The sequence below is a fragment of the Felis catus genome, chromosome B3 (genome assembly GCF_018350175.1).
Source record: "Felis catus isolate Fca126 chromosome B3, F.catus_Fca126_mat1.0, whole genome shotgun sequence".
In the NCBI taxonomy this organism is placed as follows: Eukaryota; Metazoa; Chordata; class Mammalia; order Carnivora; family Felidae; genus Felis; species Felis catus.
The window spans coordinates 139,149,952-139,294,130 of record NC_058373.1 but is presented as its reverse complement, the minus strand read 5'-3'; the positions used below and the strand labels follow the sequence as shown (position 1 = coordinate 139,294,130).

Sequence of the window (144,179 nt, the reverse complement as noted above, 5' to 3'; positions counted from 1 at the left end):
TTACCTCCTGTCCCCGGGCAGGTGGGGCAAACGCTTATCATCTGCCTAATTGTTCAACAGGATAATATGCTGGATTTCAAAATAATTAGGCTGATGGTAATGAGGGTTTGATGGTTTCTGTGCAATTAGACGGATGGACACAAACACTTTGTTTTTAACCTATGCTGAGGCTAATGACCTCAGGTGGGAATATGGCAGCACTGGATTTTGAAAGAAGGAAAAAAAAAATATCCTGGGAACCTCAGAGAAAATAAATCACAGGGCGGGCCCTTTCCCGCAGATCTGTCGCTCTGGATACCTGACCAGATGTTCCCCAGACATCAGTAATGAGGGATTTCAGGCCAAAGGGAAGGCAGCGTCACAGGAGGCAGCTCAGTCCGGGTTTGAATCCGTTCTGCCATATTTATTGGCTCTGACCTGGAGCCAGTCACTTAACCCAGCTGCGCTTAGATCTTCATCTATAAAATGCAGACTATATGTGTGCTTCACTGGGCTGTTGTGAGATCCTGGCACACGAGAAATGTGCAGTGAAGGTTTTGGTGGGGGCCCCAAGAGAGGGAAAGTTCAGTGTGAAAGTATCAAGAAGCTAGACCGTGGCAGAGGCCAAAATGGGCAGTGAGTCCTTTCCAGCCAGCAATGTAGAACTGGAATCTTCTAAAGTCCAGACAACAGGGGTGGCATAGAATTCCCCATCAAAATAAGAAAGTAAAGAAAAGAAACCACTAGTTTAATTGAGAAGACGTGAGTCACGGTTGTACCACAGCAGAGCCATGGATCCTTGGGAAAACTCCCAGCCCCTCCACGCACCTTGGGTTTCCAGGGCGGTCAGGCAACGAAGAACTTCACAAGATGAGTCTGCAAGACAGATAATCGGGCAGGGTGGTCACATGGTGTGGTGGCTGCTGGTAGGTCTACGCGGGCATTTATCTTCAATGCAGGTGGCAGAGTAGATGCAGGGAAGATGACCCCAGGGCCCGGGCAGGTGGATGGTACTGGAGAGGGGGGTTGATCCGCCCAGCACACAACTTTGGAGCCTTTGGTCGATTCAGGGCCCAGTCCTCATGCTTGGGACACAGAGATAGATCACATCCATCCCCCTGCCAGGCACACTGTCACAATAGAAAGTGATAGGTAATCTAGCTAAAAATTTCAGGAAGCATAGGACAGAATGTTCAGCTCTTCCTAGATGCAGGGAGAGCTTCCTGGGGAGATTCAGGCTGGGCCTTGAAGGACGAATCAGCATGGCTAGAGGATGAGGGCCTGGCATCAGGCTGAGGGTCAGGGTGAACACTCTAATCTACTATGTATAGCATGTGGGTGATCCAGGGCAACATAGTACCCCTTAATTCAGAGAGGGGGCGGGGAGAGAGAGAGAGAAAGAGAGAGAACTGTCTTGGCAAGGGCAATTATATGAGAGGCAGGAGGCTTTCTCTTCCTCACAATTCTTTATGGCTAGGCTACTCCAACAACCTCTGCCCCGTTGTCTCCCTGTCTTCACACCCTGCTTCACAGCCTTTCCACTAGACTAGAAATTCCTGGAAAGTTGGGTCAGGAGTCACCGGCAACAAGACAGAAGTAACGGAACCTAAAGCTGGTGATTGGTCAGTACCATGGACAGAGACACGGATGTTTTCCCCCTCCAACTCTTCCCTTGGCCATTTGGGCTTCTGTGAACTGTCTTCCTTATTCATGCGTACAGGATATTAACAGCCTCTTTCTCCTCTTATGAATTTCACATCACAATTAGCAAACCAGGGTCTGAATTTTGCTGGAACCCATTCAAAGTTATAGGACTCCATTTGGAGACTTTTTCCTGGTGCCATTTTGATCAAAATTGACAGAAGCTCCACAGACCATCCTCTGTGAGTGTGGCAGTGGAAGGTAGAACCCATTAGGACTCTGATCCTGGGGCCAGGTGGGGGAGAAAAAGGGTAGATGTTTAATTGAAGGCAAGGATCTCGGGGCTCCCCTGGGCCTCGGGTCCCAGGCTGATGCTACATGTAATCTCCCCATTATAGGACAGAAGCCCGAGGGGACTTGCTCTGTCGGCTCTGACTCCTTTCTGTCCCTGGGGGCCCGCTCTCCCACAGGAAGACTGGGGTGGCTGCAGACAAAGTCCTCAAGCAGGGCCCATTCCTAAGGTAATTCTATGGAAGAATTCAAGTCCACTACCGGAAACTCAAGGTCAGCCTGAGGAAGTGAGGGGGTGAGGTGACATCCTGAAACCCCAAACCAATCTTGCCTGAGCCAGACACCTGCTCACAGATTACTCTTAGGATAGCCAACCGGAAATGGTGGAGCTCTGCACTGAAGCCAAGACCTCACTGGCAACCCTGAATTCTTGCTTGTGAGCGGGGCTCCCTTCAAGAATCACCAAGCCAAAAGAGACAGCCAGGAAAACCAATCTGATGCTGCAGGAATCCCCAAACATCTACTGCTGCCAGGGGTGGAGCTTAAAGGACTGGAGTCCAGAGTTGCTCACCTGAGCCCTCCCAGATACAGAGGCTAAGGCTTCATGAAGTAGCCACTGGCCGAAGAGTCAGAGGCCCTGACGGTCATTCTAGTGGTGCCATTTTCCTGGTAACCCACGTCACTCCATAAGACACTCTGAGGGCTTAATGCACTGGGCTTGTGACACCTGCCTGTCTCGCAGAGTAGTTAAACAGACTATGAAATCTTACTGACCCTGAACCCACAGTTCCCTATCCCCTTGTGCCTCATGAGACAGAGCAGCCCATTATCCTCTCAAGACATTCCTTACCCACCCACTTGTCTTTAATTTGGACACACTGCATAGCTTCCAGTAAATAGTGGTTTAATTGTAGCACCTGCTATGTGCCAGGCACTGTCCTAAACTTTGAGACCACAATGGTGGATATGAGACTCCGGGACGGTCATCCATCAAATGCCTGTATTTTATTCTTAGTGTCTGATGACCCACCTGCTTCACCCAGTGGACAGTGGTTTTTCCGTGTTCTAACTCCACGGCGTAGCATGGCTGATTCTCCAGCTTGGCTAAGTGAAGGCCATGAAAACTATTTGAAAACACTCTAAAGTACTCTAAGAAGGTAAGTTGTTATTAACAGAAATGACGATCAATGTCCCGGCCATTCAGCCAGAGATGAAACCAGAAGAAGCAACAGAAAGGAAAGGAAAGAAGGAGCCCTCTCGACGTTTCGGTTAACGGAACGAGGGACACCCTGACAACAGTGAAGTCTCATACAAGACGCTGAAGGGCTGCGGGAGTCGGGCAAAGGAAGAGATTCTTTTTAGCTGGGTTAGTCAGAGAGCCGCCTCGCGGTGGAGGGTGCATCCCAGCTTGGAGATGGGGAGACAGGCTGAGGGGTGGTGGCACAGGGAGGGCCAAAGGAACAATGAGGGATGAAAACTGGTTGGGTTTGAGCAGATCACAACCAGTGGGGATCCCCAGTGGGGATCACACTGGTTCTTCTTAAGGTGCAGCCTCCCAGGCCCCTCCAGAATCAGGACCTGCAAAGGGGCAGGCTCATGATTCTAACCAATTCCTGCACAAGAGTCAGATGCAGAAGCAGATCTCTGGAGGGACCCACAAGTTCACGAACGGATGGGAGGGGAGGTGGGTAAAGATAGACCATGGTAGCCCTTGAATACTGTAGTCCAAAGGCATGAAGGAGCCATGGAAGGTTTTGGAGTAAAGGCATGGTGCCATCGCTGCTATGAATGCAGGGGAAGGATGGATTGGGGGAGGAGAGAAACTGGAAGCAAGAAGTCCCCGTGGGGGGCTGTTGCAATAGCCCAAGCGTAAAGTAATGACATCTTAAACCAGGACAAAGGCAGCAGTGATGGAAAGAAAGGAATTAATATGGAGTAGAGGCATCTGGTGGTTCAGTCGGTTAAGTGTCCGACTCTTGATTTCAGCTCAGGTCATGATTTCACGGTTCATGAGTTCGAGCCCCGCATCGGGCTCCAGGCTGACAGCATGGAGCCTGCTTGGAATTCTCTCTCTCTGCCCCTTCCTCGCTTTCTCTCTCTCTCTTTCAAAATAAATAAATGGATGTTTAAAAAATAAAAAGAAATATGGTGTAGAATTGACAAGACTTGGCAACTGACCAGAGGTGGGGGGAAATGAGACGGGGTCGAAGGTGGATTACTCCAGATGTCTTCGGTGTTTTTACTATAAAATAGAACTATAAACACACGAGACCTTATACTATTTCATAGTTATCTGATTTGAAGAAACAGCCCCCTATCTCTTGGCTCCCGAGGATTTACAATGGCTGGAGACAGTATTAATAATGATGTATTTTATAGTATATGAACTTTGCCATCTGGGGTACAGCCATCAAAAAGTCAATATGAGTAAATTGACAAGCTTGTCAATGAATGAAATTAATTTTCTTTTTCTGCTGCATCACTAAACATAATTTCGGAATGTCATGGTAATATTCAGTGTCCATTAGCATGGCCACGTGACAGAGTCACGGACAAGTTAAAACATGAGGAGAAGCGGTGCTCTCGTGGCATGAATGCACGGGGGCACACATGCCTGCTGAAACAGGCATTTGTTCGGTGGGCACACAGCCCCCCAGTCTTCTCACAGAATTTGCCACATGTGTAGCCAAGAGACCTCTGCCCTCTGAGCGTGAGAATACGGATTTTAACACCTTGCCCAGTTTAACCTCAACCCGAGTGTTCTGTTGCGGAACAGATGGTCCAGCCGAGGAGGAGGTTATAGGGGATCAGAAAGTCGAGGCTACTTGTTCAAAAAACAGGAGGAACGAGGTTTACAGAGGATGCCACTCAGCCAAGCCACGACTACAGCCCAAGGCTTCCAACTGGGCAGTCCAGCCATAATCGTGGGCCCGGCTGGCATGGAGATGGGAGGAGGTCCTCAGGGCAGCAGCAGACACGGGCATTGACGGTATGTGGCCACTGTTTCGTGGAAAGGAAACAGAGATGGTTGGGTGGTCGAGAGCTTGTGGGAAGGTGGCTGGTGCATTCATCCGGTCACTGGACAACTCATCATGGACTACGCCCATGGCGTATGCTGTTGTAAGCCTTGGGGACACTGCAGAGAAGCAAAGACACACAGCCCTGCCCTCGCAGATGCCACGGCCCCAGTGGAGAAGCCCGAGTACGTCGTGAACAATGAAGAAGGCAAGTGCGGGCTGCAATCAACGCTCTGAAGGACATAAACAGGGAGGACGGCTGAAGAGGGTGGCCTGGTGTGGATGAGGGGCCTTAACCGAAGGAAGGGGTCCCAGTTTTGGGTCCACTGACCCACTCTTTCCAAACCAACAGAGAAGGAAGAGCAGCCACCATTTCTGGGCTGCTTCTTAAGTCCCCTTTGCTGAACAGGAGCTTGTTTAGACCCTCACACACCCCAACGGGGCAGGTCCTGCTACCCCCACTGTGCTCAGGGAGGACCCGTGACAGTCCAGGTGGGTCCAGGGCCCACACCTGGCCGGCCGGGCCCCAAAGCCTCTGCCCTAGCTTCAGAACCTGGCAAAAGGCACCATAAGGCCTCACGATGTGAGGCTCAAGACTTCAGTAAACCCGTGGCCTTTACTGGTCCTCACTCCTTCCACCTCTGAAATGGGAATAACAACTCACCCTGTGCACAGCATGGGCCATTGGGACGATGGAATGGATGAGAAAGTGTACTAATAACGTCAGCTTTCCATTACTTTTGCCACAGCATGCTCTTGGGGAGTGTGTGTGTGTGTGTGTGTGTGTGTGTGTGTGTGTGTGTGTGTGTGTGTTGTGCCTATAAGACACCAGCCATGATAAGCATCAATGTCCCTATTCTAAAGATAGGTATATGGAGACCCAGAATGGCTAATTGACTTGTCTGCACTAAAATCATGTCTTGCAAAGGTCAAAGCCCATGTTCTACCTCCCTAGGGAGAAATGTCCTCCTCCCCGGCCAAGGCAAGTAAGTGCCCTCTGTGCCGTCTCTGGTGCAGATGGTGAGGGGAGCCAGCCTTCCCGAGGTACCAGTGGGGGCTTTTCTTGGGGCATCTGGGCAGAAAAGAAACAGGAGCCCACAAATCAAGTGCTTAGATGATACAGCTTATCCCATAGCTGGGATCCCACGGCTTCACACACCGCACACAAAAAGACACCCGTTGCTGGGGCACACCCACCTGGCTTTTTCTTCCCCTGTTGATGGAAAAAATTGCCTCGTGAAAGCCAGTGGCCTTTCCCATTTTCTCTAAATGGTTGGAAGGGTTTTTTGCCTTCCGGTTGACAACGTAGATGACAAAGATGGATTTTCAGAGCGAATATTCGTGTCGTTTGTGACCGTGTTTGTGCAGCAGGAAGCAGGCAGCTGGATAATGGAGCCCCTTTGGGAGAGGGGCTGAGGACCGTGTTTTTTGCACCTTGGTCCTTTTGGGCCATGCCACTAATTGGAACTTACCGTCCCATTAATGAGTTCTCTCTCCAGAGATTCATATGACCATTTTGACTCTAAAGTCCCTGCCTAATGGACTATTGAACGACAGAAAACCCGCACAGCTTTGTCTCAGAAGCTCTCCATTAAATATACAGCAGTCCCCAATTAACCCCAGGCTTAAAAAAACAGAGTGGCAAAGCAACTCTCAGGCCAGCTCTTGGAAAGAGGGCTAAATTGGTATGATGTAATTGCCCTCCCTCCCTGGAAAAGGCCAGCGTGGCCAGCATCTGAGCAGTGGACACCAGGCCCCTCGGTGGCCCAGAATCAATTTCCATCCTCAAGATGCCACCTGTCCCTTCCAAGTCACTCGGGTCCTAACGGTGACCCTGGAGGGCGAGGCTCATAGGACCCGCGTCTTCAGACCATTCCCTGGCTGGCTGGAAAGCGGTTCCATGGCAACAGTGGGACCCAGCCAAAGAGGGAGCCCCAGGGACAGCCGTGGGGAGCTGCAAAGAAATGAGCCCATCCCAGCAGGGCTGGGATGAGGGTCTCTTCTCCAGAACCTCCTTCTTTCTTCAGGAGAGCACTGCCAAGGTTCCTAAGACCTCTAGCTAAATGCAACTCGTATGGCAGCCTGCCCTGTTCACAATCCTTCAATGGCTCCCTACTGCCCTCACTATAAAACGCAGGCTCCTCCCAGTGTAATAGAGGCCTCAGTGTGCACGTCTAGTCTCAGTAGCCCCACGTGCCTCCTCAAACTTGATCTCGGCAAATGCCGAGCTGTTGTGGTCCTCACGTCCCTTCCCCTTCCACACCCTTGGCCTTGGCTCAGCCACACCCTCTCTCACCCAGCCCCCAAGTCTCACTGCATTCATGCCCCTAAGGAAAGCTCCCCCCACCCCGCGCCCTCTGCGCCCCCAGCGCAGCCCCAGGCCAGGGTCTAAGTTCCCTTCACTCTGTTCCCACGAGAGCCCGTATTGACAGCATGTCCACTGTAGAGACCTGACCTCATTTGTTTGGTGTCTTTCTTGCTGGAACCGGGTCCCTCCACCTCGGCTGTACTGACATTTTGGGCTGCCCGTGTATCCGTTGCGCGGGGGGCTTCCTGGGCATTATGACAACCAAAATGTCCCCCATCCACTGCCACGTGTCCCCAGGGGCAGAGTGGCTCCTGGGTGAGCATCACTGGGCTAGACTGTCAGCTCCTTGAGGGCACGTCGAGCAAAGGCAGAGGTGCACGGAACCAGAGACCTGCCGGTGAGATCCTCGCTGCCCTCCTTGCCAGTTGAGTGTGCCCCCAAGCAAGCTGCTTTCCCTCCCGAGCCTCAGCTTCCTCACCTGTGAAATGGGGATAATGGCACACAGCACGCACAGCGGCTTACCATAATGGTTGGTGTTGGCAATCAATACATATTGCCCTACCATTTGGCTGGATGGCATGCTTTAAATCCACAGAAGATTTAGTGTTAGATTCAGACTCACCTGCCTATCACGGACCCCTGCCAATCCCATTCGGCTCCCATCATTGTTATCGCTATCATTCTACAGACAAGGAAACTGAGGCCCCTTGACTCGCTCAGGATCTAAGCAGCTACCCATTGGAGCTCAGACTGAAAGCCTGTCTTCTGGCTCCAAGATTGTCGGGGTCCCTTTCCTCTCCAGAACCTGGTAGGTTCTCTCCCTTCCACCTGCCAAGCCCCCATCCCACCCTGTCTGGTGATCCCTGTGTATCCTGAGGCTTCAATTCCATGTCAATTCCTCTAGGATTGAGTGCCCACTGTATGTCTTATCATGACACTATCACACATCCCCCACTAAGCCATAAGCTCCAGGGAGGCTGAGTTAGTGACCGAGTATCAACTACTTTGTCCAGTGCCCGGCACAGTACTGGCACTTGCTATGTGTTGAATGAATGAATAAGTGACTAATAAAAAATAGGTAAGAAAGGTGAGCTCGTAGGACTGAACAACGAGGAACATGGCAGCCAGCAGACCGGGGAGAGCCCCTCAGCTCTTGAATGGTTCTTCTCCGTGCCGGTGTCTCCAACTTTTCCCAGAGACACTGCCTCTTTATAACGAACCCAACACACCACATAAAACAGGGACAATCATACACAGGTGATATCAGGGCCTGCAATTTTTAGAACTGTGGCTCAGGCCCACTGACATGTGGTCAAGCAGAGGCTTGCCAGGGGTCAGCTCCACTGGCAAAGCCAAGCCGTCCCACAGCCTGTGAGGTCAGTGGATGTGGGGGAGCTTTGCCAGAATGCCTGGTCCCTCTAACCTCATCCACTTCCTCCACGACCCCTGTGGACGCTGAGCACCAAGCCTTGCCTCTTCCTGTTCCAGGTTTCCCCAAACACCGCCAGGTGTTTTCCCACACCTGTGGTCTCCTACCTGTGCATTAAGTCGCCACCTACATGTGGCTTCCTGGAAATGCCGTCCTTCCCTCCCACTCTGACTGGGCTCCCGTAATGCCTTGCACTCCCCTGACATCCAGCTGCCTCCTCTGTTCCACTCTGGATGGCCAGCCTTGCCTGGTTCTCAGGCCTTCCCTGCAGCATCCCTAGCACTCCACACTGCACAGGTGCTCACCAGATACTTGAAGCACGACTAAATGCATTTTGCACAGGCGCACACATTTGGACATGGGATTTCTGTAAGTCCCTTGCTTGGTTCCACGATCACCAAGCAACCCTCTGATGATGACTCAGCCTCTCCCGTGAAGTCTGCCAGTGGGAGACAACGCCTTGGTCAGAACCCAAAAATTCTGACCCACGTGGCTGTTTGTGATTCTTACTGTGAACTAGCAAATTGGATTCTGGCTTCCTAAAAACAGAAGCAAGCACAGAGCAACTCCCTTGCGGGGCAGGGCATTGTCTCCGTGCGTGCCTGCTCTCACCCGCTCTCCCAGGACAAATATGGAAATTGTTCTCCCTTTGTCTCCTCCCTGTCCCCAAGAAAGGCAGGCGCGGTGGGAAGGAGAGAAAAGCCGCACTAACCTTGCGGCTTCTTCCGCTTTGCAAAAGGAAAGCAGCGTTTACTTAAAAATACCGTACAGAAGAATCCCTTCCCCCGGGAAACAAGATCGAATCATTTCTTTAGGGGGGGAAAAAAATACAGTTCCTAAAACACCCAGCCATACCCTGCGTATGTTCTCTTTAATTGCGTTTTATTAAGCTTTATACCATTTAATGATGGCTTAAAGAATCACTACATAAACAATACTATTTCCGTGTAAGAGGGTTGGAATATTTCTAATTCGAGCCAGTAAAACCTCACTCCTCGGTGGTTTATAAAACTTGAGTGCATTGATGCAGCAGCACTCAATTAATGTCAGGCCGTATGGATTTCAATCTGGCTTGAAATATATTTAAACAAATGAAGTAGATACAAATGTTGGCTCTTTGGCCAGCCAGAGCTAAAAAATCCATTTTCTATCTCATTTATAATAAGAACTAATTTGAATGTAATTTATCTAAAGCACAATGTTTCCTAATTTTTACATGCAACCATTACTTATACTTTAAGTAATAGTTATATCCATGGATCTCCGTGCACTTAATTGAAAATGCATGTTATTAAAACGTGAGACTTAATCCTTCAAAAATAAAAGCATTATCCTAAAGAATAATTGAATACTCAGACTCAGAGCAGGAGAGACGGCGGGGGGGGGGGGGAGCTTAAAAAAAAAAACCCTCCCCTTTAAACACAGTACTTCTCTCTTTTTACGTGGTATTAGAATTATGTCAGAGTGAAATTAGCCACTCTCGACCCGTTATTTCAATTCAGATTACTACTGCCTCTCATCCGAGTGTCAGACTTGGCATCGGAGTCAAATCCGTCTGCCGAGGAGTGACATGTCAAGGGTGACAGTGACAAATTGTCACTAAGTGAGGAATAACACATGACAGGGCATGTGTCCGTAATGAGGCATATGCATGCCAGGAAGCCTCAGGACGCGCGAGGCTAAGGGCGGAATGCTAGGAGCACTCCCGTCGCTGTGAGCTCTCATTAGGGCTCCTTCGATGGGGGTTTCCAGCATTAAAATAAATAAATAATAAATGAGCTTAAAATAAAATAAGGCCTTTCTTTGGGACCTCTTCTCCCACACTCACGATCTGTCTCTTTCTTTCTGTCTTTAACATCACCGAGATCAAGGTAACCCCCACTCCAGAATGAAATGATTCTACCTCTGTGTGTTTGTATGAATAAGTCTATGAGGACTTGAGACACGGTCCAATTTAGCAGGCAGGGGCCATCACACAGACATTTCACAAGAGCACCAAAGAGCAGATTTTGTATTGGTCTCCAGTGCAAATGACTGTATTTTTTACCCCAAGCAAAATGCAAACTGTTGGAGGGAGAGAGAGAGAGAGGGCAAGAGGTATCATTATGAAAAATTAACTCAAGAGGCCACAAAAAATAGGAAGGATTAAGAAAGGGAGAGAGAATCCCTTATTGTTTTCTTGTCTTTAATTTCACATATGGGATCTCCAGAATTTTTTGTCCAGAGGAACAGTGATGTTTTTATACCCAAGTCACAGGGATACATAAACACATGCTGGGGTTGGGGGGGGGGTGCACCTGAGTGGCTCAGTCAAACATCCGACTTAGGCTCAGGTCACGATCTCATGGTTTGTGGGTTTGAGCCCCACATTGGGCTCTGTGCCAACAGCTCAGAGCCCAGAACCTGCTTCAGATTTTGTCTCCCTCTCTCTCTCTCTGCCCCTCCTCTGCTCACTCTGTCTCTCTCCCTCTCTTTCTCAAAAAAATAAATAATAAAAATAAATTTTAAAAAAATAATTAAAAAAGAGACATGCTATTGGATTTTATTGGATAGTTGGATAGATGGGAGGAGGTTGGAGGGTGGATGGGGGATGGGTGGGGGATGGATGGATGGATGGATGGATGGGGGGATAGGGATGGGTGGATGGATGGATGGATGGATGGATGGATGGGGGATGGGTGGGGGGGGATGGGTGGGGGGGTGGATGGATGGGTGGGGATGGGTGGAGGATGGATAGATGGATGGTGGTTGGGGGGAAGGATGGGGGATGGATGGATGGATGGGGGATGGGTGAATGGGGGATGGGTGGGGGCTGGATGGGGGATGGGGGATGGGGGAGGGTGGGTGGAGGATGGATGGGGGATGGAGGGATGGGGGATGGGTGGGGGATGGAGGGATGGGGGATGGGTGGGGGGTGGATGGATGGATGGGGATGGGTGGAGGATGGATGGATGGATGGTGGTTGGGGGGAAGGATGGGTGGGCACAGAGGTAAGACAAGAATTGTTGAGTCTACAGGTATGGCTGGGACAGCCCCCTGGTGTAATCAAATGTCACATGAGAGCGTGGACTGTCCAAGGTGGTCAGCAGCTATTGGAAGATTTTAAGCTGAGAGTGAGTGGCCAGGTCCTCATGGTGGAAAGATCACTGTGGCTTCAGAGTGGCAACCAACGGGGGCAGATGGGAGTGGAGAAAGGTCACCAGGGAGGAGGCTGCTGCAATCTACCAGGTATGACATAGTAAGGCCCAAGATAAGGTGCTGAAAGCGATCGAGAGCAGGGAGAGAGAGAAGGGATGTTAGAGAGAAATAACCGAAGAAATTGGTTAACTGGTTGGATTCGTAACACGGAGAGAGAGACCCTGGATGACTCCCAGGTCGCTGGTGCGATGGTGGAACCAGGAGCCGCAACAGGAGCACAGAGAAATAGCAGGCGTGAGAAGGCAGTGACGGAGTGACCGGCCACCGGTAGATGAGGAAATCCTAACAAGGAGCCCGGTGGGGAGCCCTCAGCACACTGGCGGGGGTTGAATCTGCGGCAGGAGGAGGAGGGAGCTGTAATCAAAGACTGTATTTCAGCAACACTGAAGAGTACCCAAGGGGCAGCGTTGGCCCATTCCTATAGTACGACGCTCTACACGCAGATCTATATTTTTAAGTGGGATTACACGTTAGACACTGGCTTGTGATTTGCTCTGTTTTTCTCTTAATAAAAATATCATGGACGTGTACCTTTTTTTTTTTTAACCTCATTTTTAATGGCTGTTTCAACTCACGTCATAAATTACTGACTATATTCCCTATTGTGGGCGTTTAGATTGTTTCTGGGTTTTCACGGTTATCTATGCCTTCCTGTGATGTTTGCCTCTAATGCAACTGATCTTCTTTGCAAGAGCTCCCCAGAGCCCCACGGTGATCAAAGGGAGAGAGAAGAAGAAGACAGGGGTACAGAATGCCTAGATGCTCTCATTTGAGGCTGGGGACCAGGGATCTGGTGGCGAGGGATTACTTAGGGACCATATCCCACCTGGGGGGACAGGAGAGATGCAGATACCCAGGGTGCCTCTAAGAATTCCCATCTGTGCCCACGGGTCCACTGGTTCCATGGTCTCTCCAGGGAACTTAATATACCATTCACTTAAAAGTCATTTTTTTTTAAGATCATTTATATATTTTGAGAGAGTGCACGCGCACAGGGAAGGGGCAGAGAGAGAGAATCCCAAGCAGGCTCTGAACTGTCAGCACGGAGCCCGACGCAGGACTCGAAGTCACAAACCTGAGCTGAAATCAAGACTCAGACACTCAACCGACTGAGCCACCCAGGTGCCCCAAAAGTCACTTATTAAATTCAGTGTCACAAACATTTGTGTATTGATTCTCACTGTGAAGGAGATGGGCCAGACAGAGTAAACCACCTAAACGCCTCCTGGCTGAGTGCAACCAAGTTTACTTTTTGCTCAAGCAAAATATCAGTGCTGGGGGGAGGGGTTGTCTGGAGGAGGCTCTGCTCAATGGGTCCCTCAGGGGCCCAGGCCAACAGAGACTCCATCCTTGTGTAGTCTTGCCTTCTGGAACATTCCGCCCCTTCACATGGCAGAGGGAGAGAGATTAGGGAACCCCACGTGGGCTTTCCAAGGCTCCTGCTGGAAGTCTGGCACAGGGGCACCGCCCCGGGGACAGAATGGTCACATGACCACATCTAACTGCAAGGGGCCTGGGGCAGGTGGGGGAGACCAACAGATCATTTGCTGGCTCTGCCCCAGCCTACCCCGTGGCAACAAAATAAGGCCAGTCTTCCATCGAATGCCCACCGTGTCACGGCAGAAGGTTAGAAACAGCCTAACTGCCCTGCGACAGGGAACCGATGAAGTTCATTGCTGGACTCGTCCCTAGAATATATTTTAATCAGGAAAAAAAAGAGAGAGAGAAAGCACTTTCATATCAAGATGAAATCATCTCAAAGTATATTCCAAAGAGGGGGCGCCTGGGTGGCTCAGTCCAGCTCTTAATTTCAGCTCAGGTCATGATCTCGTGGTTTCATGGGTTCGAGCCCCACGTCGGGCTCTGCGCTCACGGTGCGAAGGCTGCTCTGGATTCTCTGTCTCCCCCTCTCTCTGCCCTTCCCTTGCTCTCTCTCTTTCTCTCTCTCAAAAATAAATCAATCAACTAAATAAACTAAAATAAATGCGCAGAGCAGAATGTACAGAACGCTGCCACCAGGTAGGAGGGGACATATTCAGTTGACTGTATATTCGTCAAAGGTTTGTGACACAGGAAGCCGGTGACCTTGCTTGTGTTTAAGAAAAGGGATGCGTGTTCCCAAACCGGGGAGGGGAAGGCAAGTTTCACTGCCACCCTTTTCCACCTTCTGAATGTCGAAGCATTGTCGACATGTGACCTGTTCAAAAAAGTCTCTAAACCGCTTTGCAAAAACCCTCATGAAAATGGAATTTAAGCCCCCACATCCAGATGCAGGAGACTGCACACACACACACACACACACACACACACACACACACCCCATGAGCACGCCCCAGCGTTTCTGACAAGCTGCTGGCTGCCTCTTTGGGGCACAAGAAAAGCCACCACGTCACAGCTGTGGCTGCCAACAGCACTAAGGAGGTCACTTTCCTCCAGGCAGACTTTGTCCTCTGGTGGTCACTGCTCGCGGTGCCCTCTGGCCTGGGGGAGGGGCTCCTGTCTCCATTACACCAGACGCGGCTGATTCCAGGTGTTAGATCTTTCGAGGTGTCAGGAAGCCCCAGGCAGATCAGAGACAACTGAACTGTTTGCTACTAGGGAGGGAGACCTTGGCGGCCAGAACTGGGCTCCCAGCTGCAAGCCCAGGGGCCACTCCGCCCACGCCAGGGGAGCGCACGCCCCACTTCCAAATCCAGCCCAACTTCTCCGAAAGCACTAGGAGCAAATACCACAGGGAGCAGCCCGCCTCCGCCTCCTCGGCGTCATCCCCTCCCCAGGCCTCTGGGCAGGATGTCTGACCTTGGAAATGGCCACTCGCTCGCACTGCCCTCTGGCCCCAGAAGGACATGCGCCCCCAGAATCGTCCCACAGCTGTGTATCTGGCAGGTGTGTGAGCACAGGACGGCTGACGCCGGGGGGCTCTCGCCCGCTCAGCTCAGCAGAAGGGCTCCAGGAGCCTGCAGACTCACAAGACGACCAGGGCAGCCTGAGAAATCCCTGGACCTTCCAGGAGGCCTGCCAAATGCAATGCTGGCAGGGGTGAGGTTCCAGCTGAGAGAGAGAGACAGAGAGAGAGAGAGAGAGAGAGAGAGAGAGAGAGAGAGGAATGGAGGGGGAGAGAGGGAGAAAGAGGGGAGAGAGACAAGGAGACAGAGAGAGAAGGAGAGAGAGAGGAGAGAGAGAGAGAGGGGGAGGGAGGGGGAGGGAGAGAGAGGGAGGAAGGGAGGGGGAGAGAGGGAGAAAGGGGGAGAGGGGGAGAGAGAAGGAGACAGAGAGAAGGAGAGAGAGAGGAGAGAGAGGAGAGAGAAGGAGAGAGAGAGAGGGAGAGGGAGAGAGAAGGAGAGGAGGGAGAGGGAAGGAGAGGGAGGAAGGAGAGGGAGAGAGAGAGGGAGGGAAAGAGAGGGAGACGGAGGGAGAGGGGGAGAGAGGGAGGGAGGGAGGGAGGGGGAGAGAGGGAGAGGGAGAGGGAGAGAGAGAGAGAGAGAGAGAGAGAGAGAGAGAGAGAGAGAGAGACTCGTAAAGGCTCCGGTCCACCACCTAATTAATTTCAAGTGTTTGGGGAAATCAGAGAAAATTTGAAGACAAATCCCAGACCTGCAATTGGACAAGTCTCCCTCTCCTCGTCTCCCCCCCCCCCCATGCCTAGTTCTCATTCAAATGTACCCCCAGCCAGCCAGGCTCCTCCTGGGGGGGGCGGGGGATGGGTCTCAATCTCCCCTCCCTATCATCAGCCCTCCCCTGGAGGTGGCCACCCCTGCCCAGCCTCAAACAGGAAAAGCAGGGGGCCCCAGGCTGCCCAGTCCTCCCATGGGCAACAAGTGAGTTTATGGATCTCAGCTGTGTGCCAGGGTGCGGGATGGGACTCGATGGCTTGGGGCGGGGGGGGGGGGGGGGGGGGGTAAAGCCCCGCGGGACAACAGGGGCGCAGGGCTGTCCCTGAGCAGCTGGCCGCAATGGTGGGAGAGAGGGCTGTCCCGGGCGCACAGGGCGACTGGCTGCGTGCTGGGCACTCTTCTGGGCACTGGGTTGGTCCCTTGTCCTGGAGCTGGCGGAGGAGACAAGCCTCGGAAAAGAAAGAAGTAAACGCGCAGATCTGATTGTGAGGATATGGCAGCAGACTGTAACACAAAAGCCTGGAGTCGGAGTGGGTTAGGAGGGTGTGGGCAGAGACGAGCCCCCAGGAGGGGCAGAGCCAGGGGAGAGTGAGGGGAGGAAGAAGGCAGGGGTGGAAGGGGGCGCACATTGTGCAGGGCTCATAGGTGAAAATTAGCTGGGGGCATCCGGACACCGAAAACCCCCTGAGTGCCTGGGGCAGAGGGAGCCAAAAGCAGGGAGGAACCCGAGAGGTGGGGAGGTGGGGAAGAGTCGGCGGTGGGGGCGGAGGGGGATGTGCCATCCAAGGGGACGTGGCACAAGGGCGAGGGGGGAAAGCAGGAAGCCAGACTGCATGCGGATTTGAAATCTCCAGGCATCAAAACGCGAGACCACGAATCAGACCCTGAGAGGGTGTTTGCCCCGCGCACCAACCGCCAGGGGAGAGAATCAGAACATATATAAAGAACATCTACAGATCGGTAAGGAAAAGACAGAAACAGTCCGAGAGGAAAGGCTCTGAACCGGCTTTCCACGCAAGAAGAAACACCAAGAGGCCACAAGCGGACGAAAAGATGCTGGGCTCGGCAAATAATTAGGAGATGCACACGGGCTGCCCCGCGGATCTGCGCGCGTGCAGGGCGCAAGGGGGCACACGGCCCGCTAGGAGGCGCTTGTGATTATTTAAGGATAAAATACGAACGTACTTTTCCAATTTCCACGTGTTACTTCCTTCAAATGTTTACGAAGCTGTTAGGACACGAGTAGGTATCAGGTCGGCTGGACCTAATACTTAATAAACAGAACTGTGTGGGTATTTCTTTGGGCTGAAGGGTGCGTGAAACATTCCTGAGACCAAAAAAAAAAGGGGGGGGGGTGCCAGGGACTGAGGCAGCGTGGGGACCTCGGGGTGAGAGAACATAGGGCGGCCTCTGAATCTTGCAGGGGTGCGGAAGGCGGGGCCACGTCCGTCAGTCAGGGGGAGGGATCTGGAGGGGATGCACCAGAAGCACAGTCTTCCTCCCCGGGGCCGTATGAGCTCTTCCAAAGGATCCGTGTCAAGCTCCATTTTGTCCGTTTCAGGAGGGTGCGGGCAGCGCGATTCGACGTCTGATGGACACGGAGGCAATGGTCCAAGCCCCGTGTGGTAGCTTGAATCACGTCCCCCAAAGTGACGTCTCAGTCCTAACCCCCAGAACCCATGAGTGGGCCTTTCCTCAGAATGAGGGGTCTTCACGGATACAATTCAGCTGAAAATCTCAAAACGCGATCGTGCCGGATCTCGGGTGGGCCCTAAACCCAAGAGTGCTGCGTCCTTGTGAAAGGCCGGCCGAGGGAGAGATCTGAGAACCAGCCAGGCACAGCAGAGAGGGCCGTGACGCGCAGACAGAAACAGAGAGTGGAGAGATACCGCCTCAAGCCACGGAGCGCCAGGAGCCACCAGAGTCCGGAAGACACGGGACGGCCCTTCCCCCGAGCCTTTGTAGGGGGCTTGGCCCTGACACCCTGGTTTAGGACCTCTATCCCTGTGGTTGTACCAGTTTGTGGTCATTTGCGGCGGAAGCCACGGGACACGAACACGCCCCATCTGGCCTCCGCAGGCGGCCAGCCCACACAGGACCCACCTGCCACCCAGAAGTAGGGGGTGGGCTTTGTTCGTCATTCAGAGCGGGGCTGTGCCATCGTAACTGTCGGGACACGCAAACTGATCCAGCCGTCTCTCTGCACCGTTAGTGACCCTGGTCTTGGCATGGTGGCCTCCCAGTACGGCTGTCCTGTCACAGGAGGAAGCCATGGACAGACGCATGGCCCGTTAGACACAAGAGACAAACAGCACCAACCAGGGAGAAGGGGCTGGTTCCCACTCAGGCTCTACCATTCTGTGCTGTGCAGTCATGGGACTGTCACCTCCCTCTCTGGGCGCCTGTTGGCCCACGTGCCGGAGGTCTTGTTGAGAGATGTTGGCGCTGGACCCTTAGAAACCACCCACCAGGGGCCCTAGTATGTGTGTGTTAGGCAAGACTGCCCTGAGTCAAGTCACCATGGTGACGACATCTCCATCCTTGGTGGGCGGGGCAGGTCCCCCGGATGTTTCGGTCCGTTAGCACTGTTTTAGCAAAGTAGCACAGGCCGGCGGCTTAAACAACGGAAGTGTACTGTCTCCTCATCCCAGAGGCCAGAGGTTAGAGATGCAGGTGTCGGTGGGTTGGGTCCTTCTGAGGGCGGGAGCGAGAACATGTTCCAGGTCTCGCTCCCAGCTTCTGGAAGCCTCAGCATCCCTTGGCTTATGGATAGCTGTCTTCTCCCTGTGTCTCCTCGGTGTTTTCCCTCCGGGCAGGTCTCTCTGCTCAAACTTCTCCTTTTTATTAGGACACCAGTCATAGTGGATTAGGGGCCACCCTAAGGACCTCATTGTAGCCCAGCGACCTCTGGAAAGACCCCTTCTCCAAATAAGATCACATTCTGAGGTCCTGGGTGTTTGGATTTGGGGGGAGGACGCAATTCGACTCACACAGTGGAACAATAACAAGAGGGCATGGATCCTTCCAGAAGTCAGTCAACCATTTGGTTGGGGAGGTAGGTGAGGGATACAGCGGCACCTGGGGTGGCATTTGCTAAACTGACGTGGTGACAGGTCAAGTGCATGGACACCCTGGCTGGGTTTGAAGCCCCAGCTTCGTCCTTTACTAACTCTGTGAACTCAGGCAAGTTTCTTAAACCCTCTAAGGCCTCGTTGCTTCCTCTATCACGTGAGAATAAAATCTCAATACTTTGCCCCCGGGGTGTCTGTGAAATGCACAGACAAGGAGCCCGTGAAATGCACGCCTGTGACCTCGGCAAGCAGCACACGTTGTGACCGTCCTATGTCCCCAGGCTCTGGCACCCTGTGGGCATTTGATTCACGCGTGGGGAGTAAGGGAGAGAATCAGAACATATACAAATGGACCAATAAGCAGGCACCATTTTGGGCAGGCTTAGGAAAGGCCACTAAGCTTCCTTGGGGAAAAACCAAAGTGGTGGTGAGTTGAAAAGATGGCCTGTGTCCCCGCGCGTCTCCGCCGGGGCATCTTCCGTGGGAGAAGGCAGCTTCGCGGTCTCTCCCACTGTCAAGACTGGTAAATGCTTTATACTTATTTACGAGGCAGAGCAATTATGTCTAACTATTCCATAATGCAAACACATTATGAATACTTATAGCACCATTTCCCCCCCTCCTCCTAAGGAATCTGGCGGAACTGTGTGTGAAAGATATTTTGTGTAATTGAAATTTGGAACAGGTGTAGTGAGAAAAAGAGCCTTCCTGACTCAGAGGTGAGGGAGAGTGCCAGACGCTCTCCGGGTTGAACAAGGAAGCCATTCCAGGAAGGACTGGGGAAGGGCCCTGCTGTGGGAGGCCCTGCAGGTTAGAGCATCACCTTCCGGCAAACTCCCAAGAAGAGGTCCCACGCCAGCCCTCTCTAACACGGCATCTCTAACCCCTCTTATTCGTCAGAGCACTTCCCTCCTCATCGTGTCCTCACCTGCCCACGTGTCCACGGCCTGCGTCCCCCACGAGAAGGGGAGAGTTTTTGGTCTTGCGCCCCAGGGTGTCCCTGTAGTCAAGCACACAGTTGGCACTCAGTAAATTCCTGTTGAGTAAGCAAGTGAATACTGGATAAGTCAGCCCCGGGGGGGAAGGAGTTGGGGAAAAGGAATTAGTATTCAATGAGCACTTACTATATGGGACAGTCACATGACAGCGTTTAGTCGAGCTCGAGGTTTGGCGTTTTACCCCCAGTGCACAGATGAGGAGACTGAGGCTCAGAGACAGCAAGTGGTTTGCCAGAGATCACACAGGGACAAAGCTCGGGGCTCACTCCCACCTCTCCACTACAGAGGCCGCCTTCTGTGTCCCATATCAGCCCCCTGAGACAAGACGCACCTTGGGTAGGCATTCAGGACACCGTAAATCGCCCGATTGAACAGTACCGCCGTGATCAAAACGGAGCCATCAGACACAAAAGCTGTTTTTAAAGCTGAAAAGGGGATCCAAGTGGCCAGGGGGCGGCCGTTCATTAGACGAGCTCATTTTCCCGACAGCTGAATGGAAACGTGGACTACAGGCTCTCAACCTGAACTTCGACTTGGCCTAATTCCGTATCAGATGATGAGTCTGCCACCCGTCCTGGGTCTGGCCCGCAGAAGAGCTCAAAGGGCACCTCTCCCCTCACTTGGCCTTGACATACAAATCCTATCTGTTCTTGTTAAAGAAACAATAACAGCGTTTATACCCCGTCCCCGCACAGATGGCTGGACAGTCGCCTGTTCCCACGGCTGCCCTCCCTCTGGGAGAGTCGGGGGTGGGGACGGTCACTTTGACATGAGAGTAAGGCTGATAACACCACTGGCAGGCAGAGAGCCCCTTAATTGGGGCAACAGATGAAATCCACCCACCTTGAGGACAGAACACGAACCCAGGAGTCAGACAGACTGTGGTTAGGACCTGATCTCTCACGTACATGCTGTGTGACCTAGACGGGTCACTTCACTTCTCCACTCAGCTGTCTTAGCCCTAAAAGAACCCCTTCTGTTTAGAGTTATTGAGGGTTTAATTTAATGGGAAAATGTACGTAGATCACTGCAGATCTGACTCGAAACGAGCTCCTCAAACACGAGCTATTATTCTTAGATTACCGAGACTCTCAGCAAATGTCTCCTAAACCCACCAACTCTCCGGGAACACAGCTGCAAATCTGGTTCTTTGTGGAAGAACCCTTTCCAGAACTCATTCGGCAAGTCAGGTCGTTACGGGTTTGTGAGAGACCTTAGAAGTCATTTGACGTGCCCATTTTACAGACGGGGACACCAAGTCCCCGAGAGGATCAAAGAATTGGCCAAGGCCACTCAGGGAGCCAAAAAGCAGAACCCCAGATTCCCGAGTGTTTCCCCTTCACTTCTCTTGCTCTATACATTCTGTATCAGTCCACTCCCGCTGCGTAACAAATGCCCCCCCAAACACAGTGGTGACCTAAAACAACAACAATCACGTTCTTCCCTGTATCAGTTTGCTCAGGCCGCTCGGGCAGAACACCACAGACCGAGCAGCTTCAACAATGGAAATTCATCTCACACGGTTTGGGAGGGCTAGAAAGTCCAAGATCAAGGTGTTGGCGAGGCTGGTTTCTCCCAAGCCCTCTCCTTGGCTTGCCAACGGCTACCTTCTCTCTGTGACAGCCTTTCTTCTATGCACCTACAACCCTGCTGTCTCTCCCCTTCTTACGAGGACGCCAGTCAGATGGGATTAGGGCCCCACCCTCAGTTAACCGTAACCACCTCCTTGAAGGCCCTAACTCCAGAGACAGTCACATTGGCAGGTACTGGGCGTTAGGGCTGCCACATATAAACTTGAAGAAGGGGACAAAATGTCGCCCACGACCTTGTCTGTCACCGTTTCTACGGGCCACGGATTTGGGAGCACTCAGATGGCCAGTTGGGCCAAAGGCCCTCCTGTTGTTGCAGTCAGATGGTGGCTGGAGATGGACGGTGGAGGCTGGAGCCCCTGGGGCCTGTCTGGGCACTTCTCTCTCTTCATAGACTCAGGGCGTCTCCAGGAGGTCTGTCTCTGTGGACCGGCCCCGGGCTTGCTGGGCAGCGGGGCGGCTCCCATGGCAGGACAGGGCTCCCTCCCGAGTGACCCAGCCAACAGGCTGGCAGACAGGCAAGCAGGCCATGGCATTGCTTTCACGTCACGAAGCGTACTATCTTGAAGAGTGTCCCCGCAATAAGCCTTGTGTACCCAGAACCTCAGAATGTCACCCTATTTAGAAATAGGGTCGGGGCGCCTGGGTGGTGCAGTCGGTTGAGCGTCCGACTTCAGCCAGGTCACGATCTCACGGTCCGTGAGTTCGAGCGCCGCGTCAGGCTCTGGGCTGATGGCTCAGAGACTGGAGCCTGTTTCCGATTCTGTGTCTCCCTCTCTCTCTGCCCCTCCCCCGTTCATGCTCTGTCTCTCTCTGTCCCAAAAATAAATAAACATTGAAAAAAAAATTTAGAAATAGGGTCTTTAGGGGCACCTGGGTGGCTCAGTCGGTTGAGTGTACGACTTTGGCTCAGGTCATGATCTCACGGCTCGTGAATTCGAGCCCCGCATCGGACTCTGTGCTGACAGCTCAGAGCCTGGAGCCTGCTTTGGATTCTGTGTCTCCCTCTCTCTCTGCCCCTCGCCTGCTTGCACTTTCTCTCTCGCAAAAATAAAGATTTGAAAAAATTTTTTTAGAAACAGGGTCTTTGCAGAAGTAGGTAAATGAGGTCATACTGGAGTAGGTTAGGGTCTCAGGCCAATACGACTGGCGTCCATAAAGGAGAGGGAGAATCTGACAAGGGGCAGAGGAGACCCAGTGGCACAAGGCCACGTGAACACAGAGACAGAGACTGGAGCAGGGTGGCCACAAGGACCACTAACTGCCGGCAGCCACCAGCAGGTGGCTGATCCAGGAGGTCCAAGGCTCCTCCCTGGACCCTTCAGAGGGAGCACAGTCCTGCCCAACACCTTGAGCAGTGAGAAGAGAGATTTCTGTTGTTTTAAGTCACCCGGTCCATGGCGATCTTTATGGTGGCTCTAGCTAACTATGACACAAGCCCACCCAGATTCAAGGGGAAGAGAATTAGGCGTCACCTCTGGAAGGAAGGTGGCAAAGCTCCTTCCAGAGCACAGGGACAGCAGATAAGGCAGTGACCACCTATGAAAAGTGCGATCTGCCGCAAACTCTGGGTTAACTGGAAGAGGGACCCTCCCGAGCCAGGTCAAGTCTTCTGGGGTTGACCACCCTAGCCTGGACAGCCCTGAAGGGGTTAAGATGAGCCACAGCGGGAGCAGGAATGGAGGTGAGTCAGGTGGCCAGAGAAGCTGGGGAGGAATGGGTCCTGTTCCAGCAGGAAGGAAACCTACATGCCGTCACCCTGAAAGTCTGAATAAGGACGTTTGCCAGGCAATGCCAGGAGGAACCACCCAAGCTTTAGGGAAGTCCTGTGTCTCCAGGGCTGACTGGGGCTTGAGAGGATGGATGGTCCTTCCGGATTCGAGAGGCACTCTGGCAGCCGCTCCCTGGCCACTCCCAGCCCAAGCCCGGCCTCCCGCCTCTCTGGCTGCCACGCCCTCCACTGAGACCACAGGGACTTGCGATTTGCTTTCCAGATGCCCCTCAGAGTGTTAGGGTCCGGGTGGAAGGAAGGTGGCAGGAGACCTCTGTTTCCCAGGAAAGCTTGCTGGGACCACTCCCTACAGGTCTGAACAGGAGATCCTAGCAATCCAATCACTTGGGATGCTAAGGGTTGCAATAAACCAAAGCTCCACCTTGAACTGCTTTGATCTCAAAGGAAAGAGTTTACTTCCTTAAAGAATAAGGCTTGAAGTAGGGGCAGCTCCAGGCAGGCCTTTTGAGTTAAAGAAACCCCAGCCGCAAGCACGGGCACGTTCAGAAGTGACCAGTCTAGGAGAGGTTTATTGCTCGTTCCTGTAAAGCCCAAAGCAGGGTTCTGATGGACAGAGGAGTCTCCTTTCCAAAGTGTGACCCAGGGACCCAGGTTCCTTCCACCCTGGGGCTACTCTGTCTTCAATGTGAGGCGTCCAATGTTTCCATGTTCAACTGCATCGGATTCACAGGAAGGGAAAAGTCTCGGACGATGGATGGGGGGTAGGGGGCGGGTCACGGCCCGTCTCCCCTACAAGGATGCACGCGAGCTCCGTGAAGGCAGAAAGATGAGTCTGTTCTAGCCTGTAATGTATCCCCAGTGCCATGAACCCTGCAGACCCGCAACACATCTTGGCTGGATGAACAAACTAAAGGGCTGCCACGGGAATCAGGATTACATGTCATCTGACTTGGGCCCAGTAGGATAAGGAGAGGGGATTTAAAAAAAAAAAAAAAAAAATTCCTTCCACCATAAATGTAGGTCCTTCTCTTCTGGCTCTTGGATCCGACCAGTCCAACTTAGGAGGCACGTCTACCCCCAAGAGTGGGTTTCACCATGCTCAGCGAATTAGCTCTTGCTTTGAGATCTATCCCTCATGGTGGCAGGGTGGCTGCCATAGCCCCAAGCATTACATCTTCACACTGCAGCATCCAGAGCAAGAAGCAAAAAAGGAGACTAGCGAAAGGAACGCCTCCTATACACCTCTCTCTTCTTGTCGGAGAGGAAAATCTTTCCCAGAAGCTTTCCTGTTCATCTCATAATCCAACACTGGAAGTTCGTAAGACTACTCCCTTGCAGATGGCGCCAGGGAGCCCGGCCAAGGGAGTAACGGGGTTTTTGAGCCTCTAGCATGGAAGGTGAGCAAGGGTGAGGGAAGGATAGAACAGGCTTTGCCACACAGCCTTCCTCAAGATCAGCACCAAAGTGGGGCACCACTGAGGCTGCCTGGTACGGATGTCCAGGCCGATCTGGGAGGGGGGCCAGGCAAGGCCAGAAGGGGCACGTGCTGCACGAGGCGCCCCTAGGTAACTAGTGATGGGCCCTGTGCCCCAGCCTGGCACAGCCCGGGTCAGCACTGCCGACTCAGCTTGGCGAGCCCCACCCCAAGAGAAGGGAGCCAGACGGTTCCCAAACAGCCCATGACATAGGGTTAGAGGTGCTCCCCCGGCCACCAAAAGAAGTTTGAGAGTGGCAATGAAGCAGGTGGCTGTGAATGGCCACTGCCCCTCGGGGTCCAGCCTTGCGTTTAAAAAAACGTTTTTTTTAATATTTATTTTTGAGACAGACAGAGCGTGAGCAGGGGAGGGGCAGAGAGAGAGGGAATCGGAAGCAGGCTCCAGGCTCTGAGCTGTCAGCACAGAGTCCGACGCGGGGCTCGAACTCACGAGCTGTGAGATCATGACCTGAGCCAAAGTCGGACGCTTAACCAGCTGAGCCACCCAGGTGTCCCAAGCCCCGAGTTTCTGCAGTGGCTCCTGTCTGAAGTCAGCAGCACGCGGACTCAGGCAGAAGTCACCGTCTACCCGGCCACCGCATCCCTGGTCCTCCCGAAGCCGTTTTCCTCCTGTTTAATTCCCCCCTCTTTGGGCCACTTGATAAAAGTATAACACAATAGGTTTCCCTCGGAAAGGATGGTATTTTATCAGTATTACAAAGCACCTTCAATTTGAACTCAACTTGTAACCTCAGCTGAAGACTATTTTGCTTGTAGTCACTATTATGTGGAATGTTATTCATTACTTTTTATTCCCAGCAATGTGTTTTCTATCAATGTGTATCTTTTGGAAGTCGTCGTCTTCTTTTTTTTTTTTTTTAACATGAATGAATGTTTCTCTACTACGATATCACATGAGGAGACAGCATGCACGCTAACCTCCAGAGTGTCTGACTTCTTGGAAAGGAAAACCAAAACGGAACTGGGTTAACTCTTTCTCCTGGGCCCATCCTCAGGACGCGCTGGGTCCCGAGTTCTTGCCGCTCACCTGCCGAACGAGGACGGGGCCCCACGGGGCTGCAGCGCAGGCTCAGTCTCTGTGGTCATCCCAAGCTTTGGGGCTCGTGGCCCGTGCATGCTTACGCGCAGGGTACACAGGGGTTTGGTGCTCTGGACCTGTGGCACCAGGTGTCGCCCCCATTGAAGAGAAGGCTTGCTCTGGCCCAGGACGCAGTCGCAAGTGGTTACAGCAGGGGTGGTGGCCTCGGCACGCGGGAGAGTCTGGGGTTGGGTGCAGAGGGTCATTTTCTGAGTGACCCTAGGAAAATCACTGATCCCCAGAGAGCCCCGGTGAGCCTCAGTGCCGTCTCTGCAGAGTCAGTGTCCTCTCCCGGGGCTGTGTGTGGCTTTCCATCTCTCCTGTCCTTGTGCTTGGCCACCTCTGAAGGAGAGCACTCTTTTTTTTATTTTTTTTTATTTTTTAGTGTTTATTTATTTTTGAGAGAGAGAGTGTGTGTGTAAGGGCTAGGGAGGCAGAGAGAGAGGGAGACACAGAATCAGAAGCGGGCTCCAGGCTCTGAGCTGTTAGCACAGAGCCCAGTGCAGGGTGCAAACTCACGAACCGCAAGATTATGACCTGAGCCGAAGTCGGACGCTTAACCGACTGAGCCACCCAGGCACCCCGACAGTGCACTCTTTCTACATGAGAGTCACAGCTGTTCAGAAGAAGCAGAATCGTCCAACGTGGTCACTGTTTCCGGGACTTTACAGTTTGGGTAGGAAGAAAGTCAAGAAATACCTCCTATCCTCAAAGCACCATCCCAATTCTGCCTACTCCAGGAAGCTTTCCTGGTCCTTCCACCCCACTCTGTGCCCTGGGAGCAGGTGGTGAGCAGAGTCTCTCACATCATTATCTGTGGATCTGCGTGCCTCTGTCATGCCCAAGCTCCCCTCTTTGTGCCTGGAAGTCCAGAGCCTAATTTCTACTCAAAGATGCTCAGAAAATACTACTGACTTAATGGAGACACCCAGGGGTACAGACAGAGGTAACTGCAAAGTAGCATCAGTCTCTGCACCTGCAAGGGGGTCTCGTGAGCATGGTATGAGCACCCCCTCAAAACACAGGTCCTGGGAGAACTGATTTAGAGGAAGGTGAGGTGCCCTGAAGGGCCAGGTCATGGCCAAATGGTCCTTTGGAAAGCTGAATGTCATCATTTCCACCTGACAGTGAGAACCCATAATTAACCAGGCGTGCTGCCATTTCCAAAGAGCTCTTGGGACAGAAAGGAAAACTATACTTGAAATGTCTAAGCCTGCAAGGGGTTAATAGCTAGACGGTGCAAGAAACTCCTAGAGATCAAAAAGAAAGAGAGCCGACCTAATCATAGAAAATCGGGCAAAAGGAAAGAACAGGCAACCGACAGAGGAAGAAACCAAAAGGACCGACGCCTTTGTGAAGAGATTCTGGAATGCACTGGTCATCAGAGAAATGTTATTCAAAACAGAGACAGACAGAGCGTTACACGTATTAGACGGGTGAAAATCAGAAAGCCGAGTCATGCCACGTGTCGATAAGGATCCGGGCTGCGAAACCACTCGGTCAGATTACATGCTCCACGACTCAACAATCCTCCTTCTGGGTCTGGAGCCCCCAAGGAATTCTCCCGCTGGCCCAGGAACACCCATGAGGGCATAGCCAGACCGCATCTCCCCGAAGCCAAGCCTCACTCCACTGTGAGAAGCACCTGTTTTCTGCATCCTTCTAAGAAAGGGAAAATCACTGCCAATTCATCAATGGCAAAATGCTCCCTTCTCACTTAGGATTTTTGTTTGCTCATTGAAAGGGCTCTTTCAGACTTGCTTAGCCACAGCTCTTTTTTCAAAATCATCTTCCACTCTTAGGCTCATGGAACAGGGGAAACATAAGTGAAACAAACAAATTGCCCGGGCCGGGCAATTACGCACCAGCTTTGGACTTGCTGTTGATGGTGCCCACTTTCCCCAAACCACGTCGCTCCACGGCATTCACCGTGAGCGGTTCTTAAAACAACGCACGGCCATCAGCCCCCATCAGCCACAGTCGCCCTGCACGGGTTCCAGTGCCCCTGCTGTGACGTCTGGGGGGGGGGGCAGGGGGAGGGGCAGGCAGTGGCAACGTGTCACAAACGACAACAGCAGGCACAAGGAGCCAGCCAACTTCAAGATGTGAAAGTAACCAGGGGCGCCCGGGTGGCTCAGTCAGTGAAACGTCCGACTCTTGATTTCCACTCAGGCCGTGATCTCAGTTTGTGGGATCGAGCCCCGCGTCGAGGTATATGCTGAGCGTGGAGCCTGCTTGGGATGCTCTCTCCCTCTCTCTCTCTCTCTCTGCCCCTCCTCCATTCAATGACTGTCTCTCGAAAATAAACATTTTAAAAAACCTTTCAAAAAGAATTTAAAAAACAAGATGTTAAAGTAACCAAAGACATGCAATGTTGGGATCCCTGAGGCGTCCCCATCTGGGAACGACGGGAAAAACGAGGTGCAGACACCACGGACAGCTACATGCCTAGAAGCCTCGGACACGGTGTGCATACGTGAGCGCTTCTGTAACTCAAAGTAACGATGCTTGTTAAACTTACAGGAATGGATGCGGAGGGAAGGACAAAGCGAGAGAGGAGTGGGGAGGAAGTGGAGCAGCACTCGCTACATATGTAACACGAATTAAGAGTGAAAAGGCAGAGAGGGGTCTTGAAAACAGAGAGGCCACCTGTTTAGCTCATGTAATTACATGTTCAGCTCTGAGCACCCCCAGGAGGCTCTGAGAAAGCGGGATGGAGCGCGGGGTCCAGGAGAGGGAGAATTCCCATTTACTGGGTACCCGTCATGCATCCGGTACCCACTCGACCTCATAACCACCCGCCAAGGCAGGCGTGACTGCCCTTGCTTTACAGATGCAGACGCTGAGGCTCAGAGAGGGAGCGCTCTCGCCTGGGGACACACAGCTCGGAAGGACCAGGCTGAGACTCCGGAACTCAGTCTTTCCCCAATTTGCCTATTTCCCTGGGCGCCCACAAAAGGCTCAGGCCAGGAGAGGGAGGCAGAAGAAATTCCAAGGACTTGGAGCCCAAGGCTGCACATTGACAAGGAGAGGGTAAGGGGTGCACTTGGCAGAGAAGGAGGCAAATCCCTCCTCACACCTTGCCACCCCAGGGCTGTCAGATGGCATCGATCGCCAGGGGTAGAGGGAATGGCCGAGGAGGGCTGCGGCCACACGGGCAGGCTCGGTGGACAGACCGACACAAGTGCCTCTGCCACATTCTTCTCTGCCTGGACCTCCAGGCGAGGCTCTGAGCATCCGTGCCTGAGCCCCTGGCCGTTCTTCCTTCCAGCCACCTAGGCACACTTGTGTGCCCGGGCCGGGGGCTGGGGGGGGGAGTGATGGATACCCCAAGGGATGGTTGTGACACACTGGGGTTAGTGTTAAATTACACACAGGTTGGAAGTCAGAGAGGCTTCTCGGAAGTGACCTTCGCGCGGGTCAGGGGAAGGGCTGCGGCTCCCCAAGGCGGAGAGGAGCACTTCCGTAGTGGAGAGCACAGGGCAAAGGCAAAAGTGCTGTGCCCTCCAGCGCCTGCCTCGCGCATCTCATTCCACCCCGCAGCCGGCTCTGCCTGAGCTCTCCTGATGCCAGATCCCAGTCCCAGAGACCCAGAGACTCCAACTCACTGGGTGGGCCTAAGTCTAAAACCCCCCGCCCTCGCCGCTTTGTCACAACGCCCTACAGAAAGTCAAGGCCGAATTCCCGCCTGGGTAAAACGGGCTGTCCAGAAGCGAAACAGGCCGGGAGAACCTCAATCCTCCCTCTGACGAGAGCTCGGAGGGCAGAGGTGAGGCCGGGGTGGGCAGGGGTTGGGTTCGAGGCTCTGACGAGGCCCCCTGCCCACCCCACAGGAAGTGCGGCCCACCTCCTCTCCTGGCGCTCCCCCACTAGACTCTCACAGCCAGTGAGGGGGCGAGGTCCCAACTCCCGCCACGAAACTACAGGGCGGTCAGGCAGCTTGACTCGCCCTTGGCATTTCTCTCCCTCCAACATACTTCTTGTTCTGCCCCCGGCAGACTGTAACCTCCACGAGGGTGGGGTGTCGGCCTGCTTTATTCTCTGCTGCACCCCCAGCACCCAGAAGGACGTTTGCAGAGCACAGGCCCCAGTTAAAGCTTTGCTGAATGAGCGAAATCAAGACCCACGCCAAGGATTGCAATGGCTTCCCTCCCGAGGCGCTGGAGCGGCCCCTGGAGACTCTGAGCACGGCTGCCATGTGCTCCGACCGCAGGGGAGCACCGGGGGGCACGACGGTTAGGAGCCAAGACTCGAGCCAGGCCACCAGGGTATGGCTCCCGTCTCCGCAACAGGCTGGCTGTGTAACCCCGTGCAAGAGCCACTTAACCTCAGCCCCCTTCTGTGCAAAATGGGGTGACAATAGGATCTCCTTTATAGGGTTGTGTCAGGAGGGAAGGAGTTCAGGCATGGGGTGTCTCACAACAGTGCCCGGCACGTGCCCTTCGCAACGTCAGTGTTAGGCGTGTATCGGCTAGTTTGCGCTGTGTAACAAACCGACAAAAATCAGTGACTTAGAACGACGATCATTTAGGGGCGCCCGACTGGCTCAGCCAGTTAGTTAAGCATCCGACTCTGGCTAAGGTCATGATCTCACGGGTTCGGGAGTTCCCAGCCCCGCATCGGGCTCTCTGCTGTCAGCGCAGAGCCTGCTTTGGATCTTCTGTCTCCTCTCTGCCCCTCCCCCACTCACACAGGCTCTCTCGCTCTCTCTCGCTCTCTCGAAAATAAACATTTGTTTTTTTTAAAAAATGGCAATCACTTATCCGATTCGTGATTCTATCCTCTGGCAGTTTGAGCTGACCTCCGCCACAAGGTTCTTCTGGTCGCGGCCGGGCTCACTCTTGCACGTGCTGGCAGGCAATGACCTCACTCACACGGCAGGTAGTTAGCAGGATGTATCTGGGGTCACAGGCGTAGCTGGGCCACGTGTCCCCCCCCTCTTCCAGCAGGCCAGCGCAGACCTGTTTGCATTTGGTGGTTGTCGCAGTGACCCCCAAAAGCAGAAAGAGAAAGGAAGCCCCGGCGTGCGAGCGCTTGCCACGTTTCTGCCCCCATCAGTTTGCTGATACCCTACTGGCCACAACCTCCCACTCTGCCAACCCAGCTTCAAGGAGCACAGAAATCGACCCCACCTCTTGACGCGAGAAGAATTTGTACCTATTTTTGTCACCTACTGCTGCTCTTGTGTTTTCAGAGGCGCTAAAGACATCTGAAGAGAATGTAGAAAGCCTCTGCCAACGGCCAGATCTGATGGGAGACCGGAAGCCCTCCTGGGTACGAGAAATGGGAAACCAGCCTGTCCCATCCCTTCATCCTACTTCCGCCCCCCTGTGATGAAAGCCAGCTATTCTCAGTGGTAAGTGAGCTAATGCCAGAAATGCCATCTCAAATGGCCCTTGAACTTTTGACGATGTGGGTGAGGGCCAGGTGTAGGGCAGGCACCGTTTAGGGGGTGGTCAGAGCTCTCTCCCCGAGGTACCCTTCTGAGGGTGGTGGTCCCCACCCCTTCGCCGCCAGAATCCTGGCGGGAAAAGCCTGATCGCACTTGCTGCCTTCTCAAGCAATAATTTGAAATCAACGAATTCTGCTCAGACGTACTCCTCCCCCATGATTACTGAGCTCTAGACACAGGGAAACAGACATTTCTCAACTGAGCCCTCGATCAGTGATTACCATTATTGCATAATTGGGGACATCAGAAGCAACAGAGTGCCGCGGGCCGCCAGGCCCAAGCTTCTGCTCAAATGATACTCCAAGTTCAGCTGCTGGAAGACGGGGAAATGTGGCTAATTGAGACTAAAGACTGTTCTGCATAGCTTTCTAATTTTCCACGGTTAGTTCTTTTTTATTCTGCAGTGGTATCCTTTTGGTAATTGACTTTCAAATACTCCTTGTTACATATCGCACTTAAACGGGAGTATTTCTGGCAGGGCCGAGTTGCACGTCAGATCTAGAGGTGGATTTCATTAGAGGAACCAGCTCTACAGATCTAGGGCACCCCCCACAGTGCCTGCCACACATCAGTGCTCGAGAAACACAAGCCCGTGAGATACGCTGACACGATTATCAGTGTCGAGAAATTACGGTGTCATGAATGTGTGCATATGGCCATCAGACACAGGATTACAGAATCCCCACATCTTTTCTCTTCATTTGGCAAGATCCTTTGGGTTTCGGAGGGCACGTGGTGAGTGAGGAAACAGGCTCGTCAAAGTTGTGGCGAGGTCGTCCACAAAGGTTTTAGTGCACATCCACTATATGCCAAGCATTGGAAATACAGACGCAAATATGGCAACTCTTGTCTTTAAGATGTTCACGGTGGGGGGGGGGGGGGTGGGGGTGCAGGGAGGCAAAAAGCAAACAAACTGTAATCGTGCAGCGGGAAAGTCTACATAATAGACCTTTCCATAAATGTGAAATGAGGCATTGACGGGAGTAACTGTGTGGGGATTGAGGAGGAGACGGTCAAGGTGAATCTTGAAGAATGTCTAGGAGCCGGCCTGGTGGACGGGGGGCTAAGGCACCCCAGTTTGAGCAGCAAACAGCGCCTGTCGCAGGGAAGGAGGACAGTCTCCAGGACCCCGTGCCGAGGGCAGGGCAGAGCGCAGCCTGACTGCAAGCCCCTGGCCTTGACTCAACATCCATCATTTTTGTAGTTGTGGGCTACCTAACCGCTTGGCAATACATCCCCCTCTGTGCCTGCATGGGACCTTTTATGATGTCCCCTGGGGAAGCCACACACTCATTTGATTGGGACTGTCACTGCTCCAACCTCATTTGGATTCTTATTTTGGAATTGCCACCGGAGCCCGTTTGTAAGTCATAAAATGCCTTTGTTTTTATAGCCATACATTGTTTTTGATTTCCCAGCGCTGTGACCCCTCAGCGCGACTGCCCGTCCCATTGCCAGGTCTGCCTCCAGAGCACCGGAACCATCTCCAAACACCCAATCTGGCCTCAAGGGTTGGTGATGGTCGCTGCACTGAGCATGTTCCAAGAAACCCACTCCTATAGATAAGGGCACCCCGTGTGCCGCTCTCTTCACCCCTGCCGGGGGAAGGAACCTCCGTCTGACCAGCCAGCTGCCAGGACAGGGGCCTGGCTACTCTGGGCGGGGGAGCTGGGGCCCGGAGGCCAAGGACTTGAGTATCCACAGGCAGCACCTGTCTTCTGTCTTCTATTTGGGCCCGTCCCCAATCCCACCACGAACCCCGAGATCTGGGATACAGAAGCCTCCACTTGTTTTGATAGACAACATACTCATTAAGACACAAACAATGTGGAATGTTTCTTTCAAAACTTCTGATGACTAATCAAAAGCCACACCTCGTAGGCAGTCAATGCTAGGGAGGGTAGCAAAGCGTTTTCCGTTAAAAATGTTGGCAAAAGCCCTTCCGAGGGAGCAGGACTCTGAATCTGACCGATGACGGGAACCAAGCGCGCATTTCCAGACCAGCCTGCTAGTCGCAAGGTTCTCCTCCTTCAGAGCTTCATGTGCCTGTCTCCATGCACAGGGGCGCCTCCCCCCAGGCTGCTGTGTGAACCCCCGGCCCAGACCCATCACCTCAAGGAGGACCGGCGGTCCTACGACACCCACGTAGGCTCTCGGAATTACATGCTGTGAACTATTGAAAACAAAACCCCGGGAACGCACAGGGCATCCAACAGAAGGACTGGCATTTCTGGGCTGGGGATTACAGATCGAGGCGACTTGGTGGGGTCTGTGGTTCCTGCTCCTGAGGGCGACCGGGGCAGTTGGCTGCCCGCTTTCCACGGGAGCTGGTGAGCAATGTGACACCGTCACTCACCGAGAAAAGTTCACTTCCCAAAATACCACACGCTGCAGGTAAACGGAAGAAAGGTCAGAATGATGTAGGTGTGCGTGTTATAAACCACCTCGTACATAAAAATTGCCTAATTACAGGGAAGATATGGAAGAGCATACATTACTCTGAGCAGCTAACCCCCAGGGCTGTGCACGAGGGGGAGCAAACCTCAGAGCTGGGGAGACCCATCAGACCTTGGTTTCCTCCAGCTGCACGGAAAATAGCAAAATTCTTTAAGCTCCCGCCCCCGCCACATTACTACATATAAAGCAATCTCTGTACAAATAGCATGAAAACGTCACTTATATTAGAATCTTTTGTATTCCTTTCATACTTAAGTAATGTGACCAATCATTGTTTTTTTTTACTCTTTGTCCTTGAATTTCATCATGAAAATTCAAAAGGTATAAATTTCACCCATTAGGTTTGGAAGCATACATACATAGTATGTTATTTGAATGAATTAAATTTTGTTGACTTCTGTCTATTTCAATCAGGTTTTGAAATAAGATGGGTGAACGTCACATCTGCCATCGTGTCCTCCCGCACTGCTTGGTATCCAATCTCTCTGTGCCCCAAACTCTGCAAATACGGGCTCTGTATTATTTAAGGTTCAAATGCCTTTGGAAGCAATATGATTACGATTCCCCTAAAATAACTTCATAATTCATTTATCCCACTAGAAATTAACCTGTTGGGTGTCCCTGATGTTCTAGGCATTAAGGATTAAGTCAGCAGACAATTATTGTTCCAGTATTTCTGTGCGCTTTTAAGAAAAAAGACAATCTATAGGTATTTAATTCTAAAAATAGCCGTTTAGGGGCACCTGGGTGGCTCAGTCGGTTAAGCGTCTGATTTCGGCTCAGGTCGTGATCTCGCAGCCCATGAGTTCAAGCCCCGTGTCGGGCTCTGCACTGACAGCTCGGGGCCTGGAGCCTGCTTTGGATTCTGTGTCTCCCTCTCTCTCTGCCCCTCCCCCGCTTGCGCTCGCTCTCTCTCTCTCTCTCTCTCTCTCTCTCTCTCAAAAATGAATCAACATTAAAGAAAAAAAATAAAAAAAAAAGAAAAACAAAGGATACATATATTAATTCAGGGAATCTTTATTAGAATATGGCTTTTGGAGGGATGCCTGGGTGGCTCAGTCGGTTGAGCGTCCAACTTCGGCTCAGGTCATGATCTCGAAGTTCATGAGTTCAAGCCCTGTGTTGGGCTCTGTGCCGACAGCTTGGAGCCTGGAGCCTGCTTCGGATTCTGTGTCTCCCTCTCTCTCTGCCCCTCCCCGACTCGTGTGCACGCGCGTGCGTGTGCACGCTCTCTCTCTCTCTCTCTCTCAAAAATAAACATTAAAAAAAATTTTTTTTAATAAAAATAGCTGTTTAATAGAGCTCAAACAGGAGGGATCTTTAAGCCAGGTTGGTGGGATCAGGGAAGGCTTCCTGGAGGAAACAAAACCAGACTCTTAAAGGATTAACAGGAATCAGTTAAGGGGAAAAGAGGACAAAAGGCTTTTGGAGCAGAGGCAGTTCTGGGTGCAAAGACACGGGGCTCGACAGAGCAGCTCATCCCAAGACCTGCATGCTGTTCCTTTAAGAGTCACTGCATCCGCAGGAACCAGGAGTGGCAAGCCCTTTACTTCTAATTAGTTTTTCTGCACAATAACTAGAGCACCTTCCTGACTGAATCTTCCCTCTTTTCTCCCTCAGGGGATGACCGTGAATCGGTGCCGTAAGTCTATACTTCTTTAGAAGCCAGCCAGTAGTAGAGAGGATACATAAGCCAGGGTAACCGAGATTTCTAGAGAGATGGATGGGAATAGACACCTGAGGGCAGTGAGGCTCTCGGAGGAAGTCCTGAAGAAATGCAGAGTCACGGGCCACAGGAAGCGACTCTGACCATCACAGAGGAAACGGCAGACACGAAGCCCACGTCTGCAAAAGTGGTAGCTTCTGCACTCCTACCTCCCCGTATGCATGCACAGGCACGTGCACACACACACACACACACACACACACACACACACACACACACAAAACCAGAGGTCATCTGGGATGGCACTTGGTCATTTATTCAGGTAGAAGGTTGACCAGACCAGCAACAGTGATTGCATGGCCTGGGGAAAAACAAACCCAGCAATAAGGGCAACTCGGTCCGAAAGGAATAATTGCACAGCAGAGACCAAGTCGTATGCAGCCCAGGAACCCCCAGTCACAGAATCAAGGGTACCCCACACGTCCTCTCAGGAAAGAGAGTGTCTATGGCTACGGGGGAGGAGATGACCTTGACCTCCTGAGGTCCTCCACAAACGCTGCTTCTCTGTGATGCCCACCTATGTAACATACGACGCAAATACCTTCCAGAGCTTTCCATTCACTCGAATTCCGTAACCTTGCAGTAACTTTTAACTGTTTTCTTAATTTCTTGACTTCCCCATCTTTTTCCAAAGGGAAATGTACAACCAGAACTCTTTCCTGAAGTCAATTCACCCAAGGGAAACTCCTTATCAAATGCATTGATCACGCCAAAGCACTATTTCTGCCACTCAATCAATCTCTTCTAATGGTGAGCGAGAGTGAGGCCGGCTGCTCTGTGGATCACAGAAGAAGCTGAGGGCTCAAGGTCCAGTGCGAGGGGCTCACAGTCCCCGGCGGGGAAACATTTCACATAGGAGACGACAGCACAGAACAGAACACAGCCAAGAGCCTGCAACCCGGGCTGATGGGGAGATTTAGCTGCCAGACCCTTACTGAACGTTCACTCGATCACAGGTTCCTCCATCTATCTATCGCCCAGTGTTTGCCAAGCACCTTCCAGGTGCCTAAAAACGTGGGTGAAACAGGCGTGAACCAGAAGCCAGGTGTCTCCTGACAACAAAGGGCAAGAAGAGAGTCAGACGTGACTGCCGCCCGGGCTTGCAGCTTGCGAGGGCCGCACGTACGGTGCCATGGGCTTGTGGAGGAAGAAGCACACCCGGCCTCGCCCTCAGAGGCCCCTGCACAGCCCGAACCTAGCAGCAGGCTAATGTGGGAGCAGGCTCAGCCCTTCACCTGAGTGTGGGACAGCCCTGCGGGGCAGGGCCTCCCTCTGTGATGCCTCCACTGCAGCTGACCGGCTCCCCCCAACCCCGCCAGTCACCCTCACTGCCCCCCAGGCCTGGAACCTGCGGCCACCAGCTTGCAGCAGCCTCTCCCCAACTCGGCTGTCGGGGCGGGTCAGCCCTGGTGGGAGAATTTACACCATGGACGTTGGCAAACCACAAGTCAGGACTCTTCCCCACCAGGAAACTGTTATGAAACGTTGAGCAGCGTGCTGCTGGCCCAGGCATGCTTCGGCAAACATCCTAACTCAAGATTCCTCTCCATCTCAGGGTCTGTGTCTTGGGGACCCGATTTAAGGCACTAGCTGAACTTAGGTGGGGCCCCTCCTCAGGCCGGCCCTGCCTCCACCCCTGGGACGTGAGGTATTTCATCTAATCTCACCAAGCCTTAGTTTCTGTACCTCAAGTGAGAGGCTTGGCCTACATCTGTGAGTCTGGGACTGTGTTACAGTAGGCACTCAGGGTGTGTGTGAGGTCACAGAAAAGGTATCCCGTCCCAGCAAGGCCCGAGACCTCAGCCCTAGGGTCCTCATCTATAAAATGGGGACAAGTCCCAGGTTGTCAGAAGGAATACATGAGGCCAGTGGACAAAAGCCGGTGCCCAGCCTGGGACAGTCTCTTTGCAAATGAGTGCAGGGCTCCCGGACCGTGTCCCCACGGGAGCAGGGTTCGTTACTCACCCGGAACCTGGTGGCTCAAAACTGCATCGGGTGATTGGATGAAGCATCCGGGGCCTGCTGTTAGCACAGAGGCACACAGCACGGGAACCATCCACACGTAAGGCGTCCGCTCACGTTATTCTCCTCTGATGCTGCCCGAAACGGAACACAATGGAGAATTCTATGAGCTAAATTAAACCGCATCTTTAGACCCACTAGGGTGCTGGTTAGCACACCTGGAAGGGTCTGCCTTGGGTTTTGATGTCACGCTCTGGCTGCATAAGAGATTCGTTCTGGGGCGCCCGGGTGGCTCAGTCAGTTAAGTGTCCGACTTTGGCTCAGGTCACGATCTCATGGTTTGTGGGTTCGAGCCCCGTGTCGGGATCTGTGCTGACAGCTCGGAGCCTGGAGCCTGCTTCGGATGCTGTGTCCCCTTATCTCTCTCTCTGCCCCTCCCCTGCTCATGCTCTTTCTCTGTCTGTCAAAAATAAATAAACATTGAAAACAATGTATATCCTTTAAAAGAAAACAACAAAGATTTGCTCTGGCCCATCTACCTTTATCCGGCTTCGGGCGTTTGCTACCCCAGCTCTCTCCTCATGAAGGGGCGTCAGGATTTCCAGTAACCCAAGCCACGGAACCATGCCTTCTTGGAAGCAGATGAAAGCCATTTGTCTTTTGCATTCTGTCATGCGCCTTCCCAATTCCCTAATCACCGTTCGTGAGGGCACTGGAGACGCTGCTTCCTCGGAGCGTGTTGGCGATGTGCTTTTCGGAGCCGTCCCTTATTATTTAAAAATCAGCAGCACTTGCGTTTTGGGGCAAGGGGGTTAGCGATCAGGAACAGGACACCCGGTGACATTTGGATTTCAGATAAATAATAATTTTTTTTTTTTAGGATAAGCATGTCCTAGGCAATATTTGGGCATATTTATACTACAGAATTATTTGTTGTTTATTCGAAATTCACGTTTGAACTGTGATTTACCTAGCAACCCGAATCTTAGCAAACTTTCAGAAATTGCAAAGAGTAAGAGAAATCTGAGACTCCACTCAAAGCGGATCAGCCAGTGTTATTTTGTGTCACAGATGTGCATCATGGTCAGCTGTCTTCCCTGACCAATCCGATCTCCACACAATCTGAATCCCTGTAGCCGCCGGGTGAGGCCCATGCGTGAGAGGAGACGGGAGGGAGTACGGCAACACTCTAAGGACTTGAAATTGAACTTCCCAGCTTTGAAACATCCTCAATTTTGGAGGACTCACTGAGCAGTGGGGAAAAGACAGAGGAAAAAGTCCCCCCACCCTCATAGACCACATGCATTGAATGCAGCTTGGGCCACCTGGAACGTCCCCTCACTGACCTCAGTTACTGCCCCATGAGTACTTCCTGCCAGTGCCCACCTTCTCCGCACTCTTCTGAGAAGGGCGGGGATGGGGTGGGGGGGCGCGGAACCTGAGTCAAGATTCGAACCTCTGCCCTTTCACAAGTTGGTTTATTGCCGGAATGAGGTGCCTTAGTGTCCAAACAAGAGCACAGGACAATGCCATACCTGAGAAGGTGAGGTGGGGAAGGAAGGGGGAGGGAGAGCGACAGAAATCACAAACTGAGCAGGACAAGACTTGCTGTTGGCTGTAGATGAAGAATGCCTGGTTTCCTCCTGTGTTTCTGGACCGAATGGCAGAAGAAAGGGGGGGGTGGGGTGGGTACAGATACAAGTTTCTACATTTCCGCTCTCATGGCCTACGCTTCTGCCCTCAAGGCTTGCACCCAGGGAGCTGCTGAGTGAAAAAGTCCTCACAGCCCATTTGTAACGATAAAACTAGAAGATCGCCCTCCATAAGCTACAAGGGAAGTCTCGTTACTGAACATTGATGCCCTTTAGGTCATGGCAATAATTCATTGCCATTTTTAACTTGCTGTTGTCCTATGTGAAAGCCTCTGTTGGTCACCAAGTATTTCCACTTTTTTCCAGGGCAGCCTGGGTCCTAAAACCTGGGGAAGGACAAATCGCTGTGATTTTTTAAGCCCCTGGGATTCTAGGATGGCCTCTCCCACACTGACAGAAGCAGGACTGCAAACACTCAGGGGTGCAGGGCCAGGTTGCAATGGCTGAGTATCAGGTTACTCACAGAGATTGCGGCCACAGCAGATAGCAGCAAACAGCGTGGCTCTCTGGACCCGGACAAAGTTTAGCTCATATCCCATTGTACGTCTCGTAACTGCGACTTTGGGCATCCCTTGACCTCTCTAAGCATCCGATTCCCGCAAGGAAAATCATAGCACCCTGGTGACAGGGTCATTACGAAGATTAAATGGGATAATGCATATACATAGAGCACGACGCCTAGGATGTAGTAAACACTCAATAAAAGTGAGTTAATATTAGTATGTTCTTATATTTGCAATTTCAGGGTGGAGGGTCTAATAAGAAGAATCCCCACAACAGTAGATTTAGCAGTCTTAAATGGAAGCCTCCTAGGGTTGTTGGCTCTACGTGGATCTACGTAGCTCTCAGTCACCTCTGCCTTGGGCCAGCTCCCTTTAACTTCCGCCTCTTTAGGGCTGGTTCTGCTTCTCTGGTGACTCAGCAAAGTCTTACTCTTCTTCCATAGGGCAGATTTTCAAGTATTTGCAGACACAGACCTTCTCCACCACACTCCAATGACCACTTCTGTCTTCTTCTCCAGACTAAATGGTCCCGGTTTTTCCAGTGTTTCTTCATGTGACGTGGCTCCTTAACCACTGTCCATCCCTCCCACCCTCACCTGGAAGCCCCTCGATCTGTCCAGGTCCAGGCAGAGGGGGGGCACCAGGATGTGCTCTACCGCGTGCAGAGTAGTGAGTCATACGGCAGCCTCCACGCGGCCATCCCCCTTCTGCTGACCTAGCCCAGCCCTGCAACCCAAGCCCCTCGCCCTTCCCCAGGGTCTGCTCCTAGGCCTTGTCTCCTTCATCCTGTTCTTGGGTGATATTTTTTCCCTTCATATAAATGCTTGGCAAATTAATTTCACTTCCCAATTCTCTGGTCTTCTAACCATTCGTTCGACAAATGCCTAGCCCACATCAACCAGGTGCCAGACGCCGTGCTTAGTATTGAGGCTACAAAGACCAACACAAGATGCTGAGGCAGCTGAGGGAGGCTAATCAGCCATCAAAACGACTGGGCAGACTCTTCTGACTCTTGGTATCATCCAAAGTGGAAATTGCTAGTCTTAGTACATTATGTCGTCTGTAAACATGATAAGCAGATTTTCGTCTTTACATAAAACAAGTAACACGTGGAGGGAAGGACTGAGAACACAGCAGGGCAGCGGGGGCTCCTCTAGGTGAGCTCCGTCAGCCAGCTACAACTCTGACAAAACAGCGTCTATAGTTCCGTGCTTTTTCTAGCACCCTCCCTCTTCCTTGCTAAAATAAAGTTTTGTATTTTTTATTCCTCCTAAATGCTGGCAAAGTAAATATAGAAGGAAGAGAGGGAAGGAGGGACAAAAGGCAAAGAAAACTCTAAAACAAGAAAAGACAAAGACTATGTTAGCATCATCAATTTGAATGGCTAAATCCAGAATACGGTAGGACATTGACATTTGAAGATCTGCCCATCCCAGGTCTCCGACGTTTTTCACTTTCTCCATTACTCAAAAGATCACCAACAGTTTCTGCCACCGAACATCAGTACATTCTAACTGCTCTGGGGGGGGGGGGGGGGTTGGGGGGGCAACAGGTCAGTGGGCACCTGGATTCATCTGAAGGGTATTCCTTCCAGCTCCATACTTCTCTTCAGCTCAGAGCATCCCTTAAGAAAAATTTTCCTCCACTGGGAAAACTGAAACAAATTAACACATAAATAGTTCCGCTCACCCTTTCATTGGAAAAGATATGCGGGTACCTAATAAGCAATTGTTAAGTAAGTGAACTTGAAGAGAGGATGGAGGGTGGTAACTGACCTAGGGGAGCAGAGGGCTTGACCCCGGATTCCTGGGGGGGGGGGCGGTAGAAAGAGGGGCAGGGCTAGAAGCAAGGGTGCTCATGGGGACCCTACTTTTCCTTCCCCACTCAGCACAGCCTAGCAGCTCTAAAAAATTTAAAAACATCTCTCAGCATGCTGAAGGCTAAAACAAAGGAAACTTCTCAAAAAAAAAAAACAAAAACAAAAACAAAAACAGAACAAAAACTAGAAAAATAAAACAGTCCTAAGAAAATAACTGCTAAGAGGTTCAGAAACAGAGTAATCAGAAAGGAGGAAACAAAGATACAAGGCAAGAACATTTCCCCAGAATGAGAAATAAAGTCCTCTGGTCTGAAAGGGCCACTGAGCCACATCAAAGTCCAAGCCTCTTCAGTGGCCACCTGCTTCCATGCTTGTTCCTCTCTGGCCCGTCCTCCCAGAGCAGCTGGGGTGGTCTTAAACAGGGAAAAGTGGAGCCTGTTACTTCTCTGCTTGTAACTTTCCTAGGGCTTCTCACTGCAAACAGGATGGAACCCTAACTCCCTTCCCCAGCCCTGAATGCGAAATACGGCTTCTGCGGAATTCTAGGACTTCACTGCCCCCCGCCCCCGCCACCCCCGCTTCCTCTGTCCACCTTTCTCCAGCCACACTCCACTCCCTGCTCCTCAAACCTGCTGAGCGCAGGACCTCTACGCTTGTTTACGCCTCCACCTGGAAATCTCTTCCCCTCGTGGGTTCCTCCTTGCCCTCCAGGCCTCAGCTCCAACACTGCCTCTTCACAGAGATTCTTCCCTGGGCCAGACATCCTCCAAAGTCATTTTTCTGTTGTGTATTCTTCATTGTATTTGTCATTATCTGAAATTATTGGGTTATTTTCCTATTTCTTATCTTCCGCGCCCCCCCCCCCCCACCCACTGGATTGTAAGCTCCATAAAGGTGAAAATCTTGTCCATCTTATTCACTACAGAATCTCCAGGGTTTAGGACAGTGCCTGGGACTAAGGAAGTGTTCGGTATCTGACAAATAATTGAGTTCCCAGTACAAGTGACAAGAAGCCTCGCCAAGGTAAGGATAAAGAGAAGATCCTAAGAGCTTCAGAGAGCCAAGGTAATCAGAATGCATGAGACTTCCCCTCATCAGCATTAAATGCTAGAAGACTGTGGTGCAACACTACAAAAATCTGAAGGTAAAGAATTTTCAACCTAGGTTTCTATACCTAGCCAAACTATCTATCAGATGGGAAGGTAGACATTTTCAGGGGCACCTGGATGGCTCAGTCAGTTAAGCGTCTGACTCTTGATTTCAGCTCAGGTCATGACCTCACAGCTTGTGGGTTCGAGACTCATGTAGGGCTCCATGCTGGCACTGTGGTGCCTGCTTGGGATTCTCTCTCTCTGCCCCCTCCCATGATTGCTCTCTCTCTCAAAATAAATAAGCTTAAAAAAAAAGAAAAAGATGACATTTTCAGAAATGCAAAGATTAAAAAGTTAATAGTCTCCCATGTATGTTTTTAAGAAAGCTTCTGGAGGATATATTAGTGGGAAGCAAGAGAAAAAAATCAAGAAAAGCAGCTACAGAAATAAGAACAGGAGACAAAATACAGCAAAGTGGTAAAGAGGACCCAGTGGTATGGTGAGGGGAGCTCTGGGAGCCCAGGACTCACCGACATTCAATAGGGAGTCTCCAATTTAAAAAAGGAAAATTGATAGATTTTCTGATATGACTGAGCATAGAAAAGAAAAAAGCTAGTGATAGGTATTATAATGGATCCGATGGAATAACTATAAAGAATCAGAACTATGTAGAAAAGTCTTAAAATAATAAAACAAAATCAGTGAGGTCCCTTTTAATTCCAGGAGAAACAAAGTTTTACAAGAAAAGGAAGTACCACAATATATTGAAATAAACAACACCTACCTGGTCAAAATAATGTAAACACTGAATACCAATTTGTGTAAAAATATGTAGTTGTATTGAGAGGATGGAAGAGAGAAAAGAACAAGGATTTCATCTATCATAACAGGAACTCAGTACTTGAGTGTTAAAATTGATAGGGAGTTCATCAATGCCCCAAGATTCAAGATCAAACACATACATTTAATTGCATTTTTTTATACTAACCATGAACATGTGGAAACCAAAATTAAAAACACAACACCACTTACAATTGCTTCAAGAAGAAAAAATAGTTATACACTTAACAAAATAAGCAGAGGATCTGCATTCTGGAGCTTACAAAATACTGATGAAAAAAAAAAACAAACAAGACCTAAGTAAACGGAGAGACATACTATGTTCATAGATCAGAAGACTGGATATGCCAAAGATGGCAATTCTCCCAAGTTGATCTGTAGTTTTACTGTGATTTCTATCAAAATTCCACCAAGTTATTTTTGAGGATAGAAATGAGTTTATTCTAGAATTTATATAGAAAGGCAAAAGTTCTATAACTAAAACAGTCTTCAAAAAGAAGGACATGGAGTGCCTGGGTGGCTCAGCTGGTTAAGTGTCTGACTCTTGGTTTCTGCTCAGGTCACGATCTCAGTGTGTGGGCTCAAGCCCCGCACTGGGCTATATGCTGACAGCACAGAGCCTCCTTGGGATTCTCTCTCTCTCTCTCTCTCTCTCTCTCTGCCCCTCCCCCACTCGCTCTCTTTCTCAAAATTATAAAACTTTTTAAAGGCCAAGGTGGGAAGAATCACTCTAACTAATATGAAGACATATATACAGCTGCAAGAAATCAACAGCATGCTTCTGCAAAAGGATGGACGTACAGATCAACTGAACAGAAGATCCAGAAACGGATGCACCTATAAATACGTCCAACTAATCTTTGACAAAAGTGCAAAAGCAACTCAATGGAAAAAAGGTACCCATTTTACAAACTTGTCCTGGAACAACTGGACGTCTCTAGGGAAAAAAAAGAAAGGGAAAAAAAAGAAAAGAAAAGAAAAAAAATTGAACCTTGGCTTAAAAGTCAGGCCTTATCATCGCTTAGCTGTTTGGCTAAGATCAAGTGTAAAAGTCAGGCCTTAGACAAAAATTAACAAAATGGATGACAGATGAACACACAAAACACGAAACCATAAAACTCTTAGGAAAAATAGACCATCTTTTCGATCTAGGGCATAGTTCTTCGGCTTAACACCAACAGCACAATCCATACAAGGCAAAAATCAATACATCAGAAAGGTGTTAAGGACGGAGTAGTTGTGTCCCACCATATCCGTGTTGAACCCTACCTGGTATACAAATGTTGCAGGACCTTCTAATTAACCCAGTGAAATGCATCACACAACACCCAACGTGATGGTGCTAGGAGGTGGGGCTCGTGGGAGGAAATTAGGGCTAAATAAAGTCAAGTGTGGGCCCTCATGAACTGGATTAGTGGAAGAGTCAGGAGAGAGCTTATTAACCACCCCACCCCCACCCTGCTCTCCACTATGTGAGTATACAAGAAGCCAGCAGTCGACAACCCAGAAGAGGGTCCTCAACAGAACCTGACTGCGCTAGCACTCTGATCTTGGACTTCCAGCCTCCAGAACTATGAGAAGTAAATTTCTATTGTTCATAGGCCACTCAAGTCTACTGGGTTTTTGTGACAGCAGCCTGAGACAGGACAATCGGGCTCTCTTCACAATTCAACCCTCTGGGCAAGGGACAGGACGCATCTTCTCTAGGGAAACTGACCAGTCCGAGACGAAAGACTAAAATAATGACACAGCAGCGTGTGGGGTCACCTCTTGGGCGTCACTTCAAACCCACTCATTCCAGCCCAAGCTGCAGTGACGGACTCTGCACAGGCTTCCACCAGCTCCGAGTGTAACCTGACAGACCCCCTTATTTCCATCTCTGGGATTTGCGTGGAATGTCTGCCAGGAACAGTGGGCATTCCACATATGCAACTCAGAATTGTGGGAAAGTGAGGACCCAAGGAAAGGCTGTGAGATGCATTTCACTGGTTATTCAGAAGGTCCTGCAAGATTTAGGTGCCAGTCGCCCTTAGTTCGCAGCCAACTTGATGATGCATCCCTGTAAATGTGCTCCCTCCTTTCCCACTCCTCTCCCCAGGACATTTACAAATAAACCACCTGCACGCAAGCCTTTATCTCCGGCTCAGCTTTCTGAAGATCCCAGGTTAAGAGATGGGATTCTTTTAAAAACAGCCCATGCTCCAGGGAAGCCAAAAACTGGCCACTCCAAACCTCTCCCCATCACACAGACTCAGAACTCCCAATCACCTTTTAGTGGCTTATGTATGAACAGCTAACCAAGAAACACCAGACATTTAGGGAAAACATCTCAAATGAAAGACAAAGACCAAAACAAACAGACAGGAGTGGGAATGTAACTTGGAGAAAGAGAGACTATGTAGGGACAAGAAAGCTTCCAAATATTTTAATTAAAATCCTCAGACACAGAAGATGCCACATCCACGAACTAAGACCAGGATGACACTTCAAATAAAAGACATGAGGAGGACAAAGAGCTCCTGGAAATTAAAAACATGATAGCAGAAAAGTTTAAAAACCAGAAGCATAGAAGAAAATATTGAAGAAATCTCCCAGGAAGTAGAGGGGAAAAAAGACAAAACAGACAAAGTAGGTGGGGGGGGGGGGGGGCACGGGAGAAGGAAAAAGGACTGAGATCAGCCCGTGAGTCCCAACATCTGAATAACAGAAGTTCCAGAAACAGAGGGCAGACAAGTGTGCTCAACAGCAATCTCGGAACCTAGAAGTCATCAGAGTGATGCCTTCAACATATCGAAAGAAAATTATTTCCAAGCTGTGATTCTGTATGAGTCAAACTATGCGAGAGGAAGGGTAGAACAAAGACATTTATTTCAAAACAACTACCTCCCACACATCTTCTTTCTCAAGCAACTAATGGAGGATGTACTCCACCAGCAAGCAAGAGGATTACACTGGACCAGGAAAGGGGTGACCCCACACAGGAGATGCAGAGAGGAAGCCCCAGGGTGGGGGAGAAGGGGACCAGGAAGGCCATCGTCTGTGTCTGTACAGATGGGGCTGTGCAGACCTGTGCCCGAGGACCATGCCGGGCTCCAGAGCCAGAGCTACAGGTCTCCAGCGTGAACAAGCAAAGCCGGTCACTTCTGTTGATGGATCATTGAGAGATCTTCAAAAGTAACCATGTAAAACTGAGACTGAATGAGACGAGAGATCCCCTCACATCACGAGCAGTTCCGTTAAAATCTGGCATTGCGGGTGCCTGGGTGGCTGAGCGGGTTATGTTTGTCTGACTCTGCATTTCTCAGGTCATGATCTCATGGTTTGTGAGTTTGAACTCCACATCACGGCTGACGCTACAAGCACGATTCTTGGGATTTTCTCTCCCTCTCTCTGCCCCTCCCGGCCTCAAGCTGGCGCTCTCAAAACAAATAAAAAATTTTTTTTTTTTGAATCTGGCATTTGGCCCCATACTTTGACTACAGGCTTTATCCAATGAACTGCAACGCAGAAAATGTTAAGAACTTTCCATCTCCCCAACCTCACCTCTCTCGACGCCCCCTCCCCGCCAAACACACACAGATAATGCAGACTGTGGCTTTGGAAAGCTATCCAAACCCATAACAGCTATTATTTCTGGGGAAGGGAAACTGGCACCGGGGGGAAAGGAAGGGTCTTAATTTTTCTGTTATAGATTGTTAATTTTTTTTAATTTGAGAGAGCAGATGTGCATGTGCACGCGCACGAGTGGGGGAGCAGCAGAGAGGAAGAGAGAATCTCAAGCAGGCTCCACTGTGGAGACCAAAGCAGGGCTGGATCTCACGACTGTGACATCATGACCTGAGCCGAAATCAAGAGTCAGACACTTAACAGAGCCACCCAGACAACCCTCTTTCACAGCTTCACAGCTTTTAATGCAACAAATAAAACAGAATTCTTTTCTTTAAAAATTTTTTTAATGTTCATTTTTGAGAGACAGAGGGTGAACAGGGGAGGGGCAGAGAGAGGGGGAGAGGCAGAGAGAGAGGGAGACACAGAATCCGAAGCAGGCTCCAGGCTCCGAGCTGTCAGCACAGAGCCCGATGTGGGGCTCGAACTCACGACGATCACCACCTGAGCGGAAGTCGGATGCTTAACCAACCGAGCGCCCCAGGGGCCCCAAACGGGATTATTTTCTATCTAGATCCCCTGGAGGCCCGTGATGGTCAATTTAAGACTTCACCTTTTTACTTTATCCCTTTTGGTTTCTGTATCATGTGCCACGTACATGCATTACCTGTTCAAAAAGTGAGTATTTGCTAACAATTAGCTTAAAATGATGTTCGGGCGGGTGAGGTCTAACATACACTGCAGACAGACATTCACTTAAAGCCCACAGAGTTCACCCATCAATAGAGAGAGGGCTCCCTGAAAAGCCACGGGAGAGCTGGCCCTGCCTTCAGTCTTCTATGGAAGAGGCCAGCGGACTCTGACCTTTTGGAGAGTTGGTGACCTCATCTTCAAAGCCAGTTCCATTTTTATTAAAGGCCAATGAGTTCCATGTACATTTTTAACAGTATGCTAACTTCCTATAATTGAACGCTGGATAAAATGGCCTCTCTTGCCCTCTTCCATCAGTTTCTGGGAGAGAACAAAATCACCAGAGAGGGCCTCCCAGCATTTCTGGTCCTTTGCTAAGACAAGTGAAGCTTTTCACCTCTTTGTCAATGAGGGCACTTTCGCTGATGGTGCCTCAGCCACAGAGCCAAAGGCTGAAAAAGCAAATCAGGACAAAAGGCCTTAAGCGAGCGTGGGCTACCAGACACTTTTCACACGGAAACGCAAGTCTAAGGAGCGGCTGGGCTTCACTAGAATCAGTCTGCCAGGTGGCCTTCGGTAGGGACGACAGCACCATCAGAGCTGAAGGTTGACAGCAGTTCTGAGGGTGTCGGAGAAAGCCAATGAGAGTGGCCAGATGCGGGGAAATGAGAAGTGTTCCAACCCACTCACCGCTTTAAAGTTCTAAGGTTAAACCGCAATTCCCAACATCTTCTGAATAGGGAAACAGAGCCACTCTTTGGGGTTTTGTTTTTTTTTTAATAAATGCTTTTGAAGCAGAAAAACGGCCTGTTCATTTCAAAACAGGACAGTGGCCGCACGGGCGGTGTGGGGGCGGGGAAGCGCTTCCTCCGCACTTGGCTGAGTCAAGGTGACAGACTCATGGGCCTGCTGGTTTCTCCCCACATCTTCGGGATTCAGAGATGAAATGTCAACTGAACACGCCCTGTACCAGTCCAATTCCTTTTGACAGCCTGCTTCACAAATTATACAGATTTCTGAAATTAAGTGTCTTTGAACATGGAAAATAGACCCACTGCCCCAATCTGGAAGGAGGAAGAATCAATGGAGAAACGAAAATCGTGGTAAACTAATTTGCAAAGGGCGAGGGTGTTAGTGTTAGAAATGGTCTTCCGAACTTAAAAATAATAACAATGGGGACTGTCAATTAGGCACCGGGCGCCGGGAGCCTATGTGCTGGCTCGGCTACATTTTTTCTTTTTCTTTTTTTTTTTTTAATGCCTGGCAGAATGTTTTACAAACTAAACCCAGCAAGACTACAATTCTACCAGAAGGTGCCTCAGATGGTTTTGCTAATAATTTTGATCAGCTGAAATGGAGAAAAACATCACTTCAATTATTCGCTTTCAAAAACCGTCAGTTTTAAGTTGGAATATACTAGATGCCCCTTTCTTCCCCCCTCTCTGCCGCTACCAACCAAATAAATCCCAACCCCAGAAGAACCCTCAGAAAAGGGAACCGGGTGTAAGCGGTGACATCTCTGAATTCGTTAATGTAACAAAAATCTTGTCAGCGTTAATTTCTCGTCACCTGGAAGTTCGGTCCAGCTTGCGTGCAACTTCGCTCAAGGAGAGTGAGTTCCTTTGGAGAACTCGGGGGAGGCTGGCGTTGCCGGGGCCACAAAGACGGGAGTGCGAACCGCCATACATTGGCTTCTGTTTTAATAGCCTTTTAACCAACTTTGTTAATGGACTGAATGCAATTTAGATATGGAACTTGGCTAAAACGTAGCTTCAATTGGCTATTAAAATTTAAGAGCCAACTAAGATAGCTAATTACAAAAAAAGCTCCAGTGATAATGCTAAGCAGAATTAGTAATAGCAAATGACAGTCTGTCTAGTCTTATTCCCATAGGGAAAGAAACTCTTAACTGAGAAGTCAACCAGACAATGTGCAGCAAACCTAATTGCATTACTGGTATTATGGCACACAAATCTGGCAGCTCACTGGGACAGAACACGGAGTAAAGTCTGTCAAACTCGAGTCAGAAAGCAACTGACCCTCTTTTACGGCCCCGTTACAGCAGATCCCGGGAAATTTTATTTTTATTCACAGTTGATGGGCAAGTGCTATTGCGCCGAGGAACGCTCCTGTCTACACCGAGCAGGCACGGAGGCCAGGGGACGGAGAGGGAAAGGGGCCCTCCCAAAGAGCACGGCTCGAAAGGAAAAGATCCTTCACCTACACAGAAGGAGATGCAGACGTAGGTCTGAAAAAGACCACAATAAATATCTGACCGCTAAAAAGTTGAGCGGAGGGGAAAAAAACGTTCTGCTTCTTTGCTTCATTACAGATACCCTCATTATGACATCAGTTGAAGTGCAGACTGGCTCTCCTGTGAAGATTTATCATGTGTGGTGGCCACTCTGAATCGGAGGTACTGGAGTCTTTAACATTCCCTAGTCAAGTGTCTCCCTGCTGTGCCTGTAAATGTCAGTCCAGTTTTTTCACGGCTGTGCGCACAGATTAGAAACAGCGGGAGAGCTTGGGAGTGTGACTACAATACCAGTAAGGACACTTGTCTTCGTGGTGCTGCTCAAGTGATTCTTGGAATGTAGGACCCTGCTGTTTTCTAATATTTACACACAACTGGAGTCATCAAGAGCAGTAAATGCAGTCTAAAGGCAGCCTGCTTCTTTTGTTAGGGACTTCACATTCAAATAGGGATATCAACAATAACACCAAAATAAAAAAAAAGAAAAGAAAATAAACCACCGTTTTTAGAAGTTTCATATTTCCCCCCAATTCTGCTGCTAAAAGACCAACCAGGTATTATCACGACTGTTCACTTAGCTCGACCCTCGCTTCCAGACGTTTTCTACGTGCATCATACAGTTCATTGGGAACAGCAGGTGTTTTGGATTCTTGACCTGGAGTGGTGTTTTGGCAGGCTGTGGTTTCTCTGACCTCTACAGGAACAGGCAGGGCCTTGGAAACCATTTTCCTGTAATTTCAGCCACCTTTGCTTTCCGAACACTTTGCATGGCCTATCAAAGACCGACTGGGGGCGACGGCACCTGGAATATACAGATGACTTCTTTCCGAAACCTGGTTAGGAATCTGAAAAAACGGAAAACGCAAATCACTGCGACTACACGTGCATCTTAAGAAATGTCTAAATGATCCTTCCTTAAATTACAAAGGGTAGGGCAAATTACAGATCTTTGCCGTAAGCTTTGAAATCTCCGCCAAGGATTTCCGGGCTAGAAACCTGAAGGGCCGGGATGGGTGGGTGGCTACTGCACAGGGACCAGACCACATACCTTTGTAACTACAGTGTTACATCAGGATATGCACAATACTTCTCCAGTCCAATGGACTCAAGCATTAGCACCAGAATGTTCTGGAAGAGTTCATGAAATAAATGAAGACAAAAGAACACAGCTTTTTTCCCCCCACTTCGGGGATGAGGGTGAGGTCTTCTTAAGGATCTTGAAGCACATTTCTCTATCTAGAAAAGTTCAAGAACTGTTACTCCCTTCTCTCCTCACCAGGCAACCCCAATGGAAACTTTCCCTGTGATGTACCGCCCTGGAACTTTCCAGTGTTCGGATGGCAGATGCGTCAGCTGCTTTACTCTGACATTTAAGTACTAACACATACTGGACCCTTAGGAAGAAAGTTTGGGAAAGCGTGTAGGGGCATCACTCCCATCTGAGAAGTATACCAAGAAGGATCAGCATGAATTTCTATACTAAGATTCTTGTGTCAAGGTCAGAAAGAACACTGGATGCGGCAGGGTTTTTTTTCAGTTTTTAAACAAACAGTGGCCTTGCTGTTACCAGGTTTTTGTTTGCATAACTGTGATCACTTTTCACTCGCTTCCGAAAGATATCAGAAGCAGAAAAGACAACCTAGAGAAAAGCAAGAACAGGTCCAGACTACCGACCCTTCTCTTCCCCCTCCAAACTCTGGACTCGCCTTTAGGACTCCTTCCCGCCTCCGCAGACCAGGCACTAAAGTTATCCTATAGATCATCTCCATTCATCCTTTTGATACTTCAGCTTTCTAATGAGTGCTGCACTTTAAGTGAAAAAGAGGTCAAGAGTTTTTCAAAGATCATTCATGATGGCTTGCAAATAAGACCGTAATTTGCTCAGCGCAGAAATTCTACAGGTTGATCTTGAGCCAAAACTACAAAAACTCAGGAATACGACTCGCAAATCGCAAAACCCTACTGCCGTAATACAAGAACACTCACCACTCTACGAATAACACCTGCTTATTAGTACAGTGGAAATGGTATGCATTTTATTTGCAAAATAACACCCAAGGAACAGAGGTGCCTAAACCGCCTGGTCAGCGGTATCCTGCACAGAATCACCGATACGGTGTGTGAGGCGGTATTCATCCAAAGACCCTTTTCCAGGACCGATTCTTCAGCGTGCCTGGTCTTCCTCATACCATTGGAGCCTAACAAATGAGGAACACAACACCTGTGGGACTTCAAAAGAAACCAAAACCCACAAAACCTTAGCTATGCCACCGTTATAATTATGAAAAATTATGTAGGCATGATAACAGCACTTAAAAAATAATGTAGTCAAAGAACAAGAGTTTGATGTTTGTAGTGTGAATTTTTTCCTTCACTCTGATTTCGGTTGATGTGGTTTGGGCAACAAATAACAATTAAGAAGTAAAACTGCATTAATTAAATCAGTGTGGTGCCGGCCTAAGGACAGACGGACAGATCAATGAAATCCAAGAGTCCAGAAACAGACCCTGGTGTAATAACGTAATATATAATAAAACAGGCATCACGAACCAGGGCATGAGACGCTGGGGAAGAGAGTTTATCTGACGAAGGTGCTGAAGCTACTGGTTAGCTATTTGGAAAGAAATTACATTGTGATCCTTAGCTCCTGGCAGACAAACACCAAAATTAATGCCAATAGGTTGAAAAATATAGAAGCATTAAAACAAAAAGCCTAGAAAAATCCATGATAAATATTTCTGATTCAGGATGGGAAATATTTTAAAACAGTGGCAGAAATTACAATGAAAAGGATCAAAAGAGTAAAGCCATAAATGTTAAATTTCATAAAAATAAAAAATGCCACCCAACAAAAACAAACAGGAAAAAGTCAGCAACAAATATAACGAAGGGTTTAAGATTGTCGCTATACAAACAGTACAAACAAATACACCAGGGAGAAAACGGAGCGATCAGTTTACAAAAGCAAAATTTCTCAGGCTCACCAGCAATTTAAAAAAAAAAAAAATCACCTCATCAAAATATAAAAATTAGTAATACTGAAGGATGACAAATCTAAGTCGTGTGCCCTGATTTAGTGGGCAAAGCACGGGCTGGTGGATTTTTGCAAAGCAACTTAGTAACATGCGTCGGTGACCTTCCATTTTCATGGTCTTCGACTCAGTGGTGCCCTTCCGAAAGTCGAAGGAAATATTCGGGATGTGGACAAAGGCTTCTGCCCAATTTGGTCAAGAATATTACTTAAATATCTCAATACTAAAAACAACTTAAATGTCCAATATTAGGGAAATGATCAGAAAAGTGTCATAAATCCACAAGAAAAAATATGATAGAAACATAAAAATTATATTCATGAAGTATCTGAAATGACATGGCAAGTATTTAATTCGAGCTTTAAAAAGCAATATGTGAAGTTTTATATAAAGCACAATACTTATTGAAGATAAAAATGCGTAGAAAAGACTAGAAGAAAATGTGTCCAGACATTCACAGTGGTTGCCTGTGGGTGGGAGTCGTACGGCTGGTTTGTCGTTTAATATTTGTCCGTGTGTTCTAAATTTTCTACAGTGACCAGGTATCATTAATAAATTTTCATAATCACAAGAATAGCGCCAACAAAACAGAATTTTAAGGGATAATCAAGCACATACCGCTCAACTACATATAAACACACACACATAAAAAACATAATTTATTTATATTTCTACCACTGATTTATTGCTTCGCAACACAGGCCTTTATATGCACATTTAATTTAGTAATTCAAAAAAATAGTTGGGATTTATAGCTCTGGCCTACTAGCATTTTATTTGTCTTAAGAGAGCACTACTGGGGCACCTGGGTGGCTCCGTCAGTTAAGCGTCCGACTTTGGCTCAGGTCATGATCTCACGGTCCGTGAGTTCGAGCCCCGCATCGGGCTTTGTGTTGACAGCTCAGAGCCTGATTCCTGCTTCGGATTCTGTGTCGCCCTCTCTGCGCCTCCGCCGCTCATGCTGTGTCTCTGTCTCAAAAATAAACAAACATTAAAAATATGGGGCGCCTGAGTGGCTCAGTTGGTTGGGCGGCCAACTTCGGCTCAGGTCATGATCTCGTGGTCCGTGAGTTCGAGCCCCGCGTCGGGCTCTGTGCTGACAGCTCAGAGCCTGGAGCCTGTTTCAGATTCTGTGTCTCCCTCTCTCTCTGACCCTCCCCCGTTCTTGCTCTGTCTCTGTCTCAAAAATAAATAAACATTAAGAAAAAATTAAAAACAAAAAAAAAAGAGATCACTACTGAAGAAGACCTAGAAGCTATTTTACTTCAGGTGCTTAGTTGGTTATCGAAGATTTATCGGTTGCTTTCTAGAACACGTAGCACACACACTACCTCCACTGTGTGAGGGACAAGAGCTTGGCACAGGTGTCGAACTCTCGGCTCACTGACAACCTAGGAAAATGGCAGAAAAGGCAGGGCCACGCGGTGCCGGGAACACCTTTCGCAACACGGACGCTGGGTTATGAATGGACCAAGGCTGGTGAAGTCCACCAAAACACGTGTTAGAAAGGAAAGAAAAATGAGACGAGATAAAAAGGGTAAATATAGAATTGAGAGAGGCAAGAAGAAAAAAAAAAGTAAAACTGAGAACAACAAGGTTATTCAATCTCTCTTTTTTTTTTTCTTCCAAATAAAGGGAGCATACGAAAAACCAAAGTAAGGCAGGAAAGAAGAAAGCAGAATAAGGAGACGCGGCCGATGGGTCCAACTGGCTACTATGGCTACTAGTTTTTAATTCCTGAAGCCCTGCCAACAGAGTAACGTTCGAGAAAATGCCAGCACTTGCTAAAAACAATATGTGAAGAAATATTTGTTTTCTTAATATTTAACCAACAGGTTTTGCTATGTTTTTGTGTTCTGGAAAAGAAAAAAAAGGCTAAGGCATATACACAAAAACACACCACACACATTTGATCCTATTTTAAGCGTCAATGTGTTTGAAACAGAACTTGAGAGTTGATTTAGGTGTTACAAATAAACTTGGGACCGTAACACTGATGAGCACTAAAATCTGACATTCCACAGCAAACAGGAGGAGGCTCTGCCCAAAATCGAGCTCTCTATTCTGCAAAGACACACAGCTCGGGAACTTCAGGAGGTATTTAAAAGATTAGCTTGCAAGGGAAAGTCTGCAGATCTGTTCTGCGTTTCTCAACATCTGACCACTACAGTCATAAACGCTGCTCGCCACAACTGAACACCCACATCAGGGAGCCAAAGTTTTCAAATCTCAGTGCTGGTTCAGAGCTGCTCAGGGCTGTCTGACAATTTGGATCTGTCTGCGTTCCACCTGTACTATTATTTATTTCATATTTTCTTCAAATCAACTCACTTTTTTAAAAACAAAAATACCTACTTTAGGCTGGTTTGTCCTAAGCAATAGAGAAATCACCAGTTTAATGTGCTATACTTACGTTCTGAATACATAGTAAAATAAATGTTTAGTGCTTAAATATTTAAATAAAAGTTATGTCTATACAGCATCTAAAAATACTGGATGCACCATTAAGTGGTGAGGTGTACCACTCTTTAGAAAATACAGTCTAATTCCAAGTTCTGCAACAAAGCAAACTTTGAAATTGTTCATAAATGTTTAAGTCCCAAGCTTTTATTGCCAAGGCAACTACAAAAGGTCCAAATCTTAAGATTTCTGATCACCGCAACTCTCAACGCTTGGTTTACTGCAGACATTATTTGCCACAAAAAAGACACTTACAAGAAAGATGGTCTCCTGTGAATGAATAAGCTTGCTTTGTCTGTTTGTCTGTTTGTTTCACAGGATTTCCTTAAAAGAAGCCAGGCGATAAATCTGATCATGCCCCCAACCTGCCAATTTGTCACCCGTTTTCTTCCCGTGCACCTTGCGTGCTGACTTGGTTGTCACGGAATCTAATTTTCAAATGTTTGTGTTTTATCTCTCACAGTCCTACTTACTATCCCACTTTTGCTTTCATAACCCTTTCCCTTCTTTGGTCCTCTTGTTTCATATAGCAGGTGCTCAATAAATGCCCGCGGAACTGAACAAAATCAATACAATCCAAATCTTACGGCCACGACAAATGGTGTATTTGTTATCACGCAAAGAGACTTTTATTTTAAGGCTGTTACTTCCTTCAAGGTAAGGACTTTGTCTAAGCACACTTACACACTCTGGGCAACGTACAATGATTTGAAAAGTACACAGCGTGGTAGTTTTGCTCCTCTCTACTCCAGAACCTCAAACACACACAGCCTGGGGTAGCTCCAAGAGTATAACCTAAAGATTTTAAATTTTATAAATTGGCCTTTAATAAATTGTACAAAGTATTTAATAAAAAAGTTCATATTTTTCAAAGACATAGGTACTTCATGGTTAGCCCTACCCTAAAAGACTCCCATGAAAATGAAACGTTGAAAATAGAAAAAGAGGAGAAAGCCAAACGAAAGGAAGAAAAGAAAAATCAGCTGACAGCATGTGATTTACTTCTGGACTCTCTTCCTGGCTTTCGAACCTTGAAGACAAAAAACAAAGAAATTCAAATCATTAACTTACCAAACCTAAACATCAGAAATACATGCATTTTTATATACTTTTCCATATTTAAAAATCTAATTGACTATGATGATTTGTGGAGATGAAAGTCATACACAAAGGTACTGGTTAGTAGCCTGAAAATCTTAGGAAATTGTGTCCATTTTTTAATACTTGAAAAGATACGCCGACATCTTCCAGTACATTAGAACTCTCCCACTGGTAAAACATACCCAATCTACAGGGGCACTGAAATATTTCTCCCGCAAATTTTTATTGTGCAATTTAAAATACAGTAACTGCTAATGTAAGCTATAAGCAACAAGACAGGCATTCATTTCTTGGCAACGATGAACTAACGCATCTTGTGAAAAGCAAAGAGTAAAATGATAAAATGTGTGTAAAGCCTGCTACCTACATACTCTGTGGGCAGGAGAGGCCTGGGCCATTCCACGACCCGAAGGCTTTTCCACCAGGAATGAAATCGATCCCAACTGAGCAGCCTTCTAAAGAAGCCTCAGGCCTGACACCGGTCTAAGTACCTCATGACAGTTCCTACCCATCTACTCCTGAGCTGGGATAAATCGGTGATTCTTTACCGGAGGCAGAATTCTTTGCGGGAATCCACCTCACCGAGGAGACTCGGTTCCCACCTAGCACCCCCACTCCAGCTCCAAGGAGAGCACAGCAGTGGGAAGGATGCGTCTAAACCTGATCCCGGCTGCCTAGTGCCCGGCAAACCAAGTGCCTTCCCACTGGCTCGCGCCTCCCTCTGCCAGGAAGCGAGCAGCCGCACCGGCTGAGGGGCGGCGGGTCGCCCATAATTAATCAATGAATGCAGCCAGCAACAGATCAATAACTTCTTTTCTGAAACGTACAAAACACCCTTTGAATCGAGGACAAGGTATTTACCACACGTCTTCTATTAAACAATTTCTAAAGGTTTTTTGTTCAGTTACTTATGCGGAAGATCCGTTTAAAGATCAGTGTTTTTTTACTTTTCCAAGTGCCAGTTTTTATTTAATCACCATACACTTCAATTAGAGCAAACTTCAAATTTACGTATCTTTTTTTTTTTCCTGCCACTGTTAATACTTAGACTATATGGCTGGCTTAAACTTGTAAGCTTTTTCTTCAACTCTTCTGGTATATAAAAACTATCCCACGGTAGATTTTTCATTTTTTATTCAAGAATTTTGAGATTAATTTTGCACAGAAACGAAGACTGTTGTGACAGGGAGACGCTGGCATAATGGGACATCACAAAGGCAAGGTCAATAACCAGTACTGTAGTACATCTACTTTTCAGTAAATTTTGGAATCTATCGTCATGTTACAGAGGACACTTAACAATAGTTATTACGATGTTCAAGGAGTATTATTCTCATTAACATCCTAATTTGTCACCTGACTCTTAAATACCACTGCTGCTGATTCCCTTCAATGTAGATTTAAAATTTTCCACTGCAACTAGAAACACTACCACCACCTGGAATTTGTTACATAATCAGGATTCTGCAACATGGCGTCTTTGCTGCATGTATCAATTCAGTATTTTCCCTAACAATCAATTCTGATTGTGGCAGAAACAGTATTTTTCCTCTCCTCATCTCTTTTAAAAATATACCCATTTTCATAATATATTCCCACTGGTAAAAGGTCCAGCTGTAAGACTAATGCATAAAATTTAATATGTGGAAAATGAAAAAATACAAGTTTGGGTACTCTTCTATGATTTTATTAATGCAGAAGAAACAAGTGGGGGGCTTCTTTGCCTTAAAATATCCCCCCCCCTTTTTTTTTTAACTCTATCACAGATACTCGAGAGGTAAACATAAATCCTGCTTGCCTCAGCTTCGTCAAGAATGGACTAAAACTCGAAGCACTTCACAAATACTACTAACAAGAGAAGAGACTGTGGAGTACTGTCCTTTCATGAACGGGAGGGACAAAGCACACCAGCCATAAATATCATGGCTACATTAACCAATTTTTAGTACAATTCTGAAATACTGGCATGGCTTCGAAATGCCAGAATATGCATGCTTTTTAAGGCTTATCATTTTGTGGGGGGAAAAATTACTTGCAGCAAATAACCAAATTTTCTCAATTGGTAAAAATTATGCCTTGCATAAAAATAAAAGGATTAGAGGCCTCTGTTCTTCTTGAAAACCACCCCATCACCCCCTCTCTTTCTTTGAGAAAACCCACACAATACACATTTTGAAAGCTTTCAGAATGTGTTCTTACACAATAGACCCCCAACTAGTCAAAATGAGTTTAGGTGTATCAAGAAAATTATACACGTTTTTAAAACGGTCTAAATAGATATTAAAGGAAAGTTGCTCCCACTCTGCCAGGCACAGCATCCTGAAAGATCGCACAGTGAGAGAAATCTCTTACCATATTGTAAACCATAAATTGTGTTTGAAAATAAAATTGTTAATGAAGAAACTGACATTTCTAAAGCTGCTGTTTGAGGTAACCATTCTTGAAACACATTTATGACACGAAATCTTAAAAGCTCTAAAACACAGAAGTCACCGAATTGTATTATATATTTCTTTAAAACAAAATCCAAACATAATAATGTGCCTCCTTCTTCAAGTTACTTTAAAATGATGAAATATAAATATATATTTTCATGAACGCTTGGCTTTCTTTTTTTTTTTTTTTTTTTTTTTTTTTGCCAGAAGCAATAACATTTTACCATCTCAGGTAATATTTCTCTCATTTGTGAATATTTAGACAGTAAAATACCTTACCTACCCCTATACTTTCGGGGAAAAGATGAATTGCAATGAGAAGAGAAAGAGCATTTAAGCATTAAGCCTAAGCATTAAGCAACGTAGAGTTTATAGGAATGAAGGAGAATCTGATTATTCTTTCTCTCTTTTTTTAAATCAAAACAAAAAAATCTGGATTGTTCTCCTTAAATTTGCAATGGGGTCCACACTCTACTAAGGACTTTAAATCAAAAATTTTAGGTATAAAAAACATTGTTCCCGGGTACAGGCGAATTTAAAATCGCTTCCGTATCTCATTAAGCCACGTTCAGGTCACGAACAACCCGCAGGCAGTCAAGAGGGCCCCGAGTCTTCTCCACGCACAACTGAGTCCGCTTTGGTCTAAACGGGCACCGACCTTACTGTGACAGCGTAGGCCCTTTGCTCAGCTCATATTGCCCGTTTTGAAATTTAAGGGATTTTTGTTTTAGAATATTGTTCTATCTTTATAAATGCTCCTCAATCTCCCCCCCACTCACTGTCATGGCTGCTGCTAGTCTCTGGCTGAGACAGGCTTCCACGCACGGCTCCTCGGGGCTCCTCACCTCCTAATAAAACATGGACAAGACGGGAGGTGGGGAGGGTGGAAATGAGGAAATGGAAGTGGCTGCAGAAAAGAGAGAGGAACTTCTTCAAAACCTTTAGCCTCCAGGGTGAGGTTCTGTCCTCCCTCTCTGGATGCCCCCAGTATTCTCTGGGGTAAATTCAGATAAACCTAAGGATGTGCGCTCAATAAATACTACATAATAAAGACTATGTTAACAGAATCGGAGCGAAAAGGATTCTCTTTGAAAGTCGAGTGTTTGCCGTCCACGAACATACACAGGTGACACTCTCAAAGGGAAGGTAGGACACATCCCTGGCTGGACTCAATAGGCCACTTGTGCTTTAACACAACTTTCACCAAAAAAAAAAAAAGCCTTTATTAGAAATCCAGAAACGTTGTTTCAGGACCAACAAAAGGCAGAGAGATAGAAGTCTGGAAAAAGGAAAAAATGGTACCACTCCAGCACTGAATTTCTTCACCGAGTCCAACAAATCCCCTCTTGTGAAACCTGGACCAGGTGCTGGACCAGGTGCCCCTTTTCCTGAGCCACCCACGGGCGCGCCGTTTTCGAAGCCAGCCACACCGCAGCCCGCCCTCGCTGCGCCCTTTGCAGGCGCCACCTTCCTAACGCCAGCGCTGGCACCGCCCCGCACTGCGGGAGCCTTCGGCACCAGCCTACAAGCCACCTCGGAAATGATTGTAGACTTTGCTTTTTGCTTCAAGAGCTTTGAAAGGTGACGACCCGAGGCTCTAACTCCTTGCGTCCCAGCTTGTCCAGAGAAACGAGGAGTTGGCACACTTTGCTGGGAGCGCTCGGACGGCTCAGGCAAGTGGGGCTTGGCAGCTGCGGTAAGCCCAGGAACTCCTCGCCCGGTCCGGACAGTCCACTCACCCCGTTCCGTAGATCAATGTGCGGAAATGGAAGAGAGTTCTGGCTCCGGCACTGGCACTTGAATGCTCCGTGTCGTGGGCTCCCTAGATGCAAAATGAGAGCACCTCCCGCCCCAACTTCATGATCACGATGGACAGCAGATAATACGGTGTATGTACAGAGGACTCTGTGACCACACTCTACAAACACGAGCTCTTCTTGCACAGTATTTTCTTAGACAACCAAAATGTTACGACCGTAGGTGAACCTCTTATTGAGTGGAAGGAAATGAAATCTGTGTTTACATAAGGAGAAAGCTAACAGGCAAGACCGTTCGACTTACGGGTTTGTGTGGCCTCTTCTGTTTGTGTATCTGAGCATTCCATATCTTCAACACTGGATTCTGTGCTCTCGATTCCTTTCTTTCGCTTCTTACGTGTAAAGATTTTTTAAGAGAGAGAGAAAGAGAGATGTGGTCTGACGGTCAAAGCAGTAAACACACGAACCTACCATAAAACCACCATATATGCGAATCTATCCAGGTGTGGGCGTGTCAAAACAAGCAGAAGACCGTTCACAATGTCAGGGTGGTGGCCGCCCCTAAGGGAAGGGGCTGGGGATGGCAGCCAGTGGGATGAAGAGAATCTTCAAGGATACACTTAGTCTAAATGTGAGCTGATTTGTTACCGCCACCTCTAACTTTTTATGCTTCTTCAGAATCATTTACCACTGAAAGCCTCACCATCGGGATCGATTATACGGAAACTCTCTCCTAAAGCAAAGCGTTTAACAAAACGGGTATCACCACTCGGGCCAACGATACTTATTCTCCCCGTTTCACAGTGTGTGTTGTGTCTGCGGTGGGGGAGCAGGGGGTAACCTCTCTCTCTACCTGATCAGTGGGAAAATCCACACCTTGTCCACATAGTATGGATCACTGGTTATATCCTACAAATCGGTGGTAAAAGTCTCCTTTAATGACAAACTTCCAGTAAATGTATTCTTCTCGCACACTTTTTATTAAAAGGTTAGGAGGGCATCAACCTACCTGTAAAGGAGGAGTCTGAAGAGGAAGTACACGGCTCTCCTAAAACCTCAAAAGCAGGTTGGCTTTTCTATCCTTCCCGCGGGCCTTTCCAACTTTCTATTTATTTTTCTAGTTGAGGGTTACTTAAAAGTTAAGGCTCGTATTCTGCCACCGGCCCGTCTTCCCAAGTGTTCATTCAATTTCTTTTTATTATTTTCGATCACTTTTCTAACTAGTTCAGTCCTGTGTGAAGTTTTTAAATCACTCAACACGTCTACAAATGGAAGACCTTAGTAATAACTTTACAACTTTGTATTTCTCGTATACCTTTATCCCAATTTAAATGTGTTAAAATCCAAATGACTACTCAAAGCTTCCCTTGGTTGCCTGGATGTCATTTAGGAAATCCTCTCATTTGTCCCCGATTTCAGATTCACAACGCGTCGGAATGTCCTGGCTTGTATTTTGTAACAATTCACGTGAAGTTAAACTTCACCTGAGCATTTCCCTTGCCGCAGGCCATTCTGCACTCTGCTCTCTCGCCTGATGGCAACCGCGGGTTCCGTTCCACAGAGAACGACACGGGAAAAGCTCGACTCGACTCAAACTACATTATCTTAAAACCCCCGAATGGTCAGAACTGTTATTACGCACGTATTACGAACAATCCCACTGTTTCAAAATATTCTTAAGGTGGCCGTGGAAAGATCGGGACTCACATATACCCACCACGTTCCTAAAGCAAACGCTTCACGTGCACAAAAAGAACTTGACGGCACCTTAAGAAACTTGAAAAGGCGTTCATTTAGCAGATCTGTATAGGGAGGTATTGCCTCTCAAAAATAGCTGTGAGAGTGGCTGTAACTTCATATAACTGATGAGAGAAGGGGAGAGTGCCTTACATCTTTCTTTTCCAAAGTGTTGCTTCATGATTACCATCTAAACCCTGCTGGGCTGAACAGATTGGTTCGATAATTACATACAATAACTGCAGTGGGCAGGTAACCCTCAGCTGGCACAGGGCAGCTCCCCTGTGAGAACTTCCATATGCAAACTGCACTGATGGAGTGCATTAGGTACATCTTTCCTGCCGGTGCACAGGCCTGATTAACGCCAGCCAAGACTCCAAGGTTAGCATGTCAGCAGATTTGTGATGCATTAGGCAGGAATAAACACAGACACTTTTGTTCGTTCGGACCAAAATTAAGGAGGAATATTTCACTACTATATTGCTTTCCATACGGGAAAGAATGCATTTTCCGATCTTGAGGGGGCAGTTTTTTAAATGCTCATTACAAAGGGGGCTATCCAATACGTTCTAAAGAACCTAGTGTGTTCATCTTGTTTTCAAGTTTATTTAATAAAAAAAAAAAAAAAAAAAAAAAAAAAAGAGCTTCCTTAATCTCCATGCAGGTAAATGACACAGGAATGAAAGTCAGCCAGTATTCAAGCAAAAACAAACCACCCGTGTTATAAGCATCATGCAGTACGTAGAACACTGAATCTCAGGTGGGTATCTCCAGCCCAACTTTTCTGAGAACGTATTTAGTTTTGACAGAAAGGACCAATGGTCTACAGGAAAAGACCAATTTAAAAAAACAAAAAAAAACCCACACAAACAAACAAACAAAAACCCTTCCAGTTTAATAGCATGTAAGTTAGTGTGTTATTTCTACAAGACAACGAGTAAAATTCCCAACAATTCACTGGCAGCTTCTTTCTCCCGACTGTCTCCAAATGCTTCATTTCATTATTTGTCAACATCCTGGGCTTCAGATAGTGTGTATTTTGGTTCTCTTTGAACAGAAAACGGCTTCACAAAGGCACCACACTAATCTCTGATTCTGTCATATTCCACACCAGGTCCCACAAAGTGCCTTTGCATTTATAAACGAAATCAAAATATTGTACAACACACAAGAATAACTTATAAACTCAGAACAGAGTTTTCTTTTAATTCAGCACAGCTAAAATATCTGCAGAAAATTAGGTTTATTTCAAAGGGCATCAGCGTATGTGTTACACATTGTATTTTTGAAGTGTTCAGATATGCTAGGCTAAAATTTAGTTAATTAGCAGCTTCTCACTTCCAGCTTAGAAACAGGGAGACAAATCAGCTAGATGCATTTGGACTGATAATTTACTAATAGTCTAAACACTGACTAGAGACCAGTCAGAGACTTAAAGCTGTTTTAACGGGGCAAAGAATTAAAATCTTCTGAGGCAAAAACCAAAGACCTGTTCATTCTCTGCTTCCCAGGTCAGAGACCAAAAGATCACCTCTAGACCCTTTCAACAGCCTCTGGGAAAAGCCAATCAGATGTCTGGCTATGGCAAAGGAGAGGAGGTTCCAGGCCTGTGGCTGGTTTTTCCTCCTCATTACAAAAATCACACATGTTTATTATAGAGACTTAGCATATACAGCCTTTGGAACCATGCATGTGTCAATGAACAAAGAATTCTAAATACAAATAGGTGACTGTACTAATCAGTCCATCTTACTTTGTTCATTTGGTTAAGGCCACCTAAAGTCACCATGCGGATAGACACAGTTTATAAATTACTCCTCCATACGTTAACAGCAACCAGAAAAACAGGCTGTTACTCAACAGTAACTAAAAAAGATCGAATGGATCTTCTGCGAAGGTGAAGCAGACGCGACGCGACCGGGGGCTTCAGTTAAAATTCACGATGCAGACAAAACACTGAGGCTGGGGAGGGCACAAGGCCAAGGGAACTGTGGGGTGTTTCCCAGCTGGGGGTGGGGAAAGACCAGAACTCGGAGCTCTTTGTTTTTTACAGGGTTTCCATCTCGGAGCCGTGCCGCCCCGCTCACCCTGGGCAGGAGGCGGCAACTCCCGGTTGCTTTGCCTCCACACTGACGTGCCCCTTCCTAAAGGGGTCAAGCCCACGGAGCGGTGCGCCTGGCGAAGCCCAGCGCTCTTCACCTGCGCGCTCTGGGTGAGCCCCGCGTGGCACTGTACGTGGACAGATGTGCGGGTCTGCACCTGTCCGGCAACCGTCCACCTAGCCCTGTGATGGTAAAGAGCTGACTTCCTATCGTACTCCAAACCCTTTGCAAACTGTGTCACGTTGAAGTGGACATCAAGCAAGTACAGATGTATTTTGAGGAAAAGCAGGAAAAGGTCAGATGTAATTGGAAAAAGAAGAAATGAAAAGAAAAGAAGTGGGTCAGGAAGCGAGTAAGGGACTTAAAAAGAGGGGCAGATTCATTTGAAGAATAATCTAAAGCTATTCTGCTAGAATGCATTAAAGTGATTTATTGTTTTTTTTTTAGTTTTTTTTTCAACGTTTTTTTATTTATTTTTGGGACAGAGAGAGACAGAGCATGAACGGGGGAGGGGCAGAGAGAGAGGGAGACACAGAATTGGAAACAGGCTCCAGGCTCCGAGCCATCAGCCCAGAGCCCGACGCGGGGCTCGAACTCACGGACCGCGAGATCGTGACCTGGCTGAAGTCGGACGCTTAACCGACTGCGCCACCCAGGCGCCCCTGATTTATTGTTTTAAAAGAGTTCCAGTGATGAAGGCGGTCACAAGAATCGCAAACGTCACCATTTCCTTCTGCAGTAACTCTGGCCTCCGTGTTACTGGGGGCGGAGAACCCACCACACATCAACTGAGCACCTACTGTGTGCCCGCAACTGTTAACAGGCTTCGCTCTCAGGTTGAAAAAGACATGCTAACAAACAGATGAAAGCAAAAGACTAATTTCGGCTTTTAGAAAACCATTAAGCACACGCAAGTGAAATTTCTAAAACCGTACGTATGGAAGTCCAATCAAATCACTGTAGGTCTGTAAGTTGTCTCAAGTCCAACGTGACCCCCCGCGCGCGGAATGCCATTCTATGAAGGATCAATCCGTACATAAATGGGACACGTGCACTGCAGGAGGATCCTCGCACAGAGAGTCGTGACACCGCGGCGATGCTTTCCAGGAAGCAACTTTACTTGTGCTGGCCCCGCTCGGGTGGGTTCGTACCTGAAGAACTGAGCCCCGAGCGCCACGAGGTGTAGATTTTCACACACTTCCACTTTTTTGTCTCTCACACACAGCAACACACAAACATGCAGTCTGATGGGGCGGTCTCACGTTACAAGGTCGTGAGGGATGTTGCACGTACGCGTATAGCCAGGATGCCTTGAGGTTTTTGTTTTCGGGGTTTTTTTTCCCCCTCTCCTTAGGGAGGGAGCCCTACCACAACATGACTTCATTTTATTCGTTGTTGTTATTTGCTTCCATTTACATGTCCCGTCTCCATGTTTAGTTATCTACTCTGGAGGTAGGAAGAGGAAGTACAACTCCAGTAAATTTTGCTGATTTTAACAGGTCTGGGGGACTGGGTTTAACAAAAGAAAATGTTTCCATATAGGATTTCCCATGAGGAATGAAGGATTCCCTGTTATCAGCTGAAAATGAACTAATGACACACAGTGTACAGAAACAAACAAAAAACCAAAAACTAAAATCTCCGGTGACCGTAACATGGGAGACGGTCTGCAAGGAGCTGAGAGTGAAACACGCTTGGTTTACTCTTGTGGGGGGAGGACCCAGATTTGGGTTATCTTGAAACGTTCACACACACACACACACACAAGTTAAAAATAGATGTTTTAAACACATAAGTGTTTAAAAATAAGGGGGGGAGGGGAATATTTGGCAGACAATATTTCAACCTCCTTCCACCCAAACTCTAAAGAAATGAACACAAAGGACAGTTAAGAACTATTTCAGCAGCAAACAGTGACAGTGCCTCACACCATAACCTTTGGGAAGTGGTGGCCAAGAACAGTCAGACACTTCTAGAAAGCAACATGAGGCTCCTACCCAACACTGAACCACAATGGAGAAAGATCATGAGGGAACACCATTCAGGAATCTTTTGACACTGACGTCCAATTTACAAAATATAAATAGGAAGCTTGGAAAGGAAGACTCGAACAGCCCCCGAAAGAGACCTTCCCTACTCCCACAGTGCCTCATCAAAAGCTGGACACGCAAGTCTGTTTCTCCCCTGGCTGAGAAGAAGCCTGGAGAAAGAGGGTAGAACAAGCACAGTCATTCAGGACAAATTATTTTCAACAATAAACATGATTTACCAAAACAGATGACTAAAGAGAAAACAAGTAAATGAGAGCAAAAGCCATGGAGAAGAACCCCCAATGAGGCTTCTCTCACTATTAATTTAGATTTTACCAAATGTTTGCCTCTTCTGGCTAGGAAGAGAATGGAACAACTACTGAGGACAGATGATTTGGCCCACTGTACCAGCGGAGTTCGGCTCTCCAGGTCCTCCCCAAGTATGAGCTGCAGGCAGAGAAAGTCCCTTTACAATACAGGGTATACCATATTCATGGAACAGAAAGGAATATTGTGAAGATGTCAATTGTTCCCAAAATGATATGGTCAACGCATTCTCAATCAAAATCCCAGAAGCATTTTTGTAGAAATTACTAAACGGATTATAAAATTTATGTAAAGCCAAGGCACTAAGAATAGCTAAGACAAAGAGAAGAACAAAGTTGCAGGGCTTACTCCATCAGATACCATTACGAAGCCAGTAGTTCAAACAGTGTGGCCAGGCAAAGATAAGTAGGCCAATGGTATAGAACAGGATCAAAACACAGATGTGCAGACCCAAACACATATGGTTTGAAAGCCTGCTACATGCTGTGGGGACATTATAGTCTTCAATAAATGGTTCAAATCAACGAATAATCCACAGGAGGTAAATAAACATGGACTCAAACCACGCACAAAATCAGCTGCTGGTAAATCGTAGACCTAAATGCAAAAGATAAAATTTCTTGACAATGACCGAATATCTTCATGATCTTGGTAGACAAAATGTTCCCAAAACAGAATACAAAAAGTACTAACCATAAACAAAAAGACTGATAAATTAGGCTTCATTAAAATAAAGGACTTCGGCCATAAAGAGATACCATAGTGACAGAATGAAAAGATAAACTACCAATCGTAAAAAAACAAACAAACGAACACACACAAAATGTGTAATACACAGACTGCATGTATACGAAGTAGGCAGGTCTGGCAAATCAAAAGAAAGCTGACAATCACCTCCCCTCCCCCCCCCCCCCCGCCACTTTTTCACGAACAAAAGATTTGAAATGCACATCACAGCAAAAGGACAATGGAGACTGACGGGCATAGGAAAAGGTGTTCCAAATCAATACTCTCAAGGAGATTAAATTAAAACCACAGAGAAATACCAGCACACATCTACCAAAATAGATAAAATTCAATACAAGGCAACAAATAGTGTTGGTGAGTGCTGGTGAGCAGCCTCTCACAGGCTGCTGGTGGGGAGCATCAAGTGGACAGTTGCTGTGGGAAACTGCCTGGCATCACTGAAGCTACACGTTAAGTAAGCCCTCTATCCCGTAACTCCACTATGTATATGCCCCGCCGGAAATCAATGTATTGGCTTCCCAAAAGAAGCTAAAAGAATGTTCTTAACCGGCATTCTTGCAAGTGCCAAAAACCGGAAACAGTGCACGCGTCCATCACTAGAAGGGATAAGTGAATTATGATGCAGTCATATAATGCAGCGCTCAGTACACAGTCACGAAAAATAAACGACTCCGGTTGCATGCAACAGCATGGAAATTCAGACGTACAATGATATGATCGACACAAAAGGGTACATGTCGTATGGGGCCGTTATTGCGAATTTTCCTTAAAGGGCAAAAGCAATGTATGGTGTTGTAAGTCAAAATACTGGTTACTTTTTTTTTTTTTTAATTTGTTAATCTGTATTTATTTTTGAGAGAGAGACAGAGTGCAAGTGGGGGAGGAACAGAGAGAGGGGGAGACACAGAATCCAAAACAGGCTCCAGGCTCCGATCCATCAGCACAGACAGAGCCTGACGCGGGGCTCGAACTCATGAACTCTGAGATCGTGACCTGAGCTGAAGTCGGCCGCTCAACCGACTGAGCCACCCAGGTGCCCCCTGGTTACTCTTAATGAAGGAATAATGGCTGAGAGGAAGGCATGAGAGAGGTTTCTGGGGTTCAAGTAATGATCCAGACCTCGATATGGGGGATGTTTAAATGTATATGTTCACTTTGTAAAGTTCAAATTCCACACTTATTTGTGCCATTTTTCTGTACATATATCACGATCTCACTTAAAAATATAGGGCGAAAAAAGCTACCTGACAAAACCCAAACAAGTAAGACAAGATTAAACTACAGAGCTCAAGCAGCTAAGGAAAAGAATCATTAGTCAACACCGAATCCGCTGACCTAGAGAACTGTGGCTAAACCACCAAGTGAAACACAAAGAAATGTATCAACTTCAACAACCTAAATTTATGTAAAGAAAATACACTTTCTACTACGTAGCATGCTCAACCAGCTAGACAGACGTTCACCAAATTCAGAGGGTTTATCTGGGGCGATCTGACTGAAACTACGGGCTACGTGGTATAAATTTAATACTACATGGGGGGCAGTCACCTCAAGAGACAGGAAGATGGCCACCAGAGCGGAAAGCCTTTACCCTTACTCAACTCTTTGCACCACGTTCCAGGCTGAGTGCCAGCAGGGATTCAGTTCACCATGGTTAATGGTTTTTCAGAGAAACTCTAGAAAGGCCAACTAGCATAATATAACTTAAAAAAAAAAAAACTAGAATATATGGGAGTGGAAAGAAGTCTACATACACATCATTCACAGGAAACAAGAGTATATACTGTCTACAAATTGCAGGGCCACACGCTAGGCCTACTCACTGAATCTCCAGGGATGAGACTCAAGAAATTCTGACGAGCAGCCCTGTTGTTGGCTTGGGCAAGCAACTTAATCAAGGCCGTGCAAGAAAACAGCTAGTGGAGGCATTACCTTCCTTTTAACTTGCTGAGTTCCTTCCAGTAAATTAAGCTGTTCTGAACCCAGATGGGACAGGGAGGAATTCTTTAAGGATGGAACCACATGCTATTGGTCTTTATAGCCCCAGGGACCTAGCCTAGACCAGGCGCATAAATTAGACTTTTATATCGCCGCCGAATGTTGGTTTAAGAGAACACAATGAATCCAGTAACTGCTGGAACTACTGCCCGGTTCTCAAGTGTTCAGTTCTAATCAACAAGGAAAATCTTTGGCTGTGTACTTCCTAAAGGTAGAGCGGTACTTAGTTTTTTTCAGCTTCGGCTGTAGGTTATCCCCAAATCCTGTGCTTTTTTTTTTTTTTTTTTTTTTTTTTGGGACAGAGAGAGACAGAGCATGAACGGGAGGGGCAGAGAGAGAGGGAGACACAGAATGGGAAACAGGCTCCAGGCTCTGAGCCATCAGCCCAGAGCCTGACGCGGGGCTCGAACTCACGGACCGCGAGATCGTGACCTGGCTGAAGTCGGGCGCTTACCGACTGCGCCACCCAGGCGCCCCCCAAATCCTGTGCTTTAAATAAAACTCTCTGGCTACTGAGGCTGAAAACATTTTCAAGTGGGTAAATTCATACTTCACTCTAGTTTCCAAATGTGCTGCACCACAACCAAGCACGATTATAAAAAAAAGGATAGAGACCTTGCTTCATTCTGCTGCAGATCAATTCTCGTAGGTTTCTGCCATAATGGACAACTCTTGGGAAGAGAGAAATATACACTGAATTGATTAAACCTTTCCCTTTCCAAAAGAGAGTTGAGTGTCATAAATACAAAGAACATATACTTTAAAAAAAGTTATAAGAGATTATGACAAAGGGAAAGGAAAAAAATATATACTAATTACAAGGTTAAACATAATTTCTATGATTGAGCATCATAATTAGCTCTGAGCTTCCTAGTAGCCGGAGCAAAATAATGACATCTTGATTATATACCCTTTGCTAAAAAGAGATGGACCATTAATTTGTCAAAGGAAAACTTGCCAGTCAGTGCAGCTCTGCCCTTATCTGCTCTAGATGTGGGCTATTTACAATTTATTTGAAGAAAATGTTCTCGGGCTTAAAAAAAAAAAAAAAAAAAAAAAACAGTCTGGACTAACTCTTCCGCGTTACAAAAAAAGACAAAAGGCCAACAAAGTTAACAACTCACCTACAGTAACATGACCATCAAAGTGTTTCATGATCTCACCTAATCTTAACTGTTATTAACTTCTTTTTAACACAAAGAATAGCCCTGTGTCAGTCAGCTATGAGGGAAGGAGGGAAAAAGCAGGAAACTAATGAAGTGGGAAATCTAGTAACTCACTTGATACTCATTTTTGCCCTCTAAATGAAGCTTTCTTTCTGCAGACAGGGGTTGGCCCAGAGGGAAATCTCCGGCCTTCTGAACTACCCAAGGACACATGAGGACCGTGACGTCACAGACACTGGTTCTGCAGGGCTATGAAGTCAGCCAAGCTGCAGAAACCACGTTTTCTCCAGCACGGAAGTCCCAGCAATGGCGCCCTGCAGAGTAAGGGGCTGTGGCACTGGACTAGGTCTCACCACAATCGATCTTTAAGTTCCCAATCGGCAAAAATTTAGAGGAAAACACCACAGACGCTGGCTACGAATATTGCCGCACAGAAAGTCTGGCCTTGGCAGGCACGTGCAAAGTCCAAATCTGCTGCCTTACTGAACAATTCCACTCGGGCCGCCATTTTATCCCCTGCACTGCAAAGCTGGACGTGGCTTTCCGCACACTGGCCGACCACAAAAATGGGGCGATGCCATTAAGACAAAACTTCCAGAAGGAAAAGACATGTGTACGTAGATGCAGCGCATAATTTCGGATCCTGTGGTGAGACTACAAAGAGACCTAATGTTTGCCAAAAGCGTCAAATTCATGATACAATTTCAAAATTCTTATCTCCTTTAGAAGTTAAAAAGAATTACAAAAATCTTTTAAGATGGTGTTCCTTATTTAAACCCTTTTTCTCACAGTTTGGAATAAGAAAGGAATGTACTGGAATCTACAGTCAACGACAGTAAAAACAGGCAACACTACAAAAAAATATTTTTCTGCTAAAAGTACTTTCCCTTTTCTATTTAAAAGCAGCTAACGCATTTTATTCAATAATTTCAGACTGTAAGGGAAATCACTAAATTAGTCAATAATTATTAAAAATAACCAAGAAGTTGACGTATACCTGTCAAATCTAAAACTTTAAAGTGATACCAGGAGTTATTTACATGCCAGCGCAACAGTTCACCCATCAAGCCCATTGTTCATATCGGTCTCCAAAAAATTAAACCTCCTTATACGAAGATACATCACTTTACATGACGACATTTCTGTAAACAACAAAATAATGTTCAAATGGTGGGGGCACCTGGGTGGCTCAGTCAGTTAAGCGGCCGACTTTGGCTCAGGTCATGATCTCATGGTTCACGAATTTGAGCCCCGCGTCGGGCTCCGTGCTGACGGCTCGGAACCTGGAGCCTGCTTCGGATTCTGTGTCTCCCTCTCTCTCTGCCCCTCCCCTGCTCTCTCTCTCTCTCTCTCTCTCTTTCAAAAATAAATAAACATGAAAAAATTATTTTAAAAAACCACAAAAAACAAAACAAATGGTGAACACTCCCCACCAGCAAACCAGGAAACTTTCAAACACTACTTTTCAAATAGTAATTTTCGAACCCCCGCTGTGACCACACCAACAAACGAGGAAGAGCTAAGAGCCCAGAGCAACGCTGCCAGGTGGCCTGGGAGGTCAAAACCCCCCAAACCACGGGCTGAGTGCCCCATTCAAATCCCCCTCCCAGACATCAGTATCCCAAATCAGAATCTTGCTAGGAATTTACGAACTTGCTACGGGATAAAGAAACACCCATTCATTTTTCTACAACCCTCTACATATTTTTCTGTCTTATATCACCTTATATGATGCTGATAAATATTTAATTGCCGAGCAGTCTGTTACAATTTTCTTTACTCATTTACTTTCCGAAAATTAGTTTTGCTGCAATTATCATCACAGGAAGCCAAAGGATCACTTATAACAAAATTCACCTTTGTTACTGTTTTTGCTCTCAGGCCTCCGTTCTCCACAAGGCTGAGGTCCAGCTTGCCATCGTCCTTGCTGCCTATGGCTCTCAGTCCTTGCAGAAGAGTGTCTCGCAAGTTCTGATAAAGAGGTTTCTCGGCGTAGTCCAGTAATTTCACTGTTTCCATGTATTTAGCAATTTCATCTAAAAGAATGACACGATTATTCGGTAATCTTTCAATCAAAATACAACGTACTTAGCTCTCACTTCTAAGAAAATAACTCACGGTTACAGCAAAATTAGACCACATATCGGTATCTGGTTAAAATACGTTTTTTACAATCATTTCTTCAATGGAAAGTACGCTTTCGAAGTCAGGTATCGTCAGGCGAGTCAAATAAAAAACTTATTTTGGGATGTAATGTGAAACACATTTTTGTCATCGTAAGGGACGAAAGATAAAAGACATACTAAAATCTAAATGTGCACGGAAACAACCGCCGTCGTCTTAAAACTACAAAAACAGAACAGGAAAGGGCCTTGAACGGATTATGAAGTAACATGTACCTAAAGATCAGGAATATCACGGCCAATATCTTTTGCCATGGAAGCCATCAGTCCCACAGAAGACAGCTGCATGCTTTGTCTGCGTACGTGAGAAATCAAACGTACCAAGAACAAGCTGAAGAAAGGAGAGGGAAGCAAGGCCTCGTTTCCCGTAAAAGAGAAAAACCAGCTTCTGAACGACGAAAGGCTTCCTGTGCACTGAGGCAGAAGCGCACCCCCAGAAAGAAATCTTACTAGTCAGGATCAACACTTCTCGGCACCAGAAATCCATCCTGAGGCGACGGACTCGACGCTCCCCAGCCTCTCCCTTCCAGCGCCCTCCAGGAAGCTTGTGCGCCCGCTGCCTCACACGCTGGCTCTTGGACCCCTACCTGTCCTCTCCAATCCCAACAGATCCAAACCCAAACTCCTGATCTGCCGCTAAGCCTGCTCCGCCGCCATCCCCCGCCCGCCCCCACCCCCGTTACTGAGAATGCCATCCTTCCATCTCCTTAAGACAAAAACCTCTCCCCACACCCCACACCCAGAAAACCAAGAGATCTTGACAGTGCTACACACACATACACACACACCTTCATTCATCTGAGTACTGACTGGCATTCACTATGGGGCAGGCACAATTCTAGATACTCGGGATACGTGAGGAAAACCGAAGTGAAAATCCCTCCCTTCAACTTTCTTAATCTGACAAAGGGGGTCTCTGGCAAACCTACGGCAAACCTCACTGGGCATGGTCACACAGGGAAATCTTTCCTTCCGAGAGGGGAAAATGTGAAGCATGTTCACGACTCCTGTTCAGTATAATAGCCATGTATGCTTTCAGTCAGGACACGAAGGCAAGAAAAGAAATAGGCATAAAGAGTGGAATGGTTTGGGGCGCCTGGGTGGCGCAGTCGGTTAAGCGTCCGACTTCAGCCAGGTCACGATCTCGCGGTCCGGGAGTTCGAGCCCCGCGTCAGGCTCTGGGCTGATGGCTCAGAGCCTGGAGCCTGTTTCCGATTCTGTGTCTCCCTCTCTCTCTGCCCCTCCCGTTCATGCTCTGTCTCTCTCTGTCCCAAAAATAAATAAACGTTGAAAAAAAAAAGAGTGGAATGGTTTATTCACAAACACAACAGCGTATGCAGAAAATCCTAAGGAATCTATAAAAAAAAAAACCTAGTGGCACTAGTAGGTAAATTTATCAGGGTCACAGGATACAAGGTAAATATTAAAAAAAATCGATTTCTATATACTAGCAACGAACAATTGGAAAAATAAGATTTTTAAAAAACTGATCACTTACAACGGCATCAAAAGCTGTCAAATACCTAGCAACATATACAGTGAAGGTGGGTGAGATTTTTGCAGAGAAAATTATAAAACAGTGAGATAAATTAAGTCGGACGAAATTAAGTGGAGGATATACCACATCTGTGGACCGGAAGATCCAATAGTAAAAAGATGTCAGTTAATCTGTAGAGTCAATGCCATACCACTCAAAATTCCAGCAAACTGGAAAGGGAAGGGATGTGTGTGGAATTGACAAGGTGATTCTAAAATGTACAACAAAAGGTCAAGGATAGCAAAACACCAGAGTCAAGTTTAAAGAACAGTAGTGCTGGAGGACTTAAACCACCAGATAATCAAGACTCAAGGCCAGATAGAGTAATTATGACAGTATGGCCCAAGAATAGACCAAAGACTAATAAAAAGAAGGGAGTCCAGAAACATCCACAGATCCACAGTTGATTTAAGACAAAGGCAGCACCATAGGGTAAGAGTGGTTTTATCACGAAAAGCTACTGGGTCAACTGTTTACAAACACAGGGTGGGGAAGAAACCTGGCCTCTCCTCATATAATGCACAATAATCAATTACAGATGGAATATATAACTTTATGTGTAACTGGCAATCTATAACTGCCAAAAAACTGGAAATAATCCAACATTAGAACAGATAAATGGTGGCATATGAATACAACAATTCTGTTAGAGATGAGAATGAACACATCACTGTTTCCCGTGCAACAATGGGGCCCCGGGAGGATCTAATGCACAGCATGGTGACTGTAGTTAACAACTGATACCATAGGGGCGCCTGTGTGGCTCAATCGGTTGAGTGTCTGACTTCGGCTCAGGTCACGATCTCACGGTTCATGAGTCTGAGCCCTGCATCGGGCTCTGTGCTGACGGCTCAGAGCCTGGAGCCTGCTTCAGAGTCTGTGTCTCCCTCTCTCTCTGTCCCTCCCCTGATCATGCTCTGTCTCCCTCCCTCTCTCATTCTCTCTCTCTCTCTCTCAAAAAATAAATAAAATAAAATAAAATAAAATAAAATAAAATAAAATAAAATAAAATAAAATAAAATAAAATAAAAAACACTTAAAAAAAATAAGAATTGGTACCATAGACTGGAAAGTGGCTGAGAGCAGATCTTGAGCAGTCTTACCATACACACAGACACACACAGTTAACTGAGGTGATGGAAGTGTTAATTATCTTTGATCTTGTTAATCATTCTACAATATAAATGTATATCAAATCACCACACTCTACACTTTAAATGTATACAATTATATTTGTCAATAAAGTTAAAAAGTAAGTAAAGGGGCGCCTGGGTGGTGCAGTCGGTTAAGCGTCCGACTTCAGCCAGGTCACGATCTCACGGTCCGTGAGTTCGAGCCCTGCGTCGGGCTCTGTGCTGACCGCTCAGAGCCTGGAGCCTGTTTCCGATTCTGTGTCTCCCTCTCTCTCTGCCCCTCCCCCATTCATGCTCTGTCTCTCTCTGTCTCAAAAATAAATAAATGTTGAAAGAAAAAAAAAGTAAGTAAAAACATTAAAAGAAAAAAAACCCATGCAACAACGGGAACGAATTTCACAAATACAATACTGAGTCAAAGAAACGACTCTACCAGAGATACAAGTTAATTTCATGAGGGCAGGGATTTTTACCTATGTTGTTCGCTCTATGACTCCATTTTTATACAGCTCGAAAATAAATCTTTGGGGTTGGAAGTTAGGCTAGTTATTTATTAGGCCAGAGAGGGGCTCGTGACTGGTAGGAGACACAAGGAGGGACTCCGAGAAGCCTATAACATTCCATTTCTTGTGTGGCTGGTAAGACTGCAATTTTAAATAGCCTGAGGTCAGGGTAGACTTCCCTGGAAAGGAGACAACTGAGTGAAGACTTGAAAAGACATCTAAAGACATCTAAGTATACGCAAAGTAACCGCCTCTCTCCCACTGCCCCTTCCCCTGCTTGGATTCCTGTGGCAATCACCCAGCCTCAGCCTGCTCCAGCCGAGCCCTGCCTTGCCCCCTTAGCTGTCTATGCTCAGAACAGGAGCTAGACAGATTTCCCGTAAAGACAGACACTGATGTCATTCTTCTACTCTAAACCCTACACTCTTGCTCACAGTGAAAGGCAAAGCCCTTCTGATGGCCTAAACGAATGCATTCCTCAAGTACACCAGGTACTTCTGTTCCTTCTGCCTACAACCCTTCCCTGGGCTTCCTCTAGCAACCTCCCCATCTCAGACTGCTCAGATGTCACCTGCTTAGTAAGGCCACTCTGACCACTGCATTTAAAATTTCAACCCTCCTCCCCAACTCGATTCCCCACCCTGTCCCCACACCTACCAATTCTATTCCCTGCTTTCTCTCTTCCCCCATAGGACTAACCATATAATCTACTGTAAAATACACTCTTGTGTTTACTGTCTCTCTCTCCCAACTACAGCATTAGCTTCATGAAGACAGGAATTTTTAGTTATTTTGTTCACTGGTATATCCCTAGTGCCTAGAATGGTCCCCGGCACACACTAAGGCCTCAATTAAAAAAAAAAAAAAACAACCAGTTGAATTCATCAATGAAATTTGGCTCCTTTCCTGAAAGCACTGAATAATAATGTAAGCAAGCTCAGGTACCCACTCAGCCCACCTTTGGAAAGGGAGCTGCCGTGTCCGGGATGACAAGAGGCCCCAGCACAATGGCTACACTCAGAAACGCCTAAGCTTTTACATCACAGCATCTTCCGTGGACATCACGGCTCTTCCTCCCAGAAAACAAAACCCCCATGAACATTTAAGAAGTCTTTTCCTACCTGGCTTATTTTTCTCAGGAAAACATTTGTCCATCAAACCTGCAATATTTTCTCGGTATCTGTTAAAAATTAAAGAATGAGTCATTGTTGGAAGCTGTATGCCATGGAAACTTATTAATATTTGATAACAGTAAATAGCACATTAAGCAGCACTGTGTTACATCCTAAATATGCTTACAGACATTCTTCTAAAACAAACTGAACAAAACACCAAAGACCCTTAATATTTAGCAAGTACTTTCTTATTTCCACATTAGTATCAGTGAAAACTATAGTTTCCATTGAGAAATCCTGACTTAAATACATCTACCTTATCATGATTTTACCCAAAATAATTTAAGTTTTCCTTTACCTAATTTTGGAATCTCTAACATAGTTAGGATCTTTCAAATTATCCTCCCAAGGAAGATGGCCACTAAGCCACTGGATCATGCAATAACCCAGTATTTCCAAATCACCACGTCTTGATGGGGCTACGAATACAAAAGAAGCAGCAGGTTAAGTATACCAAAATAACTTTAATGTATGATTTCAAATGGACATAAAGCAGTAAGGTAAAACAGTCAATTGCACAGTCTTGTTTTTCATCAAAACTTATCACTGCATTTAATAAAATACTAAATAACTATCGGGCAGTATGAGAGAAATAATTTACCTCCAGCTAGCAATTTACTTTGAAATCCAAACTGGCAAACTCTAGAATTTCAAACTGAGACTGCTAGTCTAGGAAATAAATTATAAAGCGGTGACACATCTAATACTGCCCTTGGAAAACTTGAAGATCTTAAAACTGCTGTATATGAAGGGGCCCAGAGAACCGGGGGGTTTCAGCTCCTCCCCAGTGCTGGGCGCGGAAAGAAGAAATGCCCGCTGTAGAAACAGGCCAACTTCGTAAGTGACAAAGTAAAGCTTGCCTGCTACAAAGTTGTGGCTGCACGAGGAACTTACAGATGTTTAGGCAGCGGGGGTGAACACCCCACATTCTACTAAGCTAAATAAAACCAAAAAGAAACCGTCACCGAGCTGACAGAACCACCTTCACTGCTAAAGCTGAGGTGTTTTTGAAGGACAGAAGGAAAACGGGGGAAGACACGGGTGGCCCAGTTACACAACTGCAGGAGGCCAGCCTCCTCCCGGGTCTTCCCCCACCCCACCTTGCCCCTTGGGGTCTTATTTATTTTATCTACTTATTTATGCAAAATTAAGAACCACGCAGGAGGGGCGCCTGGGTGGCGCAGTCGGTTAAGCGTCCGACTTCAGCCAGGTCACGATCTCGCAGTCCGTGAGTTCGAGCCCCGCGTTGGGCTCTGGGCTGATGGCTCAGAGCCTGGAGCCTGTTTCCGATTCTGTGTCTCCCTCTCTCTCTGCCCCTCCCCCGTTCATGCTCTGTCTCTCTCTGTCCCAAAAATAAATAAACGTTGAAAAAAAAAAAATTTAAAAAAAAAGAACCACGCAGGAGTTCAACCAAAATGCTGGCGGTGTATTTCTTGGTCAAGCGCTGCCGACATACCCACGCCGTTGTGCGCATCGATGCTGGTGAATTCAATCGTGCCATCGTGACATCTTTTGGGGTCTTCTTTGTATTCTTTGTGAATTCCTTCCGGGCAATACCGGTAAGCAAGGCCATAATCTACCAAGTACACCTATAAATGTCCGAGCATCAAGAAAAGTCAAAGCCAAAATGATTGCACACACACTCCTTTGTGGCCCAGAGACAAAATTCTGTCACTGGATTCATCCACAAGGCCACACCACTGCGCCCCAAACAAGCACGAGCCAATAGGCTAACATCAGCAAATACTTAATTCTGAGGGACTTTTTACTTCAAGAAAAACGTGAAATGACCATGTCATTATAGTCCAGAGAACGGGAGCCCACGTTATACACACTTTTGGATAAGTATGTTATCCTTGTAATTAATCCTGCCTCCTTGACATGAGCAAAGCTTATACATTTTACACCTTTTCTTACACTTGGTCTAACACAGAACTGAGCACAGAGGAAACCATCGAACCTTTTGCTGCAATACAACTGCCCCACACCAGGTCTAAGACTGACTTAGATGACACTCGGTGCGGTAACGATCTTCTATATCTCTGCTCCTTCACTTACAAAATAATCAAATATCAATTCATTTCATAAAAACATTTCAGAGTACAATAATGACCTGAAGAACTTTTAGATGAGGCTCTTATCTGCATTTAAATATTACATATTAAAGTCAAGTTTCACAATTAAAACCGAATTTTAATATTACAGTGCACCTCTCTGTGGGCACGTACACGTGGGTCTGATGAGCATACAAAGCCAGTACATTCGGCTCTCTGCTACTCCACAGCCACATATCATATCTCTAATTGTGGGTAAGTGGCTCCCAAACGTAGGCATTTGATCACAAGAGGAAACTGAAGTAAAAATATGGGGACGGATCTAGCACATACATCTAACACCAGAAAAAGAATCCCATCCAAAGCATATGCCCGAAGGATAACAGAAGTGCAAAAATATTTTCCTATAAACAAAAGGCAGCATATTTTAGTTAACTGCAAACTGAAATAAGCCGCACTTTTATTTATTACACTGTACAAATCCAGTTCACTTCAATTAATGGAACCCTTATGGTTCAGGTTCTCAGCGATGTTTTGTTTGCTTGCTTGCTTTTAACCTTTTTAAAACATCTAACACAAGACGTCTGGGAATCCTGTGATCGCCCGGAAGAGTTCCCCAACAGCATGCTACGGCATGGCAACTTCCCTCTGTTATACGTGTAGAGATCCCTGACCGCCACCGTCACGGAGACGGGGGACGGGATCAAATACCTGAGACAGTAGAAAATAAAGGGAAGGCCAAGGAAAACAGAAAAATTAAGCAAGGGGAAGTTAAAGACAGGTCCGAGAAAAAGAATACAGTGGAGTTATCAACATACACACACGGAAAATATCTAGTCCTTGCTCACATGCTATCGGGAAGACGCGAGAACACACACGGGACAGATGATGTGCAGTGGCCCAACGATGTCGTGCCAACTAAACCTCACTTTAACCGAAATCGTGGCAACGGCTTCGGGAAAACCACGTAAAGCCCTCTACTGCAGCCAAACTGATCCAAATAAAGGTACAATAACATTAGCTTTTCTCTTTTCCTTAAAAAGTAAAAATTACAAAGTGAATTGTAAGAAACTAAAAAAAATGCACATTTGAATTCCAAACACTAAGGGCATACAAATTTAGACAGCTAAGATATTTCTGTAAACCAATTGATTTGAATAATCAACATGTTAAAGACCAAATTTTCCAAGTAACAGAACACTTACATTTGATGGATTTCTTGAACAAAGGAAATAAAAAAAATGACAAAGCAGACAGGCAAACATAATTCATCGGTGCACTATATAATTTTAAGCTTCCACCCCCAAATAGCTATTTGAAATTCATTTTGTATCACAAGCGCTTCTTCTGAATACTATTTAGGACAAAATAGCCAACTTGATAAAGTGCCAACAAATCGCATCAAAAATGTAGAATGTTAACTAGATAAAAGTGTCAAGAAGAAATATTATTATTACCATATCTACTTCAAAAAGTAAAACTTCTGCACAGGTTCAAAAGTTCAAAGCAACCGTATCTGTTTTCAAACAACAGCTTTTAAAAAGTAGAAATTAAAGTTAATAAAGCTACCTGGTCAGGATTCTTGTAGCTCAGAAGAAGGTTTGAGGCCTTGATGTCTCCGTGTACATACTCGTGCTCGTGAATGTACTCCAGAATATCCAGCTAAGAAAGCACCATATAGAATAAGTTAGTGCAGTACCCAACACCGACCAGCAGAGGACCGAGCTTCAACACAACTAGCTTTACGGGATTAAAACAAGGAGTGTAGCTCACATACAATTCTTAAGCTCAGCTGCAAGACAGTTTTCCGAGAAAACCTTTTGGCATTTGCTTCGTATATTTTCTGAAGGTCACTCCCAAAGCGATCCATTATCATAAACCTGTAACTAAAGACAAACAGGGAAAGTCAATGAACGAAACGGAACTCTGGAAAACCTATCCTACAATGACTCCCCTCCTTTCAGAGTAGTTTCTTCAAGGCAACGTTCGGTAAGGAAGCAGAATGAAGAGGGAAGAGAGGAAAAAGAAGGAAAGAAAGAAAAACATTTGAAACAATTTCTTCCAACTAGAAATCTCCGGAGCGGGGAGTGCTTCGCCGTCTGCCTTTCACCTTGAAGGCCTCCTCCTGTCTCAGCCAGTAAGCTTCCCGAAGACACTATTCCCCGCAATAGTGTCTATAGCCCACGGACAGAGTCCAGCAGACTCATTCACAGTGAAGATAAAACAATCTGAGTAAGACCAGGATCACTGATTTTTCTCCTACTAAAGTTACCTCATACTTCTAGATAACAGCTTCTTGCCTGTGACTGTCGTGTTTTTCTCTATTTTCAGGGCACATTTTAGCAACTAACTTCCTACTAAAATCAAGACTATCAGGAGACACCATAACAACGGCTAAATTCAATAAAACGGCATAAATGGCGTTAAAGGGCTGTACATTAAATATCCAAAGGACGAGCCTCAGGGAAGAACCACTGCCCGGGGGAAATGAGAAGATTTCTGGCTTTGCCACAAACCCCACCGTGCCACCCTGGCCAGGCCACACGACCTCTCCAAGCCCCGATTCCCACGGCGTCAAACGAGAGTGGGGCCTCAGGCTTCCCGAGGTCTTTTCTGGCACTCGAATTCTAACATTCAACAGCCTCCAGTGACACTTCGTGTGTGCCCACTGTGGGTGCAACACCCTGCTCCAGTAACACAGTGCACCTTGTGCTCTAAGGGTCAGCTTTTACCTTCATGAAGTCTCCCGATTCTGCCTCGTCCGGTTAAATCAATACAAACCAAGACCACACTCACAACGTACCTTCCAATGGGAATAAGATGAACGATGACCATCCCCACGACGGCCGGCGCTCACGGAAGCCTGGTCTGAGCAAGGCACTATTCTAAGTACTTCAGATGGACCAGTGCGTGCCAACCTAACGTCACCCTCGTGAGGCACGGGCTCCTATTCGCCCCATTTTACAGCAGGAGAAAACTGATGCCTGGTAATCTGTCCTCCAGGAAAGGGGGGAGCCACGCTTTGACCTCTACGTGAAACATATCCAAATAAATAAATGTCAGTGGTACCCAAAAATCCCACTTATTTTTAGCTGAGAAGCCTATGACATATACCACATGTCCAGTTCAACAGAGAAGGAAAGCTAACATTAAAAGACAACAGGCCAAAATTACAAAAAAAAAAAAAAAAAAAAATAGGGATTCTATCCACTTTTGAAGTGGAAGAGAATTGGAGATCATCTTGTCTAAGCATCTTTTGATAAATACATTAACGTCTACAGAGGTAAAGTGATTTGTCCGAAGTCATGTGATTAGTCAGAGGCAAAATGTATTCATTCGTGCAAGATTTTCCAGGACAATGTGACCTCTAACTTAGTAAAGAAGGAACAGTAATGGGACTTCCTGGTTTCCTCTGTCCACGGGTTCGGAAAGTTGAGGAATGGGACCGGGACACACACACGTTCATTTTTACGGTAAGTGATGTAATTAGTATAGAATTACTAATTAGTATAGCACGTGGGCAACAAACCTCTGCAGACCGTCTAAACAAGGGCTAAAATACAACTTCATTCCACAGGAGACCCATGAAGACACCACTCTGAGCATATCTCTGTCTCTAGTCACAGGCCACTCCACGACCACCGTCAACAACCCCCCCTCACGGCCTCACTATTTCTAAATGACACACGTCAACGGACATTCCCATCGCCCGTGTCATTTTATCCGAGTCCCCAGGGAAGTGCACGTTGATGGTTTCACCTTGCACAAGTTACTTAGAAACTACGTTCATGTGACTCCTCAGGGGTAGACGCAACCTTGCAGAAGGTGGCAAAGGTTCCCAGGCTGCCACGCTCCTCGTCCCTCCTCACCCGGGTTTTCATTACTGGGGTGAGGCTCTTTCTCTCTTGCGCACGCTCGCCCTGCTCCTTGTTAGACATCCATGGCCACCACGTGCCACAGAGCAGGCCGGAAACCACCCTCGACCCCATTCATGTTACTCTACTCAGCCTGCTCTCCGACGGTTTTCTACATCAGCAGTTCTTAAAGTTTAAGGGAATGAAGACCCCTCTGAGAGTAAAAGCTAACACAGTGTTTTAACATATATTCTAACTGCTTTATGTTACCCTTATTAAGTGGGTAGCTGTTATTCAATTTCACAGGGGAGGAAATGGAGGCCAGAAGGAATAACTTACCAGTCACACACATTTTAAGGAGCAAAGCACAGATTTGGAAACCCAACAGACTGGCTCCAGAATCCTTGCTCTATACGTGCTATTTCTACAGAAATTTTCACAAAAACTCTAGAGACCTGTCCCAGCAACACCGTATACAACAAAACGCTATCATTTCAGGAAGTTCGCACACTCCCTAAGAGATACGTGGATCCCAGGATAAGAACTTCCAAGTAAAACTCAGCACTGGCCGCCCACCCAACAACTACCTCTCCTCCCCATCCTTCCCAGCAGAGCACCCATTTGGTCCAGGCATTCCATCCTCTTCCACGTGGCCACGTGCTTCACCACACCAATCATGGCGATCACTCTGCCCTCGCCAGTGACCCGCTTAAGAATGAGCACTGATAGGGGACACCTGGGTGGCTCAGTCGGTTAAGCGCCCAACTTCAGCCCAGGTCATGATCTTGCGGTTCGTGGGTTCGAGCCCCGTGTCGGGCTCTGTGCTGACAGCTCACAGCCTGGAGCCTGCTTGGGATTCTGTGTCTCCCTCTCTCTCTGCCCCTCCCCACCTCCCCGCCTCTCTCTCTCTCAAAAATAAACATTTAAAAAATCATAAAAACATAAAAGAATGGGCACTGATAAAACCCTGACCAAGAGAACATGAGAGAAAGGGAGATTTCCCCGCCATGAAAGCGAAACACACAACAAGCAATACCTCCTTCTTCTCTTGGTGGCTGTGTCTGCATGCGATGCCTAGAAATGGGGCAGCCACCCTGAGACCACACAATGGAGCATTAATACAGAACAAGTTCAAGGGCTTCCCTTTCGGGCCCAAGTGCAAGATAAAGGCAGCTGGGCTCCTGATGATCACTGAAGGCAGCGGAGTCAAAGCTCCCCTTTGCGTGTAGCTGAAAGCACCATTACCAACCTACCCCCAGGTCCACAGTAAGCTGCCAGCCTTACTCTCTGAAGTTCCATTCACTCACTCAAATATTTCTGAAATGTCAATTATGCACCCAATTGGAGGTTTTCCCCAACTCAGCTGTGCTGACAACATCCTCTCCCTTCTTGGAACTCCTGAGACACGAACAAATCAGAGTCACACGGTTTAGCACACGGCTGCTATAATTGCTTCACACAAGTTTGTTTTTCTCACGGGCTAGGCTGAAATTTCATAAAGAGGAGGACGCTGAGGGGAGCAGACCGGACATCTAGTACGAAATACCGAACCGGAACCTGAAGGCTCCCTGTTGTCACATCAATGGCACGGAGTTTTTTGCTTGCTTGCTTGTTTACGTGTCAGGGGAGAAAACGCACGGGGTTCATCTGCCCGGTTCCCACTCATCGGCCGGGTTCCGGGCACTTGCTAGAGCTCCGCACAAACCCTCCAGACCAGAGGTGACGCCGTGTTCCTCTCTGCCAAGTGTGTGCCACGCGGCCCAGATGAAGGCCCAGCGGTACCTGCACGTGCTCGCTAAACAGTGAACAGCAAATGCTTAGAACAGAGGGAAGAAAAACAGAACATGCATATGTTTACCTCTTTCCATTTTTATCATGTAGACCAGACCCCCAGTACTTAGGAACACCCAGGTACTTCAGTTTATGGGTACGAATCCACTTCTGAACTACAAGTTAGAAAAAAAAAAAAAAAAGCTTGTGATTTCACTTGTTTTATGTATTTTTTTAAATCATTAAGAGAACATACTCACACATGCATTAAGATTGCACCTTTTTCCATAAAAAAAGGTGAACATTATGATCAGCAAATAACAAGTACCTTACAATCAAAGCATTTTTATTAACCCACCAAATTTTGTCATCCTGCTCTAAACATCATCTTTAAAATGAAAAATCTGGGGCACCTGGCTGGCCCAGTCGGTTAAGCACCTGACTTGATTTCGGCTCAGGTCATAATCTCATGATCATGAGATCAACCCCCACGACGGGCTCCAGCCTGCGCGCCTGCTCAAAACCGTCTCTCTCCCTCTGCCCCGCCCCGGTCGCGCAGGCACGCGCACCTGCACGCACGCTGTCTTTCACGGGGAAAAAAACTGAAAATCTGCGGGAGGCATTTAAAGAAAGAAAATCAAACCACAGCACTGCAGTTGTGGTCACCAACTCTAATTATGTAAATGTTTACTCTCTGCTCCAGAAAGACTAACATTTTACCCAATCTGGAAGTTGTTCACCTCATTCTAAAAGTCTTCAACCGGGATACCAAGCTGGAGGGGAGGGGAGGGGAGGGGAGGGGAGGGGAGGGGAGGGGAGGGGAGGGGAGGGGAGGCTTGAAGAGGTCCCCCTCTCTTCCTTAACAGTCTCTTCAAGTTCAACAATTATAGCATCCTGCCTCCCTCCCAGGTTATGTTGTCTGCAGTTTAGAAAAAATACTCAAAAAGATTGAGAGATCCTTGAGTGATATACGTGAATTAGGATTATATCTCAATTTTTAACAATATTTCCTAAATCATATCATTTATTAACTTTATTCTATATATCAATTTAGGTGAAATCTTATCATAACAAACCCAGGAAGAAAACAGAATTCTCTCCTACAAATCTCATTAAAATGAAATTGATTCATGAAGTAAAAAATAAAAATTACAAGGCATCAAAACATAAGATCCAGTGCCCTGGTTTTGACCTAAAACAACAACCAGGGGTCATTTTAAGAGTGTAAGCAGATGTGTGCTGTACTCCTTACTTTGCTCTGGTTTGGCAGCTCGCTGGTAGAACTTCAGTTCAGTAAAGAGGGGTCCGTTGTCACTGGGCTCCTTAAAACAGAACGGGTAATTGACGCTAACAGTTGTTAACATCAGGGAGTTATTTTCAAAGAAACTTCAAAAAGGACTAAGTCGTTAGCATCAATGAAACTTCAAAAAGGACTAACACCAATTTTTCTTTCCAACGTAATTGTGAACTTAAGGTTGTAATAACTACGTTTAAGTCAAACTCCTTCGAAATGTTCTAGATATTCTAAGAGGCCACGAGTCTTCTATTTCTCTCAAGCTACACTTTTGTCAGCGATAAAATGCTCAAAATCAGATACACAGCTCAGTCTTCGCAGAAGTTTACGAAAAATCTTTAAACTCATTTTCATCTTTATTAAGCTTTCTCTTAAAGCAATGATCAGCAACCATGTGAACTGTTTCACCAAGGGGCTACCAGATGCCTCTGAGATCTAATAAAATTTCAATACCCGACTTAACCAATCGGGCAAAATCCTACTCTTTTCCCTGTTTCTCACACAGTTGTATCTAGTTGTGACCTTGTCACAATGAGAATCTTCTGGAACTCCAGAGCGAGCAAGCACAGGTCGTTTAGCTGCATCCCTTCCTTTCTGACACCGATTCCCGTGTTTCTCAAACTAAGGAGCCCTACAATTTACTTCCCCCGTGATAATTCAAAGTCAAGAGGAAAACGGGGCTCAGTAAATCGTGTTCCACCAACTACACTGGACTACATTCATTTTACATTTTAAGGAATATTAACCGTGAAAATTATTTGTAAAGGGGTATACACACACACACACACACACACACACACACACACACACACACACAAGTATGGACAAACAAGAAATACCAGCCTGTTGAGAGTTTTGCCTTGTGAAATAGCTTTAGAAGTGTAAAAACGGTCTTACAGTTTTGTGGACTTTTTAAATAGTAAATTATGTCTGAATCAAAACTGGTTAGTATTTCACGTTTCATCATTTCTGTTGGGATGATCTTGTTTATCGAGAATCTGAGAACAATTTTTTAAAGCAGTGAAAACGTCACAGGAGGAAGCTAACTTTTCCAAATTAATTTTAGGGTCGCTTTTCTTTTAGGAAATATGGGAAGAAACTTATTTTGGACAGAACACCCGTATAGCTGGAGTTCAAGGGTCAGCAGAACACTAGAAGAAACGACGATGAGGCCCAAGCCTTTCAGGAATCCCCAGTTCAAGCCCCTATAGGAAGACTAGCCAACGTGCAGAGGCCAGGCCCAGTTAAGAATGAGCGAGCGCTCAAGAGCAAACACGCAGCATATAACTAACACCTGGCTCAGACACCGAAAATAAACTTGCCTTGTTCCAGGTAAGCAGACTCTTCGGGCCAGCCTTGGAACAGAGTGGTGGACAAGGATGTGGAATCTCGCCACCTTTTACGAAGGGGAAACTAACCAACATACAAGGTACGAGTCCAGATCCCGAACTTTTGGACTCAGTACCTCAAGTTTCGCCGCGACCTGTGGCTCGTGTCTCGGCCTCAGCGGTTGCTGGACAGACGCCTGTGCACGCGTATAGCCTACGGCCAAGAACGGGCCTTCAGCAGGAGCAGCAAACTCAGTGCAAGAAACGAAGGGAGAAATGGAAATTCGAGAGAAGAAATTCTGGTAAAGTTCCTCTCCAAAGGCTAACTTGTAGAACAGCTTATTAATATAATTCAGGTTTGAAAGGGGTTTTCCTAAGACAAATCCTGGCTTATTACCATCAGTATAAAATTCTGAGTTATTCAGTTTCAACCTATGTCATATCAAGTTTAATTTTCAAGCTTCCCTTCAGGCAATAATTTTATTTATTAAACTTATAATAATAAGAATCAACCCATATAAATCAGACTATTATAAGGAAAGCCCCACTACAACAAAGGCTCTTTGAGCTCATTTCATACTTTTTCTAATCCAATAAGAGTCCATTATAACAAAATAAAGGAGCTACTTTCTTGGCATTGCACTCTGCAGCCAAAGCTAGCTATTTCTGTTGAAGAAAATACCTTACTTAACTCATAACTAAAATTTTATTAACATATTTCAAATCTAAAATACTTTGCCAACTCTGTAATAGCCAAGATTTAGAAAAGAAATTGGGACTGACATTTTAACTAGAATATCACTGAACGTTTCTTTAAGACTTCTAAGTGTCAAAATGAAGAAGACAACAGAAAAAAACTTAAAATGTGATATATTTCAATGGCACCATCTAAAAGCAACTGGCTGCCATTTAAAAATGAAGCTGTATAAAGTTTCCCCTTCCTACCAAAAAATTATGGTATAAGAACTGAAAATTCAGGTCACTTCTCATACAGTCGGTGAGGGAAACGAAACATCAGTCTGTAAACTTCTTGCCAGGGAACTTCGAAAATACAGCTTTTATGTCAGTTCACCCTGGAAAGTGACCACGCTGTTAAGAACTGTTAGGATACAAGACCCAAAAGGCCGGCCTCCCGCTCAGTTCTGCCATCAGCTCCTGGACGCGACGGGAAGGGGGTGTGGAAAAGAAAACGAATTCATTATTAAAGTCTGTTAATAAGAAAACACAAAAGAGAACTCTTCCTCCTTGCTACCCACCGGCTTACCAGTTTGCCATTCATCGCTGCACATCGTCTTTCCTGAGATAAAATACAGTGTCTCTCGCTTATCTAGAGGCAGAGGATACAAGTTCACCGTCGCTGGTGACCCGGCACCCCAACTCCAAGGCTGCGCCCGTAAGTCAGTAAGGAATAAGGCCCTAAACAGAACCAGAACGGCCACTGGGTAGGAGAGGGAATATATTTAAAATGTACCTGAACACCTATCTTGAATATGTGTGTCTTAACTGCATTTCAAGACCACGTGTAATTAAGACATCTGTGGGTTAACCATTTGAAGCTCTTTCACACAGCAGACCCGCGTATTAGCAGGGACCACATTTTCTGACAAGTCCTCCGCACGGAGGCAGAGGCCCTCCCAGAAGCGCAGGGTACCTGCCGCCTCTCCTGCATAAACGGATCCACGAAGGTCAACGGGGGTATGCACACAGGATGCCACTGAATATAATTAAGGTGTGCTGTGTGCCACACTCTACCGGCGGTTCTCAACCTTAACGCGCAAAAGAGTCCCCCGGGGAGCTTTGCTAAAAATATCAATAACCAGGCCCTGCACCCAGAGGTTCTGATTACACTGTACAACCAGAGCGGAGAACCACTGTTTGACTTGATATGCCATTACGTTATGACGTCTAATTTCACATTAAAAATCAATTTGCCTTCGATTATTTCTTAAATAACAATTTGCTGAGGGTTTTTTTCCCCAAAGATAACATATGTGCTTATTTTAGAAAATGTGGAAATACTTTGATATATTTTCTTCGCATATATATGACCATTTTATAAAACTGCCTCCACACTACACGTAGTATTGTATCTTGCTTTTTTTTTAATACTTAAGTATGAAATTTCCCCCAAAGAGTGGTACTTGTTCTTTGAAAACATGATTTTTAACAGCCCCTAATGTTTTAAATGGCGAATGTTCATAAACAGGTGATTTTCATACTGGAAAGATCTGGTACTTATTTTATATGCTTCTGTTTGATGAACCATCTCAATTTTTAATGTTATACAGCTCTGAGAACAAAAGAGTTGCAGAACAGTAGTGGACAGAGCTACGGCCCAGCACGTCGCCAGGCGAAGGCAAATCGTGAAGAGGCCTGCTCAGAAAGAAACAGACGAGGGACGGGTGGCATCTAGAAATTAAAAGGTGGTGGGAAGTTACAGCTACAAAGTTTTCAAAAGAATAAAACGGGCATTTAAAAACGACACCAAGAAAACAAGTTTGCAACGAGGTCCTTATCATCAGACAACTTAAAATCCAGCCAGAGAGAGAAACCTACAAAAGTGAAAACCAAGTGGCGGCATGAGAAGGAAGGATGTGAGCTTATGAAACCGCAAACTACAGGGAAACAGAATGAGGGCCTCTAGAGTTTGAAGGAGCTCAGAGAAGACGAGTATCCAGGAGGAAACCAGCAAGCCCTCTCTCTCCCTGAGAGAGGAAAGGGGAAGTCACTAATACCGTTTTGTTTGTGGCGTTCTTCCAGGATCACAGCCAAACTACCACACCGAACACGTTACGGAGATATTACACGCAAAAGAGAAATCAGCTGAATATTTATCACTGTCCTAATTACAAAGAGAAGGAGTAATACGGGCTAATGGGAACAGAACTAAATTAGGAGATAGGAGATGCAGAACGCTGAACTAGGTTTGATAACAAAAGGCTTTAAACTTAGAAATAAAGAGCAATTTACCACCTTATTAAGCAGCTAGGAAATGTTGCTCCTACCCATTTTTGCCATAACTCCGCGAGTAAAACAGGTGGCGAAAGTGAAGTTACACTGAATACCAAGTAAAAGTGCTTGGAATTGCCCGTAAGAAAGCAGAACAGCCTAATTCGAAAATAAACCGCAACCTAAGGGCTGTCGGGCTACCGGAAGAGAGACCTGTCTACACACCATCCCACCCCCAGGACGCGGCCCCGGCAGCAGCCCTCCACGAGGTGGGGAGCACTGTGTGCACGTTGGCCAACGGCAGAGTGGTCACAGGGAACCACGGCGTTGGAACCTCAAGATCAGGAGAAATCCTAAGTGGACTTGCCCTCTTCTCACAATGTTAACTCTGTAAAGATCCTAAGAAGAAACTAGTCTTCCCCACAGACTTTAATTTTGACCTGTCGTGTCGGAGACAAATGCAGATAATATTCTGCACCTCCAGACAAACAACCCGATTTAAAAGTAAGAACGTTCGCTCCTCTGCTACAGCAGCACACTGAGTATTTCAAAAGGAACGTGAATGCACGAAAGCAGGAGGAAAATCCAAAACGAAAGGGCTTGAAGAAAAGGGAAGTGGCAGGACACACACTTGAAGCTGTCGACCTTACCTACACTCCGGGCAGGACCGAGTAACCGGGACCCAGTTAGCTGCCCCCGGTCAACAAGTATCACTAACACACTGGACAGAAGAGGGAGTTACTATTTTCAGACATTAGGCAGAACGGGTAGTACCTCTAAAAGACGGGAAACAAACAGAACGAGCCCCAGGCAGCCCCAGCTTTCCTCACGGAGGCACCAGAGTAAAAAGGGGGCAACTCAGGGTTCTGAGGGGCCAGGAAGCCGATGACCCCGCCGCCAAAACCAAACCAGGAGATTGGACGTTTTTAAAATCTATTAATATTAGAACAAAATTAAAGACCAACATCCCTCATGAACACAGACATAAAAACCCTTCACAAAATATCAGCAAATCGATTCCAGCATTATGCAAAAAGCGTGACATGTCATAACTAAGTGGAGCGTATGTTAAGAATAATAGTCCTACACTCAAACGACCAATCGATATCACTGCCACATTAACAGAACGAGGGAGAAAAAACCTGGGATCCATCTCAGCCGATGCAGAGAAAGCATTCACAAAATAAACAGGCAAACTACAACCCGGGAGAAAATATTTACAACACATACATCTGGAAGGAGACTTGTGCCCAGAACAACTCTCTTACTGCTCAATCACAAAACGCAAAACAACCTAGATATTAAAAAAAAAAAAAAAAAAAAAAGAAAGACCGAAGAGGCACTCCGAATGCCCAGGAAGCACAATTACTTAGAAAAAGTGATCAAAATCTGCCACCTAGTAAAACTCGAAGACACGTATCACGGCTGCAAACCCACCAACCGGACAAGCACACACCCGGAGGAGGACGCGGGAGCGACCCGAACTGTCACACGTGGCTGGTGGACGTGTCAGATGGCAGAACCACTTTGGAAAATCCGTCTTATAAATGTGAATATGCACCTTCCCTGTAAACCAGCGATTCTCCTTCTAGGTATTTATCCAAGAGAAATAAAAAACCTTTTACAAAAATCTTCAGAGAAGCTTTATTCATAATGGCCTAAAACTGGAAACAATCCAAATGTCTATCAACAGGAAATGGAAAGGGAAAAAAAAAGCTGTAATATGTCCATATAATATAATATTCTGAGCAGTAAGACTGAACAAGGAACTACCAACAACATGAACAAGCAATATTAAACATTATGCTGAGCATAAGTCAGAAACAAAACAGTATATAGAGTACAGTATCATTTCTGTGACCTTTCAGACAATAATAACTTATCCACAGCAAAAGTAAAAAAAAAAAAAAAAACCCCACACACACACACAACCAAAATCTCAGATAAGTGGTTACCTCAAAGAGTACAGGAAGTAGGGGTCTGACCAGAAAAGGACACGAGAAATCTTTTTGGGGTGATGGAAATATTGTATTATTTTGAGAGGGGTGAGAGTTACACAGGTATATGCACTTGTCAAAAGTATTCAAATTATTTAGTATCTATGGCTTTCCTTGTAAAAACTACGCCTGAATAAAAAAGTGTTAAAAACAATCACTAAAACAATTCAGGTCCAAAAGAGTTAATTCACAAGAGATCAAATCTACTCTTCACTGAAAAGAAAGTAAAATAAAACACACCAAACACAAATCTTCAGGATAATTCTGAGTTCTATAGCCTCTAGAAAAAAAGGAGGGGTGGGGAACTTATGTGGGTGATTTGCCTAAATAACAGACCCTGTTATCTCTTCCATTATTTAACAAAGACATGTTCTTCACACGGATTAAAAAACTCTAAGAGGAGTTACAACTGTAACTTTGTAAGCAGAAAGATGCATAATATACTCCTCATAAAAAATAGTAGCTAAAATGCTCTTTAGCGCACCAATATATAAGTGGACCTGGCCACGCAAAGTATGCTTATACCAGATAAGATGCCGTCAACCTCTCCTCGTTACAAACCAATTTCACATCAGTTTGGCAAAAACAAAGTCCCAAGTGATCACAATTATATAAATAATATAATTTACAAAAATGCAAGGGGAAGGGGAGAAACCTGGGAAAAGCAAAAACTGACCAAGTGGAAGCTGACAAGCAAATGCAAGATAAAATACAGTAAAATTTCATTAAACTAGTACAGTCTTATATGCTATAAATAAAGCATCTCAACTATTGCAGACATAGCTGAAATGAACAGGATGAGCTGCGTATTTTTATTCCATGTCTGTATACCTCCGTGCTTCCATTCATTTTCCACCAAATACCAGTATCGCTCTAATCCCAAAGAGAGGAAAGAGACGTCTGAACGCAAGTTATTGCAAATTATAAAGCTACTTTTGTGTCTTGTTAAATATTTACTAAGCACTGTTAAAAATATAGTACCTTACGGTTCAATTAATTCTAGTTATCAAAAAGGATGTTTTACAAAGTAAATACTGTACCCATTCACCAAAGAAGAGAAGCAGCTCAAATCTTTTCTTACCACTTTTACAACACAGGGTGCATCACTGCCCACAGATCTCGAAGAATTCAGATCAGCTGTTTGAAAAAGTGACATATGTAGTATCAGAACGAGAAGTAGCATCATTTTAATTAGCCTGTTAACTAACCCTTTGTTAATATTTAGGTCTGGATATCTAAAACTCCTTGACAGAATAAATTTCAGTTCCCAAATATGTGTCTCAGGATTATCATTACAGTATATCTCATCAATTTGAAGACTTTTTTTTCATGAGTTAACATGTCTGAAATTGAAATGCCTCTTATAATTGCTGGTATCTTCAAAATGATCATCAATTAAGTATGGAAAACTCTGAGTTAAAGATTTCTTTAATTCGAAAGTACTCATGGCCTTTGATATGCTAATGTAGGCTGTGAATTCCCAAGAGGACGGTAACTGATAACATTTCTTAAATATACAAACCAGGGAATCCTTTTAAGAAGGGGCATTAAAAAAAAAAAAAAAGAAAGAAAGAAAAAAGGAAGACAAGAGAGGAGCTAAAATTCCAAAAACCACTAGTTTGGGGGGAAAAAAAAACAAAACAAAACTCCTCTAAACCAACAGCCAGGATGTTGGCACTAGAACTCTGAGCTGCCATCCGTAATAATCTTAATGTGGCTGCCATTTCATTTCCCGCAAAGAGAGCAGCACAGGTGCCCTGGAATACTGCATCAGGAGTGTTAGGCTGCCCACATTCATTAAACAGACATTTCTACCAAGGACCTCCTATGTGCCAGTGTCTAGGAAAGCGATTCGGTAATGAACAGAAGGAAGTAATCGCTCCTCTTGTGAAGCTGACGTTTCAGTGGTAGGACACCAACAACTATTAAAATACCAAGTACGCTTGATGGTGTAAGTGCTACAGAGGGAAAATGAGGCAGGAACGGAAGGCAGACAAATGTTGCAAGGTACCGGGAGGAACCTCCCTGACAGGGTGTCACGGGAGCAGTGGTCTGAGGCAGTGAGGGAATAAGCCACGCAAATATCTGGGGAAGAACATTCCAGGCAAACCAGCACAAAGGCCCTGACGTGGAAAGTCTCCGACGAGTCTGAGGAAAGCAAGGAGGCCAAAGTAGCTGGAAAAAATGAAGTGAGGTGGAAAGGAACAGGGGACCGATCAGAAACGCAGCAGGGAACAAACACCAGCATGACAGGTGACATAAAGCTGTCACTGCGACTGAGCTGGAGAGCCGCTGGAAGGTGCCGGGAAGACGATGGCAAGATCAGACTTTGATCCCTTAAGAATTCTTCAGGCTGCCTGGCGGACAATGGCGTGCACAGGGCAAGGGCAGAGGCAGGGAGGTCGGCCGGGCTGTTACGACGCTCCAGGCGAGAGACGGCAGAGGCCTGAGCCAGGGTGGCAGCCGACCAAGTGCCGCGAAGTGGTCTGACTGTGGGCGTTTTCAGAGAAGAGCCGACCGGATCTGTTGGTGAACTGGATAGAGAGGACAAGGGCGGGAAAGGAGGTAAGGAGGCCTCCAAGTTTTGAGCCTGAGTAACTGCAAAGAGGAAGTTGCTCCTTACTAAGACAGAGAAAACCGCAGGAAGACCTGGTGCTCCAGGCTGCCTGAAGTCTCAGATGCTCACGAGACATCCAAGTTCAATTGTTAAATAGGCAGTTGATCTACAAGTCTTGAGTTCACAAGAAAGGTCCAAGTTCGAGAAATGAATTTGAGAGTCGTCAACATGGAAATACCACTCACTTAAAACCAGGAGCCCGGAAGACCCCTAGGGAATGAGTGAGGACAGAAAAAGGAGGAGACCCCAGGACTGAGCCCTAAGGCATTCTCACGTTAGAAGGTGATGAGATGAAGGAGGGAAGGAAAAGGAAATCAAGAAACTGCCAATCAGCTGGGAAACGGCAGTATTTTGAAGAGGCTGCAGCTAAGGTGCTTCACACTGAAGAAGGAACACTGAGTCACAAGAACGGCTAACGTGGGCGGACGGAAAGTGGGAGCTCCAGGATACATCACTCAGATACTGAGTTAGTGATAGAAATCAGGTTGTTGTTTTTTTTTAAATAAGCATGCAGTATACAAAATATTAAAACTAGGATAGTATCCCAGTCATACTGCACAATTCAAGTGAGGAAAGGGGGAAAAGGCAACTCAACAACTCATGTGAACATCACGTGCTACAAAATATGCCACGCATAAAGAGTACGCTAAGAAGAGATCTCCCATTGCCGAGAAAGAAAAATGGTTTCAACACAGCATGGAAAGCAGTAAGAAAGGGTTGGGGCGCCTGGGTGGCTCTGTCAGTGAAGCATCCGACTCTTGATGTCGGTTCAGGTCATGATCTCACAGTTCATGGTTCGAACCCCACGTCGGGCTCCGTGCTGATAGTGCGGAGCCTGCTTGGGATTCTCTGTCTCCCTCTCTCTCTGCCCCTCCCAGCTCTCTCTCTCTCAAAAACAAAAAATTAAAATGGAAAAAAAAAAAAAGGTTAACGCAAAGCAAATATACACAGACGGTACCTGCTCTAAACCCAGCTTTGGAAAAATGAAGAAAAAGAAGCATCACGTACAGAGATCAAGGGGCAAAGGGCAGCATGATGGCCAAGGCACAGATTCTGAGAAAATAAAAGGGACGAAGATAAACGTTACACAGGGACCAGACTATAGGAAGGATCTTGTATGCCATTCTCAAAACTCTGGCCCTTTGTCCCCAGGGCCAGGGCGAGCCATTACAGAATTTAACTAGTTTACATCGTTCAAGCCACGATGTGAACAATGGGATGCAGGGGGCAAGACTGAACAGAGAAACGTCACTGCCGTGGCAAGAATCCAAACAAGACCTGAAAATGACCTGCACTAAGGCAGGGTCGGCAAACATGGAGAGAGAAAGCCCCACAGGTGAAGCAACAGGACTAGACGAAGTACCAGGGACAGTGGGGAAGGAACACTTGAGAAGGCCTTCCCAGCGCCTGGCGTGAGCTAATCCCCTCCTAGTCACGAGAGAGCCTGTGCGACGTCCCAGGAGAGAGCCCTGAAGGCCACCGGCTGCCGGCCTGCACTTGGGGGATCGAGTCCTAGGCTCCAGACAAAAGATGTGGACATCGACAGTGAAAAGACAGTAACGGCAGCCGTGAAACGGAAGAGGTCACTCAGAGAGAACACACAGAACGGCAAGTGAGCCAAGAAAGGAAAGCTGGGGAGCACAGAAGTCTTCCAAGAACGACCAAGCGCCTCCGAAGAGGCAGCAAGGACACCACGAGGGAAGCGTCACCGTGGAACACAACGGAAACCATCCCTGTGAGAAGGAAAGGCAGACACGAGCAAATGCCACAGAAAATACCCAAGAAAATCCAAAAGCAATCTTTTGAATTCATTAGCAGAAATTGCTGCGGATCCTGAACACGGCTGCTTCTGTGTATCAGTGGGCCCAGAGAGAGAAACTGGAGGCAGCGATATTAAAGCAAATCCACATTGATCAGCTCAGCTTTACAAAAGCACGGTTTTACTGCAGAAATCACTGGCTATTAAAACTACTCACTATCAGATAGCATTTTCCAACGATAAATACAAATACAAATAAAACAGCACAAACGCAACCCAAGCTGCAAATGTGCCGAAGGTTACAAAGCAAGTTAACCAAGGCAGAACGAAGAGCCTCCTTGCTTCCAGCTGCCACTCCTCATGTGAGCTGTCCTGGGGGCCCGCGGTCTGCAGTATAGACGGCCCGTACCATGCGCCACCTCTAAACCACAAGGTCAAAACCTACATACCTGGCCAGCATGGCTACTAACCTTGCACGGTTTACGAGGGTTCTCACCTGAACAGACAGCCTAGTTTACCGGGACGGGCTCTGGCTCTGAACAAAACGAAAGAATCGGCACCTGTCTGAGGCGCCGCTGACCTAGAGGAATTGTATTTACACGCACAGTAGAGCACTGGGTTTCAAGCTGTGTCACGAACACACCTCTAAGAGGCGGCAGCTAACCCGACACCCCCACTGGTCCTGGAGGAGTCGGAGTCGGACCCTCCTGAGTAAGAGCTCTTGATCCCTGCCAAGGGGCTCTCAAATGTCAGCATGCATCTGAATCCCCTGGGGCACTTGTTCGGTCGCACCGCTGGGCCCTCTCCCTACAGTGTCTGATTCGGATTCCTAGGCCAGGGGTGGGACCTGAGAATCTCCGTGCCAACAAGTTTCCATGACTAATACGAACCTAGTATCTAATATTAGTATCTTGAGTAAGATGCTGCTTGAAAGAAAAAAGGGTTCCACTACTGAAAATAAAATGTTATAAACCTCGTGGCAGAAACTATATAATTAAGTAAATAGTTAACTAAATTGAGAGTAGAGGTGGAGTGAGAACATATCACGGAAAAGTTAGAAAGAAGTATCAAAAGAAACATGAACTCTAACTGTATCACCACTAATATTCTAGGTGAAGCAGTCAGCTCTAGAAGCAATCGGGTAAAATATTTTTTTATATCAACAATTTAGTTCACCTGTAGAATCTCAGGGTTGCACATGGGTCTCCCCAAATTCCAGAGTAAGTTTGCTCATTAATAACACATTCTCCCAATTCCATTAGGATGCCTACTAGAGTTGTATAGACAGAACAACCAAATCCACACCTGTTAAAGATCTAAAAATCTCCAAATTAAGCCAAAATAAAGGGACTCGATCCTAGCTGAATGCAGGTACAGAAAGGAAGGCGGCCAGGGCTTTCTCCGGGTATCGGAAGAGATTGAGACTATAGAAAATATCTTAAAAAGCTAAAGCACAATATTACAGATACGCTACCCTCTTTTTCCACTGTGATTAAATCAACTTTCCTTTCCACTCCTGTGTCAGAGATGCAGTTGCCTAACCATACAGTCTTAAGTTGAATCTAGAAATCGTTAGGAACAACCTGTGAAAAGCTCCTAACTTAGAAACTCCTTCAATAAGAAAGCATGTAAATCTTTGGATGGGCAATTAGAAGTAGTCCTACACCGGGGCGCCTGGGGGGGCTCGGTCGGCTGAGCGTCCGACTTCGGCTCAGGCCATGACCTTGTGGTTTGTGAGTTCGAGCCCCGCGTCGGACCCGCGGCTGTCAGCGCAGAGCCGGCTTCACATCCTCGGTCCCTCTCTCTCTGCCCCTCCCCTCCCCCCCCCCCCCAACTTGCACTCCGTCTCTCAAAAATAAACATTCAGCAGCAGTCGTACACTCACCAAGATATATACAACCAAAGCCGCCCTGGCCGATGGGGGATCCTAGTTTCCACTCCTTCTTCGTCATGTCAGTGATGATCTCCCCAGCTGCAAAGTGTTCGGCAAGTTGTCTCTTTGTGGGGCCCTGTCTTCCAGCCTGAGCCACTTTTACTCGAGGCATCTTCACTATAATATAAAAGAAAGCGAAGTTCAGAATTATAATCCTAGAAGTGCTGAAACATTTTCCACGAAGGAAAGCTCTGGGCTCCACAGGTGCTTTTCAAATGAGGAAGCGCATTTACGACACGACAGGCGACGCTTTACACGTGGGCCCCCAGCCAGCCTCACTCACAACGCTGTGAGGCTTACGTTCTCGTCCCCATTTCACAGACGAGGAAACGAAGGCTCGGCCAAGTGTGGCAGCGCATCCAAGGCTGGAGACCTAGGAAGCGGGAGAGCAGCAGAAATCCGCCCTGAGGACCGACGGGGCCCCAAAGCCTCAGCAGCACGGCCCCCAAGTACAAAACCAGCAGTGAAGGAGTGACAAGGGGACTGGGGCTGTTTGGTGACAGCCAGCATTGCATGCTTCCCTTGTCACCACTGTCCCTTCTGGCGGTGACCCTCGATTCACCCTTCTCACTCACGGACACGCTGAACGTAACATTCAGGGAAAGCAGTGTTACTGTGAAAACGGCCCAGGGCTGGGATCAAAAGGCCCAGATTCCAGTGTAGCTATGACACCAGCGGGATGGGTGACCGTGATCAAGTCACCTCTCTCTGGGCTTTAAGTGCCCTCATATGCAGCTTACCTCACTGAAGGAACCCAGGCGGGGAAGGGGCGGGGGGATGGGGGGCCAAATTCTCAGCTCTACAATTACGAATTGAAAAAGACGTAAAACGAATACTCTTTAGGAGGCTATAGTTCCTTGAAACTATCAGAGACCACAAAGAGGGCAGTAAGAGTTTATGGGGTGGTCCCCAGCACCTGAAACGGCTGTTCACGTGAACGAAGTCTGTTAAGAGAGGACAATTCACAAAAGGTGGCTCAGTCTGGAGCCCAGGCAGTCCAAATCCATACACACGACATCAGACGGGGATATTTTAGCAAATATCCACCCACTATCCCTCCACAGGCATAAACTCCATAGATGCAAATACTCTTTACGAACTTATTGGGGATTTTTAAAATTCTTCCTATAGAACACCAACCCTTCTTCATCGTCTGAATCTTCTCTAAGTTAACAAAATATCTTCAGAATAAATGAAGGTGGCAATTATGTCTTCCTCTCAAGCGGTTCTCTTGATGCATATTTTTAATCATTGTAAAATCTCCCTGAATGAGTTTCAGTGTAAACCCTGACAGCCAGACTCAATACACAAGGTGACTTTTACAGCTATGGTTGTAGCTGAGTACAAGGAACAACCACGACAGACAGTTCTACCAAACACTACGAGGGAGGCCTTCTAAATTTACCCAACTGTATCAAATCATCAACATAATCTCCTATTTGACGATGTCCTTAGAGGAGTCAAGACAGTTGAAAAGGAGTTAAAAAAAAAAATCTTTTCCTCTTTCTGGAACTCAAGACAGTAACTAGACTATCTTTTGTGTCTTTCTGGAATTCCTTTCCAAAAGTGACCATATTTCAAATGAAATATTCTAGCTTACCTTCTACTCAATAGAAACGGTGGTCAACAAAAAGCGTTTTTCCTCCGAAGTACGTGGTTAGCTTTTACTCTCAGTTTTATTCCCACAGCCTAAATGTGATTATTAGCACAGTCTGGACTGACTTTTCCTTCCTCCCGAAAAGCCGTCGCACAGAGCGGAGGCCGTCACGGCCGGCCTCTTGACGTCTGTACAAACCGCCACGTCCAAAGGTTCACTGCTACTGAAGGGGGTGGGACCGCCAGCTCACCGGTCTCATCTCCCAAAATTTCCCCAGAAAACCCAACCAGGACAACTGGAGAGCAAGCCTCAAACCCCAGGGGCAGCATCTCCAACAAGAACAGGTGACAACATCCCCCACCTCCACAAAACCCCGAAATGGGAGTGGGTGAAGAGGCCGCAGACAGCGGGATGGCCCACGAGCCACCAGCAGCCGGCAGGGAAGCGGCAGAAGTGCGGCGGTGTGTCTGACGAGTCTGAGAATCCCCAGGTTACCAGCAGGTACTTCTCAGGAGCACGGAGACAACGCGGGAACAGCAGCCACGGCCGGGAAGGGCTGTGCACACTCCAGCAGCGGGCGAGCGGCGGGGGCTCCCCTGGAGGGCTGGGGCGGGCCGGCCTCCACGGCTCGAAGGACCAACCAGCCGGAACTCTCCCTCAGGTGGAGGAAAAACTGGTAGCAATGGAATCCAAACTGAGCATCGCGAAGATAATACAAAGAAAGGGGAAAGAAGGTTCAAATCAAAGTAGATGTGTAAGTTCGCCTCCATGGTTTGGAACGTGACACCAAAAAAACCCCGAAACAAAATAAAAAACAAAAAAGAAAAGGAGGCTGTAAAGGATGACAGAAGTCGACCCGATTTACACCATCTAGAACTAATTGCGCATAAAGAAAAATTGCTTATGAAACTCAGCAACCAAAAAGAGGATCAAGGCCCAGTCCCATGCAAACTCAAAAATTACAAAAAAAAAAAAAAAAAAAAAATCCCTTCAGAAAAATACAGAAAGCGTGCCTGCCAAAAACTTGAGAGCTACGAACCAATATTTCAAAAGAAGCTTAAACGTTTATATATATAAAGACTAAGATCAGAACTAGAAAAACTCAGAAACCAAGAGATAGAAGGAAACTAAAAAGTCACAATCATTTCCAAAATGAAAACTAAACTAGAAGGAACATCAAACTGAATGCAATTTAAACACAGCGACTTAACAGAAATAGGCCACTGAAAAGGAACAAACTTTAAAAATCGCAAAGGGTGGGGGCACCTGGGTGGTTCAGCCGGTTAAGTCCCTACCTGCTCAGGATGTCATCTCGTGGCCGTGCGATCCAGCCCGGTGTCAGGATCCACACTGAGCGTGGGGCCTGCTTGGGACTCCCTCCCTGACTTTCTACCCCTCCCCACATGCACGCGTGCTCGCTTGCTGTCTCTGTCTCTCTCTCTCTCAAAATGAACTTTAAAAAAAATAAAAAATAAATAAAAATAAAAAAGCGTGAAAAAGAGAAACATTTCAGGAGAAAATCATAAATTCAGAACACAGAAAAAGACAACGAACATACCACAAAGAGAATCAAAGCAAAGGAATAGAATACTAAAGACACTTTAAGAAGAGTTCGTTGAACTTAAAAAAAAAAAAAAAAATGTGAATCTACAAAAAAAAAAAAAAAAAAGGTTTCAGCACACACGGTCCACAGGAGAAATCAGCTCAGCATGACCCACGCCCAGACACAGCCTAGAAAAAAACTACCAAACTCCGTGGTGAGAGCAAATATTCCTGGAGCATCCAGGCCGAAAACAGATCTTTTGTAAGGAAAATAAATCAGGCTGTCCTCACTTTGACGGCAACACTTGTGCCAGGGAAAAAAGAGAAAGTAACAAACTTAAGACAAAGACAACACAAACGGAAGATTTTATGCTCAGTTAAATTTCAAGTGCAAAGACCAAAGTGTTCTCCACATGGAAAAAGGGAGTCAGAACCCACGGCAGAACAAGCCTTAGATATCCAAAATGCATGAAGAAACATGGCGAGCGGGAAGCGGGTATTTATTTATGTATTTACATATATTTATTTGTAGAAGCGAGTCACCAAGGGCAATCAGGACAGCACAGAGTATATAATGGGCACGTGTCCTGACAAAGTAGGTAGGGCACAACTGTAAAAAAAAAAAAAAAAAAAAATGGGAGAACATACGCAAAAAAGAAAACAACTTTCCAGAAACCATTACGCAAGTGCTACTTGGTTTTGTTAACTACGGTTACTGTATACAGCTGTGGCATAATGTAAATGAGTAATTACGTGATATTTTAATGGTCATCCCCTTGTATCCTTAAAAATCAAGATTCAAACTGAAAGAAAGGGGATGCAGATGAAAGAAGAGGTAAGGCTTAAAATGCTTTACTGGGAAATACTTGTAATTCAGAAGTTATTTTATCTTCTGCAAAACACACACACACACACACACACACACACACACACACACACACACACACACACACACCCTTTTGTGTTTGCTAGCCTTATTCGCAAAAAAAGCTTCAAAAAAAATAACCAAACCAGTAGTAGTGATTATCTCTAATGCATAAATTGTATTCTTGAAATACTGTTCCATCTAAAAGAAACCAGGTCCCTTGAGGAAATGGCTGGTTCCGGGTCTGAAGCTACAAGTGTACAAGGAGCGCTTGGGACACCTTGTCATTTGTACGTGTCAAGGAATCTCTCAAAGATGACTGGGGTTATGTCAGATATGTCTAAGGAGCCAACTGAGATGCTCCCACTGACTAAAGATGGGCCAGTTTGAGTCAATAAAGATAATAACCGCTATGGATTAAAACAAATAAAATGGGTAAATCCAAGAGTTTATAATAGTAAGAAAACCTAAGTGGTCACCTCTAGAGAATAATAGGAAACCACATAATTTTGAAAGGTGGTTCCAAAAATTTAAAAAAAAAAAAAAAAAGAAAGAAAGGAATGAATGAATGAAAAGAATCAAGCATTTATCTTTTCTTACTTACATGAATTGTACCACAGGGTAACCAAATATTAAATGAAGAGAAATTTCTCCTTATGGAAAATTTTCAGCTAATAAATGAATAAGAATGGTTTTAGGTTAGCACCCTTCCCACCTTCTAATGAATTAATGGATCCAGACACTGAGCCCTGATAGCTACTAACATCAAAATATGAGAGATGTCCAGACATATTATACTCCTCCTGATAAAAGAACATGCTCATACCCATGAAGTAATCTTGCCAAAAAAGAAAAAGAAAAAATAGACCCTGAATCTGATCAAGCCTACCAATTCACAGGATATGAAAAGAACAGAAGAACATGACAAGCTATAGCACAGGACTGCAATCAGCAAAATCCCAAGGGGGGGAAACCCTGAGGTCCATATAATCCCATTTCTGCAACTGGTAAGGGTAGAAAAAGGAGAGATGGGGGAGAGGAGAACCAGATGCAAAGAGACGTCAAACAACATAGTACCTGAAACAAAACAAAATCAGGCCAATCTAAACTGCAGTGTTTAGGGATGCACATGTGCGCGACAAAACTATAAAGAAAAGGAAATGATCGCCACAAAAGACAGAAGTTACTTTTGGAAGCATAAGAAAGTTGTGGTGAGGATGGGGCCGGGGGTTCTAATTTATGACGTCGGGGGTGGTTCTAACAGTACCTTAGAATTCATGGAGTCTGTATCTGTCTGCTTGATAAGGTCTTCCGTATTGTGAACTATTTTGTTTTTAAGCACTAAAAAAATTACTGTTCCTGTAGTTAACAATCACCAAGAGACTGAAACTGACAATCTCTTCACACTCTATGAGCTTGTCCCATCAGACACACACACACACCCATGCACTCCTAAGTCAAATCTGCACCTGGTTTCCTGTGAGCTACCAGTTGCCTTTTGCTTTTTTATTTACAGGCACTTGTTATACATTCTCTAGTAGAGAAATAGACTCTTGAAACTGCAAATAATCTTCCCCATCTGCCCTTTGATATTGTGTATTTTTAGCTTTTGGACTTGATGGAACCCTTGGAAAGACCCCTTCCAGTGACTCTTGTCAAACATCTCCCAGGCCTTCTTTTAGTTATTTTACGGCTTCGTTATTTGCTGATACAACTTTGCTTTGTCTACACTTACACTGGTATAAGATACAATCAGAGGTTAAGAATTCTGGAAGTTTCCAAATGGTTATCCAGCTTCTTCTCCTCGGTCCCTCATGCACATTACGGAGATCCGCAGGTTTCGAGGAACGTAAACCCACCACACGGCCGGGGTCAATGAAGGACAACAAAAGTTCACATGAAGTTGTTCTGTTCCACACGAAGCTGCTGTCGTCACCCATTCCTGTTCCCCCAAACAAAGGCTTACCGGCTGTGGCCCCCACTCTGGAGAACACTACTCTGCCGGTGTGGTCTAAGATCTGGGTCTCGGCCCCCGGAGTGTCCCCTTTCCACGTCCCAGCACGGCCGTTTGATCTTGACGGCATCTGGCCGCCCCCCTTACTTTCTGGGTCAGGGTTACAGAAGTCTCCTGGTTTCAGACAGTAGGAGATGGGCGTTGGTCAATCTCCTTGTTCCTTCTTAAGTGATTTCTCAAAAGAAGAGAGGAGAACTATTGAAAACCAGAAGCCCCTGCTCAAAAACGAAGTGTTACACCCATAAACATTTGCCTCGGTAACTCAGTGACTTTTCCTAAAGAACTTAAAACACTAATTTCAGTTCAACAATCGCTTTAATACATTACAGGTTTCTTCCAGTAACCAAACCAATACCTACATCAGGTTTCTGTTAAAGAATACACTGGAAGGCGCGAACTTTCACCAAATTAAACCTTCCTACGTCGCTTCTGCCCACCCGGAGCAAGGCGAATCCACTACTATGGTAGCTTATGGGGAAGAGGCAAAGAAAAGGAAAACTTTGCCGTCATGTAACCCGTTACATAATCTGAACATCTCTTTCCCCAGTGATAGTAAATGCGATACAGATGCGAGTGGAAAAGCACATCAAGATGCAAATCAGCACTGCCCTTTGCTGAAATCACTCACTGCCACAGTCCGTATTAGCATATTCACCAAAATTTAATTGTAAACAGAGTAATTATGGTACTAAAGTTATTAAATACACAAAGCAAGCTTGGAACTATACATATTCAAATAGAATTTCAGTGGCAGATCAACTTTTATATCTGAAACAATACCCTAATTAATAGTCAGCTCTGATAAGAAAATGGTCCTGTTTCTCAGATAACATTCCCAAAAAAGTTCTGCTGTGAATATTAAAACAAAGTTTTGCGAAGAGATTTTTTTAATTTCAACAGCTATATTTATCACAATATGGTACTGTATTTAGACCACTGATACTTTTCAAGTCCTGGATTCAAATTTGGAATCGTTTTTTTCCAGTCTCCTGCTGAAGACAGAAAAAAGCTTGAATGGATCGAGAGACACCACTTATACTTAATGAGCTCTACAAATTCATCATACCCAAACTGGGAAATTACAGTGCAGTAATAAACCCTGTTATATACTGGACGGCTAGTCATAAATTTTCCCTAAAATAGACATTATGCGTGTGAGTTCCTCTGAGGGGGGGTCACATATTTTTAGGAAATTGTCTTTAAATCCTGCGCTTCTCTGGTATGTTTAAAAAACATTTCTTTTTTAACGTTTATTCATTTTTGAGAGACGGAGAAAGAGAGCATGAGCGGGGAAGGGGCAGAGAGAGGGAGACACAGAATCCGAAGCAGGCTCCAGGCTCCCAGCTGTCAGCGCAGAGCCCGATGCAGGACTCGATCTCACAGACCGCGAGATCGTGACCTGGCTGAAGTCGGACGCTTAACCAACTGCGCCACCCAGGCGCCCCCCTGGTGTGTTTTTAAACGGCATGGAGGCACAGTGACTCACGGTGAATTCTGAGCAAACTGGACTGTTCACCATCCCATTAACATGGTACCTGAGGATTCTTATCTCCGCTCTTTGCCGTGTACAGCTTTTTCAAGCCCTCCCCCGTGGACAAGCACTGAAATCTTTCTCGAACCCAAAGATCTCTCTCTTCTTCAGTCAGATCTGGTCTCTGAGGTTTCAGGACTGTCCTCACCTCTTATTTTATGTAATAAATGTTCCGTACGTTGATAAGCTCCCTGGGTGCAAGAACTGTCTTACAACACACCACTTAGGTAGGAATTCAAGGAATGTGTACATATAAACATCAAAAAGGGTTTCTTCCCCCCTCGAGTATCTGATGTCTAACTTTGTCTTAGTACACATCACTCAAATGCAGCGGACACTGCCCTCCTTCTAAAAGCCCGGCAACTCGAGTCTCTTCCCCGTCTCCACAATGACAAGGTCGAACCCTGTTTATTCTCCCGGGAACCGTAATTCCCCTTCTTAACGCGCAGGTCTCCACAGATGACCTCCGCCCCTAGTCCAGAGAGGAAACTGAAGCTTCGAGTGGGAATTCTCTTATCTTTCTAAGACCGAAACCTAGGAACCGCCCCGCAGGGACGTCGCGCCCACCTCTGCATCCATCCAGCCTTCCCATCCCTCCATCCCTCCTATCACAAGTCAGGGAAGCTCTCCTCTGCTACCCAACAGTGGGTCCTTCGCCCGGCCTGGGGCCCATCCCCTCCAGCCTTCTTAGGACTTTCACTATGAATTAGTCCCCTTCCACCGTTAATCTAACTTTCTTCTTCCTTCCACGCAAATGTCTCAATATGTCTCAGTGACCGTGTGCGCGTACTGACCTCGCCTTTCTCCTCGCTGGTGCCACACCTGCTTCCCGCCCCGTCCACACGCCACCTTCAGGAGCCACCTCCCACCACTCTTGCTAAGGGCACTGAGTCCAGAAGACGCGCACCCTCTCATGGGCCTGCTCGGGAGAGCGCGACACTGGTGTCCATTCCTTCCTTCTGGAAACATTCTCTTCCTTTGCTGCCGCAATGCAACACCATCCTGATGTTCCTGCCACAGTTTAGGCCGTTCGCTCTCTAGATAATTTGGGAAATGTAACCGTGAGGAGTCACGGCTTGTTTTCTCAAGGAGTCTGTTCTGCTTTTTGACGTACGGTTTTCCAGGAGTGAACCATGTTAAAAAAGGGGCCCGCCTACGCTTCCCCAGCTTACGCCAAAATACAAATTTTACAAAGTGCGAGTAAATTACATAAAAGAAAAACATGCCGCTAAATAAAATTAAGATCTTAGAAATAAAATTAAGAGCTCTGAAATTAAGTTGGAGGCGTACACAAAACCAGAACTGATTGCTATGCTTTTCCCGTCGGCCTACGGATCTCAAGAGAAGAGCGTGCAGTCTCAGACAGACAGTCGCACGCCAGGTTCACGGCAACACTGCAGGCAACAGTCAAGAGGCGGAAGCAACCCAAGGGTCCCTGGGCAGAGGAGTGGATGAACAAGAGGTGGCTTGTAGAGACAATGCAGTAGGACTCAGCCTTATAAGGAGAGGAAACTCTGGGACGCTTGGGGGGCTCCGCCGGCTAAGCGTCTGACTCTTGGTTTTGGCTCAGGTCACAGTCTCGCGGTTTGTGAGTTCGAGCCCCACGTCGGGCTCTGCGCTGACAGCTGCGGAGCCTGCTTGGGATTCTCTGTCTCCCTCTCTCTCTCTGCCCCTCCCCTGCTGTCTCTCTATCTCTCTCTCTTAAAAATAAACAAACATTTTTAATTTATAAAAAAAAAGAGAAAGAAAATTCTGACACGCTACAGTATGGATGAATCTTGAAGACATGCTGAGTGAAATAAGCTAGTCACAGAAAGACAAATGTTGTATGTATCCACAAATATGTATCCGCTACATGAGGTATCTACAGCAGTCAAATTCACAGAAACAGAAAACAGAATGGTTGCCAGGGCTGAGGGGAGGAGGAGAAGGGGAGCTGCTGTCTAACGGGTATAGTTTCAAACCTGCAAGATAAAAAGAGTTCTGGAGACTGGTTACGCCACAACGCAAATACCTAAGGCTAATGAGCCGTATACTAAAAAATGGCCGGGGTGGTATATTTTGTCATTTTATGTTGTTACTCCCCCCCCCACACACACACGATTAAAAAAAGAATGAAGAGAGTGTATGGACCCAACAGGTAAAACAGACAGTATAATACTAACATATTCTTGGTGATTATGGACACACACACACACACACACACACACACACAACTGGAAAAGCATTACAAGTGGGATTATTGCAAAGGTCCTCTTAGAGATGCTAAGTACAGGCCCATCTCCTTCTATTGTGCGTTGCTTTATTGCGCTTCACAGATACTGTGTTGTTTTACCAAACTCAAGGTTTGTGGCAAGTTTCTGCAGCACAAATCTACCGGTGCCATTTTTCCAACGGCATTTGCTCACTTTGTGTCTCTATAGTTTTTGGAGATTTTCACACTGTTTCAAGCTTTTTCCATCATTATTAGATCTATTATGGTTATCTGTGATCAGTGGTTACGACTCACTGAAAGCTCAGACGATTGTTAGCGTTTTTAGCAATAAAAAATTTTTTAACTAAGGTATACAGACTGTTCTCTCAGATGTAACGCTATATTGCACGTTGAACAGACTACAGAAGAGCGTAAACATAACTTTTATATTTGCACTAGGAAACCAAAACATTCGCTTGACTTCCTTTATCGTAATACTCACTTGGCTGCGGAGGTCTAGAGCTGAACCTGCCCTTACAGGGAGGGCGGCTGGCCACGTGGTCATCTCAAGGAAGAGCACCCCACCCTGAGGGGGCAGCAAGTGCAAAGGCCCTAGGGCCAAGAATATGTCCAGCTTGCTCTCAGAGCAGCGAGGAGGTGGAGGCAGCCGGAGAAGAATCAGCCGGGGGAAAGCACTAGCTGATGTCAGAGACGTGAAAGGGCCTGGGGTGGTGATCGCACCCAACACACAGGCCACTGTCAGGACACCTACTTTAACTCTCAGTGAGATGGGAAATTCTGGGAAGGTTCCGCGCAGAGAAGCAGCATGCTCTGACTTACGTCCTCAAAGGATCACTCTGGTTAATGCGTGAGACAGACTGCGGGGGGGGAGGCAGAACTACCGCGTACTGCAATGGTGTTATGGGAAGAACCGATGACTGCATTACTCCTTACTCAATAATACGAATGTCGATCTGTTAAACCCCACACTGAATTTCAGCCACCAAACACAGGGGTGCAGAACGACCTAGGATCCTTTTTAGATTTTTTTCAACTTTACACAAGCCACCCTTCCCCCCCCACCCCCCCAAAACAAGTCTTCAGTGCCAAGCAGAAACAATCGATATGAGTGACAGATGGTCTAGGAAACATGCTAATCATCTCTTACTCTAGATTTTTCTAAGCTCTATCTTTACAACAATTTAGTTCACCAGAATATTAAATATTTGAGCTCCTTTATTCCACAGGCATTTATAAAACACCTCCAAGACTTGTGCCAGCAACAGGTCTCGGAGCTGGAAATGCACATGGATTAAATGACAACCTCGGGCCTCAAGCAGCTGCACTTCGCTTCACAGAGAAGCACCATCGCACACTCAGGATTTTTATATCATCAGCTTCAAACGAGGATCAATAAAAAGTCCTCCAGGTAAAGGCTGTTTCTGAATCCTCTGATAAAACTATTTATTACACACAGTGAGCAGTTGTAGACATCTACAGAATCAAACTCAGTAGCCGGGTAAGGAAAAAGCGCCTCTTCTGGAGGTAGTTTTGAAGACATTAAGAGTCTGAAATTCCTGAAATTCCTGTTTTCTCCTCTCTTCCAGGAGCGCTAGCAGTTCAGAGCGAAATTACAAACTCAACTGCGTAAGCACCCATCGTCCGAGGCGGTCGTTCTCAGTCCTGGCTACAGTGGTTATTACCAGCGGGAACTCTGAAACCAGAAAGGCCCTCCTCCACAAGAGCCCCGACGTCTGCACGTAGAAAGGTCGCACAGAGCAGAGGATGCCCAGACTGGCCCACCGATCCAGATGTACTCGCACAACCTCCCCTTCTTCACTAAGTCATTCATTTCCAACGGACTGGCTCTGTTACATACAACTCTATTGTATTAGAGGATTTCAATAAAAGCTCCCGCTCATTCGTTTCAGAAGTTGGGTAAAAATATAAACTAGTGAGGGGCGCCTGGGTGGCTCAGTCGGTTAAGCGTCCGACTTCAGCTCAGGTCATGATCTCACGGTTTGTGGGTTCGAGCCCCACGTCAGGCTCTGTGCTGACAGCTCAGAGCCTGGAGCCTGCTTGGGATTCTGTCTCCTGCTCCCTGTACCCCTCCCCCGCTCACACTGGGTCTCTCTCTCTCTCTCTTTCAAAAATAAATAAACATTTAAAAAATTTTAATATGAATTAGTGAATGAATGATTCAAGAAGAGTCCCCCTCCTGAAAAAACATCCTTTTCCCATCCCATTGTATCCCAGATGAAAATCTCTCATTTACATTTCAAACTTATTCGGGATTAAAAAGTAATTACATGTTTTGGTGTAAATGGCTTCCTGCCAAACTACAGTAAGTCAAAGAATAAAATCAAACAAGAGATAATCGGTCAACAAAGAACTTCATCACCTCTTTTGCTAAATTACATCAGGAACAATCTGAAAGCAATATATTTAAAGACAATTCTCTTACAAATGAGCCAGCTAATCACAAGTTGATTAATGCATTTGATTACTGCTAAGAGATCATCTGAAAAATAAAATACAGCATGTTGAATTTATAGAGCCTCTTCCCGATAATACCAAGGGTCTTCATATACGTACTTCTTCCGTCCCTGCAAATCCTATTGTTGAGACTGAACTGTAAGGAAATCCGCAGAATAAAAATATACTTATTACCAATACCATTTAATGTAAAAACCTGTGACACAGGAAGCTTAACTGTGAGTTCCTATTAGGGACACCCGATCAATTAGACCCCTGGTCTCACTCTGAGAACCAGGCATATGAATAAAAGTAGGGAAAACATTCACAGCTGTATGGTATCTGTAGTGACATCGACAAAACACGAGTCAAGGATAGCACAACAATCCATGAGCATATACGAAGTAAACTCCCAGAGATAATGACCCTATAAAATCACAGGATTACTCCTGAAGAACATGAAGCTAAACTCAGCTGCGACACAATCTCTGGAAGCAATTGTCACGCTAGTCAGGTTTTCACACCTACGCTGGAAAGAACTAGGTGAAGACTCACGCTTCCAAGTCTGAAAAAGAAAGTGGGTATCTTCAGAGAAGAAAACAATTTCTTCCAGGTCAGAATGTTTTTTACTTGTACTGGGAAACTGATTAATGTTCCACTGTGACATTTTTTGGTAGAGTGAATAAAGTGTTTAAAATACAGTATCAAGTGCACTTCCTCGATTTTTATTTCCTTTAAAGGATTTCTAAAAGTTCTAAAGGAGAAGCACTGACCACGGAATTAATTTTTCAACTGAGAATACACAGTATGGTCCGATCTCAAACATAAAACCAGGATGCCTCACCGCCAACCACTTCCCCACAAAGAGGAAGGATCCTGTGAGGTCTCGCGGGGCACCTCTCTTTCTGACTTTAGTTGTGACGGTTAGAAGATCCATCCCTGGAGTCCTAACAGGTCTCCAGGAACCAACCATGAAGACATTACAGTAACATTCGTTCGTCCTACAGACAGCACACACTGGAAACTTCCTGCTCTGCAGGTACAGCATCTAAGAGGGGAAAAGCCTGGAGATGCTAACTTGAAAGGGAGGTCACCCTCCGAAAGGAGCCAAAAGGAATGCTCCTCTATGTAAAGCACACACTAAAACTGTTCTAAAATTGGGAATGTTGAACTATACTGTTAATATGTTTATACAACATTTAGCATATTTTGGCAATTTTGGATAGATTTCCCAATAGTTCTACTGGGGGGCAAAATTAACTACCAGGCTTTGTTGACAGTTAATTGTCTGCGTGTTCAGGTTTAAATCTACACAGGCTAGCAACTGAACAACATTCTTCCTTATGTATTCTTGCGGCAGGGCTCAAGGGGAGAAAAATCTCTAAATACACCGAAAGGAATTTGGGATGACCGAAGTATAGCAGAAGTGTACTACAGTCATTAAAAAAATTCTTCATGGAAACATAAGAGAAAAATTATTTTTAAAGCTCAGAGACCAGGTTTTCCTAGACAACAAAAGAAAAGTCAAGCCATAAACAAAACTGATACATTTGACAAAATTTAAAACTCTCCACAGGTTAAAGAGAACATAAACAAACCCAAAAGACAAATGAAAACCATCTACAAAACATGACAAGAGGCTAATTTTCTTAGTATTTAAAGATTCCTTTCTAAGGAAAAAAAAAAAAAAAAAACCACGAGAGCCCAACAGAAAAATGGACACACTGCGAATTTCTGGAGACAGAAATTCACAGAAAAGAAAGACAAAAGGCTTTCAGAAACACTCTTCTTATATCAGGGAAATTTCCAGATATGTACAAAGTAGAAAAGTGGTATAATGAACTCCCATGTCCATGTCACCCTGTTCAACAATTACCAACACACAGCCAACCTGCTTCTTCTGTATCCCCAATCCACTGGCCCCTCTAGACGGTTTTAAAGCAAACCCCACACATCAGATCATTTCATGTGCAAATTTTTCTAACAGGTACTTTTAAAAATACAGTCACTTAAATACCATCATCACATCTGACAAAATTAATAACCATCCCTTAATATCTTCTAGTAAGAACTGTTCAAAACTCCCCAATTGTCTCGAGAAATATCTCCTTATGGGTGCCTAGGTGGCTCGGTCGGTTAAGCGTCTGACTCGGTTTCGGCTCAGGTCATGATCTCGGGGTTTGTGAGTTCGAGCCTCACATCGGGCTCCGTGCTGACAGCACGGAGCCTGCTTGGGATTCTCTCTTTCCCTCTCTCTCTCTGCCCCTCCCCTGCTCACACTCTCTCTCAAAATAAACAAACATTTAAAAAAAAAAGAAAAGAAATATCACCTTACAGCTGATTTTTTAGCTGCTGCCTCTGGCTGATGTGTCTTTGAATCTTTTAAAGGACAAATGCCACCTCTCTCTTTTACTTCCCTAGTCGTTTGTCTTGTAAAATTTCCCATTTTGTGAATTTTGCTGATTGGGGCCCTTTGGTATCACTGAATGTGTTTCCTGTATTTTTTGTTACTGTTGTTGCACAAATTGTTCTACCATCTGGTGTCAGTGCCCCTCAGTGAAAGAACCCCAGAAACACATCTACAGTTAAACCAGACAGGAGAGCACATTCCACACGGAGCACTAGGGTGTCTCTAAGAATGTTAAAAAGAATCTACTATGGGATTTCGGCTTTGATTGGGTAATTTGGGGGAGGGTCTCAGGAAGCAGGAGTTTCCCTAAATTGGATGTCATTCTATGCATGGGTATTTCAATAAATCTTATCTCAGGGAGGGGAGACTTAGAATGAAGATGAGGCTGCACCTGGTGAATAAGAGGCCATCACTCCTTCTGGTTAGTATTTTGTGGATGGCACAGAGACCTTGGCTTTGTGCTTGGTTCCATTTTATCATAACCTGCATCAAACCCCATCTGAGGTATTCTGTAAAACTGCTCACATTTAACTGGAGAACAACATGGCCTGTGAACGTCAGGCCAGCTTCTGAAGCCGGGGCCTGTGCTAAACCCCGTGCTAAACCCTGGAAGCCCTTCGAGTTGTGTGCCCTTCTGAAACAACCCCAACAGTCTGGGATATTTTCCCTGCTTTCTAACACAAGATGCTCCAGGGTCCTCATGCACATTTTCTTGCCCCAAACCTAAAATCAATCACTTCTGCAGAGAGCCTGTCTCCTTTTAGTGGGAATGGATCAGGGACCAAAATCTGAGCTCTAGAATATTGACTGGCCCCTGGTTGTCATTATTTCCAGGTCCTCTGAGTGAACAAAGCTAGAATTCTTTTGAGAGAGAAAGCGCATCACAGGTTTATACTGATATTTCCTGTCCAAATTTGGGATTACATGGTTTTTTGCTTAACTTCTTTGACTTTGTTTGTCTCTATTCTCGTGTGTTAAAATTCTTAGTTCCAGACACTAACCTGAGTGTTTAACTGACACACATTTCTTCTCTTCTGAATGTTCATGGTTTTGTAAAACATCCGCACCCCAAAACCAAACCACGCGGGGCGTGCTCAGAAGTCTACCTTCCATCTCTGCCCCTTCCACGCCTTTCCTTCCGTGTGGCTGCTTTTGTTAGTTTTTAGTTTTCCCCTCCTTTTTTCTCTTGTAAACAAATAAAATACATTTATCTACATCACTGGCTTCTGAGGTTAATAGGTAAAAGATTATATACCCTTTTCTTCGCCATGATTTCTTTCACTGACACTACATCCTGCAGATCACAGCATATAGGCCCAACTTCATTTATCAACAAAACGCAAAATAAAATTACAGTGACACTTTATGTATAATGAAAATCGCATTTTTAAGCTATCAGATTATCCAAACTCAAAGAGTTAGAAAATGCACTGGGTTGGTAAGAATACGAAAAAAAAGGCCCATCAGTTTAGCATTAGCTACCAAAATTGTAAAGGCACCCGCCCTACGGCTGAGTAAGTCCACTTCTAGCAATTTGTCCTATAGGTATACTCACATCCTGTCAAATGTAGGTGACAATCAACCGAGAGAAAACCTCACTAAAGTGGAGCAGGGGGACAGAAGGAGGAGCCATACCACCCAACATCAATCACAGGAACAGGTGTCAATGACACAGCCAGCAGAAGAACGGCCAACAGAAAAGAATCATCAATTACAGGCCCCAAGAGGGAAAGAAACACACTGCATCTCCCACAAGAAACAGATCACCCCTGCAGCTCAGTCGGTGAGAAACCTCATCACCCTCAACTCTTGCTTCTCTCCAATGGACTCTTTCTCAAACCATCTCTCCCAACTTCCTCTTTCTTCGTAAAATAATGTTCCTCTCCTTTGTTTGTCGGACTAGCCTCTGGTTTTGCCACAGTTTGCTTGTCCCGAATTACAGTGCCGTAATTCCTGAATGAATCCATTTTTGCTAGTAGAATAACTTGTTTTAAGGTTAACTTGTACATGGATATTCACTGCCACAAAATACAGTAACAAAAGACTAGAGACATGCCTAATTTACATCAGAAGGGAACTTATCAGAAGGGATGTAATGACAGCATATCCACAGAATGAAGTCATATGCAATTTAAAAAAAAAGAGATAAACCCATATACATCACTATGGAACAGTCTCCAAAATATAGTGAAGTGAAAAACGTATGCTACATATGCTTGCATAAATATGATTAGCACCCCCGGGGAGTTGTGCAACAAAGTACCATGTGTATATATAGCATATCACTGGTACAGTATATAATCAATTAGTAGCAAAAGTTACCTTTGTGATTGGAGGTTTAGTTTCCATCCTTTATCCTCTTAATGTTGTCTAGATTTCTTATTGTGTGCATGTTATTTTTCAGTTAAAACATTTTTAAAGAATTCTTGATGAGGGGCGCCTGGGTGGCGCAGTCGGTTAAGCGTCCGACTTCAGCCAGGTCACGATCTCACGGTCCGTGAGTTCGAGCCCCGCGTTGGGCTCTGGGCTGATGGCTCAGAGCCTGGAGCCTGTTTCCGATTCTGTGTCTCCCTCTCTCTCTGCCCCTCCCCCGTTCATGCTCTGTCTCTCTCTGTCCCAAAAATAAATAAAAAAAAAAAAAAAAAAAAAAAAAAAGAATTCTTGATGAATAATAAAAGAGCTTGTATTAGATAAAATACCAAGTAGCTCTTTCCAGTGTTGTTACTTTGGAATCCACCTGCACTCCTTTCCTTAAACAGGAGGATCCACCCAAGCAATCGCCTCATGTGAAAAACACAGCAGTGGACTATGAAGAAAAGGAACTCTGAATGCCCACCTCTGCAGACAAGACCGTACCTTTACGTTTTGCTGTAAAGACTAGGTCAGTCTTTAAAGAGCAATACAGTCTGAAAGACTATTAAATGAAAGCAAATACTGACATGAACTTCTTAACATTAACGTAATCACTTATTTTTGCCCAAATAATCCTAAATGAGTACAAATGTATGCGACTGAATCCATACCAGGAAGAATAAATCAAGCATTAGTAACAGCTCTTACACATGAATGAACTAACATGTAACAACAGCTACCCTCACTATTAAGCACCTATATGGCAGGCTCTATGTTGGCTAATTTAAACACATTATCTCTAACTCTAAAAATAACCGTAAAACCTAGGTGGCATCATATTGACTTCATATAACAAAACCAGGAATAAGAGAAGTTGAACCATTTGTCCATGGCTTTCGCAACCAGTTAAGTTAGCAGGACCAAGATTCAAAAGACGTGTATGGAAAATACAGTTTCTGCAAAAATAAATGCCTTGTTGTTATTTACTACAAGCATTAAAAGAGAGCACATACTGCATAACCAATCATTTGTGAAACAAGAAGTCTTAAGGTGGTAAAATATCTGCTTTAATACTGCAATATAATACTATCACAAATGCCAATAAAACAGTATTAAAGGGACACCTGGGTGGCTCAGTTGGTTACTCATCTGACTCTTGATTTCGACTCAGGTCCCCATGTCAGGCTCTGCACTGATACTCATGGAGCCTGTGTGGGATTCTCCGTCTCCCTCTCTCTCTGTCCCTCCATCACTCGCGTGAACACACATGCTCACACAAGCTCTGTCTCTCAAAATAAATAAACATTTTTTAAAAACAGCATTAAAGATAAAACAAACATATTCACATGTTACTATAAATACACAGCCTAACTGTCGAATAAAAAGAATGACTTCCAAAGACCAAAAGGACAAAAAAAGAAATAAGTCACTGATGTAAAGATCTCCATAAAGAAGGTTTTAGCTGTCTTTTCTAGTGTAAAATATTGATACAAATTTAGGGGAAAATGATATAATAAACCACTGCAGGATATTTGAAAAAATAGTTAATAATTACGTATAAAAACCGTGTACTTGATGAGACTATCTTCAGGTGCCGTATAAAACCCCAAACATTCTGAAGTTAGTTTCTTCTGCAATCTCAGCATGTGAATGATGGCAGTGTTACCATTCCTTACTAAATGGTCTAGACAAAATCAACTACTCAGAAATCTAATTTTGCCTACAATGCAAAGGAAAGTCAAGTGAAAATTTCAACGCTGAGTGGTGTTAACAGCACTAGACTCTACAACTTTGCCCACATTTCACAGCACTGTGACACTATATTACCATTAATTGCATATATGTCACTCTCTTTTGACATATTTTGTGAGAATCTGGAACTTAGCGACCCTGTCTAACCCTGGTATCCCAGGTCTAACATGAATCTGTCACTTGACGAGAAACCAACAGATTTTTCTCAGAACGGGCTGATTTAAAGCCATGAACCAGGTCTACCTGCTGTGAACGTGGACATGCTCCAGCTTATCCAGGTCTTTTTTCCTCACCTGTAAAATGACTGGGGTTAAAATCTCAGGCAGGTGTTTTACCTACCGATCTCTAGGGAAAGAAGCCTGCCTCATTTTAGAACCAGTATGAACTATAAAGGATCTATTCCGATGATCAGGAGATGCGCATTTTCCAGCCTAAGGTGTTCCATACGCAGGTTGCCAAGGGAAGCTGTTGCCAAGAGAACGCAAAAGGCCTGAAAACCCTCTTAACCCCTTCGCCTAACTACAAGAAAGGATGAATGGTCCCCAAACAAAAATGAAAGAAAAACAAAGGAGAGAAGACCAGGGCCAAAAATGTTTCTGCTTGAAAATAAATGAAACTGAACGTTAAGAGGCTAATGAACTCTAAATAATAAAAAGACAACCCAATTTAAAAGTGGGCAAAGGATTTAGGAAGACCTTTCACCAAAACCGATGGAGAAATGGCCAACAGCACAAGAAAGTGCTTGACCGCATTAGTCATTAGGGAAATAAAAATCAAAAGTACAATGCGACACCACTTCACAGTCCCTAAGGGACAAACAAACAAACAAAAAACAACAGCGAGTACTGGTGAGGATCTGGAGGATCTGGAGACTGTGAACTCTCATCCAACGCTAGTGAAAATGTAAAATGGTGCATCCAACTCTGGAAAATAATTGGGCAGTTCTTCAAAAAGTTAAACGGCGAGTTACCTTACGACACAGCAATTCTACTCATAGGTACATACTTAAGAGCAATAAAAGCATACGTTCACACAAAAACTCGTACATAAATGTTCACAGCAGTATTGTTCACAATAGTCAAAAAATGGAAACAACTCCGATGTCCTTCGACAGATGAATGGATACACAAATGTGGGCTATCCATACAACAGGATATCATTCAGCAACAGGAAGAAAGAAACCACTGATGCATGCTACAACATGGATGGACCTCGAACACACCGTACCAGGTGAAAGAAGCCTGTTACAAAAGAGCCCATATTTTACAATCCCCATTATGTAAGATTTCCAGAATAGGTCAATTTATAGAGACAAAAGCAGACTAGAGGTTTCTTAGGGCTGTGGGGGGTGAAGAGAGAAAGGACAGCGACTGCTCATGGGTGGGAGGTTTGCTTTAAGGCCGATGAAAACATTGTACGGTCAGATTATGGTGACAGCTGCAATCCTGTGGAGATGCTAAAAACCACTGAACAATGCTCCTGAAATGAGTGAATCCGATATTTGAACCAGATCTCAATAAAGGCGTCTTAAAAAGTTAATGACAAGGGTGAGGTTAAGCGTCCGACTCTTGATTTCGGCTAAGGTCATGATCTCGCGGTTCGTGAGTTCGAGCCCAGCATCGGGCTCTGCACTAGCGGCAGAGACTGCTTGGGATTCTCTCCCCCTCTCTCTGCTCCTCCCCTGAGAGCGTGCACGTGCACGCACGCTCTCTGTCTCTCTCAAAATAAATAAATAAACTCAAAAAAAAAGTTAATAAAAAAAAATGTCAATGAGAAGAAAAATGTGGGATCAAGGATAATAAAGGAAGGAACAATAGCTATACGAGAGTTACAGTGTTCCATGGAAACAAAACTGTACCTTCTGAAAGAAGGCTAGAGGTCACCCTAAAGCAGGCCTCTAAGAACACAAAGGAACCATTGGGGCGCCTGGGTGGCGCAGTCGGTTAAGCGTCCGACTTCAGCCAGGTCACGATCTCGCGGTCCGTGAGTTCGAGCCCCGCGTCAGGCTCTGGGCTGATGGCTCGGAGCCTGGAGCCTGTTTTCGATTCTGTGTCTCCCTCTCTCTGCCCCTCCCCCGTTCATGCTCTGTCTCTCTCTGTCCCAAAAATAAATAAACGTTAAAAAAAAATTTTTTTAAAAAAAGAACACAAAGGAACCAGCAAACGACAGATTTCCTGTTATGCCATCTGGGTGGTTCCTGACGACTCTACTTAGGGCACAATTATAGGTGTGTAAACCTGATATTGAAAGGTATACCACTTTCCTGGAGCACATCTGCAAGATGCAAGGAGACTCTGTCGAGATTAAGAACTCACTGGTCATGAACGACTTCTGCCGATTCGTGAAACTCTACACTGTATCTGTGACTCAGAAGTTCAAGTAGGCAACCGCAGTAAGGGACAAACGCAAGGAATAATATATGCAAATGGCTTTCAAAAATGGAACTGGTGTCCTGAACCATGGCTTACTAAAACAATAATGAGTTCCTGGCAGGGGACAAAGCATACCAAGAAGATCAGAAGACCAAGTTTGGGCAGTGACTTGCCAATGTGATAGGAAAAAAAAAAAAAAAATCTACCTTTCATCAGTAGCTTAGATGAAGATCTAAATAGCATGCTCATCATAACTGGTGAGAGCATAAAGCTGAGACATATAATGACTACTTTAGAATCCAGATCTAAGAAGAGTCTAACGAGCCTAAATAAAACTGTAACACTAGATAGAATGATCTAACAAACCACAGTCAGACTGAAAATCAAAACAGTTCACTCAAGTCCTTCCTTTTACAGATGAAGCTGAGGCCAGAGGGTTTAATAACAAGCCCAAGTTCAGAAGGTTCATGAAAAATAGGTTAAGGCTGGATATACAGGAACCCTAACTCCCAGCTTGTGTTCACCTCACCCAATGCTATCCTCTACTACTTGTATGGATAACCATATATGGGGTGGATATGGATAACCATATCCCGTATTCCGTATGGATAACCATATACGGAAGCAGAATCTTGACCTCTCTACCTCACAGCACACAAAAATCAATTCCTGGAGACTCAGACCTAAATATGAAAGGTAAAATAATAAAGCCAGTAGAAGACAACATAAAAAACAATCTTCATGACCGTGGAGTAGCAAAAGCTTCTTAAACAGGTCACAAAAGACACTAATCATAAATGAAAATATTGGTAAGATGTAATTAAAATTTAGAATTTCAGTTCATCAAAAGACACATTACAAGAGTGAAACGGCACGTCACAGGACAAGAAGAGATTTTTACAATTCATATACTGCACACAGGATTCATATCCAGAATATATACAGACTCCAATATTCCAATAAGAAGAAAACAACCCAATTTGTCAAAAATGGGCAAAAGACTTGAACAGGCACTCTGCTACATGGGATAATCAAATAACTAACAAGTGTATGAAGAGATGTTCAAATCATTTATCAAGGAAATGCCAATTAAAATCACACTGATAACTTGTACACAACCACGGAATGGTTAAAGAAAATTCCAAATGGTTTTTTTTTTTAATTTTTTTTTTAATGGTCATTTACGTTTGAGAAAGAGAGACAGTGTGCAAGCAGGGGAGGGGCAAAGAGAGGGAGACACAGAATATGAAGCAGACTCCAGGCTCTAAGCCATCAGCACAGAGCCCGATGCAGGGCTCACACTCATGAGCCGTGAGATCATGACCTGAGCCAAAGTTGGACACTCAATCAACTAAGCCATCCAGGTGCCCCCTCAAAATTCTAAATGTTTAACTGACAGTCCAAGTAGAGGCAAGACTGCAGAGCAACTAGATCTCACACACCTTGTTAGCTGAGGGTATAAAATGGTACAACCACTTTGGAAAACTGGCACCATCTATCTATCAAAGCTGCCGACACACACACTCTGACCAACAATTCTGCTCTCATATGTATACTCAACTAAAATGAATATATATGTGAACCAAAAGATATGAACAAGAATGATTACAACAGCATTAGTCGTAACTGCTCCAAAGTAGACACTACTCAAATCCATTTACAATAAAATTGTGGTATATAATTTGTGATGGTTTTTAGAAATAGTCACAAATTTTGACACCTCTCCAGAAAGACGTGAGGTCAATGTTCCCTACTCTTGAATTCAGGCAGGCTCATATCTATTTCAACCAACAGTATAGCAGAAGTGACATTATGTGACTTTCAAGGATAAGTCATTCTCTGGAAGCATCTTCTGGGAACCCAGCCAACATGCTGTGAAAACCCAAGACCTAGTGGAGAATCCTACACTTAGGTCCCCTGCTGTGGTCCATAATCCCAGATGATTGTCTTTAAGACATCCCAGTCGAGGCACCATATATGTGAGTGAAGGATCCTCTAAATGATTCTAAACCCCAGCCACTGTAGAACAGGGACAAGCTACGCCCACCAAATTCCTAACCCACAAAATCCATGAGCCAATAAAATGGTTGCTGTTTTACCCCACTAAGGCTGGAGTAGTGTGTTATACAGTAATTAATAACCAAAACACATGTTTTGTAATGTGTTACTGCATAACACATTATTATGCAGTAACAGATAAGCAGAACAACAGACCTATTAAAAAAACAAACTATATGCAACAATCTTGATGAACCTCAGACACAATGCTAAATTTAGAAAGCTTGGTAAAAAGGACTAATGTATAAGGCATAATATATAGGGTATAATTTCATTTACCAGGCAAAACTAAACTATAGTTATAGAAGTCAGAACAGTGGTTACCCTGGGTGGGAGTAATTACTGGAAAGGGGCACAAGAGGGGCATCTAGAGCGCTGGAAGAGCGACTGTCTTGCTCTCGGTGATGGTAATTTTAGTGTGTTCACTTTGTTAAAAAAAAAAAAAAATCAATGAGCTAGATCCTTAATATTTGTGCTCTTTTTCAGTATGTGTATTATACTGCAGAAAAAAAAAACTTTTTTTTTTTTTTAATTAGTAGAAGTTGGTAACTCAAATAGACACAAAAATGTGAAGGACACATGAAAGATGACACCGTTTTTCAGGCATAAGTGACCAGGTAGTCCCATTAACTGAACAGTAAAATGATGGGGCAAACACACATGAGCAGGGAAAGCAGACCGTGTCCTACTCAGTTCATGTCCAAGGATCTACCTCAGTACTTCTCACAGTCACTCCAGCCTCCAAGACTCTCCTCTCATTTCCATCCTGCCTTCTGCCCACCCCTCCCTTGGTCTCCTTTTTTCCTTCCCATCTCCCAGATGCCTCTTAATGTTGGGGTTCCCCAGGCTTCCATCTTCAATCCTCTTTTCAATCTGCATTTGCACACATGCACACACACATGCACACACACAGCCATTTCTCCTGTATCTTCAATCTCAGTTGATGGCATCATCACCTACTTGTTCTAACAGAAAGTTCAGAGTCAACCACCAATTAAGACTGCAGTTAGCTAAATCCCATGAAAAGAAATTTAACAGCATAAGCCCAAGCTCCCATGTCGGACCGCAAAACTAATGCCTGAGTTTGAAAAAGATAAAACTTAGACACAACAAGCTTAGATACAGCAGTGTATGATGTAATCAGCAAAGCTATTAGAGCTGATAATAAGAATACAGTATGTAGAAGGCACTATTCTTCCCTATACTTATGGAAGAAAAATGCTATATCCAAAGCACTACAATCCTAATTCAATCCTAAACACTACAGCTTGAAAATGGAATTAAATCAAAGGAAAGCCACCAATGTGGTAAAAGGACATGAAATCATGCCTTATAAGGAATAGCTAATGAAGTCAAGAAGACTGATGACCATCTGAGTATTCCAGAAGACATTATATAGAAGAGAGATTCAGCTTCTTCTAAGTGTTTCCAAAAGACAGAAAATGGGGTAGGAGAAATAATAAAGATGACTTCCATTCAATATAAGAAAAAACTTGCTAACAGTCAAAACTTTATTGAAAACAGGATAGGCTGTCTCTAGACCAGTGATTCTCAACCTGGGATGATTTTTGTCCTCATAGCCAGGGACGCTGCTGAACATCCTACAATTCAGAGAACCCCCTCTCCCAACCAAGAATGACCCCTCTAAAATGTCACTAGTCCCACCTGCTCAGGCGGTAGTGAGTTCCTGGTCACTGGAAGCATTCTATTATAGACCAGACAATACGCTAATATCCAATACATGACTTTCTTTCTTTTTTTGTTTTAACGTTTATTTTATTTTTGAGACGGAGAGAGACAGAGCATGAACGGGGGAGGGTCAGAGAGAGAGGGAGACAGAATCTGAACAGGCTCCAGGCTCTGAGCTGTCAGCAGAGTCCAACGGGGGGGCTCGAACTCACAGACTGTGAGATCATGACCTGAGCTGAAGTCAGATGCTTAACCGACTGAGCCACCCAGGCACCCCCCAATACATGACTTTCAAAAGTGGTGGGACATGAGCTGAAAAAAGATGTTCTGTTTCCAATAATTCTCCGGAGAAAAATACCCTCAAGTATATTAAAGCAACAATGATGGCAGTGATGATGATAAATGTTTACTGAGCACTTACTGTGGGCCAGACACTATACTGAGTAATTCAGATCCACATCTCACAGTTCATTCTCACAGCCACCCTGAGATAGGTATTATTTAACTTGATGTGACGGCAAAATTAGGCTGCCCTAATGTCACACAGCGGTTCATATTTGAACTCAGATCTATCTACCTGACTTCTATTGCATACATCGTGGCCCAAAGTACAAACATTAAACGACTTTCAAAGCTTTTGTACTCCACAAAACAAATGGATAAGCACATATTCTAGAATTGGGACAATATCTGATCAGGTCTGTACTCACTGCAAACCTAGCTGCCTAGAAGAAAGAGGAAAGAATTATCTGAAGTAGTCCTGTGATGGAGGAGAGAACAATTATCCTGATTGTCCCCAATTGCCTACTTCTGTAAGAGCCAAGAAGCTCTTATATACCCATGGAATCTCAGTCAGAAGCTGAAATTAATGATGACATCCCTTTATCCATAGGCGCGAAAGCTCAGGATGGACAGACGTTTGAACATCCCCGACTGGGAATCCTGCCCTTAACAAATACACTAGATGCAGATACATGGTTTCTTGGCTGCCTACACTCACGCCCATCTGGCAGGATGGCAGTGTGCCTGCTCACATGTTGGTCAAACTGTCACTAGGGCATAGGTGCCAAGCAATGATAGTTTTAAATGGGCAGCTTGCATAGCACTGTAAGAGCCTGCTCTTCTGCAGAAGAAGAAGGAAAAAAAAAAAAAAAAAAAAAAAAAAAACTCCGTAATGATACTGAAGGGTTGCAATCACAAATGAAACATTCTTGGTCAATCTCAACATTTCAGTGGGAAAAAGATCTAGACTAGTGGAAAAGAATCTGACCAAAGAAATTCAATCAAACAGGAAAGGTACTTTGAAGACAAATAAACAGTTGGGCTAAAGCTTCTCACGCTGCCAATCTTTGATTAACACACGTCATGGTGATCTCTTAGGCAGAAAATCCTTGCTCAAGAAGTCCTCCTTGTTTTAAAAAAATGGAATGACATGCTTCTGCCATGTTCTAAGTAAGAAAGCAGAAATGCATTGATATTTAGCAGTCTGTCTGACATGAAAGAAGTTCTGTTTGTTGGGTGATTATTTTTTAAATGACATAAGTCTAATCGGTAGCCACGATAATCTTTTAAATATACAAAAGAAAGCAGAAACCAAGAGATTCCCACAGATGGGGGTGGGGGGGTGGGGAGTACGAATTTGTTAAGAGAAAGAAATCAAGAAATGAAGTGGGTGCTAAGAAAACAAAAACTGAGTAATTTAGGTCGCAAGTTAATAAATTATGACTCATGGCCCGTCCCTGGCACTTCCCCTGACTAAAGCAAGATGTTCCCAAAGTACATGTAGGTTCCTATTCCGTCCTTACAGATCGCTTGGATCACTTGCATGAAGCATCTAATGCTCTTCTTGTCTGGAAGTTCTTCCAGATTCTGGCCCAAGCCTAACCCCTAATGCTGCAATGGGAATCACTGTTCCTCGTTGGTGCTCAGTAATTTTCAAGAGCTGGCCCTCCTTCTCTGCACAGTTCTTCACATACAAGCATCAGGACAACTGACTGAAAAACCCGAGTCTCTCCTGTGCCACGATAAAGTCAATGCCATTAACTTGCCTCACTGGACCAATTTATTAACTCCTTATGCATTCACATTTCAGTTGCTCATGTCTTGGACCGTTAAGCTTGGTAAGAAACATCAACAACGAGTCAACAGAAACTACTCCTCTTGGGGCGCCTGGGTCGCTCGGTCAGTTACATATCTGACTCTTGATTTCCGCTCACATCATGAGCTCACGGTCTGTGGGTTCGAGCACCGCTTTGGGCCCTATGCTGACAACGCAGAGCCTGCTTGGGATTCTCTCTCTCCCTCTCTCTGTGCCTTCCCCCCTCCACTCTCTCTCTCAAAATAAATAAATAAACATTAAAAAAAGAAAAGAAAGGAAAAGAAACTACTCTTCTTCCCACATGTAAAGTGTACTAAAAGTAGCATTAAGAGTTTGGAAGTCCAGCAGAGTTCTCTGTGTCCATCACTGAAGACAGCGGCAAAAGTCTGAAATCTACCGTGATTCTTCTAGGAAATACTAGGGACTTAATATTCTGACATTTCACCATTTTTTGAGCTTTCCAGTAGGCATCTGTAACACGAAGCGCTAAGTTTAGGGCCATGGTTATACCCTGTTCATCCTGCAAACCTTGTCACTGCTACATAGGGCCTACAACAACCTCTCCAAATGTCATTTCTATCATATAATTTTCCTGCTCAAGAACCTGCAGCAGCAAATGAAACTGTTTATGAACTCTATAATCTAGCCAAGAGCTTTCCACACTCCTGAAGCAACTAGCCTTACTTTATCCTCCTCCTCCCCTTCACACGCCTGCTCCCTGAAACAGCCAGTTCTTAATTTTCTAGGACTTGCCTTTGCTCATGCCATTCTCTAAAACATGTGCCCACTTCCTCTCAAATCTATACATACTTTTTTTTTTAATTTTTTAATGTTTTGTTTTTGGTGTTTTTTTTTTTTTTGAGACAGAGAGAGACAGAGCACAAGCAGGGGAGGGGCAGAGAGAGAGGGAGATGCAGAATCTGAAGCAGGCTCCGGGCTCTGAGCTGTCAGCACAGAGCCCGACGTGGGGCTCGATCCCACAAACCATGAGATCATGACCTGAGCCGAAGTCGGACACTTAACCGACGAAGCCACCCAGGAGCCCCATACATACTTTTTTCAAGACTCAAGCCGTATCATACTTTCCTAAACCTGTATTAATTTTCACACTTTACTGCTCACTCACTTCCTACCTTCATTTTGATATGCAACTTACAGTGTGGTCAATTGATTTTTTATGAAGTTAAAATATGATTCAACTGAGCAAGGGTAGTCTTTTCAACAAACGGTTTTGGAAAAGTTGGAAATCCACAGGCAAAAGGAAAAGATACAAGACCTAAACTTCATATCCTGTGCCGAAATTAACCCAAAATGGATCACAGATCTAAACGTAAGGCATAAAATTATAAGTATCCTTCTGACCTAGGATTAGATAGAGTTCTGACACATGCATGACACCAAAAACACAATCCATATGTCAGTAAGTTGGACTTCCTCAAATTAAAGACCTTGGGGCCACAAAAGACACTAGTGTCACAGACGGAAAGACAAGCCACAGGCTGAGAATATGTTTACAAATCACGTATCTGGCAAGCACTTGTATCCAGAATATACAAAGGACGCTCTGAACTCAACAAGAAGAAAATATACAATCCAGCCACAAAATGGGCAAAAGGTAGGAACAGACGAGTCACCAAAGAAGACAGAAGAATGTTCCCCACTCGCCACCAGGGAGCTGCAAACTGAAGCCATGACGAGATACCTCCTGCACACCTACTGTCGCGGCTAACATAAGAACTACTGCCAACGCCAAACGCCGGCGGGAAGGTGGCGTAGCCGCACCTCCCACAGTGACAACAGCGATGGAAAACGGGCCCTTGGCAGTTTCTTCAGGGAAATATACACTTACCCCATGACCCAACATTCACACTCCTGGGCACTTATCCTATAAGAACAGAAACTCCTATTCACACTAAAACCTGTACGTGAATACAGGCTTCCGGCCACGGAAAGAGTAAGTCACAGGAATAAATGGCACAGGCTCAGGAATACAGTCAATAATGTAACAGAGATGTATCCGCAGATGGGAGCTACACACCTTGATATATCTGAAACGAAAGTGTGTCAACTATGCTCAAATCAAGGAAAAGAAGAAAACCTGAACCGGCACGCTCCTAGCAGCTTTGTGTGTCGAAGACAAACACTAGAAACAATCCACGTGTCCTTCACTGGGTTAATGGTTACACGAAATGTGGTCCAGCCCATACAGTAGACAAGCAGAGTACTATATCAAAACTAGGAAATTTACCATATTAATGCCATATTATTGGTTTACCATCAATACCATGTTAGTAATCAAGCTACTTATTCAAATTTCAGTTTTTACAGCCTTTTTACGCATGTACGCACAGTCCTAGAACATCTTATCATTTGTAAAGATTTGTGCAACCATCAGGAAACAGAATTGTCACTACACAGAAACTCCTCTGTCCTACCCCTTTGTAGTTTCACCACCCCCGCCCCTGCCCTAACCCCACAGACACTGATCTGGTCCCCATTTCTACAATTTTATCATTTCAAGAATGCTATATAAACAACTTCATACCCTCACACAGACCTTTGAGCCCCACCCAAATTGTTACATGTAGATAATCTTGTTCCTCCTTATTATGAGTGGTGTTCCATTATATGGCTAGACCACATTTTATTTAACCATATTTACCCACTGAAGATGGATGGGGTTGTTTTCGGGCTGGGGCTATTACAAACAAGGCTGTTGCGAACATTCATGTACAGGTCTTTGTATGAATACGTTTTCATATATACCCAAGAGTACAACTGTTAAGCGTCCATTTAGCTCTTTAAGAAACTGCCGAAACAGGAGTACCTGGGTGGCTCAGTCGGTTGAGCAGTTTGGCTCAGGTTATGATCCCTGGGTTGTGGGATTAAGCCCCACCTCAGGCTCCGTGCTGAGCATCTCTCTCCCCTTACCCCTCTCCACTGCTCGTGCTCCTAAGATAAAAATAACAGGGGCATGTGGGTGGCTCAGTCTGTTGGGCATCTGACTTCGGCTCAGGTCATGACCTCACAGTTCGCGAGTTCGAGCCCAGCATCAGGCTTCACGCTACCAATGCCGCAGAGCCTGCTTGGGAGTCTCTCTGTCTCTGCCCGTCCCCAACTCACTCATGTGCATGCGCGCGCTCTCTCTCTCTCTCTCTGTCTCAAAAGAAACTGTAAAAAATTAAAACAAAAGTTTTCTGAAGGCCTGAAAAACCAGTAAGATTAAGCCTCTTAAATGTTATAACCTGAGCTTAGTTTTTAAGAAACTAGTTTTTAGAACGTTTATCTGGATTCCCAAAGACTTTTTCTTATTATCTCTAATAAAGAATTTATACTTAGATATGATCTCTTTGTTGATATCTGTTGCCTTATTATATAGTAAACTGCAATAAGAAGTGAAAAGATGCAATAATGCCAACAATAAAAGTTTCTGTTTCTATGGATTCCAGACATAGCTTACAGAAACTAAAGGTTTAACAGCACTTTCCAGCTCTCAGTATTGTGATATGTGATCACAGTGCATTTATACATAGTATCATCAAACAATGGCATTTGTTCAGCTGTTACTTGGCAAAACTGGAGAAAGCAATTAATCTGAAATAAAGCTGTAGTTATCTTGGCTAGAAGATTTCTAACTTCCTGATTTTTAAAAATTTTAAGTATAACTGACAATTAAATGGATAATGGAGTCTCTTTTGGGTTCTTGAAACAAGGAGTTAGCTGTGGACCAGGCATCCACATGCAAACAGCAGCATGACAGCCGGTCTGCAAAGACATGAAATAAATGCACAGAAAGAACCAGAACACCCCCAAGAGTGGGGAACAGGGGTGCTGCCCTTGTTCCTAATGACTTTCCAGTTCCTCGGTCCCTCGTGGGACCAACTGGATAGTGAGGTCCATAAGAAAATGTGTCCTTCCAATAAAGTATGCTATTTGTTTAAAAAGTGTATGACAGAGCACTCCTAAATCTCCAGCTAATAACCGTGCAATTATATGACTCCACCTACTACAACATCCCTCTTAATGTATATGAGTTTATTGACAATAGCATCTTCCTGTGTGTACATGTTTAATGTTCATCCTAAGTATCGGTCAGTTTGTACTGGATCCAAGTTTTCAAATCCTAGAGAACTGGTTCCCATCCAATGGGCCAGAAACCCATAGAGAGACAGCAGTTACTGCAAAGAATCATCAAAATTCAGGTATTTACATGAAGACTAAAGAAATAATATGACTCACACTGTGTTTTTCCAAGTTAACCAAGATGCTGTGGCTGATAAAATTCTTAATAAATCTACTGGAGAATGCCACTATAAGGTAGTTTCTTGCCATTAGTATTTATTGATGAGTATTAAAAATCGAAGTCTTAGTAGGAGGCAAGGGCACACCTAAGCCCTCTCTGGGCTCTCCAGAGAGCATTCCTTTCTGAAAGAGCTGCCCATAGGTCACCCAGGACAAGAGTAGCAGACTGCTTGGTTTGAGTGCAGAGATGTGAGAACACCGGGAGAGGCGGGGCAGCAGCAATTAGGAAAGCGCATGAAATGACTCCAAAACAGCAACTTCAAAATGCCAGGTATTTAAGGGTATTCAGGAGCCAAAGTGGGGAAAGATTAAAGAGCACAGCCCTCTTCGCTTACAAGGCCAAGCAGGAACATATTCTCAGGAATTTCGGTCAAAGGGGCCAAACGCATCCTAGACTACAAACATATCCTACCTACTCTGTCGGGTGCTCTGTCAGGATTCTATCACCTTTCTAAATTAATCTTGTGCCCTTATTAAAAATTCCGTCTTTTCTAAATTTTATCTACAAACACTACAACTGCAAGAACACACTGTACCTAGCACACTTCCTGACATCTACAAGTTAGGCGCGGTATCCTGTGAATAAAGGAGTCCATTTCTGTTCACCCTGAAAAATAACCTCGGCAAACACAGAAAATAACCTACCAGCCCGAAAAATGTCCTCCAGTCCTATTCAGTTACGAACCCACTCTCATAACCCATCAAGACCAATCTTCATGACAGCCTCACCCACACACACAGAGGCAGCACTTAATTCCCCTTAGGTTAGCTGCCTGATCCATGGAGATACCAGCATCTGCACATCCGCATAAATTCAGGACTCATCCTTCATTTGATAGAAGGCAAATGTTAAAGCTTTGCTTCATTTCCAGGAACAGGAAGTTTTCTTTTTCAAATCAAAAATCCTTTCAAAATTTTATTTTGCAAATCAAAATTCTATTCGTTGTACACTGTATCTTATTTGGGAGAACATCAAGGCAAAAATATATAGTTGTCAAAATAAGAATCTTATTTTTTTCTTTTCCAGACATGTAAGACATTCACTTACATATTTACCATTATCCCACATTAGTTCTCAACTACAAAAAAAAAAAAGGGGGACCTATTTAACAAATTTTAGGGTCTGTCAACATTTTGAATGCACTGCTGTTCTGATATATACACTTGCTTCCTGGAATAAAACTTAGCCTAAGCTTTGCATAGAACCACTTCCTGGGCACTTACTAGCTTACTATATGCCAGATTCTATGTTTGACACACTACTCCATTACCGCATTTGTTTAACATACACCCTCTCATAATTTTTGCAGTACTAAACATAAGAAGAAGCCATTACACTATAAACCTAACATCTGTACTCGATATTAGTACTAAATTTACAGTGATACCTAATACCAGTTTTTTTTGTTATTAAATTCAAGTTGCTTTACTGTTTAAAAACACAATCAGGGGGCGCCTGGGTGGCTCAGTCGGTTGAGCGTCGGACTTCGGCTCAGGTCACGATCTCGCAGTCCGTGAGTTCGAGCCCCGCGTCGGGCTCTGGGCTGATGGCTCAGAGCCTGGAGCCTGCTTCTGATTCTGTGTCTCCCTCTCTCTCTGCCCCTGCCCCGTTCATGCTCTGTCTCAAAAATAAATAAATGTTAAAAAAAAAAAAATTTAAACAATAAAAACACAATCAGATCAGCAATGTTGAGGTAGGTGCACAGTGAATACCATCTGGGATCGTTTCAGCAGAGAAAGCTATTATTAAATGACTACTTAAGTTACACTCCCTTCTATGGGTAAATGAACATAACCTTATCTACCCAGAAATTTAATTCTAATTACTACATATCATTTTCAACAGCATAATCTAAAATGATTGTGTAAAGAACCCTTGCTTCCCTCTGAAATGGCTTCAGAATTGTAGGCTACATTCTCCCCGAAGACCTGCTCAGCGTGTCATTAAAAGGTGTCTCGATTCTGATCTCCGAAAAATAAATGGTGACATTTTCCCCCCTCTTGTGAATTCGGACTCAACAGACAGGCAATTCCAGTTAGAAAGAAAGAGACAGAGAAGGAAGCAGGGAAGGAGGGAGAGGAAGAAGGGAGGGAGGGAGAGGAAGAAGGGAGGGAGGGAGAGGAAAGAAAAAGCATTTATGAGGCTCTTAAACAGTTCCCAAAAACTGCCACCTCTACTGGGGTGGTATTTCCAATTGTTCCAAGAAAGGGAGGTGGGGGAGGGAAAGGAAGAGTCGATACACAGAAAAACAATAACGAGTGACTCGACAGAAAAGAAGTTAGAAACATGGATGGTCTCAACAGGAATCGAGCGTCCCCCTCTCTCGGGCTCCCAACCCAATGACTCTGCAGCTGTTCGTCGAATCACCTACATCACCTAAGAGTTTAGAGACCAGAGCCACAAACTATTTCGGCGCTGGGAAAAACTATTCGCTGCCTCGAATGAAGTTGCATCAGTAAAGGGTGTCACTGTGGCGTCCAGGGACAGAGAACAGAGAAGGAACTGTCAGAGGAATACGAAGATCCCTTACAAAACGACCCAGGGAGTCCACCGCCTTGCACCATGCCCTCCAGGGCAAGCTCTTACCGGGCCTCACCCGGACACGGACAGATTAGTAAGGGGACAGCCCCCCACCCTAAGGTTCCCGGGCCTGGAGTGCTATCCGGGGGGGGGGGGGGGGGGGGCAGTCTCCTTCTCCACTCTCAGTTCCTAAATCAAACGTCACCTCCTCTGGATGCCCTCCTTCACCCCCATCACTCTGGCCTACTACAATCGCCTGTCCTCGTTTCAAGGGAACTTTTCAGGGTCTGCAAACTGTAGTGTCTGCTTTTAATGCGGTGTTTCCTCTCCAGAATGTGAACTTCACGATGCCAGAAGGACCTCGTCGGTCCTTGCTAGCACGCGACCCCCGGCCCTGACACCGGGCCCGGAGCGCCCAGGACGCGAGGCACGTCCGGCCGCGCGAGAACGTGCCGCTAGGCCTGGGGGGCCGGCTTGGCAGGTGCAGGAAACCCCGGCGGCGGCTGGGCCTGAGGGAGGCAGGCAGGAAGGGACGCCCGCGCGGCGCCGCCCGAGGTCACGGCTGCCCGGCCGCCCCGCGCCGGCCCGGCCCCCGACCGCCCCTCCGCGGCCCCCCACTCGGCGCCGGCGCTCGCGGCCCGCGGCCTCCCTACCCCGAGCCGTAGACGCGTTGCCTTCTGCACTGTACGAACTTCCCGCCGCTTTCGCCGACTTGCAACTCCTCTGCGGCGCCGGCCCCGTCACACCCTGCAGTATGGAGCCTTCCCATTGGCTCGGGGCGAGCGGCAGAGGCGGGGCAGCCGCGGAGCAGGGCGGAGCCCGCGGTGGCCCGCACCGCCTCCCCAGGCATGCCGGGAGCTGTGGGCTGGCCCTCCCGCTGCATGCTGGGAAATGAAGTCTTTCCCAGGCACTGTGCGATCCGGGTCCTTCTGCCCTCCTGGGCTTCCGGGAAGGGTGGTTTCCTGCGTTCGAGTGGGTCCTGATCGGATGATGTGCTCTTCGGTGTTGTTGAAACCGAAATAAATGTTGTTCGCACTGTTCGCAGTAACTTGTTTATTAAATAAGTGTGTTGACAAAGGGTTGGATGTAAAAGAAGCCCTGTAGTCAGGTTAGCTGTGGGTCTCCTCTGCCTCCTGGCGCTTGCCTTCTGCCACCTGCGCCACCACCCAGGAAGACTGGTCCCCTGGCAGCGTGGTTCAGTGTACTCTGGCCTGGGTCTGAGAGCAAACAGCCCGGAGTGCAAACCCTAGCTCTTTCACTTTGTAGATTTGTGACCTAAGGCAAGTTATAACCCCTGTGAGTCTTGCGAGCTGTTTGTCGGGATTAAATAAAATAATCCATAGACAGTGCTTTTCACACAGTAGGTGCTCAGTAAATAGTAGATAGTATTAATATTATTCTGCCCACTGATTGTCATACATCTAAATCCTATCTTTCAAAGCCTACTTCAATGTCTACCCAACCTCTGTAGAGTCTCCTCTATAATTCTCTTATGCCATGGTTTCCTTTGCATTCACAGTAAATTGTCTAAGCCTCCATCACCCCTGGGGCTGTAAGCTTACTGCGACTGAAACAATGTTCTAGCTCAAAATCACCAAAGCCATAGGCAGACGGGTATTGGTGAGGAGGGTCGTTGGTGAAGATAGGTATTCCCCTGGATCCTTCTTGGCAAGGTCACCTCCAGTAAACTGGGTCCCTCAGCTGAAGGTCACTGCTCTCTGGCCCTCCCCTCCAACTTGCAAAGATAGCTCCTTCCCTTTGTGCCTCAGATCTGCAAATAATAACACCACGATGAACATTTGTCAGCAAAGAGGTCTCATGATTCACACGTCTCATGGGTGTGGAATTCGCCAGCAAGACAACGTGTCCAGAATCCATTGAGAAAAAGACACTCTGCACACACACAGGCACGCACACTCACACGTGCACAAAGAGGACTTGGAACAGGATTTAACTGTCACATGGTGACTGTGTTTCTCCAACCTTACTATACGTGTATGGAAGAATTGTCCCTACTGGGTTGACAATCGGCTGGCCTTAAAGCACAATTAAGTCAGCAGCAATGCATGGAGGATTCCAAGGTGAGAATGGAATATATTTATTCTTGAGCTCATGGTTACATCACCCTCAGTTGGGTGGCTTACTGTTAAATGCTACTTAAATGTAGCTGTGTTCCAAGGCAGTTGCCAAACCTCCCACACCGTCCACACATGCTGAGATGTCCTACCAATGGAGAGCATGGCAGGAGACCAGTCCAAGCTGCCATCACAGAGACAGCATGTCTATGTGAAATGTTGTAGATGGGAATACACCCCTGGGACATAGGAGACTCTCAACGAATTTGATGAGTTGATAGCTTGGTATCAAGATCAGGGGTGCCTGGGTGGCTCAGCCAATTAAACATCAGACTTGGGTTCAGGTGATGATCTCGTGGTTCGTGAGTTCAAGCCCCGCGTCAGGCTCTGTGCTGACAGCTCGGAGCCTGGAGCCTGCTTCAAATTCTGTCTCTGTCTCTATGCCCCTCCCCTGCTTGTGCTTTCTCTCTCTCTCTCTCTCTCTCTCTCTCTCTCTCTCTCTCTCTTTCTCTCAAATATAAAATAAAACATAAAAATTAAAAAAAAAAAAGATCAGGGATGTGTAGAAAGTTGACCAGTGAGAAATTGCTATGGCCAGGTTTTAAAACTTAAGAACTGAAGTAGAGAGGGGGCACCTGGGTGGCTCAGTCTCTTGAGCATCTGACTTCAGCTCAGGTCATGTTTTCACAGTTCATGAGTTCGAGCCCTACATCGGGCTTGCTACTGTCCACCTGTCAGCACAGGTCCCACTCCAGATCTTCTATCCCCCTCTGTCTGCTCCTCCTCCCCCACTTGTGCTCTCCCCAAAACATAAATAAATATTTTTTAAAAGATTTTGAAAAGAATTGAACTAGACAGGAAAGGTCCACGAATATAACCCTGCCATATATGCAAAAACATCTACAGTTCAAACAAATGTTTACTGAGCACTTACTCTGAGTCAGGGAATAAATAAGCTAACCTCTGGGAACTCTGGGGATTCTGGTCTAATTAATGCTTAAGGAGCCTCTATCATGTATTAGGCACTGTCCTTTTTCAGGTACATTATTTCAATTCTTAACGAGGAAAAAAATATCTCAAAGAGTTTAACTTATTCCAGGCCCCCTGAATCTACTAAGTACTGTTTTGACTGCCCCTTTATGCATAGCCCCAGAACATTAGGAAACTTCTAATAAAGAAATATTTTCAGTTCAGGAGTAGAGTACAAGAGGCTATCATAGTCAGCTAATGGGATTCCTGGCTAGCAGAACATCACAGATAAAGCAGGGTGACCCATGAGCGGGTTCAGCTCAATGAATAAAAATTTTCCAACTTTCTAGCAAGGGCAGACCAGCCAAAAATCTATGCATTGGATCAGTATTGATTTGCCAGATAGTCAGGCCCCAGATTGCCCTTTTTTACTTCCAGGAGCCCCCCCAGCTCTGGTAACCCTAGCACAAAGGCACAGTAACAATAGAATAGGGCACTTGGAGTAATACAGAGAATGTTGGTATTGGCTACACCATGGTGGAAAAGGTCTGTGAAGTTCAAACAAATATAATAATCACCAAGAGGCAACATTGCCCTGGCAGGCTGCCCAGCAGTCGCTGGTTCTGCTCATCAGTCAATTCATGAGTCCTAGTCCTTGTTGTTTTCATCCACAGAATGGGAATAATCACCCTGGACCAACCAGTTCTCTGCCTTCCTAGGCTGATGGGAAGGAGACAAGGTAATGCCTAAGAGGGCTTTGATCTACCTAGAACAAAGCTGCTAGGGTGTCATTACTCAATGTAGGCAACCTAACAACAATCCAAGGAAATATTACCTCCTGGGAGGAGGAAAAAGGGAGAGAAGGGAAGAGTAGAATGTGTACAACAGTCTTCTGACTACCTTGCCCCTGGTTTTGATGCCTTGTTTCATCCCAGGTGCTCAGAGCCATTGTTTCCATTTTAGCAAGGACTTTTGAGCATCTACCATGTGCCAGGCAGTGTCCTTACTAAATTTATAATCTAGTGGGGAACCCAGATATATATGTCTACAAATTCCAGTAGCTATGATCTTTATGAGCACTTACTATGTGCTGGGAAAACTACCCCCACTAACCCTGAGAGGTGAATAATATGATCCCCAGTGTCTAGGTGAGGAGACAAAGCCCCAGAGAAATGAAGTGATTTGTTCAAGGTCACTGCTGGTGACTAATAGAACTCTTTGATTCCATACTCAGCCTGCTATCAATTACAGCTGCTCATAGTGGACGATGAACAATGTAAGGGCTGACTGGTGGCACAGGGGTACTCTGTGCAGTGAGAATACAGAAAGAAGAGCAAGTTGCTCCGCCAGGCTTCATAGACAAGGGGACAGACGTTGATCTAGTTACTCTACTGAACTAATCTGGTGAGTCCCAAAATAGCAGAGACAGGTCCTTTTAGATGTAATGACAGAGTGATTGATGATTATAGATTATTCTGAGGTCAGAAGTGGATGGAATTTTAAAGGCCTAGGAAAATGTCTCCTCCTTCCTCTTTTCTTCATCTTGAAAATGATGATATTGATGATAATGATGATGAAGATGAAGATGATTACGGTGATGATGATGATGAAGATGATGGTGATGATGATGATGAAGATGATGATGGTGATGATAATGATGAAGAAGAAGATGATGATAGTGATGATGATCATGAAGATGATGATGACGAAGGTGATGGTGGTGATGATGATGATGATGATGATGGTGATGATGATGGTGATAGTGATGGTGATGAAGATGATGGTGATGACGAAGATGATGGTGATGATGATGATGAAGATGAAGATGATGGTGATGATGATGATGCTGATAGTGATGATGATGAAGATGATGGTGATGATGATGAAGAAGATGATGAAGAAGATGGTGATGACGATGATGAAGATGATGATGATAGTGATGATGATGAAGATGTTGAAGAAGATGGTGATGATGATGAAGAAGAATATGATGGTGGTGATAATGATGCAGATGATGATGATGATGAAGATGATGGTGATGATGAAGATGAAGATGATGATGGTGATGATGATGATGCTGATAGTGATGATGATGAAGATGATGGTGATGATGATGATGAAGATGATGAAGAAGATGGTGATGACGATGATGAAGATGATGATGATAGTGATGATGATGAAGATGATGAAGAAGATGGTGATGACGATGATGAAGATGATGATGATAGTGATGATGATGAAGATGATGAAGAAGATGGTGATGACGATGATGAAGATGATGATGATAGTGATGATGATAAGATGATGAAGAAGATGGTGATGACGATGATGAAGATGATGATGATAGTGATGATGATGAAGATGTTGAAGAAGATGGTGATGATGATGAAGAAGAAGATGATGGTGGTGATAATGATGCAGATGATGATGATGAAAATGATGGTGGTGATAATGATGAAGGTGATGATGATGATGATGATGGTGGTGGTGATAATGATGAAGATGATGATGAAGATGATGGTGATGATGATGAAGAAGATGATGATGGTGATGATGATGAAGAAGATGCTGGTGGTGGTGATAATGATGAAGATGATGATGATGAAGATGATGGTGATGCCGATGGTGGTGGTGGTGATGATGGAGGTGGTGGCAACAGCTTCCCTTCATTGTTTTAAGCATTTTCCAGGAATTGTGCTAATCCTTTACAAACAAAACTTCAAGAAATCGTCACAATCTTTTAGGTTAGTATTATACACCCTTTCCCCCACTGCAGAGACAAGGAAACTAAAGCTCAGAGAAGGCAAGGAACTGGCTCAAAGTCACACAGCTAGTAAGTGATGCAGCTGGACTGTAAGCCAAGGTTTCAACCAACTCAGAAGATGGAATGTTTAACCACTCCCCATGCAGTGCACCAACCGTTCATCATTTCATGTGTTTCTATCCCCTGAGCTGGTTTTCAAGATGCCATTGCTGTTTGTCTTCCCCGAGTTTTGAGAGATTAATGGTACAATAAAATTTAATGTGTGCACCTCCAAGAATGACTGCATTGTTTTGCAGCGTGCTGGTGAAATGCTCTCAGCCGGAGATGCTGGTGGATAGGTTGCTCTCTGCCTACTTGAGATGAGTGGCAGATATTATCTACTGACACTCAGCACACATTTCTACCATCTTCCACTCCCCCTTCCTACTGCAGAGGCTGCAAATCTAAAACCTGCATTTCCCAAACACCCTGAAGACTCTACATGTAAATGAGGCTCCACCAGTGAGATTCCTCAAGGAATTTGGAGAGCAGAAGCGAGGCATCAACACAGTCATGGAGTCTTAGGATCTTTTGCCACAGTGTTCCAATGCCATGTGCCTTATTTCATAACTGTCAGAAGGCAGCCGATCTGGTGGCAGAAGCAGCTTCCTGATCCCTGGGTGGCAGGTACAGTTGTGAGTTTGTGTAGTAGAGAATCTAACCTTGCCCAAAAAGAATTAGGACCTTCACCTGGGTTTGGGGGAGGTGATTTCTAAGATCTTGAAATGTCATGCTTGATTGGAGTGTCTCTATTTGCCTGGGAGCCTTGGGTCACCAGATGGTCCAACAATAAGATTTAGGGTGGGGATTGGCCATGCCAGAAGAACCAACAATGCGATTTCTGGTGGGTGCTTTGGGTCACACTGAATCAGTCAGCCTCCAGAGGGACGAGAGACTGAGATCAGCCATGTGGGCAATCAATCACACCTTTGTGGTAGAGACCCAATAAGAACTCTGGACACTGAGGCTTGGGTGTCTTGTTGGGAATCCTGATGGTATTGTCACATGGATACTGGGAAGTAACACTGTCCTAAACCTTACGGGAGGAGGACCACAGAAGCTCTACATTTGGAATCCTCCTGGGCTCTGCTTGTTCCCTTGGCAATTTTAATCTGTATCCTTTCTCTGCAATAACCCCTACCCATGAGTATACCATCAATTGGCTAGAACTGTCACAGCATTATCTTAACTCACAAGTCCTAGTTGGCAGCCTCCTCATCCTTCCCCTTTTTTGACTGTGGCAGAGCAAACAGCTTCTCTGGCAAGGCAGTTCTGCAGAGTTCCAGCTAGAACGGCTAGTCCCGCCCTTCAGCGAGTTTATAAAGCACTAACTCCCTGTATTAAATCCCTTTGTGCTTAAAATACCTGGAATGGTTATTGTGTCCTGTGTTAAACTTTAATCCAGGGCAGGAGCTGGCTCTGATAAATGACATCTTGTATCGATTCTGACATGCAAGCTTTTCACACTTTAATGTCGCTAAAACCAGGGTATGTCTTGCAATCAATGCCAATTGTGATTGGCAGTGATTTCATTCTTTCTTTATCAGTAGCACAGAAAATAATGGGGTACGTTATGATTGGTGGATTTCAATAAATTCCAGGGTACCTGGTACTTGCTTCATTAGAACTTCTCTCCAGATGATCTCTCCTATTCACTGCACTTCCCACATGGCACACTGGATCTGACACTCCCAAGCTCCCAGGGGCATGAGCATTCCTCCTTTGTCCTACTCCACACTTCTTGGAAGTGGAGACAAATGTCCTTAGAGAAAGAGAGAACAGTGTAGTAATATGATAGCAGCATGGGTTTTGTGAATGAGACAGACCCGAGTTTGGGACCTCCCTCTGCCACTTAATTGCTGTGTGACCTTGTAGAAATTATTAACCTCACTGAGCCTCTTCCCTCACCTGTAACTGCTAGTAGTTGTTAAGTGAGACAGTGTGTACAAAATTCTTGCCCCCTTGACCACTCAGTAAAAGTTGGTTTCCTCCTTCTGTTCATCCCTCTCTTACTTCCTTCCCTCTAAACATCATGAGGTCCACTTCTCACATCGCTCCACCTCCAGGAGCCCAGCTGCAAGCAGCTGCAATCATTGATTGCCAGTGGCTAGCCATAGACTCAGGTCAAATACATATACATGTTCACATCCCGTTGCCAGGCTGCAGACTAGGAAAGGAAAGAGGGGTCTTCCAAAACAAAAGCAAACTGTTGGTTTTCTTTTCAACCCTCCAACTCATATTGTGTTTACTATGTCCAAGATTCTGGGACGAAAAGCATTATATGTGAGCATTGTTATGAGACTCAAAGGGGCTCTGAGCAAAACAAAACCATTCTATCACAAGAGAATTGGAGAGACTTGTTGCCCAATATAATCACAGCGTGGAGAAGGCATTTTTCCCATTTTTCCACACATCATCGCCATCACCACCACCTTGCTTTAACCAAACCCATAGCCTGTCACTTAATCTATAGGCAAACATTTTTCAATAATAATAACTGAAATATTTTAGCAGTTACTGGGTGTCAGACATGGTCCTAAGTACATTATATCTACATCTCATTTGGTCTTCCCAGGACTACCTTCTGTGAGGTAGGTGCCATTATTAGCCTACTTTACAGGCAAGGAAATTGAGTCTTGGAAAACTTGGGCAACTTGCCCAAAGTCACACAGCCAGTGAGTGGTGGAAGCAGATTTGAATTCAGCTGTACAATGTCTATGATTATACTCTTCCTGTATGTCAAAGGGAATGTGGGATTTCGCAGTGTAGACTGGCAGATGGCCCCTGACTGTCAGAAATCTGGGATCTGGTCATCGAGATAAGTGTCAAGGTCAGCTGCAGGAGAACGCTGAGTGGGCCAGGGCTCCTTGAGAAGACAGAGTGGAGTGGGCTACATTTTGTTATATGAATTCCCTTACCCTCCTCTCCTCCCATCAATTTCTCTATACCCTGTGGTTTCTCCCCAGCTCAGGCAATAAGGACACTCCAGTCCTGTGCCTCAGAGAAAGAAAGCCACGAGGAAGAGAGCCCGGAGAACAGAGATGGCAATTCTCAGCTTTTAATTTAATTTTTTAAATTCATTTTAATGTTTGTTACCCACAGCATGAGTGGGGCAGGGGCAGAGAGAGAGGGAGACACAGAATCCGAAGCAGGCTCCAGGCTCTGAGCTGCCAGCACAGAGCCCGATGCAGGGCTCGAACCCATGAACGGTGAGATCGTGACCTGAGCTGAAGCTGGGCTTAAGTGTCCAAGGTCAAGGCCTTGGAGGTAAGGCCGGAGCACAGGGAAGTTTCAGCAGAGCAACACTAAGGGCGGAGGAAGGGGAGAAGGAAGAGGGAGGCGAAAGGCTGAGGTGCCAAGGTGTCCCTGAGAAGCGCACTGTGTGTGTCCTGTCTCTTCCAAGACCGATCCCAGACAGAACCCCACGCGGGCTAGAACCCCACGTGGGACACATCTGCTGTGCCCCAGGGCAGAGGGTCTTGCCTTGTCTCCCAGACTCTGGGCTGCTACCTGGGCCTTGGCCACTGCTTCCACGGTGCTACGGGCAGAATGGTGTCTCCCCAAAGTTCATATGTGCAAGTCTTAACCCCTGTGTCTCAGAATATGCCTCTGTATTTTAGAATATGCCTCTGTATCACAAACATTAAAGATAGGTCTTTAAAGAGGTGATTAAGTTAACTTAAAATGAGGTCATATGGGTGGGCCCTGACCCAATATGACTGGTGTCCTTATAAGAAGAGGAGGTTAGGAGGCAGACAAGCACAGAGGGACAACCACGTGAGGTCATGGGGAGAACGGGTCGCCTCCAAGCCCAGGAGACAGGCCTCAGAAGAAAGCAGTCTTGCCACCACTTTGCCTTGGGACTTTGCAAGAAAATACACATCTTCTGTTGCAGCCGGTCTGCGGTGTTCTGTTAGGGCCCCTCAGGCATATGTGACCAAAGCCTGGAGCTTCAGACCTGCGAGGCTGTGCACGTGGGGCCATCCCACCCCGCCGTCTGCTCCCCCTGCCCGCTCCTGAGGGCCATCTCCGCCGGGCACCCGCAGGTGCGGCCACCTGGCTGTGCACCAGGCCAGGCGCCCTTTCTTCGTCCATCACCCTGTTTGGAGGGAAACTTCTGCGAGGCCAAAAGTGTGGACTGATGGAGAGAAGCTGCCAGATGTGCGCTTTCGAGGCAAGCTAGATGCTAGATTGACACGATGCCAGGAACACAGCAGAAGGGGACACGAACGGACATACGCTGCACTTGTGTTAGGGGAGGCTTCGCGAGGGTATTGACCTATTCAATCCTTTTTACCAACCGGAAGGGCAGGTCTGATTACATTCCCCAGCCCGTGAGAAACAGAACCTTGGACAGCGGTTGTGGCTAGTTAGTAACAGAATGGGGCTTCCTGCTCAGGACGGTCTGACCCCAGAGCTATGATAGCCCCACACTGCCCACGAAAACTAGATAAGTGGACGTCCTTCCTTCTCTATTTCTGCACAAATGGCTCCGGCTAATGCCGTGAGACAGAATGAATAACCAGCAAGCTGATGGATTACACTCCCTTCAAGCAAACGAGCCAATTGCTGTGTTGCCTCTGTGGATGTGGCTTGAGCGCACGCCATTCGTGACCGTCGGTAAAAGGAACTCGGGCTGCAATTCACCAGTATGTTTGAATGTCCCCAGGATTTGCATTTCACACCGGGGAGCTGAGCTCAGCCAGGATTTTCACAGGCTAACACCTGCAATAGAGGCAGAAGGCATGATTTAACTCAGGCAGCATTTAGCTTTGGGAATTAAAATACGCGCCAAAGGATAATTTGCGAACTTGATCCTTCTTTCCCCCGACCGTCATTGGTCTTAGGTGGGCAGAGCAACAGGCCTCAGGTGTTTTAAAACTTTGCCAAGCAGCTTTAAGAGGATTTGAGACACATTGCATCCACTTGCAATGGATGTTTTGAGAAACCCACCTCTTTAACCCACACGTTATACGTGTACCGTTGTGCAAAGGTTTACTGAGCACCTACGATGCCCCAGGCGCAGTGCTCGTTCTCAGGATGGGGGGGGTGGGGAGACGAGACAACATTGCTGTCTCTAAGAGGCCACGCTCTGCTGGGGCAGATGGACACAAAGCGACAGTCACAGGACAGTGATGGCTACATTACGAGAGGGGATTGCTGTTCCCCCCCTCAAGTCCTCGCGAGGAAAATTCCATCCTGCGACCCAGGGAAAGCAGCATTAGAAAGGAATTTCAGCCCTCTCCACTCACTCCCCCCAAATAAGAAGTGACTTGTCAGATGGGTAGCCTGTGAGAGGGAACTAAGGCATGGCGCGGAGGGCCTTCCTCTCCGATCTGCCTGCTCCTCCAAGAGGTAAGAAAGCTCGAGTCCCTACGGGTTCTGCCTTCCTGACTTGGGTCTGGAAGCACACGCCTCTCTGTGGAGGCTCACAGGCGTGGGGCAGAGAATATCATTGCATCTGGCTGCTTATGGCTCGACTTGGGGCGGGGGGAGGGGTGCTCTAAGGTTTAGATTAGGGGCCAGAGTCTCAAGGAAGTCCACAAGTCCACAGGTGAAGCCACATTCTCCAGTGAAGCTTTATGACTTGTAGAGATGGCATTCTGATACTCGTCGGATTCTATGTCTACATTTCAATTTATTTCAGAGGAAAGGAGATGGGGGTTAGTTCATTGGAGTCCTGAACTCCAATAGCTGTGACCAGAGGTAAGCAAGAGGAGATAAAGGAGAATAAAAATGAATGAATGAATGAGCGAAGGAATGAATGCATGAATAAATGAGGAGCGATATCTACTCTAGCAGGGGGAGTGGACCGGTAGGTGAGGCTGGGCCCTCGAGTGAAGTTCCGAAGGAAGAGTGGATGTGAATTAAACAGAGAGGGATGGGAAGGGCATTCCTGGCAGAGGGAAAGGCGTAGGCAAAGGCCCGGAAGAATGAAAGAGGCTTGGTGCTTTTAGAAACCACAAAAGGGTACTTGTCTTGTGACACTCCATGGCCTACACCTTCCTTGGCCGTGGCCCTCTCTCTGCATCTATGTCTTTGTTCCTTCAGCTCCTGCCTGGCCCTCTCTCAGATCCCCTCCAGCCTCCT

General features: G+C 46.0%; 1 protein-coding gene across 7 annotated transcripts; it reads right to left on the bottom strand.

The window, feature by feature from the left end:
• Positions 1-49,989: 49,989 nt before the first annotated feature.
• Positions 49,990-133,038, bottom strand: VRK1 (VRK serine/threonine kinase 1). Of its 7 annotated transcripts, none has more exons than XM_011283524.4 (14): positions 132,896-133,038; positions 98,423-98,587; positions 93,243-93,298; positions 85,846-85,915; positions 84,682-84,769; positions 80,747-80,855; positions 80,539-80,631; positions 78,372-78,504; positions 77,214-77,334; positions 76,862-76,920; positions 72,242-72,420; positions 60,582-60,669; positions 59,300-59,368; positions 55,568-56,014 (listed from the first exon to the last, which is right to left on the bottom strand). In XM_011283524.4, exons 2-14 carry the CDS (start codon positions 98,580-98,582, stop codon positions 55,983-55,985), a joined length of 1,257 nt encoding a protein of 418 aa, XP_011281826.1. In that variant the 5' UTR covers positions 98,583-98,587; positions 132,896-133,038; the 3' UTR covers positions 55,568-55,982. The 7 variants fall into 7 exon arrangements, with proteins under 7 accessions (XP_044916429.1, XP_011281826.1, XP_011281828.1 ...); XM_011283526.4 differs by having other exon boundaries at positions 60,582-60,666; XM_045060493.1 differs by lacking the exon at positions 132,896-133,038 and adding an exon at positions 117,542-117,565.
• Positions 133,039-144,179: the final 11,141 nt, after the last annotated feature.

Excerpts from the sequence above, each read along its gene's own strand:
- VRK1 (XM_011283524.4), bottom strand. The coding sequence starts at position 98,582 with ATGCCTCGAGTAAAAGTGGCTCAGGCTGGAAGACAGGGCCCCACAAAG. Across the intron at positions 76,921-77,213 it reads GTTAGAGATTCCAAAATTAG|ATACCGAGAAAATATTGCAG; the intron begins GTAAAGGAAAAC and ends AATTTTTAACAG. Across the intron at positions 56,015-59,299 it reads GACTAGCAGCAGCCATGACA|GTTCGAAAGCCAGGAAGAGA; the intron begins GTGAGTGGGGGG and ends TTTGTCTTCAAG.